Below are 120,772 nucleotides of genomic sequence, written 5' to 3' on the forward strand. Positions count from 1 at the left end.
TCGGGATGCACAGCAGACCATTATCAACCTATAAGAGCAGGTGGTGCAACTTCGAGATGCACAGCAGACCATTATCGACCTACAAGAGCAGGTGATGCAGCTGACCGCTGATCTGCAGCCTATGGCTCCCTATACCCAGGGGGGCCCGAACGGAGGGCAGAATTATGGACAGAATTATGGAGGCTATTATTATTATTAATATATTAACTTCAACGCCATAACTGGATATAAGGACAATGCTGATTATTGATGATTATGCATACCTTTGTTAAACATATTGGTAGGATTGTATACTTTATGTGACAGTACAATTACTGTGCAGGAGAGTGCCACATGGTCACTCCTATGTTGGTTGTAATGACGGTCCTTTGACCACTAGAAGATGTGTTTGCCTGGCATAGTCCGGGCCTGATGAAGCTTTTTGTTTGTGTTTGTGTATGTATGGGTGTGAAATACCACCAATGTAGGGGATAAATGCAGTGACCTCGTAACACAAGATGCTGCTTGGGCATTGGTATTTGCCTCTGCTGAGAAAACAGAATTAGAAAATCTTGCTACAAAAAAAGTAAGCAATGAGGACGGGTCCTCTTAAGGGAGCCAAGAGGGGGATCCCTCTTTGTTTTTGTATATTCTGTTTTCTGCATTTTATTAGTTTAATATTTACTCAGACACCACCACATCTTATATTACTCACTTCTACTATATGGTGTGTGTTTAATCTCACGTTTGGTTTAGTGTGCACAATATATATATATAAACTTTTGTCACTTGGGTGAGTTCACATTTAAGGTGTTTTAGATTAGTAATCACCTGCATAATCACGTAATTGATCCTTTTAGGATCAAAGGGGGGAATGTTGTGTATTAATCTGCACTAATCATAAGATAAAATAAAGTTAATGTTTTATAAGTTTAAAGTTGTTTTCCCAAATACTGTTATAAGAGCAATTCAAGGCCAGAGAGGAGAAAAGCAGAGCAGTGAGTATGTGTAACTATTGCACCTGGCCCCAATAGGAGTGAAGTCTGCAGGACAACGCAGGGTTGAGGCCCCTTAGTGATAAGAAAGCACACTCAATAAAAATGAAATATTTGACATCTCAAGGTTGCCCAGCTCAGCAAAATTTGGCCATACAAAAAGAGTTGTTATTTTCAAGGCACACGGAGCGGTAATGGTCCCAGAAAGGGTGATGCTTTGACTAAGATACGAAGGGGGAGCAGTAGGCCAGACTGACATGGCTTGAAGCAAGGGAAAGATGCGTTCTGACATGTTTGTGACTAAACCGTCATAAGTTTCTGATTTGAATGCACCAGATGTTTTCATGGCCTGAGAGATTGCTCTCACAAGAATGAGATGTGTCTATGAATGTCACCGTGTTTTGCAGATAAATATCAATGTGACCTTTACCAAAGACTGAAATATGTTCTGAAGGGGGTTTTCCACCGATAAGAAATGTATAAAAGGGAGCTGTGTTCACCATTTGTTCAGCTTCGGCTCACCGGTGACCAGCTCAGTGTGAATGTGTTGTGTTTAGCAATAAACACACTGGACCCTGACTCAGCTGCCTCTGCCTACATTTTTTGATCTTTGTTTGAGACTTTTTCTGCTTTTTAAGAACTTTGAATTTTTATAAAACTTAGCTTCAATTTTAAGTCGTCAAGAAGAGAATTATAGACGACAGCACCAGTCCAATGGTCACCATCAAGCAGTAGAGCCACTTTAGTTTTCCCATCTTCGCCAGTCCCTCCAAGGCAGCACCCGCTAACCAGGACTCTAAGGGACTGGGTTAGGTTGGTTTCTTCACCAGCGTTGAGACAAAAAGCTCTAAATTGCTTAACCCCTTTGTAGCTGGGTTTCACCACAGATCCCTACCTTAGTCGTGGGGTTCCTGTGAAGGTAACTGGGCTTCCTGTTGGGGAAAGTCTTTAATCAGCTTACAATGACTGGTGGATCCCAGTCTTTCTCTCCTGGATCTTCACAGCGGTTGGAGTTGCTAGTTGCATAATGTAGGGTCCTTCACACCTAGGAACTGCCCAATTTTCCCTGATGATTTTAATCAGCACTCGGTCTCCAGGCTTCAGGCCTTCCTGTGGGGAAACAAAAGGAGCTCTGGGCAGATTACATGTTCTTTGCAGCATGTGAGAAAAGCTCTGCAAAATTTTTTAAAGTAGTTATTTAAACCTGCAGTGGGATAAAATACTTGTTGTACGATACTAATCATCCCCCCTGTTGAGACATGGCCTTGATCATGACTCATCACCGCTACTGTTCTAAACAGGCTTCGCGGTAAAACTGGTTTATCCTTTATCATAATTAAGCCATCAGCCTTTGTAACCGCTCCTTCTCTTTTCCATTGTTCTTTTTCAGTTGCTGGAGCGTTTTTCTGCATATCTATAAGAATTTCTGTAGGAATTATTGTGCTGTCATTTGACACATCTGCATTAGTCAGGAAGATTTGTGCTCTGGCTGCCTCCTTCGCTGCAACATCTGCTCTATTGTTTCCTCTGCTTACCACATCTTGACCTTTGGTATGTGCTGCACATTTGCAGATAGCTATGGCCCATGGCAACAACACAGCTTTTAACAGGGCTGTCAATAAGTCTGCATGCTCAAGTTACAGTTTTATATATACATTCACATCCAACTACACAATATAATAAAGATAAAAAATAAGAATATAGGGGAGCTACTGTTTCCACTGGTCTCCTTTAACCCTTTAGAGTAGGACACTAAAAGTATGAGCCCATTACCATGAGGCTGCAAACACAGAGGTCATATAACTTGCTTTACCGTCAACTGTTTGGATGAACGGTTTTTGATAATTTTGTAGAGCTAAGACAGTTGCTGAGAAAAGTTCTACTTTTAGCTAGGTGAATTGCTGTTCTATTTCTCTGACATAGCTCTAGTGTGTCATAAAATAAAGAAAAACTTAAGAAAAGCTAAGTTTTTTTCATAATCTGGAATCTAAGTCCTGCAGTAATTGCACAATTCTAAAAAGACATTCTTGTAGCTTTTTACCTTCTTCTGAAATAACATGGCCCAAACAACAAACTAATCTCTGCACCTGCTAAAATTTTTATAACTGGTTTTATACTTTCCTTTGCTTCACATTTTAGCAGATATTGTTTTATCCTTGGCTTGTATTGCAATTTAGGAACTATTTTAACTGGATCTACAGTTGTCAACAGTCCTACATCAATTTTTCCTGTTGATCACAAAGCATTTGGAATATTTTTGAAATAATTTTCATCAAATTGTGATAGCAAAGAATGCTGAGTTATTTTAACACATACTAAATCTTGAACCTGGGGTTTTACATCGAACAGAATTTTATAAGGCTGTTTCCATAGTTGGAAAAATAGACATAGAGCAGAAATGCTAAGCATGTTTCATAAAACACGGAAGGATTTAATTGCAGCACCATTACATGCATTATTCATACAGCCCACATTCCCCCCAGCATGGGGAAAATTGCAATGCCTAATTTTCCATCAAGTCTCACTTTAACAGATTAATGGGGTGAGTTGGCGATCAACTTTTGATCAAAAAGATTTAGGCCTACCCTTTGCTGTGCAGAGCAGTCCTCAGCGGGAGTCGTCACCAGGATGCCCAGGGCAGGGCTGGACCAAACTGGCCCCCGTCCGGCGAAGGGAGGACAGCTGTCGACAGATTCTTCGCCTTGGTCCCACACGGTCCTGGACAATTGGATCTTGACTCCCGGGTTTCGGCACCAAAATGTTACGTTCAAAATTGTAGGTTCATAATAAATAAACTGAGTCCGCACAGAATAGGGATTTTTGGCTCCTGCAGGAGGAGAGAGCCACGTTCAGCCACATCTGCTTTCTGATGGGTCTCCTCAGCAGAAACCTTTTTATTAGCAGATCATAACACATGGGGTGGGTTACAGAATAGTGTTCTTCTGACAAGGCAATTGATCAGGTCATAGGACAAAATGCTCCTCCTGATTGAATCACAGAATAGAGCAGTCTCCCGATAACTGTGATTATCCTTGCACAAACATCAGCAGTTTTCTACCAAAGTTGCATGACAGTTTGCAGTAAACAAAGTTAAGCATCTAATTTCATTAAAATTCCATATGCACATACATTAATTTTATAATCATCATTAAATAAACCAGACACTTTCAACTAAAGTTGGTTGGAAAATAACCTAAATAGACTTTGCTCTCCGATTTTTCACAATAAAGTAATCAACATTTCTAGCTTTGATTACTGGCATTGTGTTTTCAAAAGGTGAATAAAATAAAATAAAAGTAAAAAGAATAAAATATTTTTTTTTATTTACCTTTGCATTTGTTTTCTTTGCTGTCCTTACTTTGTCATTTCCACCGAAGTGTTTAAACTGATGTATATCTGCATCTCACTGTCTATCCCTCCTTAAAGGGTGAGGCTACAATTAATTTTTTTCTCAATATTATTACTAGTTTGTACTTTGCATAGAGCTGTGTGAATAGTAGGCTGATGCAATGTTTTATACTATCATGACTGACTGTCATGAAGCAAGAATGGTTCTAATTAGTGATGTGAGAGCTAAAATAGATTAATGATGTCTTTACATATGGCCATTATGCATTTAATAATTAGTATTAATTCAACTGATTATAAATGAAAAAAAAAACGTTATTAATTTCATTAAGGCAGAATCAAATTTTCATTTCTACTCATACAAATACTGCCCCTTTTTAGTGTATTTAATATTTGTCTTTTCTCATTCTACAGTGCTGTGTTCACAATCAATTCTGTTAGAGACCTGTGGTCTGACATGTTTAGATTTGAGCTGAAAATGTTAAGTTTCTTTAGCAGTTCAGCTTCTACAGCAGGATCTTTTTTTATTCACAGCCATTTTCCTCCACCCTCAACATGCAGGCTGACCTAAATTACAAACATCGCAGCCTCTTAACATTACCTGTTGGAACGGTCGAAATTTCTTTTGTCAAAGAATAACAAGAAATGAGTGTCATTACTGCACTAACAAACGTTGATGACAGCCAGAATAAAGCGCTGGCTGTCTGCACGTAAAAGCAATCCAAAGTCAGTTTTGCCTTTGGCATGAGGCATGTTTCTCTATTGAGAGTGGTTATTGCCAAAACTAGAGCAGCAAGGAATATTCTGTCAGGATTTGGTTTCGGTTTGAGGACCCAAATGCAGAGGCAGGGAGGCAGAGGCAGGGGCGTCTCTAGGTTTAAGAGACAAGGGTGGCTCAGCCCCTAGAAGATATTGCGAAATTTTTTTCAGTGCACCTGCTAAGGCGTTGTCTAAGACAAGGGTGTAACTTTGTGTTGAAAGTTGGTGGGGACGGCTCATAAGGAAAGGGAGCTACCTGCGCGATGCCTTTTTTTTTTGTTGGAAAGGATAAAGCCAAAAAAATGCGAATAACATTTATCAATTTAATGCTTACAGTTGAAAACATAACTGTTGCAATATTCACTTATATATTTTGTGCAAAAAATATCACATAAATCTAAACAGACAGTACAAATCAAAGAAATCAAATAAATATATCAATTTTGTAGAACATTTATTGACAGTCAATTTTGGGTCACTTTTTAAAATTAATTTACTTTTAAACCAGGACTCGGACAAGATCTTATGGGGCCTTAAGCAGAATATGATTAAGCAATTCCGTCTTTCTGTCAAGAACATCCACCAGCAGGGTATCCAGGGGGGGATTTACCATTAGGCAATACTAGGCAGTTGCCTAGGGCCCCAAGTTCCTGGGGGCCCCATAAAACTCTGTTTCCATGTATGGTTAATACAACTAATCCTTATTTGTGCACATTAATTATGTTTTTGATAAAAATCCTTTGGCTAAAATGCCATCAGAACACTGATAAATAGAGAGGAAAAAGGGACAAGAAGAGAGGGACAAAACCTAGAACAAATAATGGATGTCTATTCTATTAACATTTCTCTATCTGTAGAATGGGTCTGTTTTATGGGTTTTCTTCTCAGGGGGCCCCCTGTCTGTCTTTGCATAGGGCCCCAAATTTCCTAAATCCGCCCCTGAGGGTATCAATACTGATTTGATAGAATCTGGGAGAGCGGACTATGTTCAACCATCCATTTTCTTTAACCTTATCCCTCAGTGGGATCAGGAGGTGCTGGTGCATATCTCTAGCCACGTTCTGGGTGAGAGGTGGGATCACCCTGGACAGGTCACCAGTCTGTCGCAGCATGTTCAACCAGCTTAAAAGTAATCGTTAATCAGATTTATTATTTGCACTTTTACTAAGTGAACTTTCTAACTCCCTTAAATCTGAAATTCCAATGCCAAAATTGTTTAAATCTTTTATCTTTGGACCCCCTGCAGAGTGACGTCACACCTCCCTGCTAGATTGCAAAAAGCAGCTTGCTCATGAGTTGTCAACTTAACACGCTAAATCTTAAATGTACGTGTACATATAAAAGAAAAAGGGGCGCAGTGCTTGCTACTGAATGGCAACACTATCAAAGTCAGGAAAAGGTTTTAAGTAAAGCCGGGATTAAAACAGTAGCTACAAGAAGCTTCAAATAAAAGGTGTTCTTTATGTTCAACCTAAACACCAACTCCGATAGACCATCAGTAGAGCAGGTGTTTAAATTAATCAATCACTGCTGCGAAAGCTTATAGCAGTGAAAGCTAATATACCACAGCCATCACTTAATAAACGCAAAATAAACAACCCTCTAAAAACGGAAAACTGTAATGGACTGAAAGTCCTGTTTTTTATGTGGGAAATTATTTGCGTGTGTTTTAGTATAATTCTGATATATTGGCGCTGTTGTCTGTTTCTATGGCAACGATACTGAATGTAGTGTAGCTTAGAGACCTGCATGGGTCGAGTTTTACCAACCCGCACCCGCCCGAACCCGTTAGGATGACTACCGAACCCGACCCGTCACCCGCGGATATCTTCAATTCAAATCCGAACCCGACCTGACCCGTTGATATTTAACCCGCAACCCGACCCGTTAACCCATCATAGGCTATCGGTTCAGTTATATTTTAAATACGGTATTAACTTATTTTTACACTATTCTCTATTCTTTTACTACTTTAAGTCTCTCCTGACTAAAATTAGGTCTTAATATTTCCACAAGTCCCTCTCACCTGCAAGTCTGAGTCCACTGCTGTCTTTGAATGGGTTAGCATTTTTGGAGGGAAGCGACAGGTGTTATGGGGAGAGGGCGGAGGGGGGTGATGGGGAGAAAGCGAGAGGCAACAGATTCTTTTTTCTGAGTTTTTTTTGTCGGGGTTTGTGGACGGTGAGCAGCGGGGAGAACTTTTTTTATTTTCTTTCTGAGGAGCGGCATGAATGGGGTTTTAATCAGATATACACAGCACCGAAAGCAAAATAAGTGTACAAAATATTGGTGGGGACTGTCCCCCTACCGGTCAAGATTGGTGGGGACATGTCCACACCAGTCCTTAAGGAAGTTACGCCTATGATTGTTCATATTAACTTGTCTTCTTTATGGCTTTTATTCGGTCCTTTACTGCATTTGTTTTGGGAAAATATGAGGAAAAAATAAATACAGAAAAAAAAAATATTTTTTTTAAAATCGCAAAATAATTATAGGGTGGCTAATGCCAAAGAAAGGATGGCTGAAGCCACCCTTAAATAGGTCTAACGACGCTTATGGGCAGAGGTGAGTTTCTTGTAGATTTAATGAAAGGTAGACAACTGAGGCAGGAATCCATAAATCCCAAAAATCAAACATGAAAAAAGTAAAACAAACCAGAAACCATGGAGACTTCAGGGGAAAACCATTACGACAAGGAAGACACAGTAAGTTGGATAAAGTTAGATGAGGAACCAGCATTGAGGAACTGCACAAGGAGAGTATTTATGGCTAACTGAACAAAGAGAGGACTAACAAGCAGATTGGAAGCAGGTGTGAGGAGAGCAGTCTAAGGAGCTAGGGAAAAAGGAGACCAACACAGGAGGGAAACAAAGGGCAACAAATAAAAACCTAAGAATTGAAATATAACCAGAAAACACAACAAAATAAGAATTAAACCATAAAACTAGAAAACATGGAGCAAAGTTAAACTGAATACTGAAACAGAACCAAGACTGTGACATATTCAGGCCATATTTCCTTGTCTCTCCCTGTAGCACAGCAAGAATTATTTTCTTTGCCAAAGCAACTTAATAAACACAAAGATGTTGGAATGTTGAGTTGGTTGGACCTTCCCAATACTGCAAGGGTAAATTTAAAGGTACATTGTATAATAATTACAGGTATATACTGACATAAATGTAATATATTATCGATATGTATGTTATTTATTATTACCTATGAACTGAAAGTCTTAATCTTTATGTTTCCCTTAGAAACTGTTATTTATAATTACACAGGAGTAGGTTTACATCTGTGGAGGTGGACAGTAGAATAAAAACAACATAACACTGTCTTGGAAGAAAAAAAAACTTTGACAAACTCCAGGAAAGAAAACAGATATATAAATTGTGTGATTACTACACACATACACAAAAAAAAACCAATGTGCATGTAATCTTATCATTCTCTACTCTTTATGTTTATGAAAAAACAAAAACTGCAATAAACTTAGTAGTAGTTCTCCTTATGTTTTTATGTAGGCATATAAAAATTCACCGAACTTCTCCCAGACCTTAGTTTTTGCCTCTTCAACCGCACGAGCTGTAGCACGCTTGGCCTGCAGGTACCTCTAAGCTGACTCCAGAGTCCCACTAGATAACGAGGCCAGGTAGGCCTCCTTCTTCAGTTTGAGGGAGAGTCTGGGAGGAGTTCGGAGAGGTCATGGAGGAGGACTATCGGTGGGTCTCTAGAGTGTTCTGGCAAATCATCTGCCAAGTACTACTCCAAAGGTCTACTCCAGGGTGCTGAAGAGGAGGGTCCGGCCAATTGTCGAAATTCGGATCCAGGAGAAAAAATGCGGTTTTTGTCCTGGACCAACTCTATCCCTTCATCAGGTGCTCAAGGGTTCGTGGGAGTTTGCCAAACAGTCCACATGTATTTTGTGGACCTGGAGAAGGCTTTCAACCATGTCCCTCGTGGAGTCCTGTGTGGCTGCTCCGGGAGTATGGGGTCCGGGGCCCTCTGTTACGGGGTGTTCGCTCTCTGTATGGGGCTTGGTTCGCATTGCCGGCAGTAAGTCAGACCTGTGCCTGGTGCATGTTGTTCTCCACCAGGGCTGCCCTTTGTCATCGGTTCTGTTAATTACATTTATTGAGAGAATTTCTAGGGGCAGCCAGGGACCGGTGGGTGTCCGGTGTGGAACCTCAGAATATCATCTCTGCTGTTTGCAGATGATGTTGTCCTGTTGGCTTCATCAAACCAAGACCTCCAACATGCACTGGGGCGGTTTGCAGCTGAGTGTGGGGCGACCGGTATGAGGATCAGCACCTCCAAATCTGAGGCCATGGTTCTCCACCGGAGAAAGGTGGACTCCCATCTTCAGGTCGGTGGAGAGTCCTTGTCCCAAGTGGATTAGTTCAAGTATCTTGGGGTCTTGTTCACGAGTGAGGGGCAGATGGAGCATTAGATTGATAGATGGATTGGTGCAGAGTCGGCAGTGATGTGATCACTGTATCGGACTGTTGTGGTGAAGAGGGAGCTGAGTCTTGGGGCAAAGTTCTCGATTTACCGATTGATGAGATCTGGGTAATGACCAAAAGTGCATTAGTTTCTTCTCAGGGTAGCTGGGTGCACCTTTTGAGATCAGGTGAGGAGCTCAGTTACTCCGGAGAAGCTCAGAGTAGTGTCGTTGCTCCTCCACTTCAAAAGGAGCCAGCTGAGGTGGCTGTGAATGTGTTGACTGGACACATAAAGCATAGCGGAGTCGGTGCTCTGGCATCCCTGGTGAGAGTAGATCCAAATATAAGACAGCTTGAGCTGTATTGCCTTGCGCTCACCGTTTTGTCTTTTTACGTTTGTTGACCACTCATACTAGGACCTTCATCTGGGTCAGAATTTTGTCCAGGGCCCTGTTTGACATTCGTATTTTTCCTTCTCAAAAACTTTTCCATCGCTGTCACTTGCTCATCTTGCTGTGATCCCAAACTGTTACTGTCAATCTGTTGTCTTTACAGGCATGTAAATGCCAAAAAAATCATTGCTCTAAGGACATATATGTATATATATATATATATATATATGAAAACATGAATACATATGGGGGGTGAATAGTTCCGAGGTTTTCATGGCTTGTATGTAAGGGTCTTCAGAGCTACGAATAATTGCTCATCCCCACCATCATGGTGCCTAGAAGTAAATGTTACCACTTTTCAGGTATATGGTATAAACTGTGGGCACCAGAATAAGAAAAGCAAACATATTTTGCCAGCAGGTTAAGTTAATTTAGGAGGTAATAAACAGTTTCAGTGGAGTGATCATAACGCTCTGCATCAGCACTGCTGTCTGTCTCCCTGTCAGGTTGCAGATCAACTTCGCAGATGTCGTGGTAAGATGAGGAGCAAAAATTTCATTTATTCAACTCCAGCATCTGCTGCTTGTGAAATTTTGAACATTTGAGCGAAGTTTCCAGGTGAAAATTATGGTGTGCCACCATCAGTTTGTAAGTGTGTGGGTGAATGACTTAATGTAGTGTAAAGCGCTTTGGTCAAGTCACATGACTTGAAAAAGTGCTATATAAGTACAGGCCATTTACCATTCTATTGCATCTATTCTGAACCAAAGTGCAGCGTGAATGGTTCTGATTAACAGCTTCATAGCAGTCAGTGCCCCTGCTCTTCGTAATCCCCTATCCTGGCACAGAATCTTTTAGTGGTACGCAGTACTGAACCATACCCACTTACTTTCAACCCTGCTGCCAACCCAGATTAATAATGTGTAGCAGTCTCGGATTTGCATGTTATGTAGGTTTTTGGGGAGGGGGTCGTTACTGGAGGGCCCCACCTTCTGATGACGTCCCCCACGCCAATTATATTTTGCATTTTAGACACTTCCATCTACAACATTTTCACAATACACATCTATGTGGGGAATTTTCTGGGGTGGTGGGGGTCAAGGCCACCCGGGGGGGCTTATTTTATGGGCCTCTCCACGGTCGGCTTCCTCCATCCTTTCTCGCATTTAGACATTGAGGGTTCAGGGTTGTCGAATGCGGGGGTGCGCTGGCACTGCCTATCTCCCGGAGGGGGGGTGGACTGTGCTGGACACCCCCTCTTGGTACTCCCAGTTTTAATTACATCTGAGAGCAACACGCAACAACACCACATTTGAGCAGGGGCAGGGAGGATTGGGGTCTTCTCACACCCCTGTTCCCCGGCTGCCACTCGCCTTGTTTTTTTTCCCCTTCTTCTGTGGTGCGAGTGGGGGCACGAGGAAGGGAAGGAGTGATTGAGATTGTAAGTGTTTTTTTTTTTTTCTCTCCCAGGTGGGGTCTGAACTGCCCCCTCTCCCAAACACATCTCAAGTCTCTGCTAAGTGCGGAGCCCATTCCCCCCGTCCTGCTCTCCCTCTGCTGGCTGGCGTCGGGGCTCGCCGGTGCACTGGTGGAGCTCAGGGTTTGGGGGTGGATGCCCGGGTGGCTACTGGCTCATTCCTGGTGGCCTCTCCCCTTGCTGGGGCTCCTGTCTGGGGGTCGGGCACCCCTGGGGCCTTGGATCCCTGGGGCCAAGGACCGGATTCACTTCAGGGTGGCCGGTGGCTGGTTGCCAGCGGAGCCCGCGGACCCGTCCCCGCCTCTCCCCGGGGCGCCGGCATGGCGGTGGCTGGGGGGCTTCCTCTGGGCTGTCTCTCCTCCACCCTTGGTGGGGGTCTGATTTCCAGGGCTGGTCCCTCCTTGGTGCCTTCGCTCTTGGGGTCCCTTTGGTCACCTGGGGCTTTGGGTCTCTCGGCGCCAGACTTAGTGCTCTGAGGGGGTGCCTCTTCGGCTCTCCACAACCACTATTGAGCATTTTTTCTATGGATAAACTTTACGTGCACAAGTGCACCCTCACAAACAATTACAGGTGCTTGTTTCCAGGTACTCAGAGATTCACTTCCATACAGAAAGCCCACATTCATATCTTCAGGTAACACAGAGTACATGTCAGACTTAATAATACTACTTCAGCGATAGTTTCAAGGTGTTGCTTTATTGTATGTCTCATACCATGTCTTTTGGTTGTGCTGTTCTTTTTGCATCTCGTTGCAGGTGATGAAGCAGACTGAAAATGTTTTTTCATTGTCTCCTTTCTATCTCCTCTTCCTTTCATCTTTTCTCTTTTTTTTCTTTTTTCTGTTTTTCTGCTCTATTTACATTGCAGTGTCCATATAAACTGTAAAACTCCCTGCATAATCATAATAAAGCAATTTATATGCATGAAACAAGTGGAGCAATATGGCAATTGCCATACTGCTACAATTCTTACGACAGCATCACCTGCTGTCAGACCAGTTTGGCAGGAGCTGCGTCTTTCACCCCCTGATCTGTTTATGGGTGGTCTTGGTCAATGTTGGGTTTTTCGGACACTATGGTGAAGTATATTGCCGACTTCCTCCTGTTATTCTTTGAGAGTACCTGGAATGAGAACAACCTCGTGGTTGTTTTTATATTTGGCTTTAATGAAAGTATTAAGGATAACCTTTCAACACACAACTACCCTTGGACCCTGAAGCATCTGGAGGACCTTGCCACCCTAATAGATCTACGTCTCAAGGAATATTGCAAAGAGCAGAGAGCTCTGAAGTCAGCAAGTCCTCGACCAGCTCCTCACCCCGCTCCTTTTACACCTGTGGCGGTTCTTGTTCTGGCCCAAACACCAGATCCCCAACTGATGCAGAGGGGATGCACAGGCTTGTCCAAATAAGAGAAGAACCAACTTCATCGGCTGAACCTGTGTTTCTACTGTGGCAGAGAGGGACACAGAGTGAGGTCCCAACTCTACTGAGCCATACCAGACTCTGCTTCCACAGATTTCCTGCTTCCAGGGTCTCTGTTGGTTAATTCAAGGAGTCAAAACCCTTCTGCATCCATGGACTCACAACGTTCCCCCTCCAGAATCAGAATCTGAATAATTACATTTTTTTTATGGTATAAGGAACACATATTTCCCTTCCCGTAACCTCTATCAATTTCCTGTCAGTCAGCTTTTCTAAAACCAGAGCCCCTTAGTGTGAAGATCTCGGCACTTAGCTGGCTTAATGCCCGACTCAGCAAACCTGCTCACTCCACCCTGGCTGCTATTAACACTAATTGGTTCCATCTCCATATATACCTCATTTGGATCTGTTCCCAGTGCCAGATTGTCTCAGTCTAGCCACTTCCAGCGTTTTTAACCTTTTTTCTGCCTGCCTCGAAACCAAACCTGATCTGCCTCTGGACATCTGCATCAGTTCTGCCTTAGATTGCCTGCCTGTGAGCCTAACCCCCTCTCTGTCTGTGAGTTACCGAGTCTGCCTAACACTGGACATTTCTTCTGGATTGCCCCTCTGTGCCGTCGCTTGGACCCAATCCCTGGAAACAGGTTAGTGATCCAGCCTCAGACCCTTGCTAGTTTTTCCTCTTGCTGATCACCAACCTGTTGTCTTCGCCACAGTGGATTTCCAGTCCGAGAGCTATCTGCATGCTCCCAGCATCACACTTAGCCCACACTCTCTTTAATAAAATCTGTCGCCTTCCATTGACCTGTCTGAGTAGTATCTTGGGTCCTATTTCCTGTATGTTACACTTAGCCTACGAGGTCAGATACCCTTAGTGGGTTATCAGCATGGTCAGAACTCATTAGCTCATTGTCAGCAGGTTCAGATCCCATTTATGCATTTAATCCCCTGGCCTGCACTCCTGTTCACACCTCTTCAACACTGGCTTTGGCTTCCTCTTCTGGAAACTCCTGCCTTCCTTTGTCTACTTGGATCTGCTTGTCAGCAAGTTCAGTAGCCTTCAAGGCTTCAGCTTTTGGAAATCTCTGAGCGGTGTTTGCCCAATGCTGTCATTAGCCATCCTGCTGGATTCCGCTCCTTTTTCTGGGCACAGACTAAACTCTAAAACCAGAGATTCCAGCCTTAGACACCCTACCTGCTCAGTCGAGTCCCGACAATTCTGAGACCTTGGTTCTGAGCCTTGACAATTTAACCAACATTCAAACCAGTCATCAGTGCCAGATTATTCAAGCCATTGGTAAGAGTTCTCTAGCATACCTATGTGTTCTGATTGCCTGATACTGACCTGTTCTGCCTTTGGACTTCTGAGCCTGCCTGTCCCACTTCTGATCTGTTTGCCTGATATCTGGACTTTTGCCTGGCTGTGGACAAAACCTGAAACAGTTTCCTGATACAGTCCTGGATTTCCCTTTGCCACTTCTTGGGACTCCTCATATCCTGGCTCACTCCCAAGCACTTCTTTGACACCGGCTTTATCTTCACCCTCTGGATTATCCTGTTAACATAAAGTAAACTTATACATTTAAGTCCCCAAAACAAGTGCAGCTATATTATGTTGTTATTGTTATATTATTGCCCACACTCATATATTCCCTAATGTGTATGAAAAAACATCCCTTAAGTTATTACACAAATTACCATTAAGTAAAACTAATGAAATAAGGCTTTCAAAAATTCACACTTATGTGGGGTACCACACAAACATGTTATTCCTCCTACTTAGAGCTACCTTTCACATCCCAGTGAAACATCCAACGCATTTGCATCTTAAATTTGACTCATTATCCATATTGTGTCTTAAGGCTGCTATGTTTTTTAAGCTGTCTTTTCATGTTGAATAACACCTCCGCCTTTGAAAATGCTGTCTGAGCTATGTACAGACCAAGGGGTGAACTTACTGCATCAATTAAATCATTTCTTGGAAGATTAGCAGGTCTTGTTGTGCAACAAATACTGTTTCAGTTTTACTGATGGACTAACTTTTTTTTATGGTTTTTGACTTTGTATGAAAACTGTTCAAACCGAGCTGTTTGAAAAATAAGTAGAAAAGAACCCCCCCCCAAAAAAAAAAAAAAAAAAACACACACACACACGAAACAAATATCCAAAATAAACTGAACATTTTGTTGTACAAACACACTTTTTATTGCTGAGTTATGCAAGTCATTTCCAAGCAAGCACTTGCATAATTGTACCACCTTTTTTTTAGTAAAAAAAAATCCCAATGTGCTATATGGTGTGTATTTCCATTCATTGTAATCCGGATTTTAAAAGATCTCCTCAGTAGCATTATGTGCTGACATGCAAATTTTAAAACTAGAAGCTTACATTCCTCATTGTCCTTTGTAGAAACATTGTTCAGTCAAAATGCAACAGTTTAGAGGCTGGCAGGTTTTAAGTTCATGTAAAATATAACATCTGAAAATGTCTACCACAGATGAAATAATATTGTGCATCGAAGCTTATATATTTTTAGTATTTTGGGGAACTAGTAGCATATATCGTACAGTTAGCTGACAGGAAAAACAAGTTGAGAGAAAATGGAACATGCAACAAAGGTAAACACACACTGAATGACCAGGACAAGGACTGTGGATTTTTGGACATTGCATGCTCTAACCATTTTATCTACGTAAAAAGGGATTTGATGAGAAAGGATAAGAAAAGAAGAAGCATGAAAAAAAAGATATATAATTTTTTTTATTATTGCTACATTATACAAAAAAAATAAATACTTATCTGTCATTTCAGGCTGAGAGTGTGGCTTGTCAAAAAAGGTGTCTACTAATATTGGAACCAGTTCCTTAAATAGGAGCATTTAAAAAAACACTTCTTAGAGATGCTTGTTTTAACCTCACAGTCATACTGAGCAGTCCCAGGCAGAGTGATGTTTTATTTTCTTATATATATATATATATATATATATATATATTAGGGGTGTAAATCACACCCATCATGGCGATTCGATTCAGTATCGATTTCCTGACCCAACGATTCGATTATTTTCGATACTCAAGAATACACCACGATTCGATTCGATTCGATTAATCGATTAATCTGTTATTTTTTTTATTTTTATTATTATTATTTTTTTTACACCTTACAGGCTAAACAAAGTTTCAAGTTTGAAATAAATCAATGAAAGCTGTAATATCATTATGCATTTTCTTTAGAAACAACAGCAAATAACGGAAGTAGAAAAGTTGCATCAAAAAATACTGCAAAAATACTGCACAATATCAGTGTAATGAGTTCAATGCAATACCTTGGCTCTAGAGAAACTGTCCAACATATTTTTTTAGAATGTAATAAATATACTCAGGAAAGAGAGATGTTGCGTAGAGAGTGAGACAGGAATAAAAATAAACTAGATATAAGGAAATTGTTTCAAAGGTAATCTGGGGATGTAGTTTTTGGTAGTATTTTTAATTTTCTAAGAAGAACGGGTATTTTAGGGAGAATATAATAGTTTGTCTGGTCCATACTCCATTCTGGAAGGTGGCGGTAATGCACCTATAAGTTGTTTGCCAACCGCCATTAAAAAAAAGAAGAAGAAGGCTCCAGTGTCGACGTCACCGCCCCCTTGAGAGACGCTCCGCTGCTCCTCTCCCAGATTGTAGCTGATTGCAAACAGTGCACCAGACAGGAGGTCGGCTTGTTTTGTTTTTATGACCGAAATTGCGGAAAACAACTCGTGAAGTTTGACCCGCTAGATGAGCGAGGTGCGCGAGAACGCTGGGACCCTTTTTCCAGCTGAATCTCCGCTCTTTTTGCCCCATTGTCCCTCCGTCGTCGGACTAAACTCGCCCCCACTTCCTCATCGCCTCGGCCGTATCTAGACCCACAGTGTGTAGCCCAGACCACGCTTCAATACTGAGCATAATTTAAAAATGTCTGTGTGAAGCTTGCTGCAACAAACTGCTGTAAGAGTATAACCAGGAAGCGAGGTAGGAGGGCAAAATAGGTTTGGCGCCACCGCAGCACGGGAGGGAGAATTACGCCCAGGAGCAAATGGATAAAAATAGACCGGAGGAAAAAAAAAACATGAATCGATTATCTTGCGGACGTGTCGATGCATCGGATCGTCGGCTTTTGGATCGATGCATCGATTCAAAACGATTATTATTTACACCCCTAATATATATATATATACACACAAACTGCAGTGTTGGGCAAGCTACTTGTCCAGTGTAGTGAGCTAAGCTATCAGTTACTCAACAATAAATTAAGCTTCACTACACAAAAGCTACCACCTAAAGAATTATAGTAAGCTAAGTTACACTAATGTGTTAAAAGTAGCTTAACTACATCAGAAGCTACTTAACGTTGTACCAACCTAATGTCAATTCAAAATGAGTCTGATGCACTGGTTAAAATATTTATTAAAGATCAGCCAATGACATAACACAGTGTAAACATTGCTTTATGATCAGCATATTAAAATAAAAACTAAAGTAATTACTAGTTGACAAACTAGTAAACAATCTGCTGTTATTAGAACCAAATTAAAGGTACTGTGTAGTGTTCTACACACCGAGACATGGCTATGAGTTTGCATTCAATGGACATCTCTAGGGAAAACAAAACCCTACAAAAGACCTCAATTAAACAGTTGATTCAAGTAACAAACAAAACTGTTTACAAAAGAAGGTGAAAAAATAAAGAAGCTAATTAAGAGATACATATATATATATATATGTCTCACCATATAATTTAATTTCTACCTACATATTTATTCATTGTATTTTTGGAGGCAATTAATTGAATGCTTATTTATTTATTTATTGAGCATTTATTTATTTATGTATTTATTTTATATACGGTAGAGCTGTTCCTCCATAAAAAATCTTATCTGTGCACAGCCTAAAAACAGATTTATGTAAACATCCTGTCAGGTAAACTAGGCCATGAAAATACAATATCGAAGTTTCACTACTGCTCTCTAATTAGAGTATCTTAGTGGCACATAGATATGGGAGAATTATCCTGCCATAATGCAAGAGCACATAACTTCAATTAGAGAAAAGAATTTCATCTTCTTGCTCTCAAAACTTATAATGCTCACACTCAAAACATGCGCTCTCTCTCAAATCTTTGTTTCTTCTCTCAGATTTAATGCTTCTTGCACAGATATTTTCTCCTCTCGCTTGCGTCCTTCACTTCGCGCACAAACCGCGCTCTGTTACACTCGCAAACCCGTAGGCTCTGCTTGCAGATTTGTTTTGCTCTCAGACTGCAGTTGGATCGTTGCCTAGCAACCTTTCCAGCCAATAGAACAACAGCCTCGGAAAGGGTGCGCTTGTTTAACCCTACTGAGTGTGCCTGTGCTACTACGCCACTTATAAGAGCGTCAGCTGAAACTGCTATTTACAGTAGTTTTGTGGCTGATTGTTGTTTAGAAATAGAAACCCTGGTTTCATTTCTTAGTTTTGCCCTGGATTTTGTAGCGTTTGTGGACGCTACGTCGCTACTTGATCAAAACAATAACGTCGCTACAGGAAAGTTACTTGATAAATAAAGCAGCGACGCTACTAAATGTAGTTAAACTAATAGCTTCGCTACATGTAGCGGCGCTACTGCCCATCACTGACAAACTGTTTTCTCACCCCTCGCAGTATCTTAGCTGTTCCTAGGACTGCGCTCTTCTGGACAGAGACCTCTGATGTTTTACCTGGGATCTGCTGTAGCCACTTTCCCAGTTTGGGGGTCACAGCCCCCAGTATGCAGCCATATTCTTAAAATGACAAAGCATTTCTGGAAATGCTTTTTCATTTTCAAATTTTACATTTCAAATTGAATATTGGTATGTATTTGCTGAGGTACATTTTGAATATTAAATCTCAAGTGTATTTTTCTTTTTAATTTTAATTAAGTAAAAGGATGAGCAGTGTTGAAGAAGAAAATGAAAATGCAAATAGTTGATTACTAATTTCATTTATGAGTCAAACAATGCAGCTACATTCTTAAAATGAAAAAGCATTTCTGAAAATGCTTTTTCATTTTAAATATGGTAACGATTTGCTTCCATAAGAAAGTAATTCACTGTGAAATGTCAACGTAGTAATTTTTGATTAAATGGATGATGCTGAAGTGTTTGGTATTAAAGGCTAATGCACAAACACAGCATAAAAGTGTATGCCATCATGCATGCACAATTTGCATATAGGAAAATACTATAGCATTAACAGACACGTACTTGTAATTCAGTCTTTTAGTTTAGCACTTTTGGCACATCTGTATTATAAGGCTTCATTAACACATTCATTTTATTGTGATTAATTTGTATAATATGTAATATTACATGATTTACAGACTTACAAATATAAAATAGCCAAGCTATTCATGTTTGCAATTAAGAGGTTCATTAGAAAAATCAGTAGTTTATCATAAATGTATCAAAACATTTTTAGATTAGCAAAAAGAAGAAGAGTTATGTTAGGAATCCAGTTTGTGGGGGTTCTTTGTGTGTTTCTTCTTTCTCCACCACCAGGTGGTGACCTGTCCTCATTGGGCCTCCCTGCACACCTGCGGCTCGTTGGTTCATTACTGGAGGAGTATTTGAGTAGTGGGCTGTCACTACCTCGATGCCAGAGTGTTTGCCAGTTTTGAGTGCTCTAGCCAACCTGAGATTAGCAGAGTCTAACCTAGCTTTGTTTCTCTGAGTTTAATGTGTTTTTGTCTTTGCTCTTCGATAGGAAGCCTTCCTATGAAAACTGAATGCCTGGACCTTCTTCCCCTGGAAGGAATTACTGAGAATACACTGAGCAGGGGAAAACCTCCACATGATCCATTCAAGTTCCCATCGGAAATCCAAGTGACATTCCGCTCCATTACTCCTCTGGGTCCAACGAATGTCTACCTGTCCGCTCTCCAACTAGTTCCCCCCCTTCTCTGGATTACCCCCACACAGACTGGATTCAAGGATTAACAAGAGCCGCCTCAAACGTGAGTCCCTCTCCAGCATTATTCAAGCCACAGTCAAATTTCCTACGGTCCCTGAACTGATCTCTGTGATCAGTTCAGGGACTGATCTCCCTGAACTGATCTCATCAGACTTTCCAATTCTGGTTCACCAGTCCTCTGAGTTCCAGATCCTACTCTTATATACGTTACATCAAATAAACCCGTTAAACTTTTCCCCGTGTTCTGAGTGGTTTCTCTGCATGTGGGTCAGATTCCTTAAAACCGCTCATGACAAGTTCACTCCTGTCCCAAGTTTAATTACTTTTTCAACAAAAAAGGTGATTCATTTCCATGGTACTTATGCAAATTTACAAGAACAATACCAAAATTTTGTTTAAAAAATCATAATTATAATAACATTTCCAAACTAATCGGAAACAGCCATGTTTTTATATGCACAAATGCACAATGGTTATTGCACCCTAGACTTACAGATCTCAGAAACAAAAACTAAAGTGTAAAAGGTAATTTCTATAAAATGTCATTGATGTTTGTCAGAGATGGCCCTTAGTGGCTGGATTAAGCAGGAGACTTGATGTGGGATGCAGATCAACCAGGTATTTATTCACCAACATTAAACATTTTCCTTTTTTATTGTGTCAGTAGGGAATTTTAAATCAGAGACCAGAAAAAAAATGCCATGCAGAATTTCCCTCCTATTCAATATCTACACTCTCATTTTAGCTCAGATTATAACAAACAGATCAGTTACCATTACTAAACTGATGAAGCACAGCTTTACATCACATTGTCACCGGGTGACTATGAACCCATCAAAGCGTTGGCTAGACTCAGTTCTTAACCTTCAGAGGCACATTTTATCACCTGAAGAACATTTCCAGGATTAAAGTACTAAAGTCCAGGTATCTAGAATAACTCACAATTCACGCATTTATCTTGAATATAAAGATAACTCTTACCCATGCCTCTGTACCTCTCTACTACTCTTTCTGCACGTACCCCTCTCTCTCTGTCGTTGCTGTCATCTCTGATTCTGACTAGGGATTTTCCTCTAGAGAACCAATTGTCATATTGATGATAACTGTAAAATTGTGTCTACTTTGTAAGTCACTTTGGATTAAAGCATCTGCTAAATTTTAAGTTAAATAATTGATTACTGCGCCAGTCTCTTCATAGGTTTGCCTAAAAAGTCCATCAGACAGCTGCCCATGTCCTCACTAGAACTAGAAAAGTAAAACACATCAGTGAGGTTCTTAAGTCCTTCCACTGGCTCCCTGTAGCTCAAAGAATAGACTTTAAAATCCTTCTGTTAATTTAGGTCTTCTAGTTCAAGCCTACTCTTTACACCCAGAACTAGAACCAAACATGGAGAAGCAGCACTTAGTTCCTATGCTCCACTGATCTGGAACAAACTCCCAGAAGGCTGAAAAAGTTCTGAAAGCCTGAGTTCTTTTAAGTCAAAGTAAAACACCAATTTGTCAAGAGCTGCATCTGACAGTTGATGTTAAACTGTTAACTGCGACAACATTAGTTTAAGTTTTTGGTCTAACTGTCTGCTTTAATAGTTTTTACCATTACTTGCTTTTATTCTGCTTGTATTTTCACTCTATTTTACAGTTTCATTCTTGTAAAGCAATTTCAAATTGTCAATCATGCCATTCTAAGGCCACTTGAACACTTGTTCTCTTGCACTTGCTCTCTTTGAATGGCAGTAGTCATCATATGTGACCTTGCTCTATAACTGATTTACTGAATTACCCTCATTTGGATAAGAAACTATGCATAAACAGTTCAAGAAAATAGAAGAAAAAAAACACCAGAGTAGATACTGAAGATAACTTCCATATACAGTTTAACCCCTTGTAAACATTAAAAATACATTCAACTACCTTCAGACTTAACAGTTTTCTTTCCCTGAATAACAGCACCCACCAATGTAGTCAAATAAATTTCTTTCATTTAGTGCATTGGATTCATAATTTCAAAATTGTAATTCATCCTGTACTCCGTAGAATTTAATACAATAATTTAAACCAGAACCTCTTCAACTTTATCTTCATGTTCCCCTATTTCCAGATCTATAAAACAGAGCAATAGTTCATTAAGCCTTCATATGCAGATGCAAATGTTTCCTGAATCGGGGGGGCCTGCTGCAGAAACGCGCCCCAGTCTGGGCAGCGAAGCGGTAACTGGGTCTGGAAGTGGTTCCAAAACCTGAAGACCCAAGGAGAGAATTGCTTTGTTTAAGAGAATTCTAGAGATGATTCAAAGTTAGATTCGAAATATATACACATTATACATTGAGATTTTTTCTTGGTCATACTTGTGGTGGTAAACATCAGGATCTCTGCTGATGCGGTTCTGAAAGCCAATGTAGAGGTCATCCCAGAGACATCCATGTAGCACCACATACCTCATCACACCAATTCTGTTTTTAATCTGGAAATAAAACACAGTGAAACTTTTTTTCCCCCCTGGAAGTCACATAAAAAAAAAAAAAACTAGCTGACCCACTCAACATGAAACATCTTTGAAACCACTGATCCAGTAAGTGATCCAGACATCCCTGCTTTTTTGGCAGAACTTTAGAGATGTAGTTATTTATATATTACTTGCACGAAACACAATTCAGAGCAATATCAATTTGGAGAACCATGGGGGAATTCTATTATTATAAACATATTGATTGATCTTAGAATCAGGTATTTAGATTTCTGTTCACCCTGAAATTACCACATTAAAAGCCTTGATTTCACTGACTTTAGTGGTAGGAGGGAGCAGAAATTGTTTTTCTTTGAGAAATCTCCCATCGGCTTTTATTCCCCTGGACTGGATCTGTATCTTTATGGGTCTGCTTTTGATTAAGTATTCAGGTGTTAAACTAAGCCTGTGTCATTTGGAGGGTTTCCTGAGGATGTGCTGCATTGACCTGACCAAAACTGTCATGGTTTTGGTTCTGTTTAAGTTTTATCTCTGAGTTTTCATTGGTCTAATTTCCATTTTTGTGTTCTAACTATTTTTAAATGTATTGTAGTTCTTAGATATTTTTTTGTTTGCCCTCTTGTGTCAGGCTCCTTTTCCCAAGCTCCCTTCTTGCTTCTGTTCACACCTGCTCCCAATCTGCTAATTACCCTGGTCTTTATTTCTCTCTCTCATTTACTCTCCTCCTGTTCAGTCAGTCTTTGCTGGTTTGTCATCATTTCTTTGCCCCATTTTTGTAAGTACGTATTCCTGGTTCTCAGTCTTTGTGGATTTATTGGATTCATGTTTTGGCTTTTGGCTTCTGTTTAACTTTTTAGTTAATTGAATAATCAAGAAACCACTTCAGCTTTTTGTGTCTGCATTTGGGTCCTGTCAAACCTCCCCAACTGTGACAGTACAAACAGCCAGAAATGGACCCAGTAGACTTTGGTACCTGTGCATCTATCTTATCGTCTGGTCTGGACCCAGCTTTGTTACTTGCTCTGGATTCTGCCTGTGGACCCTCCTGTTCTCATCTATTGGCTGCTCTGCTCTGCTCCTGGAACTCTCTGGGCAGCACCCGGAGCATGTTGTGGAGAAATCATCTGACTGGCTCCCACTCCTAAACTTATAACCAGAGTGAACCTATAACCAGAGAAGCCAGCAAACCGGTCCCAGCTGACGAGTCGCATAATCCAGAGCTTTCAATAAAAGATTTTTGCTATGAACTAACCTGTTCTGTCTGTCTGAATTCTGGGTCCATTTGTCTGAGTCTCGACAGTTAATGGGAGAGACGACCAAGGAGGACATCATTTTTTTAATCAAATCATAAAAAGCCAGACTGCAATTTACCAAACTACATGTTAATAAGCCACAAAGCTTCTGGGAGAATGTCTAAAAGACTGGTGAGGCAAAAATTTTACTTTTTGGTAAGACACATCAGCTATATGTTCAAAGACAAACTTTCCCTACTGTTAAACATAAAGGCTGTTTTGTGCACCTATAAACTCAGCAAGGTTCAATGAAATTGCAAGAATATCAATAGATTCTAAATAGAAATGCGCTGCCTAGTGTCAGAAAGCTTGGTCATAGGTTATGGATCTTTAACAGGATAATGACCAAAACAGACACCTAGAAACGGTCAAGAATGGCTAAGAGGAATTCTTAGCCAGTTTTTCAGGTTTTTTTTTTTGCACTACTTGCTTGACACCAAAAAACTCATGAGATATTTGATACATTCTTGATAGATTATTGTATTGTGATGTTTTTACAGAATTCCACTTGAAAAGTGAATACAGCCATTCAAAATTTTCTCTACTTTCCTTGTTGGGCCCTGGGCTAATCCTTGGCTAGTCCGGTTTAATTCATTTCTAAACAACAATATTTGTACTAAACAGTGGTGTCAAAAGTACACACATTTGTTACTTAAGTAGAAGTATAGATACTGCAGTTTAAAAACACTGTGGTAAAAGTTGAAGTATCAACTTGACCTCTTTACTCGAGTAAAAGTGAAAAAGTATTTGCTCCAAAAACTACTTAAAGTATAAAAGTATAAAGTAACCTTTAAAAAATCAGCCAGATGCCGCTATATGTGTCATGATCTGGCCTGTTTGCTCTCCCTTAATTAGTCATTCCTTTCACCTGTCGTTTTTCCCTCCCTGCCTCATTATCATTTATTCCTCTCACCTGTTTCCTGTGGTCTATATTCAGTTAAGCCTGAGCATTCAGTGCCAGATCATTGCTTGTCTTTCTGTCAGTCTTTCTGTTCTGTTTTATTTGGTTCATGTCCTGGATCCTAGCGGCCAGTGGAAAGAGGGTTTTAGTGTTTGTCTCGTCTCCTGATTGTCCACTGTTCCTCCCCTGTGGAGTCCTCTGGGTTTTTGGCTCATTATGGGAGGAGGTTCAGTTTTTATCAAAGTAAGCCTGGCTCCAGGAAGGAGACCAGTTTAAAGTCCAGCTTCAAGTTCCGGTTCTACGTCCTGTCTCGGCTACCCTCTTCCACTGAGCCTGCCTGTCTGCACCTGATCCTGTCTGCTCCTGTGCGTGACCACCTGGTCATGCTTCTGGTCCCAGTCTGACTCTGAACCCTCCTGGAAGCCTGTGGATGCCTGGAAGTCTGGATCCTGCCACCTGTTTCTGTTCCTGCCTGATCTGGATTCTGCCTGTTCTGTCTCTTCTGGATCCCTCACCAGGATCGGCTTCCAGCATCACCTCTGGACTGCAGCACTGGGGACATTTGTGGTCTGGACTGTTAAACCAGGTAAGTGACCAACACAGATAATCTATCAGTTGATCGTGGTCACTTACCTGTGTTTCTCCCCCAGAGTGTCTGAGATTGGGCGGTGCCCCTCCCCCCGCCTGCAGTGTACGCGAGCCACAGCTCCGCTTCTGTTTTGTTTTTATTTTAATAAACCTTTTGAACTTTCCTACTGACTGTCTCGCCTTGAATACTGGGTCCATCTGTCCTCGTTTTCATGACAATATGAACTGAAAGCTAAATTTTTCGACAATTTCTATAAATTCTCTGAGATAGGGCCAAGGATGAGGGAGGTCTTGTTGGTCTCCGTCTCCCGATACGCTCTCGCCTGTGTCCGACCTTTCAGACATTTCAACATCTTTTTCTGAATCCCACATTGTAGCACGGCATGGACAATTCACGTTTGCAGTTTGAAGAACACCTGCTTGCTTCTGATGATTTCCTTTAGCTAACCAATGAGTGTTTGCGTTATATGACTCATCCAATCACACTAGTTTTCACTAGATGTGGGTGGAGCCAATGATCTGCATTGGATGGAGCACATGACAGGAAATAAATATTTAGAAACATTAAACCAGGGGAAACCAATTAAGAATCAGTGGGTCTGAATAAAGAAAATCATCAACCAGTAAAGGTCTGGAGACATTTTTAATTATCTGTTACTTTAAACAGAATTTAACACTGAAACAAAATGACGTATTTATGCATTAACGTTATACATAAAATTAAAAAAAAAAAAAAAAAAAAAAAAAAATTGCCAAAAATTGCATCCTGTGCTATCTCAGAGGAGTTGACACTTGTATGACTGTATTCCTATACATCCATTAGTAGTTAAAGGTCAAGGGTCAGCAAATGCAAATTCTACCTCTAAAACAATAACAGCGTAATTGTTGCTGTACGATCTGAAGCCTCATGTGGAGCTTCTAAACTGGCTTTTGAAAAACTTTGATAATTTGCTGCTAATATTACAGATTTTTTTAGAATAAAAAACTAGCAGATGTGCATCATAAAAAAAACAGAAATACAATTATAGAGCATTCAGTATTATAAAAAAAGCCCACACTGTTTCTGAATAAATAGATTTTTGTATTAGTTAAGTTCTTTTCCGTTTATGTATCTTTCCTTGAAAATATGAAATGTCCCATGCTCCTGAATGCATCACACTGGTCTGTGAACGCTGTGCTGTCACGGCGGCATCACTGTTTATTGTTGTGTGTGAAAAACAAGAGACTACAACAAATAAATCAGCCGTTCCTCGGACAAAATCTTTGGATTTAATGTTGTTCATAACACCCATATATTTTTTAAATGAATCTTCTAAATAACCGCAAATGTTTTCCCCACGAGAGGAATATTTAACGTTTTTATATCAATAATAAAACAAGTACTGTAGCTAAATTGGTCATAGTTTAATCCGTTTCCCTCGTTGATATGTGGTTGTACAGAGCGAGGCACGCTCCCGCTACTGGGGATGCATATTCCTGCAGGGATGCACTTTTCCGCATAACACCGGACCGCGGTCCGCTAATCCGTGACCTCTGCATTAAACCGAAGCCAAAAGTAACGAGTAACGGTTGTTTTAAAAATGTAAGGAATAGAAAGTACAGATACTCGTGTGAAAATGTAATAAGTAGAAGTCAGAAGTATGAAGAAAAATAAATAATGGAGTAAAGTATAGATACCTAAAAAGTGTACTTAAGTACAGTAACAGAAATGTGACACCTCTGGTACTAAAATATTCTTTCTGTCATGATTTATGGACATTCACATCTAAAGAAAAGCATCATTTACTGGTCAGACCCTGTAATTCAGTAAAAGGGTGGAGTCAGAGGTAAAAAAAAAAAAAAATATGCAGGAGAGGGTCACTCAAGTGGCTGGATATTGGAGGGGTTTTCGCTGGGATTTGGAGGGAAGTGGGCTGCCCCTCGGCTACCATTCGGCTGGGCAGGGCCATTTTGAATGGCTGCTACTGAATTCCTCTTTTTTTACCCAAAACTTTAAATTTTGCTCTGAGTTCTGAAACTTGTTCTTACCTCAATGTAGGAGTGCTCTCTGTCAGGCCTTGTGGAAGGAAATGTCAAATCCAGAAAGTCCACCAGGTAGTCATAGCCGTTGTTCAGTGGTTTAAAGCTCTCATCTGTTTCAATCATCTACATGGAAAACAGCAGTGAGAATAATTCAAATACAAGTTATATTTATTCTTACTTTGAAAATTAAAGGGGTTAAAAGTAAGGTTTCAGTAAGAAGAATAAAGAAGTGTAGATTAGAAGACAGCAAAAATGTTTATCCAAGTCTACAGTTGAATACATTTAGACTTACATCTACCAGGGTTCAGCAGAGACTCCTATGCTACAAGTAAAGGTTTTTTCATATGTTGTCATATTTTACAGGAAATATGTTTTTCAACTTATGGAAGTTATGTTTGACCTTCAGCTTTCATCTAAAACTTCACAGCCTCATGAATTGACCATTGTACTGTATGGTTAGGTATTGATAACTTTTTTTTATCCATCCAGTTTGGCCCAGATCCATTCAGTGGGCAAAGTTCAGGTCAAGAGCCTTCCGCAATTTACTATCATTATATTGTAAGAACAAGCTATAATCAAACCAAAGAGTTTCAGTCTGAATTACTCTCCCATTGTGCCACAGTTTTCTCAAGGAAATATATTACTATGACTTGTGCTGTATGACAGCACTGCAGAACCACACTGGTATCAATGAAGATTTCCTTCAGCCTTAGAAGCAGGTGGGTGTGAGTTGTTAGTAGGTACTGGCAAAGAAATACCTTTTGAGGCTTACCTTATAAGAATAATTACAGTTTTTTTTTTTTTTTAGAAAGAGAATATTTCTGTATTTCTAGTAAAGTTATTCATTGTGGTGCGATTTCCTTGAAAAACATTGCTGAAGAGGCCTTATGTAGGTGCATCTCTACAAACTAGACCCATACCGTCATTCTCAATTTCGATTAAACCCATTCATGGGTTCCTATCCAGTGGCGAGCATGAATGCATTCAATGGGCCGGATTTATCAAGATCCAATTTTGCGTGCAGTAATTTGCGCTCGCAAACTGGAATTTTGCGCGAGGGGCTGAACCATGGTTTGCGGGTGATTTAACAAGAGAGATTGCGTAACTGGTGGCAGGTGCAAAACTCTTGGAGACACCCTATTTAAATGATGGTTTTGCGCGTTTTGTGGTTTGCGGCAAAGTATGTAGTTTGTACAAACTAGTGCATTAAGAAATTTAAATCTTACAGTGACACTCCAAAAAAAAAAAAAAAAAAAAGACAGCACTTCTGAAAAATGAGATTGGGAGATCCCAGCTCTCGCTGCAACCGTACGCTGGAATGACCCAGATGCAAAAAAGTGCAATGTTGCAAGGAGTTTTGTGATATCTGGTATTGCGTGGGTCCTCCTTGTGGCTGGCTCCAAATCCATTCGGAGTTCCCCCAACAGCTCCAAAATGGCAATACTGGATAAACGATATGTTTTGATGATCGTTTCCTCGTTCATTCCAAAAATAATCACATGGAGTGAAAAAATGCGTTCTCTGCGTCTCCTTGCTTCATTTCGATGTCTCCTTCTTGCGACAATAACCGCTGCCATGTGTGCGCAATTACGCATACAGACCATTTGCACCTTCTTTTGAAACGTGTTAAATATAGAGTCAGATACCATTAGCAAAATTGCTTTCAGGTTTAATAAATCACTTTGCGAGTGCTAAATTAATATATTTACATGTTCTCCTCCCACAAGACGCACTTTTGCGTGTAAACGCCCCATATTGCATATTCATTGCAGAAAAAGTACTAAATGGATAAGAGGCGCTATTTAGCACGTTTTAAAGACCAAATCCTTTTAGCACGCTGTTGATAGATCAATTTGTACATTTTTTTAGCGTGCGCAGTGAAATAGCTCACGTTTTTATACACGCAAACCTTTGATAGATCTGGCCCTATAAGTAATGTTTATAAAATATATTTATATTTTCATTGAATTATGATTCTTTTTAACTTTCTTTTATTATCCTTTTCTGTGGTCCTATTGTTTTGTGAATTACAAATGTTCCTTTTTATTCATTTATTCACCTTTTTTCCTTTAGTCTAATGTGTTATCTACAGTAATTTATGTAAAGCACTCTGAAATTTCCATGTACTTAACTGTGCTATACAAATTAATATACAAATATTAATAAAAATAAATATTAATAATAATACATGTTAATATATTTATTAATATAAATATGTATTTTTATACAAATACAAAGCCTTGAACTGAATGGATTAGTTTTAAAGTAATTGGAATAAACAAGCGTGATGCTTACACTCTGCTCCTTTTTTTTTTATATATATAGTATGTTTACTTTCATTAAATGCTGCATTTCTATTGCACTTTAAAGGACCTGGCAATCTGTTCCATACAGGTGAATCCAGTTTCTCAAATGAAGTTTAAAAGCTATTTTAGTTTATTATAACTATTTGCTGTAGTATATAGGTATTTTTTAGAGTACAAATATAGTCAGGAGGAAAAAGAAAGCCTAAATTAATGTGAATGACTTTAATTGTTTACCTAATGCTGCTTCCTCCTTACTTTTTGAGGATGCTAAAATTTGTTTGTTCAGTATTGTACACTTAGAAGGGTAAACTCCAATTAAGCTTAATTGCTCGGCTGCTACATGTTCTTTTTTTTTTTTTTTGGAAAAACTATAATGTTAGGATCCTTTTTTGTTGTTGATTTGCTGGTGACTTCCTTTTGATGATGTAAAACGTGTGGGTTTGGTGTTAACACTTTGAGCAGGGTAAGCCTAAGTTTACATGACATAAAGCAATCTTTAGTTTAGTGTAGCAACTTAGGAACTACAGTTAAGTTAGTTCAAATTACAATGGATTTTTTTTTTTCATGTCAGATTGTTTCAAAAGAACCTAAATATATTTGTATGTGTTTTTAGTTCCTTGTGATTTGGCTCATGCAGGCTAGATAAAGTTTTCCCTGCATGTATAGTATACCAAGATTGCAACTGGTATTTTAATCTTCACATAGAGGTTTTACTGTCTAAGCGTATTTTAATTTTAACAGATGAACTTTAACTAGTTAGCTTTAGGAAGGAGGAACTTAGGTCATTATTGGAAAAGTGAACTATTAACATTAGCTAGTTTATTTTTATCTGTGGTAACTGAACTCTGTGCTTCTTCTTTTTAATTATTATCTGGCACAATCTTGTGCTTATCAACAACCCAGCTGCAGTCAGTGTAGTTATTGGAGTTCTGTAGCTTCTATTGGGAGATCATGACCTTGCACTTGTGTAAACATTATAGAACATCCAGTTAATATAACTGGTGCAAAGTATGTGTTATCAGTGTTGTTGTGTTGTGCCTCATACTACTGTGTGGATGTTATCTTGTCCGAAGATGAATCACTCTGTCAAAAATCTGAATGGGTTTACTGGTATTACAAGCCTTTTAAAAAAAATTAGGGGATGAATACATATGGAGGCACTCTGAGATTGACATGCATGAAAATAGTTTCACCACATAGGAGGAGCCTTAAGGTTTTCACTACCAGAGAAGGCTGGTCTATGTTGATTTGGATTCAATTGGGGAATATCTTTATTGAAAATAAAAACTTTGCAGTGTTGTTGGTTCCTGTGCTGTATGCCTATTTGGAGCTTTAGTCTTTTCCTCTTGGGTCTGTGGTGAGCATGCAGCTGAACTTTGTGAGAAACTGTGTCTTGGGAACATTTTGCTGTAAAAACTTGGTTTGTTTTGGCAAACGAAGATTTGGGAGTCCTTAACACCATCACCCAGACATCCACAGCAAAAAACACAGTAGAAAAACAAGAAATGCAGCAGCCATAAAATAAACCCCAAAAACATAAAGGAAGAGCAGGGAGTTTCAGGTCGAAGAGTTGAAAATTAGAGCCGACTCCTCTGGTCAAACATATTTACCCGAACCACCAGGTTGTAGTTTTGAAATCCTGCCCATGTATAATAAAACTGGATCCAGCTCTGATGTTTGAATATCTCACTGCTGATAGCGCTGTTCAGCTCATTGACATACAAGTCAAACTCCCAGCTGTCCTTGTAGATTTTGGTATTTGCTGGAGGATCAATGATGGCCTCACTGTAATTGATCATAGCAAAGACAGCAGTGAGGCTTGAGATTTTATAGTTTGAATATACCAATACACTTTTTATCCATTATGGTCTCTCAGGCTAGGTGTTAATGACTAATTTCCGTCATCATGTACTGCCTCATCTGTTTACCAGAAGCAAGAAATAATTTTAGAATGTGAAACTTCAAAACTGTGACAGAAGTACCCATTTAAATGTTTATTTTTAGTCTAATGAAAAACGTCTTAGCCCTTCACAGTGATCTGCCATTCTGTGGCACCCAGGGAGCAATGTGGGGTTAAGGGTCTTGCTCAGGAACCCAGAGTGGAGGCTGTGGGGATCGAACCGGGTAGCTTGCAACCACTAGTAGTTCAGGTTTAATGTCATCAACCAGGTATCGATAAGAATACCTCTAAACATCATGAAGAAGATCTGAACTTTCTCACCCTCTAGGGAAAGTGGTATCATGGGGTGCAGGTTAATTCAAAAGCCCTTGATGTAGATGCCACATTGCAGTTGCAAAAAGGGGGATCTTCTGACTTGTCTTGATTAGTGAGCTAAGCAGCACTTCAGCTTTTTCAACTTTCTGAATGCATTGAAAAAAATAAGGCAACCACTTTTGGCATTTAATTTTTTTTAATTATATTTAGTTACTTTAACACAATTATTTCATAGTAGCAGGGTAGGACAAAACAATTGTGTGAAAGTAACTAAACACGATTAAGTAAATGCCATTAAAGGTTGCATTATTTTTTTCAGTCAGTTTCCACACTAAAGGCACAATGAGCAAAGCTTACACCAGAAAAGCTGGTTAAAAACAAGTACACTGTAGCTTTAGTCCTGGCTGTAGAATACAGAACTTAAATATTAATTTTGCATAACTGCTGAGTGAGTTTGTCGTTCACACTTTATGTGTTGTGGATCTGTGGAGGGCTTTTATTTTGGTGTCGCAAAAGGGCGAGATCTTAACACGCTCATGGTTGAAATCAGCCACGTCTGTAGGGTGGCTAGAATCTGCCTTGAAGATGTACAGTATGACAAAGAGCCTTCACCAAGGCTGACCTGATAACATGGATGTCTAAGTTTCCCCTCTGTGCTTTCTTACCCTCAGAACTGATCTCAGATAAAAGATACAAGGGATGGATTTATTTGTGTGACTGTATAAAAATAGATGCATAATTCTTCCATTGTCTTAATCAATTTGCTGTGTTGATTTTAGCGATCATGTGGCAAACTTTAAACCAGGTCAGATTTATTGATTATTAGCTTATCATTCCTACTTTATTTAACCAGGACACCTTTTTTTGAAGACTGGCAGTTTCTCCAAACAGCAGTTTCTCCAACCTAAGCGGAAGATCTCAGGGTCTTGTTGCAGTATCCTCTCCTTGCATTGCCAGTTTAGGTTAACAAACTTTTCTTAGTAGCCTTGGAGCCAAGCCATACCCTTTCTGAATTTGAATGAAGGATTGTAAAGAGCTCTATAGACCTTCAAGGCTGAGGATATTGCTTTATAAGTCAACCCTGCGTCTAATCTTTGCCGAACTTCATTCCAAAACTGTCTGCTGTGTTTCCTTGTATTTTTTCAGTTTGATACAGCTGTATTCATATGCAGAGTAAATTAATCAATAGTCACCCATTAATAAATAGATGACAATAGGATACAACATATTTTATCTATAGAAGGTGCGCCTAAGTAAAAAGGGATGAATAAAGGTGCATTTTACACTTTCAGGACATCTGCTCACAAACATACTTGAATTCCATCCAGTATTTTTGCTTGAAGTTGAAACTAAGTGATTAGAGTTATAAATATCTGATGATTATTAATTCACATGAACACTACTATGATCTGTCTTCCTTGCATATTATGACCATTTGTAGCTTATCTTGGACTTTTTGATTTCTAATCTATTCCGTGCCATTTGATGTCTCCTCCCAGTACGATAAGAAGAAGAACAAGGTTTTTAGAAAGTTTATAATACACCACTACTGTCACCTGAAAGTTCATTTTTTATGATTCTGCTGCCAAGGTGCACTTTTCTCAGCCTATGCAGCTTACAAATTAAACAATCAGAACTTCTGCCTAACTTAAAGACAAACAGACAACTTTGATTTATTGCCAACCTGCTTGTGGGGTCTTTCAGTGCAAGGCCAAGGTCCAGCACGGCGCCAGGCTTGGGTGTCCACGTTTTTATTTCTGGTGCAAGCTTATTGATAAGTGCATTGAGGTCTTCTGCTTTGTTTTTGGTGTTTGTATCTCTAATGGACCTTAACACAAAAAAAGAAAAAAACTTTTGAGAGATCCATGTATACTATCAAACATTTATAGGTTACTGTTTAGGTCCCATTGTTTCTGTTATCCATGTTGTAGATTATCTTTCTAAGATAAATGGCATATTAAGCTGCATCCTTTGTGACCTCAGGCCAATAGAATGTGAAGGTTGTTTGATTTAACCCTTTGGTTAAAATATAAAGTTTTCTATTAACCTGCATCTGGATTAAATGCAAAAAAGCCAATTAATGAATCAACCATTATTGTTGTACAAACTCTGACCAACCCCTGTGTGTAAACTCAACTTGTCAGATGGGTGAGCTTCTACAAAATATCCAGCAAAGGGACAGTAGATCCTTGGCAGCAGAGATTTGACCAGTGTAGCTTTGTAGTTCAATAATTTCTTCCTTTCAGTTTTGATGAACTCTGCCTTCCAAGAGTCTGAGAATGAGGAAACATACACACAAGCATAAAAAAACATTTGTAATAAGATAACAGTGGGTTTTTTAAGTAAACAAACAAAAAAACCATAACACCTTAAAACCAGTTGGTTTGCAGGTTCAAGACTGTTCTCTCAAAGCTGATTTTTTTTTCTATGAAAGGTCAAACTTTTAAATCAACAACATTTATTTTTTTAACCAGGCCAAACACACAAAAGCAGATATTATGATTATAAAATGCTCTAAATTATCTGTAGTCATCCCAACTCAATATTTTACAATAAGTGGCATAAACTATCATTGAATTGCAAAAAACTGGCATTGCTGTCCACAAAATGTAGTTAAGTTCACCAGTATATTTCCCCCCTTGAAATGTCATGGGGAATCCAGATGCACCACCAGCAAAGTCACTCATCATCAGATCCACATTCTCTGGTAGTTTGCCACCATTTGGCCTGGTGCAGTCCACCGTGTTCAAGATCATGTGACCTGCAATCAAAAAAAAAAATAAACAAAAATGTACTTTCCCCATTTTAAAAATTAATTGTCAACTATGTTATGTTAACTGCTTTTTACCCTTGTATTCAACAATAATGCAGGTGTCCATTTCAGGATGGACACCATCCATCAGAATCATGAACCTCAGGTTTTCACCAACCTGTCAAAAAAAAGTCCCAAAAAACCCATTTAATTCCTAATTTAGATAAGCAGAATGAGCAACATAAATAGAAGCTTACGTTTTGCCAAATGCCAAACGGAGTAACTTTGATATTGGTCAGCTTGACTTTGCTTTGCTCCAAATACCTGAAATCCCAAAGCAAATAAAGAGGGAAAATGGAACAAATTGCAGCAAGTATAACATGTGACAATTCTCAGGTAACACCGACAATACTACAGGATGCCAAATATTATTGCAGATTAAATAAACCATTTACTTCTTTAGACAAAAGGTCTCATGGCTCTAAAATGTGGCCATTGAAAGCAACAAACTATGCATGAAAACGTGCACGCTTAGGTGCAGTTGAATGACTGTATAAGCCCCTTGTTAAGTCCTTGTGTGTTGTTACAGAGCTCAGCAAAACATTTCGGAGGTTTCCACACCTAGGCCATAACCTGCCTTACCTGAGTGTAAGCCAGCAGGGACCTATAGTTACACAGGTATGTTAAATGTTTTCATTTCTTTAAAGGTTTGAATAATGGGTATAATGTACATACAGTAGACATTATAGCCGACCTGTGAAAGACCGGGGACATGTCCAAGGAATAGCCTGATTTTCACCCATAGACTTCTGGGGATGGGCACCAGCCCAACGGCAACCATTACAGATAAGTGGGAGATGATAAATAGAACATTTTCCCTTTTGAACTCAAGTTTTCACTGCATCAAGCTCCACTTTATTCCACTTCGCTCTGCTGTAAGCTTCACAGCTAATATGCAGCCATTATAACCAATAAGACGATTCACACTGCCTCCACATGGAAAAATATAACTTGATTCTTATTTTTCACTGGACACTAGAGCCAGAACAGAATAAATTTTTAAACATTTGATTGTATCAACAAAAAAACAACAAAAAAAATCACAGCATCAGGATTTACAAAAATGTAACTTAATACAGAATAGATTTATTTAAATATCTTACAAATGGTATATTATATCCACTTACAGTAGGTAACTACAACTCTATAGAAGGAGTTTGTTCTAACTTCCTGACTTTTATTGCATAATTTGTGCATCATCCTCTGAGCATCACTGGGCTTCATACCACAGTAGAGCACATGGAGAATCTTAATTATTTATTCATATAAATGTTAAATCTCCATTATTAACCAAGTTATGGCATCTAGTTTTGCAGGGTATAGTTCTGGGACGAGTAGTATTTGTCTTCATGTTGTCTTTTGTCAAAATGAATAAAAACCACACCATAATTTTCCATGTTCCTTTGTTGATACTCAGATATATTCCTGGAAGCTTTGCTACGGATATGTAAAAGAACCTCCAAATTAATTATGAACTGATATTATACCTTTACTGCAGGTTACCTGCATTGAACTTTGCTGATTTGTTTTACTTTCTTTGCCATCAATTCTGTGTAATATAAACAGTAATTTTCAATTAATTAGTTTTGCTTTGTTTTATACTTACCAGACATGGGCAATGTGGAGTCAACAAGTCATCTCCATGTCATGTATTTGTTCTACCCAGCCACTGAAGCAGGTGAGTCCAATCTTCACCGTGAATTGACCTGTGCAGATTGGACTCACCTGGTTAATTGGCTGGGTAGATTAAATACATGACATGGAGATGACTTGTTGACTCCACATTGCCCATGTCTGATACTTACACATCCCAATAAGCAGTAGTCTAGTTAAAAAAAAAAAAAAAAAAGGGGAGTGGTGGAATTATTTTTTTTTTCTTTTGAAGCATGCATAGCCTAATTAATATAGTCTACTAACCTAGAGCAATATGCATGGCATAGTTGTTACATGTCAGGTACAGCGGTCATTGACCTTGACCAAGGCACCTTAAACTGCAGTCAATCCCTGGACTGGCATGGCTATCACCGCCCCTGCATAGTTAGGGTCAAATGCAGAGGACAAACTTCCTACAGGGATCATCTTTACAGTCATGGTAGGCCACTTCTTTGATTTTATGTATTTTGTTCAGGCTACTCGTAAGCCCACTGTTCGTCAAATGTTGAAAGGGGAATAATATTGCCATTACCGTTAAAACATTGTACAATTTTTACACATTCAGTAATAAAATGTCACAGGGATGCACATTTAAGAAGGGGGATACTGTTTAAGATGTTTTTAGAAGGGGGATGCCATCCCCCCCTCATCCCCCCTCAACTCAAGTACTGCCAATAGGTCAAAGTTAGTTGGTCTGCATACTTGATTACTATAAAAACAACGTCTTTCCATTGCATTGAATGGAAATTGCATGACCCTCCTTGTTATGAATGACCAAAATGTTGTTGTTATTGTTTGTTAATTTCCATATCTCCTTTAAATCCTTCCAACATTACCAGAGCCTATTTTTTCCTAAACAGTATTGGAAAATTAAGAAGCATAATGTTACAGAATTATGTTATTCGTCACATCTCAGCAGGACCAATATATTTCAGAGATGTTAGATGCTTCCTCTTTAACATTTTTGTGGAATTTAACAAAAGCAAAGTTCAGATTAGAGGGAGGGAGGAGGCACAGATAAAGAGTCTTCAGAGCAAGCCATGGGAGAACAGTTTGGACAGGGATGAATAAGTTAACAGCCTTAGAGCCGATGCTGTATTCTATCTCCAATCCATACACAAACAATTTTAAAGATTGAACCTCCTATAATCATCTGTAATTTAAACCAAACATCATGTCAACGCTGCTAAAAGTGACACAGCACAATATAATCAATAATAAAAGAGCATCACATATATTTCCTGCACTAAAAAGAGCAGTTAACATGACTATTTGTGTTCAGCTCATAAAGTATTATTCAATTAAACAAAACTCTCCTGTTCTCTTTTTACTAACCAAAAAACTGGTCTTGATGTGTCACCGACATATATGGGAATATCGGGCCTTCTCTCTGACAGCACCTTCAGAGTGGGGTAACTGGAAGAGGAAGAAAGCAGCATTGTAAGCAAATGTTTTATAAACCCTTTTAAGACACCTATTGTTAATCTAAACATTATATTCATGGTCAACATTACTGGCCATCATTATAACTGATGGGCATTCCACTGTTGTACTAAAAGCAAAAGTAATGATAGCATATTCTATTATCCATTTTCAATACTTACCAAACAATCTGGGGATTGAAGTTCAATGCTATGTTTAAACTCTGTGAGGGTAGATCAGCCACTTTAAGCATTCATAACTTTAAAGCAGCAAGTATTTCTCAATGCCAGTTGAGTGCTCATGTAACATATCTTAAGATTCAGATTCTGCGCATTAAAAAACATTATATACATGCTGTAAATCAATCGTATAATTATTCACTAAGTTATAAGAAAGTAGGTCTACCTACCCTGCAAGATTAAACACTAAGCATTTTGCAGTGAGTTAATTCCTATCAGTGCTGACAAAACAGGGGGGATAACATGACTTGCAAATTAGATGTTGGCAGCTCTGCATTCTTTGAAAATAAACTCCCAGTATTAATAACATAAATAGCTGGTTAGGGAAAAGCTAATTTCTCTAAGGTGTGTTTCCTCATTTATGGGTAATTAGAAAAGGCAGATATGCAATATTTTGTTAATAGTGTAAATTTCTGGCCTAGAACGTCCAGACCCAAGTCCAATTTCTTCAAAGATGTTCCTTGTCCATTCTTATGGAACTTAAGCTTTTTGAAAAAGATGAATGGGTGTTAATGGCTTGTAGTTGAGGTGGCACAGGTTATCTAGTGCTCTTTCTATAGTTATGCTGCTACAGTAGCAGCCATTCAAAATTACCCTTCCTAGTCAAATGCCAGGTACCAACTTCCCTTCAGCTCCCTGCGAAATCTCCTCCAACTTTCAGCCACCTGAGTGACTTCCTCTTGCTTATTTTCTTTACTCTGACTCCACCCTTTCACTGAAATACAGGTTCTTGCCAGGAGATGATGCGTCTCTTTAGAGCTTAATGCCCACAAATCATGACAGAAATAATATTTTAGTACAAATATTGATGTTTAAAAAGGAATTGTAGGGGACCAGCCAAATACCAGCAAAGGGCCCATGGAGGAACGTGGGGAAATTTGGAATAGCTACTATTGTATAGGCTTCGACTGCTGGAGGACATAGGGATCCCTTTTTCATCATTCTGCTCCACTCTATCTATCTCTGTATTCCCTCACTCTGTAGAATTTCTTAGTTCAATCTCTAACTATGTTCTCTCTGCTTTTTCTCATAGTAGCTTCATCTGGTATGTTCCTGTTTGGCTGTCATACCATCCTGGAGAGAAATATCCGCTGTGCTGCTGCCATCAACACCTTTGTTTATAGATGTTTGAGATGGGCCTGTTTTTCAATGTAGTCATGTTTCTCTGACTCTGACTCTGGCTAACTGTATGTACTCTCTTCATCCTCTGACATGGGAGCTGGCTTGGAGCTTGTCCGCCTGGTTGTGTGTTTCCTGGATGGGGCCACCTGTGAAGCTGGTTGACAGTTGCCTTTTGTATCTCTGCTTCTTTCTGTATGTCTGCTTCCGTCTCCTTGAACCCCAATCGGATATTAAAAATCTGTATGGTACAATGTAATTACCCCTGAGACCCTACATATTCAGAGTTTTCTTGTAAAAAAAAAAGTTGAAAAATTCAGAAGTTGTTAATGCTTCAGCAAGACGACATGTTTTCTCACTTAGAAAATAATCTATTTTTATGTGATATTTTTTCTTGTCCAATGGTGAAAAAGTAGCGACAGTTTTGATACAGTATTAGTTAAACAGCAGCAGCATTAGAGTGTATACCTCAGGTGGTCAGAGTGCAAGTGGCTGATGTAGATGAGATCGGCTGCACAGAGTCTATCCAGGCAGTCTGCCGGGGGCTCGTGAAGAAGCCACCAGCCTCGGGCAAAGGCAGGGCCCCTAAGCCATGGATCGAACAGGAAGCGCTTCTGTCCAAATTGCAGCTCCATGCAGGCGTGGGTGAAATATGTTATCTGAATGAAAGTTAAAGCTTTAAATGTTTGTACAAGCAATCCATATTCTTTTTAGAATACTTCCTCAAAGCTTAGATGAAAAAGCTCCTACTTTTACTTCTCCTGGCTGAAGCTCCTGACACTCTCTGGGATCAGTCAGCCACGGATCAATGGGGTTCAGCTCCACTAGCTGCATCCCTCCATCATCTAAGAGTTCAACCTCTGTGAAAGTGGATTAAAAAAATTATATCTACAAACCTGATAAACTATATCCAGTTTTAAATGTTCTTGTGAGCTGTTTGCATGTAGATAATTATTAAATATGTAATTTTCATAAATTCAGAAACCATTCAAAATTGAATATAGAATAAAGTTGCCTTTCACTCATCTTACCAAGTTCCTCCTGAAGGAAGCTGTCAGGCGGGTTGACATATTTCATTGATGAGACGTTTAATTTCCAGTTATGCTTGGTGCATTTAACTGTCCTGTAAGAGCAGACCAGTGCATAAGTTGTAATTAGAAGTATTCATTTCATAACGCAGCTTTTTTTTTTTTTTACAGATGTGTCCTCACCTGCCATTCAGGTCTTCTATGTCCTTGATAAACAGCCCCCCTTGATGTTTGCACTGATTTTTGCATGCTTTGAAGCCATCACTGCTCTTGAATATGATGTAACATTTCCCATCATGGGGGTTTTTCTTGAAGTTCACGCCATCTTTGATTGAGTTCACATCTTTAGCGTCCAGTGACAGCACAACCTTGGATGTTTGGGCAGCCATTTTTTCCTAAGAACATAATTTAAGAATTTAGGAGAAAACTAAATATTTACTGGTCCTTTTACGAAAGTTAACAATAAGTTCAGATACACTGGAAATTTCTGGACACAGCTGTTAATTTCTTTTTTAATTAAATGTCAAAGTTGTGACCTATGAGACAGATTTTTCATATTGGGTCATTAGGATCTCTGACATAAATCTAACTCTTTCCTTTAAGAAGTTCTTAAAATGAAATCTAGGGGTAACTGAAGAAACCTAGCCTCACTTATTTATTCAGGATGTCTACAGACAACACAACCAGGAAACTTTCCTTATTACAGTAAAACAGCTTAAGTCAACAGGGTGTGGTATGAGTTTCAGTGTGCAAGTAAAAATCTTTTTAACAGGTTGTTTGAAAACTATCCTATCTATTCCATGGAAACACCAAAGTGTACCTGTACCACAAAGCTAATGCTAATTAATTCACAACAAATACAGATACAGAAATTTCAATAGAATAGAGATATATTAATAGACATACATTATTTGTTCTGCGTTTTGTCTCTCTCTTCTTGTCCCTTTTCTTGTTGTTTTCCTCTCTATGTTTTGTATGCAGCTGACTTTTCATGCTGTCTCAAAAGGAATGAAAGATTTTTTTCCTGTGTTTCCAAAAAGGCCACAGCAAAAGTAAATAACACATTCCTTCTTTTCACTCTATATGAGCTATTATCTGCTTATCTGTTCTCCACTTTTCATTTGTACAAAACAATAGCTGAAATGAATCAGTTAACTGATTTTTCATTGTCATGGGAAAAAAAGTATTCAACTATTCACTCCAGTTAAATATCCTTTATTTAAGATTAAAACATTGTGGTCTAGTTCTCATTATAAAGCTAGAAACAACTACGCTATTGTACAGCGTTTCCCGTCAACCCCCTACAAGTTGCACAGGAACAGAAACCTTTCATTCCAGATTAATTAACTCATTAACCAACTTCTGTCGGCGCACTTTATCTTTCCATCTTAAAAGGGGAATCTGATGCAACAGGCTTTAACTGAAACCAACGTTAGGATGTGCCTACAGTTGACAGCTTAGATCACTTGCAAATCTACAGGTAATTATGGTAAGACGACCAGCAATGATATGAGCATTTAAGCTAAATTCCTTCATGATTAACACCAAAGAACAGAGAACACTGCAGGTCTCGGCAAAAAGACATTAAAAAATTATCTAAGAATCAGATGAATCAATTAATCCTAGTAATAATACCTCTTATGTCTGTTCAGATTTAAATCATCACCTCATCAAGATTAAACTTGTTTTAATGAGATTTTATGATTTTGAGGAATATAAACTATTGAATAACTCTGTAATGGTTATTTTTTATGTTTCTCTGTGAAATAGATCAGGTTTAGTCACACTGGGTGAATAATAATCATTTTAATCATTATTGTCAAGCATTATCACATTAGTTCACTGCAGTCCCTGCCGTACACTTTAATCAACAAACAAACAGAAAGAGTCTGATCCCTCGCCCCATGGTTTCCCATAAAAACTTGTATAACCAGTTTATTCTCAGAACTCCTATTAATTACGCTGTAGCAAACGTGTCATGTTGTTTTGTTTAAACAGGTATGGTTGGTCTATCACCCTGATAAAAAACAGTTCAATAAACAATTTTAATACCTTAATAAATTAATGAAGACATACTGATTAGGAATGCAGAAAATCCTGTGATGTAGATATTATTGCAAAGTCCCCTTCTCATCTGTATTCTGGGACCTTTAACTTTTTACTTTACTTTACTTTACTTACTTTAACTTCTACTTCTATCTGGGCTGAGTTTGCACCAACTATTTTACACATTTGTTCCTTTGCATATCAATATGAAGAGTGGGCGCACTGATGTTGTGATGACAATACAAAAATTAAAACACCAAACAGTGGAGGGTCATGTTTTCAGGTTAATTTGAACTCTAACTATACAAATATTTTTGTAAGTCCTACGTTTGCGAACAGGCTCTCGCATTAAATAATAATGATTTTTTTATTTTTTAAGAAGTTCTTAAAATGAAATCTAGGGGTAACTGAAGAAACCTAGCCTCACTTATTTATTCAGGATGTCTACAGACAACACAACCAGGAAACTTTCCTTATTACAGTAAAACAGCTTAAGTCAACAGGGTGTGGTATGAGTTTCAGTGTGCAAGTAAAAATCTTTTTAACAGGTTGTTTGAAAACTATCCTATCTATTCCATGGAAACACCAAAGTGTACCTGTACCACAAAGCTAATGCTAATTAATTCACAACAGTGTCAATCAGGATCAATGGTGCCATTAAGCTGGTTATGAACTTGCTAAATCAATCCAGCTCTGAATGATCACGAATCTGTCAACACCAAGGAGATAAAGAGCTGAATTCCTCCTACAAGGAACAAAACTCATGTAAGGAACAAAAATTTTCTTAAAAAAATACGAAGAGAAAATACAATTCTCAATGAATAGTGAGGTTAATGCATTGTGTTTAATGCCATGCATTTAACACGACCATGCATCCCAAACAATTTATTGCATATCATTTGCATAACCCTTGAATGTCAAGAGGACGTGGAAACAGATAAAAATAAAACATAGAAACATCATTACATCTGGCTAGTTGGACTTCTAATTCTGCATCATAACTGCATCACATTAGTACAAGAAGTGATCTGTCTTATCCGGATTTTCAGCTGATTCAGATCTCATTGGGGAAAATGGTAAAAATCTGCTCTGCTTTTAAAATAGTGAAAGCCCTAAAATGCAGTCCTAAATATACAGAAATACCTCAATGTCTTTTTTTTACTTCTTCCTCTGGTTTTCTTCATTTTTTTTCTTTTTCTTTATAAACCTTACGGTTTATCATTAATCCCCCATTGGTGCTGCCCTATGATGGCATAACATCCTTCCATCTTTTACTGTGGAAGGTGGCAGGGCAGATGATGAATTTATTAATCAGCTGCATCAGAACACTGAACACTTGATGGACAATTGGACAGATTGTACTTTTCCCAAGCCATTCGTCTTGACAGCGTTGTTGGCTGTAATATCACATAGCCAAACAATCTGTCATACAGAGAGAGCGGCACTCCTCCGGGTCGCACAGCCAACACACGGTTCCAGTGAAAATTTCTATCGCTCATATAAGTAATTGTTTTTCTGAGCCAAAGCATCTTCTCACAGTTTGCACGCTGAGTTTTATATCATTATGTTTTCGATTTTTTTTTATTCACCTTCATAAAACAAGTATATAAGAAAAGATGCCAGTGGTGTGTAAGGACATTATACAGGGGAAAACAAATACAGAAAATAAAAATACAGGAAGAGGAAAAATAAAAATAAATAATCAATCCAGTTAAATAAACGGAGATCGATGGATTTCACTCAGTCAGCACCTTATTTTCATATCATTTCAAAGAGAGAACAGTTCATCATACAGCCATTATCGCTTGGTATTCAGCCCTGTTCTGGCTGTGCAGCATTCGTTCACCCTTGCTTACAATAATGGAAAGTTGTCAGTCGAAACTAATTACAGACACTTTGGTTAAACAATAACATGTTATGAATAAACCTTGAGAAACAATCAGAAGCCATGTCTCGTCTAAAAACAGCCATGCAGGTGAAACAGACTGAGTGAAAACTTTTATAGTGAGTAGATAGGATAAATTAATATATGAAATAAGAGAAACTACATTTTCCAACCACAAATGAAAACTATTTAATTTGTCACAGAAATATTTTTTTTAACTGCTTTTGAGTTTTCAAAGTCTTTTATTTTGATATTGATTTAAGTTCTTTTTCCCTCTGATTTAAAACGGGTCTTTCATCAAAGGGCACGTCTTATTTTCCCAAACAGCTGATTGGCTGCTGGGTGGAGGTTCTCTAGGATTCAAATCAATCCTGAGAGCTAGCCTGCCTCGGAGCAGGTTTGCTCTTCAGAGTACGTCACAATTGTAACTAGCCTCGTTAAGAACAAATCAAGCTTCTTTGTACCGGTGCAACAACAAAATCTGTGACCCATCAAAATCTGTGACTGCAGAGGGCGATAGCGAGCATGTCTCTCAATAAACATCTTGAAAACAATTGAGAAGAAGAGCAACTACTTAAATTGCATAAGCACTCATACAGCACAGATCGTAAGGTATATAAATGGAAGGCGTTGTTGTCAATGTTAAAATCCATTTCACCGGCCAAAGTATGCTTTGTGTTCTCATTTTAATGTGTAAACCCATTGTAATCGTCCCATAAATATGAAATATTTAGCAAATGATCTACAGTGCTTAAGTGGAAGGATCAGTCTTATCATTGGTTTCAAATCCATTTGTAAGAGTCCTGTAACTGCATATTACATAAAGGTGACCATTCATTTGCAAGAAACACAACTCACAATTGTACTTCACTTCAGAAAATGTGACCGGCTTTTCTGTCATATAGCATACTTCGTCAGACCAGCATACCTATAGTCAATACCCATGCACAAGACATCACACTTGCATAGGCGTATGCTAGTCTGACACTAAGTGTCAGATCAGCATACCCATATTTTGTTACCAGAAAAGCATACTGAAAGTCAAGTAGGATAGTTTATTTATGCTTGATGTAATAAACAAAAAGTTTTAGTCTGAGGTAAACACAGACAGCCTCACTTCCTGTATTTGCTACCTCACCCCATGAGGATTTTATACAAATTACCTTAGAACTGCAATTACTAACATTTTCATTTTTATATTTAAAGCATGTGAAGTCCCTGAAAAATTACATCATCTAAGAAAATAAAATTTGTGGCAAAATTGTACAACAATTTGATCATGGATTGAACTATCCTTTATTCCCAACATTGAACAAGATTATTATTACTTTTTTATGGGCTAACTACAACAATGTTAGTAGAAGGCATCTTGTGAACGTTTGATTCACTTCAATTAATCTTTGGCATTCTAGCTGTTAATTTGTTGAGGTAATCTGGAGAAATTGCACCCAGCGCTTCCACAAGCAGCTCCCACAAGTTGGATTGGTTGGATGGGTACTTCTTGCCTACCATGCGGTCAAGCTGCTCCCAAAACAGCTCAATGGGGTTCAGATCTGGTGACTGTGCTGGCCACTCCATTACCGATAGAATACCAGCTGCCTGCTTCTGCTCTAAATAGTTCTTGCACAACTTGGAGGTATTTTCATTTGTTCTGCATCTCACAAACATTCTTCTTTGTGATCCAAACACCTCAAACTTGGATTCATCAGTCCACAACACCTTTTTCCCAGTCTTCCTCTGTCTAATGTCTGTGTTCTTTTGCCCATCTTAATCTATTATTTTATTGGCCAGTCTCAGATATGGCTTTTTCTTTGCCACTCTGCCCTGAAGCTCAGAATCCCGCAGCCGCCTCTCCACTGTAGATGTTGACACTGGTGTTTTGCGGGTACTATTTAATGAAGATGCCAGTTTGGGACCTGTGAAGCGTCTGTTTCTCAAACTAGAGAGTCTAATGTAATTATCTTCTTGCTCAGTTGTCCTCTGAAGGGAGTAGTACACACCGTTGTAGGAAATCTTCAATTTCTTAGCAATTTATTGCATGGAATAGTCTTCATTTCTAAGAACAAGAATATACTGTCGAGTTTCAGATGAAAGTTCTCTTTTTCTGGCCATTTTAATTGACCCCATAAATGTGATGCTCCAGAAACTCAATCTGCTCAAAGGAAGGTCACTTTTTTAGCTTCTGTAACGAGCTAAACTGTTTTCAGATGTGTGAACATGATTGCACAAGGGTTTTCTAATCATCAATTAGCCTTCTGAGCCAATGAGCAAACACATTGTACCATTAGAACACTGGAGTGATAGTTGCTGGAAATGGGCATCTATACACCTATGTAGATACTGTACCAAAAACCAGACATTTGCAGCTAGAATAGTCATTTACCACAATAGCAATGTATAGAGTGTATTTCTTCAAAGTTAAGACTAGTTTAAAGCTATCTTCATTGAAAAGTACAGTGCTTTTCCTTCAAAAATAAGGACATTTCAATGTGGCCCCAAACTTTTGAATGTTAGTGTAAAAGTAATCAATACTCATTTTGAAAATTCTGTGTCTTGTCTTGTTAAATTTGAAACTTAAAATCTGTTAGCACAAACCTGCATCCGGTAAAACCCCATTGTGGTCTAGATCTCATTTATAAAGCAAGAAACAAAAATGTGATTGTGCAGCGGTTCCTGCCAACAGGGCCGGCGATTGCTATAGGCGAGCATGTACACCAATATTTTGGAATGAAATTGTAAGCAAACAGATATTAAAAGTAAAACAAGTGAAGTCTGGCACTTAACTTTGCTCGCGACTCGAGAATGGCTGAACGGAAAAGACTCCTCCTCCTCGTCCTGCCGCCGCAGTCGGGCCCGTCTTAATCATCCACTCAGAGTACCACTGGTAAGCGCACACAGACTTTGTAGCCTGTCCGGTCAGTTAAAAATATTAATTGTGAAATCCGTCTTGTAATCGGAAGCATACAAGCTAGTTAGCTTGAAAAGTAAATAAAGTTTCAGACGTGCTGCGTGATGATGTGTTCAGATTGGCTCAGTAAAACGACAATTAGGTTATCATGATGCGTTCAAGTGTAACGTAAAGAAAACGGGAAATTTTGTTTTTGGCAAGAAACATGAGTAATACAGTTGTATATTGCTCTATATATAATTAAACTACTGATGCCAACATTTATTAAAAATTACATTTAATTTAAAATACAATTATTTATTTGTTAAATATTTTCCTAATCACTAAAAACATGATGAAAAGTGACAGTAGACAATACATTAACCAACAATTGTGAAAATATATTCTAGTTAGTTTTATGTCATTTCGAAGTGGCCTATTACATTAGCCATGTTTATTGAAGGCTAGAAACGTTTTTGTTATGCTCACTTGTTAAGCAATAAAAGCAATACCAGTTCTGTTAAAAAATATTGTTGCATCGTCTTTCCACCAAATAACAGAAAAGTATCGATAGTGGTATCGATAAAGACTCGGATCGATAAGGAGTATTGATAAAGGTATCGATATCAATAAATATTAACGATCCCCATCCCTAATGTTGACATCATTTTTTTCTCAGTATATATGCAGCAGAATTATGTGCTATATTATTAGCTTGAGAATGGGTAGAAGATACTAATATAAATAAAATATTTTGTAGTGATTATCTGCATTGAGTATTCAAAAGGGATGTACAAATAATCATCAAAATATATGAAGTTATAGCTGTTCATCATAGAATATGTGAACAAAAAAAAAACAACAACTTCAAACTTTTAATTTTGTAATGGTATTCATAAAAGCACTTTTGTTTGTAGAGGGTTAATCCTTTCTTTAATCACTAATCAATGTCAGAAATCAGGGTAAATATACCTGATATATTTTATTTAGAGGAAAATTTTGTTTATCTCATTTCTATTTATGTTCAAATGATTTAATTGAACTGGAACAGAAAATTTAATGTAATGTTTATCAATTACTTTTTTATGTAGTCCTTGGTTGAAGAATTTCTTAAATTTATTATTTTTTATTGTTATTTGGTAATTTCTGAAATTGATTTATTTAATATTTGTTTAATGTGTGTTAAATTTGTTAATTGTCTGAAATAAATTCATTCAATGATTCAATCCAGTTTTTTAGTTATACTTTACCTAAGTGTCCTTACAGATGGTTAAAAGTGTTTTTGCACAGACCTAACTTTGAGTGTGTAATAAATTATTTAAAATAATAAAAAATCACTCCATGCTAAGTTACAGTTTTTTCTGAATGCTTAAACACAACCTTGATTCTTATAGCACAATTTCTAAAACTATTAATACTTATAGCAAATCCACTCACTAAGTTCACAAAAGTAAAAGAACAAACACTGCTTTGCACTCAATTTGCAACACACTTGTAACACACACTTTGCACAACTGTAGGCACAATTCACCGCACAGCACTCTTTGTGGAACTGTAAACACAACTCAATGAATCACTAAACAGACGCTGAAAACAGTACTGGTATTTCGCACGGCAAAAGTGTGTGTGTGTGTGGGGGGGGGGGGGGGGGGGGGGGGGGGGGCGCAAAACTCAATCTCGCCTAGGGCAACCAAAGGGCTAGAACCGGCCCTGCCTGCCAACCTGCTACAACTTGCACAACTTAAAACACATTGTTAAAAACAATGAACAGCAGGGAAAGAACCTCTGTGTCTTTCCGGATTAATTAACTCATCAACCTGTTCTGGTTGAGTACCGACTGGTAAAACTTCTGTCGGTGCTCTTTATCTTTCTCTCTTGAAAAGGGGGACGCAGCAGGCTTTAACTGAAACCAACGTTATGGTTAACCAACGTTAACCAAGCACAATGATATGAGCATTTAAGGTAAATGTATTTATGATTAACACCAAAGAACAGAAAACACTGCAGGTCTCAGCAAAATTACATAAAAAAATAATCTAAGAATTAGATAAATTAATTAATCCTAGTATTAATTCCTCTTGTGTATATTCAGATCTAAATTATTACCCCTCAAGATTAAACTTGTTTTAATTAGATTTTATGATTTTGAGGTATATAAACTATTGAATAATTCTGTAATGGTTAATTTTTATGTTTCACAAATATGGGATATGGCTTTACCACCCACTCATCCACAGACAGGACCTTTTGTTAATTTTTTTCTCTGTAAAATGGATCAGGTTTAGTCACACTGGGTGAATAATATTAATTTTAATCATTATTGTCAAGCATTATCACATAAGTTCACTGCAGTCCCTGCAGTACATTTTTATCAACAAATAAACGGAAAGAGTCGCCCCATGGTTTCCCATAAAAACTTGTGTAACCAGTTTATTCTCAGAACTCCTTTTTTATTAGTCCGTGGCAAAGGTGTCATGCAACTGACAACCCTCAGATGTTAACCTCAAACTATGCAAACTCAGCACGCTTCATATGTCAGATATGCCCTTTTGACATTTTGCTTTGTTTAAAAGGATATGGTTGGTCTATCACCCTGATAAAAAACAATTTAATAATAAATTTTTATACCTTAATAAATTAATGAAGACATACTGATTAAGAATGCATAAAATCCTGTGACGGAGATATAATTGCAAAGTCCATGTTAGCTGTGACAGTGTTCTCTTTGCTCCCCTTCTCATCTGTATTCTGTGACCTTTAACTTTTTATGTCATTACTTCTATCTGGGGTAAGTTTGCAAAAACTATTCTACACATTTGTTCCTTCTCAATATCAACATCAATAGTGAGCGCCATGACGCTGTGATGACAATATGATAATTAGGACACCACACAGGGGAGGATCTACAGTCATGTTTTCAAGTTAATTTGGACTCTAAGTTTACAAATCTTTTTGTTAGTCCTTCGTTTGCGAACAGGCTCTCACATTAGGTAGTAATAATATTTTTTTATGTTCTTAAAATTAAATCGGGGCAACTGAAGCAACCTTGCCTCCCTTGTTTATTTAGGATGAGTACAGACAACGCAAACTGAAAACTTTCCTTATTAAAGTTAAACAGCTGAAGTCAACAGGGAGTGGTATGACTTTCAGCTTGTAAGTAAACATTTTTAAAAACAGGTAGTTTGAAAACGATCACATTTGAAGCAACCCTGCTGGTGTCTTTACACATTTATTTTGTGTAAGTATAAGAAAAGGTTAAAAATAGTTTGTTTTGTGTTAAGATGCACCACTAGTAAAAAAACAAACAAACAAAAAAACATTTTATTCGAATACTGTGGCTAATTAATATTTCGAAATAAAGGAAAACAAGACACGGAATATCCCTTTATTCAGACTAAACAAGGCGCATGCCAACTTCAGTGTAAGGCGTATGGTCTGCAGCGCGAAGTGTGCGTCCGCATGTTTGTAGCGCTGAATTCCGCTAATATAAAATCCGACATTGTGCGCCTTTTAGCTAAACTGTTTCATTATTAAAGAGCTTTGAGTAATTATATATTTACATTATATTTCATCTGGGGATCGTTTAAAAGAAAAACAGCCGCTATATGTTGGGATCGGGCACGCCCTGTTGAGTTTGGCCAAAATAAAAAACAAAAGGGCATGAAAAGGAGCTTCCGTCCTTTATAACATCCTCCAAAAACAACAACCAATTCGTTAACTTTCCTTCCTTCTTTTTTTTTTTTTTTTACTTTTTTTTTTTTTACTTTTTTGGAGAGCTTTTATAATAATAATAAAAAGAAAAAATAAACAAACCGTTATGATCTGGCTATTTTATTTTTATTGGTCTTTGTCGAAGAATTAAAATTCAGTCCAATCTCATTACCTTTTTTGTTCCATTTAAAACAAAAATGACAGCAAATAGTAAACAGCATGTTTGAATGCAAGAAGAAAAGTAATTTACGTCTATTTATTTTGAAATATAATTGAGATTAGTTATTTTAAGGATGGAACTGCATCATCAATAATAACCAAACACGTTGTTTCTACTTCTTGTAAAGTAAAATAACACTGGAACAACCAGGCATTGTAATAAATAATAGACAAGTACGGTATGTGTTTAAAAGAAAAATACAATAATGACAGAATAATTAAGATCTAAATTCTCTTCCTAACATAGGAGCCAACAGGTAATGTGGTAGCCTTTTTATAACACTTATATACTAGCCTTCTATTACTTTAAAAAAAAATATGTCTTTCTTATGACTTACTTCCAAAAAGGTTTATCCTCAGCTTCTCCTGTCCAGCAGTCAACACAGTGAGTGAAGATAAACTCTTCTTGTTCTCATATGCAGTAGGCTAAGAGAAAAAAAAAAAAGCTCTGCAGAATAAGAGGAAGGACCGTCCTGCAGGCTCATACCGCTTCCGACATATTGCATAGCTTTTTATTTTCATTTTCTAGAATCCCTTGAATTATGTGTTACAATTCTTTCATCTATACTTTTAAATAAGTAAATATACACACAAATATACACACATAAGGTTGTTCTAGTGATTTGCTGCAAATTAGTATGTTTCTCAAGTTAACATCGTTTTATGATTACCTGTCGGCACTAAAGAGAATATAGGCTATATATATTTTTAGATAAATGTTAATTTGATTATTTCTATTAAATCTGTAAAAGGGCGCCGAAGGGACCGAGGTGAAGTGTGTGCAGTTCATCCATCAACCTATTTTTTTTTTAACAAAAAGGGCAGTTCATGAAGACATAGGCTCCCTCATTTCCACCAAAAAGTTTACCAACAGCTTAATTTGTTATTAGTTGCTTCGTGCAATTAGGCTTCTGTTTTATTATTAAATTTTATTTTTAAAACTTAGTAAGTTTCTCCAGTAAAGGACATGCCCAGTGCGAAATAGGTGGAGGAAGGGAAAGATGCGCCCTCTCCATCACTATAGAAAGAACACCGCTGTTGTAACCTGCAGATAATGCAGCCGCGGGTATGAACAGCATTTTCTCTTTCTCCTCTCTCTAACAGCGCTGATAAACTCAGCAGAATTTGCCAGGGTTAGGGTTAGCTCTATAGGGTTGGCTGGCAGGCTGCGCTCTTCCTTATCTGCTGTAGACCGCAGGTCCACCACAACTCTGCAACTGCATTACACTATGTCACAAGAATGAGCGTGCAGCGGGATGGTAAACCAAGTGCTGCATATTCAAATACTTTAAAAACTGACAATATTCACACTGAAAAAAAGAGGAAAATGTAAAAAACGCGTTAAGGTAACTTGAAATGAATGCACCAAACTAACAAAATCATCTTTGCGTACATAAATAAAGACATGAATATGCATATAAAGATAAAGAAAAATATAAACTGTATGCTAAATATCAAGGTTAAATACAGAAGAGGATTAGGGCCACTGAAAAAGGTAAGGTTTAATGATTTTTAAATATTATTTCAGCTAAATATGGAAAAAAAAGGTCAGAATTCTGACTAATCTTGAAATTCTGACTTTTCCCCCCTCATAATTCTGAGATTAAAGTCAGCATTCTAAAATAAAAGTCAGAATTCTGAGATTAAAGTCAGAATTCTAAAATAAAAGTCAGAATTCTGAGGTCAAAGTTAGAATTCTGAGATTAAAGTCAGAATTCTAAAATAAAAGTCAGAATTCTGAGATTAAAGTCAGAATTCTAAAATAAAAATCAGAATTCTGAGATTAAAGTCAGAATTCTAAAATAAAAGTCAGAATTTCTGAGATTAAAGTCAGAATTCTGAGATTAAAGTCAGCATTCCAAAGTAAAAGTCAGAATTCTGAGATTAAAATCAGAATTCTGAGATTAAAGTCAGAATTCTAAAATAAAAGTCAGAATTCTGAGGTCAAAGTCAGAATTTTGAGATTAAAATCAGAATTCTAAAATAAAAGTCAGAATTCTGAGGTCAAAGTCAGAATTCTAAAATAAAAATCAGAATTCTGAGATTAAAGTCAGAATTCTAAAATAAAAGTCAGAATTTCTGAGATTAAAGTCAGAATTCTGAGATTAAAGTCAGCATTCCAAAGTAAAAGTCAGAATTCTGAGATTAAAATCAGAATTCTGAGATTAAAGTCAGCATTCCAAAGTAAAAGTCAGAATTCTGAGGTCAAAGTCAGAATTTTGAGATTAAAATCAGAATTCTAAAATAAAAGTCAGAATTCTGAGATTAAAATCAGAATTCTGAGATTAAAGTCAGCATTCCAAAGTAAAAGTCAGAATTCTGAGGTCAAAGTCAGAATTTTGAGATTAAAATCAGAATTCTAAAGTAAAAGTCAGAATTCTGAGGTCAAAGTCAGAATTTTGAGATTAAAATCAGAATTCTAAAATAAAAGTCAGAATTCTGAGATCAAAGTCAGAATTCTGGCTGGCAGGCTGCGCTCTTCCTTATCTGCTGTAGACCGACAGAATGGCACAACACAGCCCCAAAAGTGAAATACAAGTAACACATTGTTGTCATCGGTAACACACAAGCACTCAAAATTTAACACACCTGTTTCATATCAGTAATGTGTTGCACCCAATCAGTAATGGGGATATAAAGCCATGTCAAATCCAAACCAAATGGCATGTGTGATTTTCACAATGGAGGGCAGGAGAGAAGGTGGAAGTAGAAGTGGACGTGGACGTGGAAGAGGAGGAGGAGGAGACAGAGGAGGAAGAGACGGAGGAGGAGGAGGAGGAAGAACAAGAGCCATCATTTCCAATGAAATTAGAGCAACAATCATACACCATGTTCTGGTTCATGGAATGAGTATGAGGGAAGCAGGACTACGTGTTCAACCAAATATAAGCAGGTTCTCTGTGGCCTCCATTGTCAGGACATTGAGAGAACACAACCGGTAAGTGTACTATAATTGGTGGTCCCTCAAACTTACAGTACAGTATGTACAGTTGTGGAATGTCTCAATAAATTACTGTAACATCTCTAAAAATTGGCCCTTTTCTTGCAGGATTACAGTAAAACTAATAATAGTATTACATAAAAATATATATTTTGTGTATTTTACATATTTGGTTACCTTGCATTAGGTCTGTCTGTACAATTCTAGAATTGAAAGACTGCCACATTCTGGTGGAAGGAGAGGTATATTCTCACAACAGTAGGAGACCATTATTGTCAATATGGTCCTTCAAAATAATCTCATTCGTCTGCGAGAAATGCAACAGCGAGTTGAGGAAGACAATGAGAACTTTGAAGGAATAAACAGTGTGAGTCTCTCCACAATTGACCATGTCCTGAAACGCAACCTGATAAGTCTCAAACAAGCCTACAGAGTACCATTTGAGAGAAATTCTGAGAGGGTAAAAGAGCTACGATATCAATATGTAAAAGTAAGTAATACTTAATGTCCAGAGATTATACAGCACTATTGACTTACTGTACATCTTAACTGTGTTGAATGTAATGCAGCACATGTATACAGAGTCATGAAGCCTGGAATGCTATGTCATTTACGTAATATCAAAAATTAACTTTTTTTCATTTCTATAGAGAATGTTTCAACTGGATTTCATGGAGAGGCCTCATGAGTGCATCTTCTTGGATGAAGCTGGCTTCAATCTCACCAAGAGGAGAAGGAGAGGCCGCAAAATTATTGGTCAACAAGCCATTGTAGAGTTGCAAGGGCAGCGTGGTGGCAACGTGACCATATGTGCTGCCATCAGCAGCTACGGGGTTATTCACCGCCATGTGACTTTAGGACCTTACAACACTGCCCATCTTATAACGTTTCTGTATGCTCTACAGGAAGCATTACTGAGATGTGAAGAGAGAGGTGATGAGCAGGCAGAGCATCCCATGTAATCTGGGACAATGTTAACTTTCACCGTGGTCCTAGAATACGTGAGTGGTTTGAAAATAACCCACGTTTTATAAATGTGTGCCTCCCACCATACTCGCCCTTCCTTAATCCCATTGAAGAATTTTTTCTGCATGGAGGTGGAAGGTCTATGACAGAACTCCTTATGCACAGGAAAATCTCCTTCAGTCAATGGATGCAGCATGTGACAACATTGGAGTGTAATTGATTCAAGGTTGGATTCGTCATGCTAAAGGATTCTTTCTGCGTTGTTTAGCAAGGGACAGGATTGCCTGTGACGTTGATGAGGTCCTGTGGCCTGACCATGCCCAGAGGCATGATGCTGAGGCAGAATGATTCCAAGACATTGCAATCGATCTGCTGCATATTTTGTTTGTGACTATATTTGTGTGCAGGATTGTGCAAGTACTTCATAATAAATCAAATTTTTCCCCTGCTCTGCTTTGAGTGCAGTGTTTTGCATTTATCTCTGTAGTGTGTAATGACTGCTGTGTAGTGTTTATGCATTAGCTGGATGTGTGTGATATCTGAAAACAGTGTTTGGTTTTGGGTAAAGATAACATAGTTGTGAAGCAATTGTATGATATAGCAAGACAAGTCAAAGGTTTTGACAGTGTAGCTTAAGTGTGGTGATTTGTGTTTAAGGTTTTGGGAAAGCGAGAGAAATTTTCAAAAAATGTGTTTGAGCAACTCAGAAATACTGTAAAAAAAGAAAAAAAAAAGAAATTGTAAAAATACAGTCATATGTTTATTACTTTTTATGTACCGTATTTTCACGACCATAAGGCGCACTGTACTAAAAGGCACAGTCTCAGTTATGTGTGCCATTAATGTATTTAACACACACATAAGGCGCACCGGATTATAGGGCGCGGGTTTTATATACCGGTAAATATCCTCTACTACGTTTAAATACCTCTACTGCGTATTTAAAAATAGAGCTGGAGCAAAACTGAGTATGTTTGTGCTTTATTCATGTATTTATTACAAAGTATTAATCAAACCTGGGAGCTGGCCGTGAGACAGACACATCGCTGATGACACAGAGTGCTATGATCTCTCCTCGTAAACAGTTTATTGACGCATAAATTAACTTAAAATATGTTCGCTTTTATTATCCTGGTGCCTGCAGTTTAGCTTATTTAGATGAAAAACACCTACCAGCTGCCGCGGTGAACCGCGAGGAGGCGACCCGGCCAGAGGCTGCTGTTGAATGGGATTCCTACAGACAGTGCACCACTGGTATGTGGGGGTCTGAGCGGCTCCGACAGAACTAATATTGGAAGGCAGGATGGTAATCTGGATGAACTGACTGCAATTATTAAGTTTTCAGGTAGACTTTCTCACTGAAAAACATTAAAACTACTTTATTCCCACCGATCACAGCAAATATAGCTGAAAGGCAAAGAAAGGATAGAGTTGCTCCGCCCAAAGCGCGTCAGACACACTTTTGCACCGCGCAGCCAGAGCAGCAAAGCTGCTTCAGCCGCACCTCAGAACTAACTGGTACAAGCAGCAAAAATGAAGCAGCAGACGCGATTTTGCTGCTCTTGCTGCGTCCGGTGTGAATGTAGCATTACTTTGAACGGCCGGTTCACACCGATGTCGAGCGGTTGAAGTTCCTTTGTCAGACCTCCCGGAATAACAGCAAGCACAGCGTTCATTTGTTTCACCATGTTTTTCACATCGGCTGTGAGATGGGCACGCAAGGAGTCACACATTAACAGCGATGCGTGGAAAAAAACACCTGGTCTCATTACATACACTTCCCTTAGCCACTCTTTCATCATCTCCTCAATGAGGAGATGAGGAGTTCCGTATAAAGCACATACCTGTTCTTTTATACACAATCCACGCCCACACTTCCCTCTTTAATGTTCTCATCGTGTTCTCAACATGTCCGGAGTAACAACACACATAGGGCGCACCACACTACAGGACGCGCCGCACATATTGAAGGAAAAAAAAGACGTTTATATGCGCCTTTTAGTCGCGAAAATACAGTATTTTCTACTGTTTTCAAGGCTGCACTTTAAAAAACATGAAATTGTCTAGAGAGCTGTTCTTAACAAAATATCTTTATCTTTATCTTTATTTCTCTTGAGTATACAAAATGAAAAAATAAATCTTTTTAAGTTTAAAAGTCTAAGAATGGATTAGTGTGTCTGTCAGAGAAACCTGTAACCTCTATATAAAAGATGCAACTTTGGCAAATGAAAGTGAGGAATAACCTTTTGAAATGTATCAGACAAACTACACAGGCTTTAATACCTCACATAATTTACCAGACATTTACTCATTGCTTAAACTATAATATCCACTCAAAATAGGGATTATGAATGTTCTGTTTTTATCTTTTTTTTTTCCTTTATTTTCCTTTGCATGGGTGTTATCTACTTTGCATGCAGCTTCCTTTTTGGCCAGCAGAGGGAAGTCTTACTCTTAATATAGCCTGCAGTTTGTGATCCAACACCTCTGGATATGGAAAAGGATTAGGGCCATTGAAAAACGAAATAATAATCTAAGTTTAATCTCAGAAGTCTGAATTTAATTCGGATGGACAGAGGGAAACATTCTTCAAAATTTGGAGATTCAAGTCAGAATTGAGAATTCTGAGAATAAAGTCAGAATTCAGAAATTTAATTCATAGAATAACTACAAATTTAGAGATTAAAATAAGAATTGAATGGCCATTTTTATTGTGGTCGTTTTTGTATTTTAATTATTTATTTTTTTGTCCAATGGCCCTTATCCTTTTTGTATCCAGAGGTGTTGGACAAGGTGTGAGACTGTGAAGTGAAGAATTAAAAATAAGACAATTACATAAAAAAAAGATAAAATGACTGATATAGCGCTGCATGATGGCACAGTTTGTAAGCACTGTTGTCTTGCAGCAACAAGGTTTTGGGTTTGAGTCCTGGCCCAAGGTCTTTCTGCATGTTTGCATGTTCTCCCTGTGCGTGTCTGGGTTCTCTTCGAGTACTGCGGCTTCCTCCTGGAGTCCAAAAATATGACTGTTAGGTCTATTGGGATCTCTAAATTGGAGTGAGTGTGTCTGTGCATGGTTGTATGTCTTTGTGTGTCTCTTTGTTGCCCTTCGACAGACTGACGACCTCTCTAGGGTGTACCCCGCCTCTCACCCATAGACTGTCACAGATAGGCAGCGGCCACAATGTTACCTCAACGGAATAAGATGGACGGATGATTGATATAATAAAAATATCCCAGCATTCCACATTTTTTACAGTTTCTGATAATGGCCCTCACTGCTAGCTGGAATTTAAAATCCTCACATATGTCTTTGATTTGTCTCTAGCATGATGTTGACCTTTTCTCTCATATGTTGTCAGATCTGGGCATTTTCAGTTGCTTTTTGGGATAGTCTTTCATATGATATGTTACCAGACCTGTTCTATTGACTTGTGTTGATGAATCTAGATAGATTCACATTATACGTCATGTTAAGTTAAAGTGTTAAATGGGCTATGGAATAACAAAATAGATATTGAGTGTTGAGGATTTAGTATACTTTTTAATACAGTATGTCATTTATTTTCTATATCTTACAGACATCTTATTTTAAAAGATTCTCCATTGAATGTGGCCACAGTGTTAAATTCATTCAATCTTATCCTGATTTTGTTAATAATTCTCTCCTGACTGTTGGAGGATTTATGTGTGATGTCAAGCCAGAAGTGTTACTAATCACCAATAGTTTTTTTTAAATATTTTTTTATATACTCTAATAATCCCAGAGGAAAATTAATTCTCTGCATTTAACCCATCCCCTTGGGGGATTCAAAGCCCTATACCCTAACCACTAGGCTGCCACTCCCCCTAATAACCTTAATAACCAGTTAATAAAGTTTTCCATTTCTTTGATTTTAAGTTTGAGGTTGGGGAAAGCATACATAGGACAAAACAACATCGATCATGTTCTTAATTATAGGAGGCGGTGGATGGACATCGTGTGGGAGGTAGTGGGCCTGGGTCATCTCCCAGGCATCCAGCAATCGGACATTGACTTTTTTAAATATTGTCCTGAGTATCTTATCACGCTGTAAAAAATAGTAATCATCAGTGGTAACTGACTCCTCTATTGTAATTCTTTTAGGATTAGCAGTCCTAATGATTACCAGGGTACCTGGAGCTCTGGACAACAACCGCATGACTGCTCTCCTTATACTCAGCAGACGTCGGATGTAGACCTCAACAGGAAAAGTGCTGAAGTGAGCCCAGACACCAATTATTACAACAGTGTTGTTGCCTCCATCCACGCTGTCCAGTTCATTGGCAACTAAGTGTAATTGACTGACAAGCATCAGAGGAGAACGGAGGGGAGGACCATGGGAGCGGCATGTCACTAAGATGTTGTTTGTATAATCCAAGGCCAGAAAGGGTCCTGTTTTTGGAGGTTTTTTCTGGTCAAACTTCTTAAGATCTGAAAGTAACACAGAAAACAAAGCAGATTAGAAAGAAGTGTGAACCGGTTCGAATCTTGGAAAGAAATTTCTACTAGGCTTCTACCTGGTACTTTTGCAATTAAATATTCAAACCACTGTCTGATGGTGGAGTCTCCATACATGTGGACCTCCTTTCCTTTCAGGCACTGAGTTATGGCTTTGGCATTGTTGAACTGATGAACCTTGGTGCCATCTAGAGCCTGCCATGCATCTTTGTAGTAATAACCAGCAGGTCTGGTCCACAAACTTTTTCCTAAGAGGTAAGTGTAAATGTAATCAGTCATTTATAAATCGCTTTTTTTTTTTTTTTAGATATCAGCATTTTGAAAAGGTAAACTTATACTTTACCTGATGCATTAGCAGGTACTGTTTCATTGGAAACTGGAAGGAAATAAGAATGGCATTTTGTGATTATGTACGAAGAGAAGTAACTTTTGCTTAAAAATAGCTGCTCTGCATTAATATATCTTATAGTTAAATATTACAGAGGCCAACCCCAGATGGCCGCTGACACTGAGCCTGGTTCTGCTGGAGTTTCTTCCTGTTAAAAGGGAGTTTTTCCTCTCTACTGTCACTACAAGCATGCTTAGTGTGAGGGATTGCCTTTGAGTCAATGAGTCAATGCAATCAACTGGTTTTCCTTAGAAAGAAAACTTTGAATCAATTTGACTGTATGATCTGGTGAACTGTAGAGTGCCTTGAGATGATTAATAAACTGAATTGAAATTAATTGAATTTTTTTTTTTATGGGACAGTGAAAAATATAAAACTTAAAATGGCAACTTACACAAAGATGTATTTTTTTTTAAACTGAAAACTGATTATCTTTTCCTTCCTTTGTTAGGCAAATAATGACTAATTGTTGCAAACTGACAATCAAGTATCCCTTACCTTTAAGCTTTGGTAAAATATTGATTTTTGAGGATCCTGCTGACCGAATGGATGCTTTCATGTTGACACCACTGTAACAAAGGACAGGAAATGCATGAAACTGTCAACACTGTCAATTTAACAGAAAATTTTAATTCTTATTAAAATCTCAGCCCTCACTTAAATCTTGATTAATTGATGATGTTGTTGCTTATTCATTATTCTAGCATAACCACTGTTTACACTGATCAGTACTAAATAGTATTTTTTTAAAGTTCTTATTTTTTATGTTTTTTTTGTGTGTTTTTTTCGCAATATCTATAAATATGGATTTCTCATGCAATGCTGCAAGTGGTCAACCAGCTCTCTCTACTCTTTTTTTTTTCCCATCTCTGTCACACTTATCAACTACAGAGTCTTCTGTTTATTTTTCTAGTTTAAAGGACCCAGACTTGACTCGGAGGTCTGGGGTTTACGCTGAAAAGTAAAGGTAACTGTGAAGTCCTTTGCTGCTGTTCACATGGTGAGACAGGCATACCTTCAGTGTCAAATTAACTCAAGTACACTTTGCTGCGGCATACAGAAAGGGGCGGAGACTGATCGCATGACAGACCTATACTGTATTCGGAAAAATTGCACTTTTGCACTCTGGAAATAAAGCTGGCATTACTTCCTATGGTTCTTTTGTGTTTTCTTATTTTAAGAGATTATAGGTTTTATAAGGATATATTAAATAGATAAGAGGTCCAAATAAAAAAACCCCAATAAAATAATGCATAAATAAGAAAAAGCGTGCAGCGGAAACAAAGCTTGTTTCAATCAAAAACAGAAAAGATTTCCTCTTGATGCAGTAAGGGATGCTCTTTGGAGGTTCATGAGTGGCTTTTAAAAAATCAGTTTTAATTTAGCCCTTAAAAGTTGTTAAAAGTCATTATTAATCCTACTTGCATAGCTCCCAGACTTTAGCTATCACCCACTCTACTGTACACTGCTCTACTACACTTAACTGCAAAGAGTGCAGATCCGAGCCTTCAGAGATAGACTCAGCCACCAACTGCCTCTGCACAGCTATGGTGACATCTGGCTCAGATCTGTTGCTATCAACCACCAAACCCCCAGCAGAGACTGTGCAAAAGCAGGACAGAATTGGCCGACTGTACCCCGCTCTGGAGAACTGTGCAGAAATCATGGACTGTACCCCCCATTAGAGCAAAGAGAGCTAACAGCAGGAGATTGGAGGAGGATAGGGATAGATCCAGTGACAGGCAGTACAGCTTGTACCTAGGCCTTTAGTGGGCACCCCACAACTAAATGTACTTCTAAACTCCAAGATGTCCGAATTCATACACGCACACACACTCCCGCTTTTATATATATATATATATATATATATATATATATATATATATATATATATATATATATATATATATATATATCTTGGAAATACAAAGGGTTTATTGCATACTTGCAACGAATGGGGTCAAGGGGGTAACATAATCCCTTTCACATTTTAATAAAAGAAACTACTGGTAGTATTTAAATATAAAAGTATCAAGCGCAGGTATAAACGAGAGAAAGATTAGTGTGAAGGTGAATACAGAGATCCATTAGCAAAAAAGCCAGTTAAGACAACTGCAATACTCTACTTTATAACCACAGCTAAGCCATATTTACATCATCAGTAGCTGTTCAGATTCAATGACCATCTAATTGGCAGATAAAACAGAGTATATAGCATGAAAATAAAACATTCACGAGAGATGCTGGTTATTTATATACAAAATCCATCCTTCTATCTTTGTGCAGGAAGTCTTAGTATATCTATTTGATATCAGCCATTGAGGCCAGAAATTTTATAACAAAATCTTATTTAAAATTCAGATATTCACTAGCTGAACTTGACTATAAACATTTTGCTCTAACTGACCAAGCATAGGACATAAAATGCAGACATAAGAGTGAGCCTGTTAGCTGACCCCCTGGCACATCTGATTGGTGGAATAAAGCATTCCTCACTAAATTGTCAATTCAACATCTACCAGCACTGCTGATTCTGAGGGCCCTGGGGCCCAGGGCCTGGGCAGACTTGACTGACATAGCAAAGCACTAAGCCTGAAATTTGAATGGACAAAAACATAGCAACTATGTAAATGTAATGGAAGCAGCACAGCCAAGAGAAATACTAGAAAATTAAGAGAACGAATAGTTTGGAATAAATAAATAAAGTTAGATAGAAGAAAATTAAAGTTTAGGTTGTGAATGTAGATTAGTGTTTCTGATAGATTTTAGGCCAGTAGAGAAGGCTTTGAAAGCCCTGACCACCTACCACTGAGTAGATCTGAACCAGAGGGATGGCAGATGTTATCAGTATTGGGCAGAGGCTGAGGGTTGCTGGGTCTAGATCTGGAGGCTAACCAGAGAGATGGGATTCCAGGCAGAGGGAAGTACTTTTAAGGGCTATATTAAAACTGCTTTTTTTTATAGCCACCCAGAAACCTATAAAGGGCATTCCTTATTTCAACCTATCACATTATTTTTTTCTGTCTTCCATTTCTATTGAAATGAGCTTTCTTTCCATTGCATTATTAATATATTAGCTGTTTTTCTGGACCTTAGATATGTATTTAATTTCATCTTACAAAAATATAATGATTAAAAACAAGACACCAATGAAGATTAAAAAAAAACACACACACAACACCTGACAAACAGCAGCTGAATAGGAAATACAGCCCACTTAATTTTCAGAGTGCAAAGGTGCCATTTCCAAATACTGTATAAGTCGGCCATGTGCTCAGTCTCCACACCTTTCTGCATGCTGCAGCGAGGTACTTCTCAAGGAACTCGGGAGGGTTCAAATAGAGAGATGTAAAGACCTTGAAGCAATACTGCAGAAAATATTATTGTCCTAAAATCATTAGTTGCTGTGTGTATCACAGGGGATATTTATACATTTAGTTGTATGTTTTATATTGTTTAGGAATCAGTGGTTACGTACTTGTAACTAGTGTTGCACCGATACTGATACCAGTATCAGGCGGAGCGCCGATCCATCACTAAAATGGTGGTATCAGTATCAGCGAGTACCAACTAATAGGGCACCAAAACCATTTTGAGAGCCAAAATTTTATTCAGCTATTGTCACCCATTCCAGGTAGGCAATAAAAGGTTCTACTGGATTCACTTTGTATTAGTCTTTTTCAGGCTTCACAAAGGTAGGCAGCTGCTTGACAAAGCCATGATGGCAATTATTTTACATCCAAGTAGTATGCAGTCCTTTATATACACACACACATCAACTTCAAAGATGGTAGCGGTATGGAATCAGTATCGGCCAATACTGCACAGTCAGGTATCGGGCATCGGTATCAGGCCAAAAAATGGCATCGGCGCAATACCACTTGCACCATCGTACATGCTCAGCTGTATAAGGCCATCAGCTGTGGATTTAAGGAAAGTAATATCAATAGCCTCAGCGGTAAGCTTCTTCCCTTTTAAAATATCTTGGTACTGTATCATTTATTTCAAATAAATGGTTGTGGTGGTTGGTTGGTTTTTCTGTTGGTGCATTGTGATTTGTGTAGATTGTCTCCAGTCTAGGTGTGCAGTCTTGGAAATTTCAGCTGAGTCAAATTTTGCCAGATGTCTCCCAGGAAGGTGGCACAGGCCTGTGTACATGCTGTTATTGATAATAATCAGTCCATATTGTGTACAGCTGAGTTAAGACAAAATTGTAAACTGGAAGTGAGGAGAGCCATAAGACATTCAGAGATAACACTCTAAATCATTGCAATGTAAATTATTACAATCATTATAACTTTCTACACTTCCCTGATTTTTTTCTAGCATCTTATGAAACAACCAAAAAAGCTGTACTTACATCCAGTATTATACTCACATTTGAAACAGCCTTTTCTCCATTTTTATTGGTTTATTGTCGAAACCTCCAAAAGAGTGAGTGACCCTGTGCTCACATCTGAGTTTCTTTGGCTTGTAGCAGAACCAGGGCTCATCTGTGTTGAGATCAGTGTAGTTGCATAGCTGCTCTGGCGGTGCCATAAGGCATACATTACATGTGGTGGTTTCAGTGACTGAGCCAGAGCGGAAAACGCTTCGAAAAAAAATTCTGCCAGGGTATTCCAAATTGACTCTTTCTATAGCATTCACTGCCTCGCTGGAGTGGATCAGGATCACCTTTTGCAAAAGAACAAATATTCACAAAAGAACATGTTGGTAAGTAAGATTTGGCAATACAAAACCTGTGAGTTCAAATGTATGTCTGTCCTGCAGCATTCATTGAAGGCAAATCTTTTTCTTTTTTTTTTCCAAATATCTTTATAGGGAAAAAACATAATACAATAATTCCAGTCACAGAAATACAGTTTCCCTTTTTTTTTTCTTTGAATATATGCATATGTATATGGTCACATTTGCACACAGAAACAATAACCAAGAGAGAGAGTACGATGTAAAGAACAGTAAATAACCCACCCAGCTTAACACGGCCAACACACATAAGGTTACTTATGCAAAACACAAGGTGCACTAGAAAATTGCTGTTCCTGCGAAACAGCACTGAGAATGCATTACGCTAAACTGTAAGCTGAATATGGCACTGGTGAAATGGTATGAAATAGAAGAAATGAAAAATGCTTAATTTCTTCGTTGAAAACGAGCAGAAGCAAGCTGAAGCCAACAGCTGAAACCCTCAGCTCCTAAGTCCTTTTTAATTTGACGGGCCACGCCCTGTGCGACATCACCCCAACTCTATTTACCTGCGGAGTCAGAGTGCCACTCCCTCCTTTATTCCTCATCTGTGGCTGTTGCATGCTCTGTTGGCGTCTCGTCTCAAAAAAAAAAAGTACTGGATCTCCCTAAAGATTCTATATTATAACCTGTCTTTCGGGTGAGTGCTTTAACGCTACAAAAGCAATCTCCTAATGTTTACTAACATTGTGTAATTCCTCACCAAGTGTAACTTTTTACAGAATCGCTTCTCTCTCACAATTTGGGCCAAACCACTCATGTTGTCATGCGATAATCCCACTACACAGACGGAGATCAACTTGTAAATGTGTCATCCCTTCAACGGTCAGGTTTTTTTTTTTTTGCCAGAAAAAGGACATCACCCTCACTCCAACCTGGTACACAACAACTTTTCTTCTTTTTCCTAATTCAACTGAAGATGGCGAGTTAAGACCTCTACCTGTGCGGTAGGATACAGACTCTCTTTCCTATAAGGATAAAGACTATTATATTCCCAACCCTGGATTACCATAGCGTGTGGACTTTACACCTATGAACATTGAACAATCTAACCCAACTGAACCTTGGGGATAATTAATCAAATACTGTTGTTTTGTTATTAATGTTTGTGTCTTTGTCTGTATTTTTTTTTTTTTTTTGTCTTTGGCCACCTAATACAAAACTAGTTAAACCTTATTTTTGTCTCTATAATTATTCACACCTCAGACTCCTCAACGAACCCTCTTCTGATAACACCTTGCTACAACAGTCAGTTCCTTATCACTAGCCTTAACAAGCGTTACATTTGGCGAGCTAGCCAGGAGTCTGATGTTTGAATATTCATTGTGAATTACTGAGATTGTTTCCTTTTGTTTTGTTTTTTTTGACTAAATTTGCAACAGAAGTGTCTGAAATGGATTGCATTGAAAGAACAGGGGTGGAGGTTTCTCATTGTGTATTTGCTACCGGTGTGACAAACACTCAAGCAGATGATGAGTTGATTGATTATTTGCGTACTTATGGGGATTTAAAAATGGCATTTACTGTTACAGATTCTGACAGTTCTTTTTACAAAAACCTGATTGTTGAATATGATACTTACGCAGCTTTGAATAAATTGAAGCCTCTTTTGCCATATAAATTTGAATCACAGAGCAAGTCTGGTTTAGTCTGTGAAATAAATCTACTTGCGGATGAACTTTATGCCACAGCCACAGGGGGAGTACTGCCATCATTCCCGCCACCACTGTACCTTCCACTGATTACCTCCATGAGCTCAAACGCATTGCTTATCCATCCATCCATCCATCCATCCATTATCTTACACGCTTGTCCCAATTGGGGTCGCGAGGGGTGCTGGTGCCTATCTCCAGCAGTCAATGGGCGAGAGGCGGGGTACACCCTGGACAGGTTGCCAGTCCATCGCAGGGCAACACAGAGACACACAGGACAAACAACCATTCACACACACACTCACACCTAAGGACAATTTAGAGAAGCCAATTAACCTAACAGTCATGTTTTTTGGACCGTGGGAGGAAGCCGGAGTACCCGGAGAGAACTTGCTTATCGATGTGGAAAACCCTTTGAAGAAGTTATTAAAGAGGTAACGGATCAAATAAGTGGACACCTGGCAGAAGTCGGAGGAAATGATGATGATGATGAAGATGAGGAGAGACAAGAGACTACAATTGATGTACTGGAGACGGGGCAGACCATGTCAGGTTCAACCCTTGTGTCTCAGATGCCATCAACTTCTCAGTCGGTGGGTCGTTCCTCCACTGGCCAATCAGCAGACCCTCCTCTAGTCAGTACAGCTGCCAATCCAGGACAGCGGATTTCTCTTTCTGGACACGACTTGAATCCCCCAGAAGTACAGAGGGTTGTCGTGGAGCACATTGTGAGAAAGGACGACATGAGCCTCCAATCCTTGTCCCCACTGCGCCTACGAACCTTTTCTGGAAGGATTCCTAAACCGAGTAATGAGGCAGATTACGACTCATGGCGTTCCCATATTGAACTCTTGTGAGCTGACCCGACCTTGTCGCCACTGCACGTTACAAGGCGCATTCTAGAAAGCCTGCTCCCTCCAGCTGCCGACCTTGTTAAAGGCTTGGGACCCAACTCTTTACCAATCATGTTCACCCAAGTGCTCGACTCAGCCTTTGCCACTGTCCAGGATGGAGAAGAGCTCTTTGCTCAGTTCCTAAACACTCTTCAGGACCATGGAGAGCGACCGTCTTCCTTCCTGCAAAGACTGCAACTGACACTGAGCACAGTCGTGAAGCGAGGCGGAATCCCAGCAAGAGACATTGACAAGCATCTATTGAAACAGTTCTGCAGAGGATGCTGGGACAATCTTGTCATTACAAAATTACAGCTTGAGCAAAAAAAAAGACAATCCACCTACCTTCTCTGAGCTTTTGTTCCTGCTCCGGACAAAAGAGGACAGGCAGTCGGCCAAAGAGTCCTTAATGAAGAAACACATTACATCCTCGAAACATCGTGCAAACCTGCAGTCTCAGAGTGCATCCTCTTGCATCTGTGGCTGCACAGACACCAGCGCCATTGATGAACTGAAACAACAAATGTTAAAACTGTAAAATCAGATGTCTGCTTTGCTGGCAAAGAAAATTCCCACCTCTGCACCAGACTACCAGCAGAGTAAGTCAAAACCAAAAGCCAATGTCTCCACCCGGCCTAAGCCTTGGTTTTGCTTCAAGTGCGGCGAAGATGGACATATTGTTCCGGCCTGCACAAATTTAGCCAACTCCAGCCTTGTTGAACAAAAGCGCCGACAGCTGAAACAGAAGCAGCAAGCTTGGGATGCCAAGAACTCCAAACAGTTAAACTAAATGCAGCTTCTTCAGAGGGACAGGCGGAAGCTGCTACTGAATTGAGTCCCCAAAATCAACGTTTTTCACCACGAAACTCCTTTCCCAAAGGTTTAATCGGAACAAAAAGTATAGGACAGGTCAAGATAAAAGGCTCAAACTTTCATTGCTTGTTTGACACAGGATCCCAGGTTACCACTGTCACTCACTCCTTCTATAACACATATTTGTCCGACCACGAGATCAAGCCCCTAAATAACCTGCTGGAGGTGGAAGGCCAGACGGACAGGCTGTGCCCTACTTAGGATTTGTGGAGTTGGACATTACCTTTCCTGCTGAGTTCCTGGGACAGTCAGTGAATGTGAACACTCTGGCATTGGTGGTACCTGACTTCAGATCATCACAGCCCTCAGTCCTCATTGGTACCAGCACACTGGATGTGGTGTACGAGAAACACTCTGAGATCAAAGACTCCGAATTCCAACCAGTACCATATGGGTATAGAGCTGTGCTGAAGATCCTAGAGCTAAGACACAAGCTTGCCACTGATGATCACCATGGCATTTTAAAGCTACAGACCAACAGTCCACAGACCTTCGCAGCTGGGAAAACCATTGTCATGGATGCTATATCCATCGCTCCGGTGTTACAAGGTGAGAAGTCTGTCGTTATCCAGCATCCAACATCTTTCTCCCTGCCCAGCGGCCTGATGGTCCAGTCATGCCTGGTGGATCTTTCCTCACTCCAACCATGCCATCTCCCAGTTGTCATCACAAATGAGTCTGACCACGATGTCATCCTTCCAGCCCGTACCGCTATCACAGAGCTGTGTGCTTTCCAGTCAGTCCTCCACAAGCAACAGAGTGTGTGCCAGCAAGAGAGCCTAAAGTCATCAGAGTCAAAGCTGAACTACAATTTTGCCGATTCCCCATCTCCCCGGAGTGGAAGCAACGTATTATTTCCAAGCTCGATAGCATTCCTGAAGTCTTTGCTCACCATAACCTTGATTTTGGTTGCACTGACAAAGTAAAGCACCAGATCAAACTTGCAGACCCAACACCTTTTAAGCAAAGACCCAGGCCCATCCACCCACAAGACCTGGATGCTGTCAAACAACATTTGCAAGAGCTGTTGGAGTCTGGCGTAATACGTGAATCGGACTCACCATTTGCTTCCCCCATCGTTGTGGTGCGCAAAAAGAATGGCAGCGTAAGACTCTGCATAGACTACGGAAAGTTAAATACTCAAATCATCAAAGATGCATATCCTCTGCCGAAGCTAGAAGACACCTTTACGGCCCTGTCCGGATCAAAATGGTTTTCCGTCCTAGATTTGAAGTCCGGCTACTATCAAATCGAGATGGAGGACTCTGATAAATGCAAAACCGCCTTTGTCTGTCCTCTAGGCTTCTGGGAGTTTAACCGCATGCCGCAAGGAGTTACAAATGCACCCTCCACTTTTCAGCGGTTGATGGAGAAGTGTATGAGCGATTTGAACCTCAAAGAAGCACTCGTCTTCATCGATGATTTAATCGTGTTTGCTCCGACGCTGGAAGAGCACAAAGAGCGGCTGATGAGGGTTTTGCGGCGGTTAAAGGAGTTTGGCCTGAAGTTATCTGTGGAGAAGTGTGTCTTTTTCCAGCCATCTGTGCGGTATCTCGGACATGTGGTGTCGAAGAATGGAGTTGAGACAGACCCAGAGAAAATCGCCACCCTAACATCTTGGCCAGTCCCACAGAACCTCAAGGAACTTCGCTCATTCCTCGGATTTGCTGGTTATTACCGACGTTTTGTGAAAGACTATTCATCCATCGTCAAACCACTGAATGAGCTAACCTCAGGCTATCCACCAAACCAGAAAAAACGAAAACCGCTGATAAAATCCCAGACCTACCTGAACCCTAAAGAGCCTTTCGGTGGCCGCTGGTCCATTGCATGTCAGACTGCCTTTGAGACCATCATTCAAAAGCTCACTTCAGCGCCTGTTCTCGCCTTTGCCGATCCTAGTAAGCCGTACACCTTGCATACAGATGCCAGCTGCACACGACTCGGTGCTGTTTTATACCAGGAACACGACGGCAAGAACAGAGTAGTTGCTTATGCCAGCAGGGGCCTGTCTCGGAGTGAAGCCAGATACTCTGCACACAAGCTGGAATTCCTAGCATTGAAGTGGGCGGTGACCGAAAAGTTTAATGACTATTTGTACGGCACACCTTTTACAGTGGTCACAGACAGTAACCCTTTGACCTACCTCCTTACCTCTGCAAAGCTGGATGCGACGAGCTACAGTTGGCTCTCTGCCCTTTCCACCTACTCATTCAAGATTATTTACAGAGCAGGAAAGCAAAATGCTGACGCAGATGGTCTCTCTCGTCGACCACATGAGGTGTTGCCAGATGACCACCTGTCACAAAAAGAGCGTGAGAGAATTTTAAGGTTCACCCAACATCACCTACAAGATTCCTCACCTGTCCCCATAGACCAGCACACAGTCCATGCCATTTGTGACCGACAGCTTGTGTATGGTTCCACTGCTGAAGACCAAGTTCTTGCTCTGGTCCAGACACTCACCACTGATCCAGGAAGTCTGCCAGACAGTTTTGTTGATGACATACAGTTTGTCATACCTCTCCTGTCATACCTGCATTCTCTTCTGATGAAATTGCAGCCAAACAGCACACCGATCCCGTCATACAGCATGTTGTTGCACAGATGGAAAGAGGAGAAAGACCACCTACTTCTCTGAGGGACGAACTTCCAGACTTACCTTTACTCCTGCGAGAACTAACGAAATTGGAGCTCCACAACAATGTTTTTGTACGGAGGAGGCAGATTGGGAGTGAAACCACATACCAGCTTGTGCTACCTGAAGAATGTCGTTCTGAAGTATTATACCGGCTGCATGATCAGATGGGACATTTGGGCATTGAGAGAACACTTGACCTTGCAAGATCCCGGTTTTACTGGCCTCGTATGTCTGCAGATGTCCACAACAAAATAAAGAACTGTGAAAGATGTGTCCGACGGAAAACACTGCCAGACAAAGCAGCTCCACTGGTTAACATCAAAACGTCAAGACCTTTGGAACTAGTATGCATGGATTTCTTGTCGTTGGAACCTGATCGGAGCAATACCAAAGACATACTCGTGATAACTGACCACTTCACAAAGTATGCAGTCGCTGTTCCCACGCCAAACCAAAAAGCGAAGACCGTAGCAAAGTGCTTATGGGAAAACTTCCTGGTACATTACGGCATCCCTGAGAAGCTCTATAGTGACCAAGGACCCGATTTTGAGAGCCGTATTATCAAAGAACTCTGTGCAATGGCAGAAATCAGTAAGATCCGTACCACCCCATACCAACCTCGGGGTAATCGAGTAGAACGGTTTAATCGCACCCTTCTGGACATGCTGGGAACTTTAAATGATCACGACAAAACACACTGGAGAGATTTTGTAAAACCACTGGTGCATGCGTACAACTGTACCCGGAGCGATGTCACAGGATTCTCCCCTTATGAGCTTATGTTTGGACGTCAGCCACGCCTCCCAATAGATCTCGCTTTCGGACTGCCATTGGGAGAGAAACCGCACTCCTCTCACTCTCAGTACGTTGAAAAGCTGAAAGCCCACCTCGAAGAAAGCTACCAAATTGCCATTGAGAACTCTGAGAAGCTGATGCTGAAAAACAAAACCCGTTTCGACAAGAACATCACTCCTTCAGAGTTGTCTGTGGGAGATCGGGTGCTGGTGAGAAATGTGAGAATAAGGAGAAAACACAAGATTGCTGATCGGTGGGAACCAAGTGTGTACACAGTCATCAAAAGAGCCAGTCCACTTCCAGTCTACACCGTGAAGCCAGAAAACAAGGACCGTCCTGTACGTACACTCCATCGAGACCTGCTTTTACCCTGTGGTTTCCTCTCAGCACCTGCCAAACAAATCAAACAGAAAGTGACACATTCCCTACCACCAGAAAGCACGCCTCTCAATCCTCCTGATGATGATGGTGAAGATATCCTGTCGGAAGAAGAACTGATTCCTGTTGAACCTCTCTCCATCTCAGAACCAGTCAGATTCACATCCATAATCGAATTGCCCACTTCTGCTCATTCGGCTGAGTCAGCTGTGGTCCCGCCTGGCCAGCAACCACAGTCTGCCCGGACTGAAGAACCTCTGAAGGAAGTAGAGCCTCGTGTGATTGAGAGTGAACCGGAATCTGAATCGTCACAAGAACCCATTGACCACTTAGCTGAACCCGTAAATACTCACTTAGACTTAAGACCTGCTGCTAACCTGGAGCCTGAAGAAAGCACTTCCTCTGATCCGGAAACTCCAGACCCTGTCAGCATTGTCTTTGAATCTGACTCACCCTCTGAGCTTGAATTGTCCAGTCCCGAGTCCGAACCAACAGGCCAACGACCTACCCGAACACGTCGTCCTCCTGAGCGGTTACAATACTCCAAGCTGGGCCATCCACTGCTCCAAAGTATCCAATCTTTGTTCCATGGACTAAACACCGCCTTTAATTATGTTGTTGAAATTGATGAGGCCCAACCTTCCCTTACCAGTAAACAAGCCGTCTGCCGTCAGCCTGCTGCATGTACAGGGCCGTACATGAGTTCAGGGGGGGAACGTGTAGCCCTCAGCTCCTAAGTCCTTTTTAATTTGACGGGCCACGCCCTGTGCGACATCACCCCAACTCTATTTACCTGCGGAGTCAGAGTGCCACTCCCTCCTTTATTCCTCACCTGTGGCTGTTGCATGCTCTGTTGGCGTCTCGTCTAAAAAAAAAAAAGTACTGGATCTCCCTAAAGATTCTATATTATAACCTGTCTTTCGGGTGAGTGCTTTAACGCTACAAAAGCAATCTCCTAATGTTTACTAACATTGTGTAATTCCTCACCAAGTGTAACTTTTTACAGAATCGCTTCTCTCTCACAATTTGGGCCAAACCACTCATGTTGTCATGCGATAATCCCACTACACAGACGGAGATCAACTTGTAAATGTGTCATCCCTTCAACGGTCAGGTTTTTTTTTTTTTTGCCAGAAAAAGGACATCACCCTCACTCCAACCTGGTACACAACAACTTTTCTTCTTTTTCCTAATTCAACTGAAGATGGCGAGTTAAGACCTCTACCTGTGCGGTAGGATACAGACTCTCTTTCCTATAAGGATAAAGACTATTATATTCCCAACCCTGGATTACCATAGCGTGTGGACTTTACACCTATGAACATTGAACAATCTAACCCAACTGAACCTTGGGGATAATTAATCAAATACTGTTGTTTTGTTATTAATGTTTGTGTCTTTGTCTGTATTTTTTTTTTTTTTTGTCTTTGGCCACCTAATACAAAACTAGTTAAACCTTATTTTTGTCTCTATAATTATTCACACCTCAGACTCCTCAACGAACCCTCTTCAGATAACACCTTGCTACAACAGTCAGTTCCTTATCACTAGCCTTAACAAGCGTTACACATGGCAGACATTTTATGAATTAGTAGCAAACAGAAAAGCTTAATGCCTGTCATGAAAGAAAGCAAAATTAAATCAACGTAGAAAATATAGGCTGAAATGTATTAAATTAGCAGAATCAGACAAGGAATTGGAAAGAAAAACTGGAATCTTATCTGGTTGAAGAAATAAAGGTTTAGTTTAAGATTGAGACTAAAATTGAAATGAAGTTAAAGAATGTGGTATTGAATGAGCAGCTTAGTGCTACATAAGAGGCTTGATTAAAGTGTTAAAAAGTTTAAGTAATGCAAAATATGGACAGAAAATTAATACAGAAATAAGCTAAACTTCTAAGCAAAAACTTGGGTAAAGTGTTAGAAATGAGTAACAAGAAAAGCTCACAGCCTTCCATGCAAATTGAACCGTAAGAACAAGTCCGCCCCTTAGGAACGGTGATTCATTTGAGGTCTTTGTGAGCCTGCAATACCCATTACTGGTTTATGCCTCTGAAAGGGAGCAGTCGTTATGGCCATTGTTGGCCGACCAGGCAAGATGTTTTGGTCCCCTGCATAGCGATGGGAGTTGAGATGATAGCGGGAAGGAATCAACTCAATCGCTGTGTTGAAGGTTTTTGAGAGCTGCAACCTGAGTCCACCCCCTCTGTTTAAGGGTGTTTTTTTCTCTTTACATAAATGGCTTTCTTCACACCCTTTTCAAACCAGCTGTCTTCTTTGTCCAAAACGTGAACATTCTGGTCCTTTCTCCATAAGGTGTAGATGTACAGCCAAGTCTTGTCTAGAGGAGTCAAAAAGAAAATATTGGTCTGTGTGAGTGGATTTCCTTTACACTTTAATATTGGGGTTTCCATCTCCTTCCATGCTCACCAAACAGTCCAGAAAAGGTAGCTTGTTGTCGTCGGCGTCCTCTCTGTTGAACTTATTGTTCTGGTCAACCGACTTGATCTGTCTTATGAAAGCTTCCACTTATTTTAGCTGAATTTTGACAAATGTGTCATCCACATACCAAACCCAGTGGCTTGGTGGTGTTTCTCTGAAAGTGTCCAAAGCTCTCTGTGCTACAACTGGTGAAAAGGGAGATCCCATGGCACAACCATGCTTCTATCTGTAGAAATTATCCCTGAACTTGAAATAGGTTGTGGAAAGACAAATGTCCAGTAGGGAGCCTTTCTAGTCCAGAGTGAAATTAGTCCTGTTGTTTAGATCCCTGTCTTGTTGAAGATGTTTCTTGACTGTTTCCACTGCCTCTGATATAGGTATGACCGTGAAAATTGAAGTAACATCAAAAGACACCAGGGTTTGTCCTGGTGCCATCTTTAAATGTTTGACTTTGTTTGCAAAGTCTTTGGAGTTTTCTATGTGATGTAGTGTGTTTCTAAAATATTAGTAAGCTGTGTTGTATGTCACTGAGTTAATAATGGATCTCTTTTCAAAGATTCATATGTGTATCTAAGTAGAGTGAGAATTTTGTCCTTTTGTCCCAGCTGTACATCTACACTTTGTGGATATAGGACATTCTTTTGAGGACCAAAATGTTCACATTTTGGACAAAGAAGACAGGTGGTTTAAAAGGGGTGTGAAGGAGGCGATTTATGTTAATAGAGAAAAACCAACCTTAAATAGTGTCATGATGGGTTCTCAAATGGAGACCCAGTTATGCAGAACACCACTGACACAAGGATGGAAAGTTTAACAGTTTATTAAAGCACTACACACAGAATGTACTGATTCAGGTTCTGGTCTGGGTTCTGGTTCACCGGAGTCTGCAAGGGAGACAGCACAGTTAGTGACTGCTGACAGGGTTTGATTTCCACAGGTTCACTGATTGTACCTTGAGGGTTCTTGAGGTTTACTTTGGGAGAGTCACTGTTGGTTCTGGAGAAGAGTTTATCAGCAGAGTCCGTTTGCTGCTTCAGCGTCTCACGTCTAGCTTGAGCAGACCTTGGCCTTGGTTTCCCAGCTCTAGTCCAGAGCTGCTTGGAGGTTCTCTGAGAATCTTCAGGGTTTGGCTCTGAGGGTCGGCTCGGCAGGTTAGCTCTTCCTGAGCTTTCACAGAGGAGGCACGGGTTTCCTGGAAACACAGAGACAGTGGTTAGAATCCAACCTGGATTCAAAGTCATGGAAATACAACAAAGATCTAGGCTTTAGCGCTGACCAACTGGAACAACACTGCGGCGTTGAGGCAAGGTCTGAAGACAGCTTATATAGTGGATCCTCTGATGATCTAGATGAGCTGCAGCTGTGCAGGAGGCTCCCTCAGAGGATCCACGGCGGACTCTGCTGGAGAAAGATGGGATTTTCTCCAGCTCCCAACAAATAGGGGGAGTGGACTCAGGTTTCAGCTCTCAAAAAACCTAAATCGCAGCAATAGAGTTGATTCCTTCGGCTCTTCACAACCACTATTGAGCATTTTTTCTTTGGATAAACTTTACATGCACAAGTGCATTTTCACAAAAAGCTACAGGTGCTTGGTTCCAGGTACTCAGAGACTCACTTCCACACAGAAAGCCCATATTCTTATCTTCAGGTAACACAGAGTACATGTCTGATTAAATAATACTACTTATACTTCAACGATAGTGTAGGTGTTACTTTATTGCATGTCTTGTACTATGTCCGTTGGTTGTGCTGTTCTTTTTACATGTCTTTGCAGTAGGGATGCACGATATAATCGGCCCCCTATCGGTATCGGCCTGTATCGGCCTTAAAACTGAATATCGGACGTCGGCCAGCCCACCGATATTTAACCGGATATTTGATCAGCTTCTGAGTTTCTAAAGTCTAAAAAAAAGTACTACTACTTCTTCCTCAAAAACTTCTTTTTTACAGACTTAAAAACTTCTAAAGACGAGGGAAAAAATATTGATACATTAAAATATCGCAATATCTTCCTATGCTGATATATTGCCATTTAAAAACACCATATCAATCTCTTTTACTAATGAAATATTGCTAGATGTCGTCTTTATGCTACGAAATCCCCCGAAAATCCACAAAATTTTGCCATATTTTTATATGTTGATATACTGACGCGGTATCTATTTTACTAAGAAAATCTAACAAGAACTTGCAAAATATCACGAGAGTTTGTAACAGAACGATTAAATTTCACGAGATTTTGAAAGTAAAATAGATCAATACTGTGTTTTTAAAAATCAATTTGATATCAGCATATGAAAATATATTTGAGTATATTATTTTTCAAAGTGTCAGAAATGGATAACAAAACTGCTATTTTCAATGACTACTTATTTTTGTCCAGCTTTAACATCGGTATCGGTTATCGGCTACATGAGTTTTAAAATATCGGCATATCGGATATCGGCCAAAATCCCAATATCGTGCATCCCTACTTTGCAGGTGATAAAGCAGACTGAAAATGTTTTATTGTTATCTCCCTTTTATCTTCTCTTTCTTTCATCTTTTCTCCTTTTTTTCAGTTTTTCCTTTCCTGTTCTACCTACATTGCAGCGTCCATATAATCTATAAAACTCTTTGCATAATTATAATAAAGCAATTTATATGCATAAATCAAGTGGAACACTATGGCAATAGCCGTACTGCTCCACTTGTGAAAGTAAAAGCTGTTGGGCTCTTTTTGGCATCAAGACAATTATTCTTATTGCCACATCGCCAGACAGGACACTGTTCACAAAAAAAAAAAAAAAAAAGAGTTGATTCCTTCCTGCTATCATCTCAACCCCCATTGCTATGCACCAAAACATCTCACCAGTATAGGGGTATTGCAGGCTATCAAAGACCTCAAACAACTCTCCATTCCTAAGGGGTGGACTTGTTCCTCTGGTTCAATTTGCATGTTTTCTAAACCAAAGCAAGGCTTTGTTTTGGGCACTCTATAAAGCTTGGAACTCAACGCTAATTCTGACATTTGAATTGAAAAAGCTTCCTTGAAAGGAAACGAAACATCTTCAAAATTGGAAAACAAAGTCCAGTGGATTTATTTTAAAACTTTTTTGGAATGAAATAACTCAAACCCCGAATCTGAATTTCTTTATAACTGCAAACAAGGACTCCCACTCTACCCTACTGAATGCCTTTTCAGCATCTAAAGAAATCTGAGTTTAGGAAGATTGACTTCATTATTTTGAAGAGTGTATGGGTATTAATAAAACTGTTTTGCTCTTCGGATATAATATGGGGACCTCTCAGGTAACACTTAAGTGTCTCCAAATAGTATGAAAAAGAGTTATCTTGATTAAAAAATAGGAACTCATCAATAGAATTTGAAATGGTTCGCAAATTTCATGATCTGCAAAAAGAAGAGAATTGAGTCTCCAAAGCAGTGTGCTACACTTATAGGAAGAAAGTTGTATGTCTAATAGTGAAGGTGAGTGGTCTGATATTACAATACCTAGTCAAAAGATTTCAAGCAGTTATTAAGCATGCTGCTGATAAAAAGTAATCAATCCTGAAATATGATTGATTGACCTGTAAGAAGAAAGAGAATTTTAAATAGATGAGTTACAAGATCTCCATGGATCAAAAAGTCAATTCTGCCATTTTTCTAATAAAATCAGAGAATGCTTTAGATATTGCAGATTGAGTCAGGTTAGGATTGGAAGACAGAAATTGAAGACAGGAGTCATGTCAAGGATTAGATCAATCTAAGATTGGGTCAGAAGCACTATTCTTTGCATTACAGTACCAGCAACCATGAGGTATCTGCCATTTAGATCAGCAATAACATCAGTGGATGGCTGTGTCCTCCCTTAACCCTAAATCACTCAATCTATATAGAGAGCTTTGACTATATAGTGGACTTTATAGTGAACTCAGTTAACTGATTGTTCAGACAGATGGTTACTACTTTCACTCCCCATTGGTTAGCAAGTCCTTGTCAACACAGTTGTAAGGGATGCAAAGTCACACTGGATGGAAAATTCCATACCAAGTGTAACCCTGATTACATTTTTGTTTTTTCAGATTTATTCACTAAGAAATACAGACTTATAAAGAAATCATGGTTCTTCTGCATAAGTTTTTCGTGAAGTTCCCCTGAAATATCACCTGCAGCTGTCAGTATGTGAAGGTGTCGCGAGGGGAAGAGGCAGAAAAAAAAATGCTCCACCATGAAGCATGCCGTTATTCAATTACCACATAAGGAGAGAGTTTTCTACGTCCATTGATGAGAGTGCTGCTATTAGCAGTTACCAATAAAAAGTACTGTTGGAGTCGGTAGTAGGAGGTGGTCCGTTGGATTGTTTTCCCAAGGATTTAGAACTATCTCGGTGAGTTAGCTCAGTTCATTACCACCATCATTGCAGATTTATGCATTAAGGAAAATAAATAACCAGTCAGAATCGATTTGAATGTGGTTTCATTATTCTTTTGATGGGTTTTCATAGTATTGTGGGAAATTGACTGTTTTAACTGGGCTGCTAATTCAGCTAAGGCCTGGTAGTGGCTATGCACAGCATACACAATAGCTGTTGCTGTAAATCCCACTGCAAAAAAAAACAACAACAAAAAAAAAAAAAACAGTTTTATTCAACTTCAGTGTTTTGTACTGCATTTTCTTTCCTCATGTTGAAGCTTATAATTCACATGTTTAAAACTATATGTCTAAATGTTAATGCAATTTATTTTATGTTTCAAATTTAATCTAAAAAAGGCAGGATTATTTAAGTTGTGTATGGGCTAACTAATAAGATGCAGATTTTATTTATCATATTAAAACCTAGGATATTAGGAAGACATTAAAAAGGGTAAAGCGTAATTGTCCACATGTTTGTGTGCAGACTGTTTTTTTCTCTGTGGGACAATTGTGACTGCTGTGCCATGCCATGAAAAACTGCTATCGTTAGCCAGGATTTATTTGCTGTTGTGGACGTCATCTGCGGGTCAGCACATTTACACGTGGAAGGTTGCTTTACCAAGAGGGCAGTAGGGGAAAACCATAAGGAAATCCATCAAGGAGGCATCTATCCATTATTTTGTTACTTTTTTCCACCTGAGACCCAGGTTGTTTTTCCTTTTATATTTTTGTTCTTGGGCCCAAGATACACGTACCTGAACTGTGGTTAAATGGTTAAATGGCACCACATTAAAGTGTTTTTATTTTATTTTACATTGATTGTAAGTAACAAAAAAATGAGTGGAACTGAAAAAAGTAACATAAAAGTGATTTCTATGGGAGAATTATCCTGCCATAATGCAAGAGCACATAATTTCAATTTGAGAAAAGAATTTCATCTTCTTGCACTCAAAACTTATAATGCTCACACTCAAAACATGCGCTCTCTCTCAAATATTTTCTCTTCTCTCTCAAATCTTTGTTTCTTCTCTCAGATTTAATGCTTCTTGCACAGATATTCTCCTCTCGCTTGCCTCCTTCTCTTCACGCACAAATCGCGCTCTGCTCGGGTCTCAAATACGCTCGCAAACCCGTAGGCTCTTTGCGGATTTTTTCTGCTTTCTCACGGATTGCAGCTGGATCGTCGCCTAGCAACCTTTCCAGCCAATAGAACGACAGCCTCGGAAAGGGTGCGCTTGTTTAACCCTACTGAGTGTGCCTGTGCTACTACGCCACTTATAAGAGCGTCAGCTGAAACTGCTATTTACAGTAGTTTTGTGGCTCGATTCAGCAAAGTTCAGTACTTATGGATAACCCAAAAAATCCTGAATTAAGTAATTTTAAACAATTAGTGGTTTGTTATGTACAAAAGCAAAGAACAGACATATTAAATTATTATCTTGAAATACTTTGTCAGTATTTATTTCAAAATGGAGGGTAAAAAATAAATTTTTTACAAAAAGTTAAAATGTTGGATAGTTATTTCCAATTATTATTATGGTGTTATGTGTCCAGTCAGCTTTCTTATTGACGTGAACACCCAGGTATTTGAAACTCTCCACAGTTTCTATGTCCTACCCCTGAATGTTCACACGGGGTCGTCTCCTGAAGTCGATCACCATCGCCTTGGTCTAACTGGTGTTTAAACACAGGTGTTTTTTCTCACAACAGTCCACAAAGTCCATGAGTACTGACCGGTACTCCAGCTCATTCCCCTCAGACACACAGCCCACAAGGTGAAGGTGTAGGGTGAAGAGAAATGGAGACAGGACGGTGGCCTGGAGGCCCCAGTGCTGCAGACTGCCACTGACAGCCCTGTGGCTGCAAGGCTGTCAGTCAGAGAAAATCCTGACTTTTATTTTCTTATAGAAGTCAGGAGAAAAAGATTTCTCTTCCAGGGTCAAGTCATCCACGCCTCTGAAAATTAACCATCTCACTCTTAACTAAATATAAAGTTTGAGGTCTGATTAAAAATGATAATAAAATTTAAATAAATAAATAAATACCAATTTTAATATCATAATACAGTACTTATTATTTATTAACCTGCTGATATAGCCAACAAACCGCATAGTTAGTCCAATGAAAAGCTCTTTTGAGGTGAAAACAGCGGTGGCTTTCAGAAGACATAAGTCTCCTTCCCTTGTAATGTCCTACTTGAGCTGCGATTGGACTCCTCTTTCGGACCTATTGTCCACTCATCCAACATTTTAAAACATCCATAAGTCACTGACTGGTTAAAACGTAAAGATTTGCCATTATACTAACAAAGTATTTCAAGATAATATTTTTAATATGTCTGTTCTTTGCTTTTGTACATAACAAACCACTAATTGTTTAAAATTACTTAATTCAGGATTTTTTGGGTTATCCATAAGTACTGAACTTTGCTGAATCGAGCCACAAAACTACTGTAAATAGCAGTTTCAGCTGACACTCTTATAAGTGGCGTAGTAGCACAGGCACACTCAGTAGGGTTAAACAAGCGCACCCTTTCCGAGGCTGTCGTTCTATTGGCTGGAAAGGTTGCTAGGCGACGATCCAGCTGCAATCCGTGAGAGAGCAGAAATAATCCGCAAGCAGAGCCTACGGGTTTGCGAGCGTATTTGAGACCCGAGCAGAGCGCGGTTTGTGCGCGAAGAGAAGGAGGCAAGCGAGAGGAGAAAATATCTGTGCAAGAAGCATTAAATCTGAGAGAAGAAACAAAGATTTGAGAGAGAAAATATTTGAGAGAAAGCACATGTTTTGAGTGTGAGCATTATAAGTTTTGAGTGCAAGAAGATGAAATTCTTTTCTCAAATTGAAATTATGTGCTCTTGCATTATGGCAGGATAATTCTTCCATAGATTTCTGTCTTAAAAAATCAGTAGTCTAGAAGATCAGGGAGTAAAAAATTGTGCACTTTTGTGCTGAGGGTTCCTAGTTCTAAGGTTATTAATATATACCCTAGATTCAGATACTGTAGATGTTATACTCAGTGTCAACTGATAGATGTCTTTTACAAGAGTGAGAGACACATCCAGGTTACACAGTTGATACCACGAACCACCCGCCTGACGTCCTTGAATGCAGCCTGAGCCTGCGCTATTTTGGCTGTGTGACCAGGGAAGATTGAAATGTTGAAGTATCTGACTTGAATCTGTTGGAGTTCTCTGGCACGGTGCAAAATATCAGTGCAGTCACTGTAATAATGAAATCTACACACATTGGCACGTGGACGATCACAAGGCTTGGGTTTAAGTTGGAGGGTCCGGTTGGACTGGTCCAAAAGCGGCTTCTTTACCAGAGGAAATGCTTCCTAAGTATGATGGCTACAGCCATGGTGGTGCAGGTGTCACTATCCTAATGTTGTTATGACGTGATCTGGTGATCTTTCAGACTGTTAACGTGAACGTGGTTGCATTTCTAGAAGCTTTATTGTTCTCCAGTTTTGTTCTCACTGCTTGTTGGTCGAGCTTGATAGTAGACAAAGCATGTAATGGTTCAGAATGTTGGACCTATAATTCTTGCAAGACTGACATTGGAATACTTAAAAAGTGTTTATTCAAACAAAGACTGAATGAATCTGCAGTGGCGGTGTCAACAGCGGCTAGGGAGTCTGAGGCAGAAACACAGGTTAGTGACTATTATAATCTGATGGAGGATGATTATGATCATATCCCCGAGAGTATCCTGGAGTTCCTTTATAAAAATGACCTTTCTCAGAGAGTTCAGCAACTCGAGTTTGAGGGCTGCAATATTAAGGTTAGAATGCGTCGAGGCAACATCTGTGGGATCCGTTGACTCACTCGAGGACATGGTCACTGTTTGGGGACTCGGCCGCAGTTGTGTCTAAATAGTATTGCGAGATTTAGAGTTTTGACCGCATTCCACAGTTAACCTGCTCAGCAAAAAGTACTATGGGGCAAGAGAAGCCTAAATATGGGAGGAAAAAGCCCAGATGAATAACGCTTTTTATGAAAATCAGCAGGAGCCTCCACCCTCAAGTCCTACTCCATCAAAGTTCAGCAGCGCCCCCTGGCAACTCTTTTTCTATCCTATAAAAAGTACTTACCCTTGACTTAATAAAATGTGCTTTGTGGTGCACAGTAGTTTGGATTTAGAAAACTGTTCACACAAAGTGACTGATTACCAAAAAGCTTGCCTGTCTTACAAAATGTGCACACTTCACCTGCAAAGCGATTTAATAAACCGAGAAGTGATTGCAGGTGCACTTGGTCATACACAATGGAGAGAAAGTCAATGTGAATTTCAATAGTAGAATAATGTTTGTGTAGAAAAAGATGTCCATAAGAAGCAGAGTTATGTTGTATGAAATTACTATGGGCTTAACTTTGGGCTTCTGTATTTTGGTCAAGCAAGTGTTGGGTACATTACTTTTTTCTTGCACTTTGAGATGCTTATGTGAAGTGCACTATAAATATTCATGCTTATTATCATTATTATTTTTCAAAACATCTATTATCATTATTACTTACAACTCCATGGCTTAGAACTTCACCTTTGTTTTACAGAAATTGTCAATTTGACAGTATGAAATAAACTTTTCTCATGTTTAAATATGAAGGACCTAGAGTGTTACTGGAAAAGAATACCAACCATTTTAAATTTAACATCTAAATAATGCTTTTTGAGGTAAAATTTAAAAAGCATTTTCTATTTGCACATTTTAAATTGAATTTTTAAAGAGAAATTGTAAATTTTTCTTTATTAAAAATTATTAAATACTGGAATTTAAAAATGTATTTTCAAATCCTATTTCTAAATGTAGATTTAAAACACCAGAATTGATAAATCTGAGTATAGATACCTTTCCTAATCACACATTTAGAAAGGTTATAATTTAATTAATTTTCATTTTCTTTTCTCAACTTCCATTTTTAAATCCTTTTTAAAACTGCATTTTGCTTTTGCTTTACCCACTCCATTTACCTTTTCTGTGAGCCTTCTGGTCCCTAACTGTGAGCTTACTGAAACTAGTTAACCAACCACAGTTGGTCCTCAGATGTAACCTGCTCCCTCTGTGGTCATTGTGTTAACTAAGTGTGGCAGTCGAACTAATGAGAGAGTTTTACGTAGATGTGTTCCTGTGTGCTCTGGGACCAGATGGGTAACAAAGAATGTAAAGTACAAAGTTCAAACTCTGCACATAATATTATATTTGACACAACAAATGTCCTTCTCAGGAAGACTATTCTACGAGGTGTTCTGTGCACTTTTCTTGAGCTATTCTGAAGGCCATAGGAAGTTTGGAGACTATAGCTAATACCACAAAATACCCACGGAGGAGCTCAGGAACAGGAACACAAGGTTTGTCCACTTGGACACCCTTGTCTGAGACCTGAAGGCAGCAAGTAGAAGGCTCAGGACCTCTGACATAATGTCAGATTTAGCTGCTTAATTGGTGAAATGAGTTTTGTCACTGAGTGTCCCAAGATGGAGCCATCAGGCAGACTTAGTCAGGGGTGTGAATATTCTCCAAGAACCAAGAAATGCATTATTTTGCACACTGTGGCAAGAGTTGTATATTGCAAGAGTATTTCATACTTTTTAAGACACTCCTGGGACAGAGTGGCAGTGACTTTTAATGGCAAATATTTGTCAGCTTTCCCCACATAAACTTCATCCGCTATCTAAGTATTGTCAAGAAAAAGATGTCTGAATTCAGAAATCAGAAAAAAAAGACAAATTTTTCTCTCTGCAGACAAGCCCTTTAAACCTTTCCTATTTCCGTTATTCAGTGAGACCCAACAGCAGTGACTTCCCTGCTTCCGTTATGATTTGAGCTCTTTAAATGTTTATATTCTGTTTCATTACCTCTGCCATTGAGGTTGTTTACACCAGAGATAGTTTGTCTGTTTTTCTATCTGTTTGTTTTTTAAAATAACTCAAAAAAGATATGGACAGATTTTCAGATAAATTTAAATTTTCAGAGAAATCCCATATTGTGACTGCCAACAAAAGATTACATTTTGCTGGTGATCCCAAATACCATCTGGATCCAGGAATTTATTTAAAAGATTCTGTAAATACAGGAAATAAGCTACTTAAGTAAGGCCCATACCCTACCAGAGCTGTTTTAGGGTCCTCAATAACCAGAACCTTCGAAACAAACAGCTTATTTAGTTAAGAACAATAAGAAAGGGACCCTTAGAAAAGGTAGATTCCTATAACACTTAACAGGAAAATTCTTTGTCTTACCTCAACTTGTGCACTTCCTTCCCAAAGTAAGGAGAATACAGCAGTGTAGGAACCATTATGATGATCAAGCACTTTCCCCACCACACCTGCATGAACAGTGGGGTTGTGCAGTCGAGCAAAAAGGACGTCTCCACCAGACTTCTTGTGGTGACCATTGAAGTCATTCTATTCTATCAAAACCTCCATTTGATCCCCTACTTGCCAACTTCCCCCTCCATTACGAGGGAGAATTGTGAAAGTGCTGTGTGCTGCATTGCTGGTGTCATTCAGAGAAAAGTAAGATGGCAGGGATGGTGTTTCAGGCCAGGCAATGTAGTCCTTTAAAAATTCTGACTCAAGAGCATCTGCAGGTGACACAGAATGGAAGGAGCAAACAGCTGTATGGTTTTGAGGCTCAGTGGGATGTTTCAGTGTTTTGGTGGCTGGGACTTTCTCCTTTAACCAGAAAGAAAAAAAAATTGATATAGAGACAGTAATAAGATACCACACAAGGCAAAGATTGAATAAAAATACAAATTATTTAGTTAGATGATTCTGGTTTTTCAATTAATGAAAATTCAATATTCAGCTTCTCCAAAAATAAAAAATAAATCAAACAAACAAAAAACAAAAATTGAATGACTGTCCAAATAAGGAATAAAATGTATTGTATCAAACCTGGCATAGTATTATGTATTTCCCTACACTCAGCAGTACTTGCACTCGGTTTAGCATTCCTCACCTCTGATGAAGGCAACATGGCGCCAGTATGTGTTTGGTAATGACAGTGGACAAAAAACTTTGCCTGTGCATTTTTGTGTCTGTCTGTCTGGCAAGTCAATTTAATGTTATATGTATTTTTATATATCAACGTACATATCTATATATATATCTTTGCATATCTATACATAAATATTATATATATATATATATATATATATATATATATATATATATATATATATATATATATATATGCCAGCAAAGTACTGTCCATAACTTCAAAACGAAAAAGCATTATGAGCGACGTTAGGAGCCGCTCTTCCTCAGGTCCTTGCTGACTGGGCTACCCATCTTGTTCGGTAGGGGCCGCTGTGCACGTCTGCATTGCATTACATTGTAAGTGTAGCGACGGGAAACTGGTTGAATTGGATTCTACCTGCTCAGCTAGATCTAAAAGTCTTTGTACAATTTGAGGGATTGCCATGACCTGTGATGCTAAAGACCCGGCAATTCAACTTTGCTGGCAGACCACGAAAACGAAAAAGCAATGTCCGCTGTGTTTTCTGTTTGATTATGGCATAAAATGTACATTCTTAAAGAAGAAAATGCAAATGCAAATAGGATGATTGATCACAAATTTCATTTATGAATCAAATAATGCAGCCACATTCTTAAAATGAAAAAGCATTTCTGGAAATGCTTTTTCATTTTCAAATTTTACATTTCAAATAGAATTTTGGTATGTATTTGCTGGGGTACATTTTGAAAAATAAATCTCAAATGTCTTTTTCATTTTAATTAAGTAAAAGAAGTAAAAGAAGAAAATGAAAATGCAAACAGGATTATTGATTACTAATTTCATTTATGAGTCAAAAAATGCAGCCACATTCCTAAAATGAAAAAAGCATTTCTAATAATTCTTTTTCATTTGAAATGTGCTAATGATTTGCTTTCATAATAGGTAACTAAGAGGTAGTTAACCGGTATTTACTGGGGAACACCAAATCCAACCTTATCATGGGACTACTGCTTATTTACTTGGGAAACACAGCGTAACTAATCAGGATTTAATGGTTACACTTAATTTAAGGGTACACAAAAAACATTGATAATCATCAGGTAGTGATTGAGCAATAATTAGTTTCTCAGTAAACACTTTTTATAATGTTTCACTTTACTTTAGGGTACACAAAAACATTAGATAATGGTCAGGTAATGATTAGGTCATTAGCAAATCCATAGTAATTATTTGATATGATGCTTGATTCAACAAAGTCCAAAAAATAATTAATACACAAAAATTTGATACTCAGTAAAGTGGTTTTTCATAAGCTGTGACTTAGCGTTTATGAAAAACTAACACAGAGAATTTCTATTCAAAATTTGAGGTAACAAACCAGTTGTCCCCTCATGGGTCTTGGTTGAGTACCCTTTTGGCTGCATCCAAATATCCACCCTAACCCCTCAATCACTATATGGAGGGGAAGACTATATAGTGGACTTTATATTGAACTCAGTAAACTGATAATTCAGACATATCACAACTACTTTGGTCATGTGACCTTTGCTCCCCATACAGTGCCTGCACCATTTCTGTTCTCTCTCCCCCAAAACAATTCACAAGATTCTCTGTGAGGAGAGCTCTTGCAAAGCTTTCTGGGATATATCTTCTCATCTAGTGACCATTGATAGACACAACTTTTTAAGTTGCATTGTGGTAAATCTTGAGTCCCCTACTTTTTAATCCACTAGACATTTAGACACTCATATAAAGTGGCACAACTAATATATACTGGTGTAAATAGGGGTTAGGGTGCACATTCCAAAACACCCTAGGTTTATTATTAGTTCGTCTTTGGACTCATTGGTAACTAATCATTACTTCCTGATTTTTTTTGTTTTTGTTTCCTTATCAATTCTCTAGGCGTTCTCTAACAGTTAATCAAATAAGGAACAAACAGGTACGTACATACCTATACGGTCCCTAGTGGGTCACACCCAAAGAGTAACGAAGCAGGACATAAAGTGTAGTTAACAAGGAAGCAATTACAAAAAAATCCTGATTTGAATATATTGATGGTGTTCTGCAACACCTATCATTACTAACAACAACTATGTCACTCAAGGTTCTGGAAATGTGATTGTGGAAAAGTGCAATATGCTGAGACAGCATTTTTGGTGCCATTTTTTTAGGTCTTTTCTGTTTTCTTGTAAAGTTATGAGTAATATTATGTAATGCATATATTTTTTTATTTTTCATTGTATTGTGTTTTCTGATTGATCATGACCAGTGTGACCAATAGGTCGGCCACCATACTACAGTGCCCAAGATGCATTCCATTTCCGTTGTCATTTTAAAACATGAAGCGACTCTGTCATGTAAAAATGTTTCATTACGGCAAATTAATTGAAAATCTAGCAGTTTATTTTTCATTTATAAGTTGCTCTGGAGTATAGGATTTATCCCTGGCGATAACATGTAAAAAAGTATTACTTTAACTCTGAAAAATATGGGATTTTTGACAGCCTTTGATGCTGTAGTAGTTGGAGTTAATGTTTTAAAGATGAATAATACTCACCTCTGCTAATGTGCAGGTTATGTGATCAGTAAAGTTAGTACTGTAAACAATTACCCATAAAACAAGTAAAGTCAAGAAAAGGAAAATAAAAATATTCTTCTGAAGAAGACATTTTCTTGAAGTTTGGCCTTCCATTATCAATGATGACTGGATCCAATCCTGTGTTAAAATGCAAAGACAAAAAAAACACAATTTATCTGAGTCTTCCATGACTTAAATCCAGTAATTCTTTGTCCAAAGACAAAACTTTAATTGATGTGCTTGCAAAAAAATTGCTATTCATGAGCAACTGGCAAGATTTTATAGGAATTTACAGTAACCATCATGGAGACATGCTTGAACACAACAGACACAAGAACATGTGATTTTTAGCATTGTCTCATTTTTAAGTTAATGCTGGTTACAAGGCCAGTTGCTCTATTAACTCTGATATATACCTCTTGTAGTTAGGATTGTAAAATGCTAGTATAAACAATTCAGCTCATTAAGTGTTGAAGCATTTTAAAGAAGGGTTGCTGCACTTTGCACCAAGCCAATTACCGACAACAGATTTATTACTTGACTTTATTGCGTAACTATTTAAACTGTGAGGATATAGAGAAATTGGCAGATGCGGATGTCAAACAGGTAAAACTCTATTTTGTTATATGAAGTTTCCCGGTTGGCTGCTCAGTGGAGCAGTGGGTAGCACTAATGCCTTACAGTAAGAAGCTTCTGGATTCAAATTATTTCTTCTTATGGGTTCTTTCTGTATGGAGTTTGCATGTTCTCCCTGAGCATGTGTGGGTTCTCTCCGTGTACTTTGGTTTCCTCCCACAGTCCAAAAACATGACCTGTTAGGTTAATTGGCTTCTCTAAATTCTCTTTAGATGTGCGTGTGTGAGTGAATGGTTTTTTGCCCAGTGTGTCCAGGGTGTACCTCGCCTCTCACCCATAGCTAGCTGGAGATAGGCACCAGCAGCCACACTTGGGATACGCTTGAAGGAAAACGGATGGATGGAAGGTTTCCTAGCTGTTTAAGATCAATATTATGTTTTGATCTGAAACAGCTAGGATTATTATGTGATTGCTTTTATGTGGATTGTTGGACAAGAGTGTTGTATATTTTACTATAACAGCATTGTTTTAGACTTCTTAACTTCTTAACACCATTTGATTTTTATTTTCCATCACTGTATTTCCTTGTATTCTGTACCTTCTCTATCAAAACTGAACAATCCACACCTACTCTTAGTTGTGGCAATGAGTCATCCATAGCTTCCATTCCTCTTTCTATTAAAGAAGAAAGATGCAAATGTACCAAAGCAGAACGAATGGCAAAGTTACCTGACTGATCCAACCAGTCATTTATGGATTCTGAGTGCCTGCAACTGCCAACAATTTTTCTCATGTTATTCTGTGCAATAAGTTTCTACTTGAAATGTCTACAAAATTATAGTTAGTCTTTTACATTATTCCCACATATTTCCCACAAAAAACAAGGTTGCTACAGCCAATGAGTCCCTGGGGTGCATCCTTTAACCACTTGAATTTTCTTTTCTATTATCATTGATCATTTCCAATTCCTATAGACCAGCCTTACCCGAGAACAGAGATAGTGATCATGCATACTGAAAACAATATTCCACACAAATTTGTGTGGAATCTGTATGCATTGATTCTGTGAAATGATAGCCTATTCTTTTTTTATGCTCATAGTCTTTGCCAACAATTCTGGTCCTCATGTAACCAATACAAATATTTCATGCAGTCTCATCATCTCCTGTGATGAAATGTGTTCTTATGACCTGCTTAAATAAAACATGTTCACATGACATTGTTTAATTATTTTGTATTATTCAGAGGTTATAACTGATCACAGCTCATAATAATCAGCTTATCAGAAAGGGGAAATAACACCTGTCAAATAGCATAAAATCTGTTAGTAAAGCAAGATTAATTTAAAAAATGTAATTAGAAGATATGTATAGATGCAATACGTAAAAACATTGCATAATAAGCTGTAAGATTTGTCTTATAGTACTTTGAGCTCCATTTATGATATAAACAAAAGCTATGAAACTAAAATAAATTTGTCCACCTACATTGAAACGGCATTGAATTTAGCAATGAAAAGTTAGTTTATTACAATAAATAGTAATAAATTTCTTTAAACCTTCTAAACATTAAAGCCAGGACAGTTTTTAACACAATTTAGTAAAAAAAACAACAACTTAACAATCTTAAGATGACAGGTGTTCTAAACTGTCACGTCAAATATTAAAAAGCATTAGTTTTGGATTACTGGCTTTGTGTATTTAGCATGTAAATAAAAGTAAGTATGAAATAACTTTTTTGATGTCTTTTTGTTTACCTTTGTGTTTGTAGTCATTGACGTTCTCACTTTAAGTCCAGATTTGTGTGCAGACTAATATGTGTCTGTTTCTCTCTACCCCTGTCTCCTGACAGGATGTGGTGAACAGATGCTGTTCAAACCTGCTAACACTAAGAAGGAGGAACTTACAGAGGAGTGGTCTAACTGTAGTATTCGTCAGATTGTTCTGCTCACATGAGAGGTACTGTACTCATTTTCAACTTTTCTCTGTGTCTGTCTATGTCTAATGTTTTCTCTCTCTCTCTCTCTCTCTCTCTCTCTCTCTCTCTCTCTCTATATATATATATATATATATATATATATATATATATAGCTACAAATACCTTGGGGTGCCACAGAATAACGGAAACCACGAGGAGATGGCAAGAAAGACTGCCACAGCTAAATACCTACAAAGAGTAAGGCAGGTCCTGAAAAGTCAGCTGAATGGGAAAAACAAGATCCAAGCCATCAACACATATGCCCTACCAGTCATCAGATACCCCGCTGGTATAATAAACTGGCCAAAGGAGGAGATAGAGGCTACTGACATCAAGACGAGAAAGCTCCTCACAATGCATGGAGGGTTCCACCCCAAATCCAGCACTCAGACTCTACACCAAGCGTAGCGAGGGAGGCCGAGGGCTAGTGAGTGTCAAGACCACTGTCCAGGATGAAACAACTAAGATCCAGGAGTACATCAGAAAGATGGCCCCCAAAGACAAATGGCTCGGTGAGTACCTCAGGCAGGAGAAAACCGAAAGTGAGGACAAGAAAGAGGAAGGGGAACCATCATGGAGGGACAAGCCGCTGCACGGCGTATACCACAGACAAATAGAAGAAGTGGCTGATATCAAAAAATCCTACCAGTGGCTGGAAAAGGCTGGACTGAAGGACAGCACAGAGGCACTAATCATGGCAGCACAAGAACAGGCACTCAGTACAAGATCAATAGAGGCCAGGGTCTACCACACCAGGCAGGACCCCCGATGCAGACTGTGCAAAGATGCCTCTGAAACAATACAGCACATAACAGCAGGGTGTAAAATGCAGGCAGGAAGTGCATACATGGAACGCCACAACCAGGTAGCTGTCATAGTGTACAGGAACATCTGCCATGAGTATGGGCTGGAAGTCCCAAGGTCAAAATGGAAGACACCTCCTAAGGTAGTTGAGAATGACCAAGCTAAGATCCTATGGGACTTCAAGATCCAGACTGACAAACAGGTGATGGCTAACCAACCAGACATCGTGTTGATGGACAAACAGCAGAAGAAGGCAGTAGTGATAGATGTGGCAATCCCAAGCGACAGCAACATCAAGAAGAAAGAACACGAGAAGCTTGAGAAATACCAAGGACTGAAGGAGGAGCTAGAAAAGATGTGGAAAGTGAGAGCAGCAGTGGTGCCAGTGGTAATTGGAGCACTGGGGGCTGTGACCCCCAAACTGGGAGAGTGGCTACAGCAGATTCCAGGTAAAAGAGGTCTCTGTCCAGAAGAGCGCAGTCCTAGGAACAGCTAAGATACTGCGCAGAACCCTCAAACTCCCAGGCCTCTGGTAGAGGACCCGAGCTTGAGGATGACACATACCACCCCACGAGGGGTGAGAAAACATTTTTTTGTTATATATATATATATATATATATATATATATATATATATATATATATATATGTGATGGCTAACCAACCAGACATCGTGTTGATGGACAAGCAGCAGAAGAAGGCAGTAGTGATAGATATGGCCATCCCAAGCGACAGCAACATCAAGAAGAAAGAACACGAGAAGCTTGAGAAATACCAAGGACTGAAGGAGGAGCTAGAAAAGATGTGGAAAGTGAGAGCAGCAGTGGTGCCAGTGGTAATTGGAGCACTGGGGGCTGTGACCCCCAAACTGGGAGAGTGGCTACAGCAGATTCCAGGTAAAAGAGGTCTCTGTCCAGAAGAGCGCAGTCCTAGGAACAGCTAAGATACTGCGCAGAACCCTCAAACTCCCAGGCCTCTGGTAGAGGACCCGAGCTTGAGGATGACACATACCACCCCACGAGGGGTGAGAAAACATTTTTTTGTTATATATATATATATATATATATATATATATATATATATATATATATATATATATATATATATATATATATATATATATATATATATATATATATAAAGAGAGAGAGAGAGAGAGAGAGAGAGGCCCCTGAGACAATCTAGCACATAACTGCAGGGTTATGTGCTTTCTGATGGTACTTCACTTAGTCTCTGTAACTGGCTTTGGGGTCTGGGCCCTCTATTGAAGCTGTTACCCGCGCAAAGAAGCGGAAGAAGATGGATGGATGCATGGAAACATTGACTCACTCACCAAAATCCAGATCGGCCATGCTAATTTGAAACCAGCAAGCAGCAGAAAGAAGCTCCTCCTATTTGATGACACTGAAGCAAAAGGACTGCAGTCTGTTGCCTCCCATGCAAATTGCTGCCTATATGTCTGGTGAGCGACAGCACCCAAATGGGTGACTTTGTTGCTAGAAATACGTTTTATGTAAATGTGCCATTAGAGAATACAGGTAATGCTGGTAACTTATTTTTTTTGTTTTACATACATATGCAATGGATAAAAAATTAAAAAGTAAATGTATTTATCATATGTAACTATAACTATTTATTTATCCTAAACCTGGTGTATCTTGTTCTTTTCTTCCACAGTGAATTTGTTGTCGTTTCTTATTATAATAGGATTTGAAAATATTAGCACAACATAGAAAATCAGCAGCCATAGTCTTATTAATGTGAAGGAAATAGAATAACCTTTTCTACTTATTTCCTCTTAAGTAAATACAGTTGGGGAGTGTTGGCATAGTGGTTCGAGCAGTGCTGAGAAGGTTGCAAGTACCCAGTTCGTTCCCCATCTTGGTCTCTGAACAAGACCCTCAACCCCAAACTGCTCCCTGGGCACTGCACAGTGACAGCCCACTGCTTCCCAAGGAGATGAGTTAAATGCAGAGAATTAATTTCTCCATTGCGAGATCAATGAAGTTCAATTTCATTTCTGTTAAACATCTTTGAGCCCAGTGATGGTGATGGAGAATGATTAATACTCAAGCAGATGATTGTTTACCTGTGTCTTATTATCATGATCTTTGCTCCTCCTTAATTGGAAATTTCTTTCACCTGATGTTTTCCCTCCCTGCCTCAGTTATGTCATGATCTTGGCACTGATGGTTTGGTTTTTTCCTTTGCTCCTTGCTCTCCTGTCTAACTGTATTCTCCTATCCCTGCAGAGATCCGCCCCACAGCAGACGAGCAGCCCCGCGCACCTGTTTGTTTATTAAACGCTTTGAACTTTCCCACTGTCTGTCTCGCCTTGAATTCTGGGTCCAACTTCCTGAGATCAATACATATAATTTATTCTTCTCACCTTTCCTCTGTTTTATATTATGTTCAGTCTGAGCATTCAGGGCCAGATCATCTATTTGTCTTTCTATTAGTCTGTTTAACTGTTTTGCTGTTAGCCTGTCTGTGCAGTTTATTTTTTGGTTCATGTCCTGGATCCTGGCAGCCAGTGGAAAGAGGGTTTTGTGTTTGTCTCGTCTCTTGATCGTCCACTGTTTCTCCCCCGCTGAGTCCTCTGGGTTTTTGGCTCTATATGTGGGGAGGTTCAGTTTTTATCCCAGTATGCCTGGCTCCAAGGAGGAGACCAGTTTAAAGGTCCTTCATCAAGTTCTGGTTCCACGTCCTGTCTCTGCTACCCTCTGCCACCGAGCCTGCAAGTCTGCACCTGATCCTGTCTGCTCCTGTGCGTGACTGTATGGCCACGCTTCTGAACTCTTTCAGGCTCCGAACCTGTCTGGAAGCCTGGATCCTACCACCTGTCTGTTCCTGCCTGATCTGGGTCCTGTCTGATCTGTCTGTTCCTGTTCTGCCCTGTATCACTGGCCTGGATCGGCTTCCTGCAACTCCTCCCTAACTGCAGTACCGGTGACATTCTGGGTGACACGAGCCGCGTCAGCTGTCAGCCCATTGGCTGGATTGCACCCCCCTCAAGTGGTATGAACTGAACTGCTAAACCAGGTAAGTGACTCACTGAGATCATCATCTTCAGATGATCGTGGTCACTTACCTGTGTTTCTGCCACAGAGTGTCAGAGATTGGGCGGAGCCCTGCCTCCCCCCTGCAGTATCCGCAAGCCACAACTCCACTTTAGTTTTTGTTTGTTATTTAATAAACTTTTTGAACTTTCCTACTGACTGTCTCTCCTTGAATACTGGGTCCATCTGTCCTCACTTCATGACACTTATTGAAAAAGTAAATGTTTGTGCCACAAAACTAAAGTGGTTTGATTTGATCTTATTAAACTACACTGTGTGGAAATTGAAATTGCCTTGTTTAGTTTGTCAACTTAAGACTACTACAAGTTTACCAAATAAAGTAAGTTAGGTAAAACCAAATTTGGTGAGTGTCTAACTAACAAAAGCTAGTTAAGTTATGAAGCACTTTTTAATTGATTTTACTAAGTACAGTTAAGTTCTTTTTATATAGGTAATTTAAGTTGGTAAAATGAAACATTTGTTTGTCCTTATCAACACAATAAGATAATTCCTTGGTCAGTTTAATTGGGAGAGCACGGAGTTATTAAAAAACAAAGCTTATCAGATAACTTAGAAATGCCTGATTTGGTTATGTTGGTTAAAAATCCATTATCCAACTTCAAACCAACTTCACAGAGGTCGTTAGCAAATGAGTTAAGAAGATGGGCCGCTTCCTCCAGATTCTGAAAAGCTACATTGTTGACATCTGTGTCCATGTGTGCCGCTAACTGAAACACAGTCTGTCAGAGCGTCCAAACGAAAAATAATAAAGCCAGTACTTATAATGTTAGCATGGTTTTCAAAAACAGTTGCTAAATGTCTCAGCTCACTGACAACTTAATCGTAGGTAGCCATGTTTGTTGTGACTGTGGCTGGTGGCTGCTAACCAACCAATGGGCAGAAGTTGAGCCCTTAAGACAGTGGTGTCTGCTGTGAAGCGTGTGCTGTACTGGTCTGTTGTGGTGAAGAGAGACCTGAGCCAAAAAGCAAAGCTCTCGATTTACGATCTACGTTCCTACCCTCATCTATGGTCATGAGCTTTGGGTCATGACCAAAAGAATGAGACCCCCTGCCTTTGGCAGGAAGTCCTCCTGCGTACTGGAAGTTTGGTCTTCTTCCCCTGGAAGGATTGTTTTCTGAATTCACACTGAGCAGGGGAGAAACCTCCACATGTGCCGTTGGACTGTTTACTGAGTTCACACTGAGAAGGGGAGAAACCTCCACACGTGCCGTTCATGTTCCTCACGGAAATCCAAGTGACAGTCCGTTCCAGTGCTCCTCCGGGTCCAAAGAATGTCTACCTGTCCACTCTTCAACATGTCCCCTCTTCTCTGGATCAACCCACACAGACTAGATGCTAAGTGAGAGAAGAACGTGAGTCCCTCACTAGCATTTTCCTTACGTCATTCAAGATTTCCACGGTCGCTGAACTAACCATTTTTAAATCCCCTCTAGACTTCCTAGTTCCTGTTCACCAGCTCCCTGAGTTCCAGATCATACCCCCCTTCTACCCTTACCTCAATAAACCTGTTAAACCTTTGGCTTGCTCTCTGAGTGGTTCTCACATCATGACAGAACACTCTGGCCAAACCGTGACCCAGCAGAGGCCATTCAGAGAGCCATCAACTAACAACAAACAGACCTAACCAGACATGATAACTCCTTGGTTGAATTAGAAAACCAGCAAACTGAGTTAAACGATTGTGTGACTGATTTAACCCTGGGCCCAGCCAGTGAGCTAGCCCCGCCTCGAGCTAACCTAGCAGTTTTTCCTCCCATTTTTTCTGAGTGTCAGCTGTCCAGTCCACCCTGGTTCGACGGGAACCCCAGGTAGTGCCGGGGTTTCCTGGAGCAATGTTTTACCCGGTTCAACCACACTCCAAGTATGTTTTATTTGGATTCAACTAAGATCTCCTTTATTATTGCTCATCCCACAGACCGAGCTCTGGAATGTGTAGGGGAGAGATAGTTTTCTTTGTCTTCTGACTATGGCAGCACTTTTGAGGTGTTTCTTTTTGATTTTAAGCAGACTTTTAACCAGGATCCGTATAAGTCACTGAGCTTCCGTGATTTGCTGAAACTAAGCCAGGGACAGAGGTCTGCTTCTGATTTTGCTAATGATTTCTGAATCCTGGCTACTGCTTCTGTCAGGAATAACACTGCTCTCAAGTCTGTCTGTTTCAACGCTCTCAACGATCCCATAAAGCAGCAGTCCCCAACCACCGGGCTGCGGACCGGTACCGGTCCGTCGGTCATTTGGTACCGGGCCGCACAGAAAAAAAAAAAATATAGATATATCAGCGCTGCAGTCAGGGCCGCAGGATGTTTACCCTCAGCGTCCAGACTGCAAATGAAGCGCGCATGCGCCGCGAAATTGATCACGCGGTGCCGCTCCGCCCTGACTTACATTAAAGGCGGGAGCGAGTGGGATGTAAAATGTTATTTGGTCTAAATATATATTGTTTACTAAAGTGAGTAAAAACACTATATAATAGTGTTTTTACTCACTTTTTGTCTTTCTGTAACGACATTATTTCTCCCACAGCATCAATAACATGCACATCACTTCCTGTGGCAGATTATGCAAATTAGGCGATGACGTCATATAGCGACTTCCAGCGACTTTTAGCACAGCCAATAGCTACTTTCCTTACTGAGGAGTTGACAACACTGACGATTATGCTTAGATGGGACCGGCTTGTTTCGGAGAAACAAGCTCAGGGCTCCCACTAATTCAAAATAATGGTGAGTTTTATTTTTATGCCGTTTGTATTTGATTTAATGCCAGTCGTATCATTTTATTTGATCATATTTACCCCCACATTTTAAAGGGCGGTCCGTGAAAATATTATCTGACATATAACCGGTCCGTGGTGCAAAAAAGGTTAGGGACCGCTGCCATAAAGGACAAACTAGTCACCTTTAATTTTCCTTAAATGCTGGAGGGTCTTATAAAACTATCTATCCATTTGGACAACCCGACTCAAGCCTTCAGTAGGCACCTCCATGACCAACAGCTAGCTCCATCCATTAAGAGACTCAAACCAGGTCCTCATGTCCCAACCCCCCTAGTCACAGCTCCCACACTTCAAGAGTCAGATCTCTGGGACTTCTTTTATGGGGATAGGGAGGATCTATTCCCTTTCCTTCCACCTCGATCAGCTCCTCGCCTGCCAGATCCTAGTTCACAGCCCCTTAGCCGCCCAGTTTCTTTACCTCCAGGGCCCGTTAGTGGACCAGTTTCCCTTGCTTTAGAGCCTATTAGCAGGCCAGTTTCCCTAGCTAGGGTGATCTGCGAGAAGGGCCCGGCGCGCGTCCAGAGACGCCGCCGTCGACCAGCTTCCTCAGTTAGCCAAGCGCCACAGGCTATTTGCGGACCAGTTAGCCTAGCGCCAGAGGCTGTTTTCGGACCCGTTAGCCTAGTGCCGGAGGCTGTTTTTGGACCAGTTAGCCTATCACCAGAGGCTGTTAGCGGACTAGTTAGCCTAGCGCCAGATGCCAATTGCGGGCCAGTTAGTCTAGGGCCAGATGCTAATAGTGGGCCATTTAGCCTAGCGTCAGAGGGCATTAGTGAACCACCTAGCTTAGCACCTGAGGCCATTAGCAGGCCAGTAAGCCAACATCCAGAGACCCCTGAGCCTGCTCTGTGCCGTCCAGGAGACCCCTGAGCCTGCTCTGTGCCGTCCAGAGACCCCTGAGCCTGCTCTGGGCCATCCAGAGACCCCTGAGCCTGCTCTGAGCCATCCAGTGACCCCTGAGCCAGCTCTGAGCCGTCCATTGACCCCTGAGCACATCCATGAAGAGGCCTCGGAGTTAAGGCCCGGGGGGGGTCAGCCTCCAAGAACCCTCAGTGGGCGCTCCAAGCCCCCAAGAGCCCTCAGTAGGCGCTTCAAGCCTCCAAGAGTCCTCAGTGGGTGTTCCCCTCTGAGGATGTTCCTGAGCCGCAGTGGGCGGCCCCCCACGAGGTTGTTCCTGAGCCGTAGTGGGCGGCCCCCTCCGAAGGTATTCCAATGCCGCAGCGGGCGGCCCTCTCCCAGATTGTTCCAGTACCGCAGCGGACAGCCCCCTTTGAGGTTGTTTCAGTGCTGCAGCGGGCAGCCCCCTCCGGGGTTGTTCCAGTGCCGCAGTGGGCGGTCCCCCTCTGAGATTTTTCCAGTGCCGCTGTGGGCGGTTCCCATGGTTCCTGTTGCTGAGACAGCGCCCCCCAAGGCGGTTGCCGCTGCGTCAGAGACGGTGCCCCCCTAGGCGTTTGCTGCTGCAGCAACAGAGACGGCGCCCCCTAGACCCACACAAACTGAATTCCTAACAAGATCTCTAGGGGAAAGTGGGTCCAAACCTCCTGTTTGTTACCCCAGCTCAGCTTGAAGCTCTGTTGATCCTTCCAGGGAGAGAAAGTCCAAAAAATCCAGTTTGCAGGATGACTTCCAAGTTTGGAAATTAACCTACACTTCTTTTTGCATTGTAAATAGTATGTTTTCATAAAAGTTAAACCTTAAAAACAAAGAAAGATTTAATCTTGGCATTACATTTTCATTAGTTTAGGTAACACTTTTCCTGTCAAAATTTAACACACGCAACAACCTGTGGCCAACAGTTCCTTTTGATTAGGCAAAGAGCTAGAAAATAACTCTTAGCTGACTGCTGCCCAAAAACCAACAGACATTATACATGAAACCACAAGACATTATACATGACACAACACTGTGATATTGTCAAATTAAGGTAATCTATGATTGATTGGGAAACAAAATTGCAAAAAAAAACCATGTTTGTATATTGCCGTATTTTGTGGACTACAAGGCGCACCTGAATGTGAGACACACAAGCCAAAATTAGGGAAAGTCTTGTTTTGTTCATATATTAGCAGCACCTGATTAAAAGCTGCATGTGTATTTAATGTTTAACATATTTAAACGAATATGCACAAAGAGGATTTTCAGGATACAAGCGGCCGAAATGGGTTTCCTCCGTAGGGTGGCTGGGCTCTCCCTTAGAGATAGGGTGAGAAGCTCGGTCATCCGGGAGGGACTCGGAGTAGAGCCGCTGCTCCTCCACGTCGAGAGGAGCCAGTTGAGGTGGCTTGGGCATCTGGTTAGGATGCCTCCTGGACACCTCCCTGGTGAGGTGTTCCGGGCACGTCCCACCGGGGGGAGGCCCCGGGGAAGACCCAGGACACGCTGGAGAAACTATGTTTCTCGGTTGGCCTGGGAACGCCTTGGGTGAGACTGCAGCAGCAAATGCCCAGAGATACCCAGAGACTTTGCTTCGCCGCCAGCCCCACGGCCGGCCCCCAGAGACTTTGCTTCACCGCCGGCCCCACGGCCGGCTCTCAGAGACTTTCTTTGGCCTTCGCCCACCCTGGGTGGGTTGTTTTTTGTTGTGTTTGTTGTTTTCATGGACATCACTTTTTTGGGCGTCTGGAATCCGCCCCTGAGGGGGGGGGAGTACTGTCAGGAATCCAGTTTGTGTGGTCTTTTTTGTGTTTGTCTCTCCCTCTACCACCAGGTGGCGCCCTGAGGACTTCTTAAGCGGTGGACTGTCACTACTTCGACGCCAGAGTGTTTGCCAGTTTTAGGTACTCTAGCCAAGCTGAGTTTAGCTGAGTCTAACTAAGTCTTTGTTTCTCTGAGTCTAACGGGATTTTTGTCTTTTGCCTTTTGGCAGGAAGTCATCCTGCATACTGGATGTTTGGCACTCTCCCCCTGGAAGGATTGTTTGAGCTTCACACTGAGCAGGGGATTAATCTCCACATGTCCCGTTTAAGTTCTCCAGGAAATCTAAGTGGCAGTGCGCTTCATTACTCCTCAGGAACCAACCTAACCGAAACCGGTCCCCCCTTTAAGAAGCCCCTCTATCTCTGGAAAAAGCCACACCGACTGGATTCTGGGAAGTAACCTTTCTCCGCAATTGTGAGTACCGTTTTTTGTTTTGTTTTTGCAAGACGTTGTTCAAAGTTCCCACAGACCCTGAACTAACCTCTGTGAACTTCCCTTTTCACTTCCAGTTCCGGTTTACCAGCTCTCTGAGTTCCCCTGAATCCAACCCATTTGAACTCCTCAATAAACCTGTTAAACTTTTACTCTGGTTTCTCTGAGTGGATTTCTGCTTTTGGGTCAGACCTCTTAGAACATCATGACAGAATACTCTGGCCAAACCGCTGACCCTGCAGAAGCCATTCAGAGAGCCCATCGCCTTCAACAAACCATAATCCAGAAACATCACAACCATCTCCACGATCTCAGTGACCAACTGTCTGAGCTTAACAGTCGAGTGACTAAATTAACCGATGCTGCACGTTTCTCTCTCCAGGCTTCGGGTCTAGCTGGTGAGCTAGCCCCGAATAAAGCTAACCAAGCAGCATTTCCTCCCTCCTTTTCAGAGTGTCAGCTGCCCATTCCTCCCAGGTTCGATGGAAACCCCAAGAAGTGCCGGGGTTTCCTTATGCAGTGTGTAATCCAGTTCAACCATGCCCCAAGTAAGCTCCCTCTGGACTCAACTAAAATTTCATAAGTCATTTCTCATCTAACCGACCAAGCTCTGTATTGGGTTGAGGTCAGATTTTCCTCATCCACTGATTATGGCTGCACTTTTGAGGAATTCATAACTGAATTCAAGCAGACTTTTAACCAGGATCCGGACAAGACACTTTACTCCCATGAATTGCTGAGATTAAAACAAGGACAGAGGTCTGTATCCGATTTCGTCATTGATTTCCACATCCTGGCTGCTGCTTCGGGCTGGGATAAAACAGCCCTGATGTGTGTTTATTCTAATGCTCTCAATGACTCCATTGAGGACGAGCTACCCACCCGCGATGAACCTGAAACACTTGAGGAGCTTATTAGCCTATCGGTCCGTCTTGTTAGGAATTCAGTTTGTGTGGGTTGTGTTTTTGTTTGTTTTCCCTCCACCACCAGGTGGCGCCTGGTTCTCGTTGGCCTTCTCACACACCTGCGGATGGTTGCCTCATTACCGGAGGACTCTTAAGCTGCTGACTGCCACTACCTCGACACGAGAGTGTTTGCCAGTTTTGGGTACTCTAGGAGAGATTGCCTGAGTTATATTTGCCGGGCAGATGGTCATTATTGTATGAATATTCTTGCTTTCCCTCTCTACAGTGTTCCCGCTCATGCTGCTATTTTCATTGTACAGATCAGTTATCGTCTGATCGCTGCAATGATGACACCGCACTCTGAAATCAACGTAAGGCACTACTTTGTCTGGCAGAGGGTCATGTGATAAGACACACATTATCCATGGAAAAAATTGGTATGTTGCTATATTTTGTCCCTCCGTCAGGCAAAAATAAGCAATGTAAAAAATAAGCAACTGCAGGCCCCTGACACTGAAGAAGAGGACTTGGGTGCGGTAGCTTGTTTTTCAAACTGTTAATCAAAGTGATGTGTTCCCAAACAGCCATCTCTTTCCTGACAATCCTCCATCCATCTCCATCCATCCATCTTCCTCCGCTTATCCGGGGTCGGGTCGCGGGGGCAGCAGCCTAAGAAGGGAGACCCTCTCCCCAGCCACTTCTTCCAGCACTTCAGGAGGAACCCCAAGGCGTTCCCAGGCCAACCGAGAAACATAGTTTCTCCAGCGTGTCCTGGGTCTTCCCCGGGGCCTCCCCCCGGTGGGACGTGCCCGGAACACCTCACCAGGGAGGTATCCAGGAGGCATCCTAACCAGATGCCCAAGCCACCTCAACTGGCTCCTCTCGACGTGGAGGAGCAGCGGCTCTACTCCGAGTCCCTCCCGGATGACCGAGCTTCTCACCCTATCTCTAAGGGAGAGCCCAGCCACCCTACGGAGGAAACCCATTTCGGCCGCTTGTATCCTGAAAATCCTCTTTGTGCATATTCCTTTAAATATGTTAAACATTAAATACACATGCAGCTTTTAATCAGGTGCTGCTAATATATGAACAAAACAAGACTTTCCCTAATTTTGGCTTGTGTGTCTCACATTCAGTGCGCCTTGTAGTCCACAAAATACGGCAATATACAAACATGGGGTTTTTTTGCAATTTTTTTCTTTATGTTTTAATTTTGCTATGATTTTGTTTCCCAATCAATCATAGATTACCTTAATTTGACAATATCACAGTGTTGTGTCATGTATAATGTCTTGTGGTTTCATGTATAATGTCTGTTGGTTTTTGGGCAGCAGTCAGCTAACAGTTATTTTCTAGCTCTTGCCTAATCAAAAGGAACTGTTGGCCACAGGTTGTTGCGTGTGTTAAATTTTGACAGGAAAAGTGTTACCTAAACTAATGAAAATGTAATGCCAAGATTAAATCTTTCTTTGTTTTTAAGGTTTAACTTTTATGAAAACATACTATTTATAATGCAAAAAGAAGTGTAGGTTAATTTCCAAACTTGGAAGTCATCCTGCAAACTGGATTTTTTGGACTTTCTCTCCCTGGAAGGATCAACAGAGCTTCAAGCTGAGCTGGGGTAACAAACAGGAGGTTTGGACCCACTTTCCCCTAGAGATCGTTTGAGCTTCACACTGAGAAAGGGATTCATCTCCACTACGACCCATTCAAGTACCGCAGGAAATCTGAGTGGCAGCATACAGACTGGAGTCAAAGATTCAACAACTTTTCTGGAAACGTGAGTCAGCAACCAGATCCTCTTCTCCAAGTTCACGAATCAAATTTCCCACTGAGCCTGAACTAATCGCTATGTCTTCCCCTCACTTTTTAGTTCCGGTTGACCAGTGTTCAGAGCAACACTTCTCTCTGCATTATCTCTTCAATAAAACCTGTTAAACCTTTTCTCCTGGTCTCCCTGTTTGGTCTTCAGCATTTGGGTCTGAACTTTAGTAAAATCATGACAACCATATCCTACAACAGTATATGGTGAGATCACACAAGGACTTATTTATTTCAGAGACACATTTTTTTTTCATAGGGGCTCTTGTACATGTTTTTTAGACTGTATGGGGAACGTATGATCAGACTGATCATACATATACGTCATGTTCATACGTCAACTAATGAATAGATTGGTCATACGTACCTCATAATGTGTGACCAGCTGTTTTAGGATGTGCATATTTTTGTGTTATTTGATTATCAATGTATTAGTTACTTTAACCAGACTTTATAGTTCATTCTTTTCTTTTTTTTTAGATAATGATGGGTAAGTAATAACTTGACTGTTGGTCAATTGATTATAGAGTGACGGTTAGAGCCAAAAAATTGGAATCTAACTACTAATTTTCCTTGCTCAGGCAAAATTACCAATTGATAGTGAAATAGGATAGATTCTTGAGTTTTTTGCTGTCCCACATTGGGGGAAGGTGAACTGTGTTCTGGTACTGGCGAAGGTTTTACACCAGCATGGCCCTGGATCTTCTGCTTACCTTAGTCACTCGGAAAACTTAGAATCAGTCCAGATTTTGAATAATCTTAACCTTAATATCACTTAGGGAGCTGATGAAAGCAGTCATATTGTAGCTCAGCTCTGTGGGGGGTACTGTAGCACTCCCAAGGGGAAAAGCAAGGTAGCGGCTCAGCGGTGCAAAGCAATGCAAAAAGCAGCAGGTGAAAATGAAGTCATTGTTCAAACAGGCAGGACCTGAGCATCATCTCATGGGGTTCCTCATCAGTTTAAATCCATCTTCCATTACACAGTAAATACTAAGAGGCTCTTTGCAGCTGCTTCAAATGTTTTCATCCCATCAGTAGCGGTTATCAGTCCCATAGAATGGCTTCAGATTGTGCCTCCTATCTACCATTAGGCGTAGTATGAAACTCTCTTGGTGAATCAGTTTCCCTGATTTCAGGTTTAGAAAAGTTAGAGTTTTCAGTAAATCTGCTTTGTGAAACAGTCCCCTGTGATCAGTCTGGCCAGTCATAACATTGTAATTCATTGTTGTTTTTATCAAACAAGGTTTGGTGATATTTAGAAATATTGAATATTGCCAAATTTCCCATGTAATAATGCTATACATCCCTCAGGAGTAAGTGATACAGCCATGCGTGCATGGCTAAGATTTCTTCTGGGTAACATTAATTACACATTTTTGTGTTTTGCAGAGGAAGAGAAAAGATTTTCTATTTTTCTGGAGGCAAATCACTGCAGTCTCTCCATGGTTTCTAAATTAACTCAGGTTTAGCTTTGAACCTTCATCACAATTGATGCCTGTCATGGTGCCTTCACATCAAATGCAATCTAGCATTTGGACCAAGAAATTTAGATGTTATTCTTATATACAGACACAATGGTGAAACGGACCAGCTTCAAGCCTGGAGACAGGCATGAATAATCTGATCAAATAGAGCCATTACACGTGCAGCAACAGTTGCTAGAAAATATGAGCTAAATTTCGACAACCTATCAGTAACTGCATGTTGTATTATGATGCCACTGTTCAGATTTCTGTGATAGACAGTGACTCACCCACTAATATCCAGGTCAACCATGCTAATTTGAAACCAGCAAGCAGCAGAAAGAAGCTCCTCCTATTTGATGACACTGTGAAGCAACAGGACTGCAGTCTGTTGCCTCCCATGCAAATTGCTGCTGATATGTCTGGTGAGTGACAGCACCCAAATGGGTGACTTTGTTGCTAGAATTTTGTGTTATGTGAATGTGCCATTAGAGTATGAAGTTGATGCTGGTAACTTCTTTTTTTTTCTTTTACATACATATGCAACAGATTAAAAATTTAAATGTATATATCATATGTAACTATAACTATTTCTATGTCCTAAACCTGGTGTATCTTGTTCCTTTCTTCCACAGTGATTTGTTGTTGTTTCTTATTATAATAGGTTTTGACAATATTAGCACAACATAGAAAATCAGCAGCTAGAGTTTTAATAATGTGGAGGAAATAGAATAACCTGTTCTACTTATTTGCTCTTAATTAAATACACTTGGGAAGTGTTGGCCTAGTGTTTAGAGCAGTGTGCTTATGCTCTAAGAAGGTTGCAAGTACCTAGTTCGATCCCTACAGACCCTTAACCACACACTGCTCCCTGGACACTGCACAGTGACAGCCCACCGCTCCCCAAGGAGATGAGTTAAATGCAGAGAGATAATTTCTCCATTGTGAGATCAATAAAGTTCAATTTCCTTTCTGTTTAACATCTTTGGGCCGGATTTATCAAGATCCAATTTTGCGTGCAGTAATTTGCGCTCGCAAACTGGAATTTTGCGCGGGGGGCTGAACCATGGTTTGCGGGTGATTTAACAAGAGCGATTGCGTAACTGGTGACAGGTGCAAAACTGTTGGAGACGCCCTATTTAAATGACGCTTTTGCGTGTTTTGTGGTTTGCGGCATGGCGAGTTTGGACAGCAGAAGGCGCAAAAGGAAATTTGACCCCATGGAAATGGAGGTATTGGTGGATGAAGCCAATAAACATTTAAGTGAGCTACAGCAAAGAAGTGTGCCTGTCACACAGAGGAACGCTACATGTGAACAAATCAGTAATAAAGTAAACGCTGTTGGTGAAACCTTGCGAACAGTGGATGAAGTAAAAAGAAGATACCAGGATATTAGAAGGCGAACCAAAGAAAAACTGGCATATAACAAAACATCTGCGAACACAAGAGGAGGGGGCGCAGTAGATGAGATGCCTCTGACCAGCATTGAGGAACAAGTACAACTGACGCTCTGTGAGGAGCAAATCACTGGAATTGCAGCTCCAAAATGGCAATGCTGGATAAACGATATGTTTTGATGATCGTTTCCTCCTTCATTCCAAAAATTTTCACACGGAGTGAAAAAATGCGTTCTCTGCGTCTCCTTGCTTCATTTCCATGTCTCCTTCTTGCTACAATAACCGCTGCCATGTGTGCGCAATTACGCATACAGACCATTTGCACCTTCTTTGCAAACGTGTTAAATATAGAGTCAGATACCGTTAGCAAAATTGCTTTCAGGTTTAATAAATCACTTTGCGAGTGCTAGATTAATATATTTACATGTTCTCCTCCCACAAGACGCACTTTTGCGTGTAAACGCCCCATATTGCATATTCATTGCAGAAAAAGTACTAAAAGGATAAGAGGCGCTATTTAGCACGTTTTAAAGACCAAATCCTTTTAGCACGCTGTTGATAGATCAGTTTGTACATTTTTTAGCGTGCGCAGTGAAATAGCTCACGTTTTTATACACGCAAACCTTTGATAGATCCGGCCCTTTGAGCCCAGTGATGGTGATGAAGAATGATTAATACTTAGCAAATGTTTGTTTAGCTGTGTCTTATTGAAAAAGTAAATGTATGTGCGACAAAACTAAATTGGTTTGTTTTGAACTTATTAAACTACACTGTGTGGAAATTGTTGAAATTGCCTTCCTTAGTTTGTCAACTTAAGACTACTACAAGTGTAACAAATAAAGTAAGTTAGGTAAAACCAAATTTGGTGAGTGTCTAACTAAACCCAGTTAAGTTAGTGAGCGCTTTTTAATTACAGTTAAGTTCATTGCATATAGGTAGTTGGTCAAATGAAATATATTTATGTGCACATTAATCAACACAGTAAAATAATTCCTTAGTCAGTTCAATTGGGAGAGCTCAGAGTTATTAATCGAAGCTGATCAGATAAGTTAGAAATGCCTGGTTATGTTGGTTAAACACAGGTCAATTTTCTGTCTCTAAATAATCATTAAAATCATAAAGAAGAAAACTCTATTGAGTGGAAATTGTCGTTGACATTTTCGAACAGGCAAAAGCAGTCAAGCTGCCAGGAGTGAATTCCACTTGTGATAGCGGTGTTGATTATTTTCTGTTACTGCTCGCGTGTGTACGGTAACAAGTCAGCAAAAGGGATATTCCAATGCTTGACCTATGATGACGTGAGTGTTTCTACCATCACCTTATATTGCTGGGGGAGAATGTAAGAAGAACCTTCTGTTTGGGTGTGGCATTTTCTGATAAATTGGTAAACCTTTACTGGATTTTTGCCATAAATCTGGTCCCACAGCTATAGCCAAAAAGGTATGCTGGACACAAAAATTGTGAATATGTTCTTGTGATGGATTGAAATGTGGTCATCATAAGTCAGATGTATTTACTGTTTCTGGTTATATTTGCACACTTTATGTTTTACAAATGTGAAAGTTATTTTCCATCCATCCATCCATTTTATTACACGCTTGTCCCGAGTGGGGTTTATATCATATATACAATGTTCTTACCAGCAGTTTGGTTTAAAGCTGCAGTCTGTAACATTGAGGAGAGAGCAGACTTCAACTGAAAATTTGAAGAAAAACAGGTTTCACGCCACTCCCCCACCCTCTCTGCTTCACTCATGCCCCACCTCCAAGCTCCACCCCTCTCACAGCATCTGCGCGGCTACCGCATGCGACCAGAGGGGGGGGGGCGGGGGGGGGGGGGGCGGGATTCAGCGTGTGTGAGCTGTGATTGACACTCCATCAGACGCTCCTCTGGCTGTGATTGGTTGTTTTGTCTCGTCCCGAAATATTCTTTCCAGATTGCAATACAGGCAGTAGGCGGTACCAATTGAAGCAGTTTTTTTCACAGGTTACATATCACATGTACTGCTGTCTGGGCATAGGGACAGTTTTAGCCAATATGACAAAAAAGTGATTTTTAAAAACTTACAGACTTCAGCTTTAAGTACAGTCATGTTCTATTTGGTTCAGCACATGTAGTGCCATATCTGACCAGCAGGGGGAGCCTAGCGTCAGTATGCCATACTAAAGAGCACTGGAACTTCCTCCTCAACTAATATGCTAAAGCAGAGGAAACAACGTGTCTGTGGCTCATTTACTCACTTATCCCCTTTTCAGGGCTTTTACATTCTCTGCAATTTCAGCTTATATAAATTTGTTTACAAATAACTTTGTTAAATATGACTGGAATAAATGTACTTTAAATGTTTCCTTCTTTATGTACACTATTTGAGAAACATTTTATAACAGATGAAATAAAAATAACTCTTCAGTCAAATCAGACACGGAGGGGAAAGTTTATCCATATAGCAAATTTAAAGAAACAGAAGACTCAAATTACTTTATGTGATGAACACATGAAAAACAAACATTAACAGGTAAATTGCAGGCGCATAATAACTGAAAGTAAAGAAAATTTTACAAACCAAAATCAAAGATATTTCAGCTAATAGTTTTAATAAAAAAAAAATTAATCATGAATGTTTCATGATTAAGGGGTGTAATCTTTAGTCAATATGTTTTAAACTGGAATGAATATTTTGGCCAGTGTTCACAGTGACTTATATTTTTGCAATAAAAAATCAAATGTTGTACAGTATATGACTAAAAGTAGGCAGCTTTACTTGAAACTTTCTAACCATTTAAGAAAAACAACAGCTTTCAACTGAAGTTGGTTGGAGAATAACCTAAATGGACTTTCCTCTCCGATTTTCACGATAAAGTAGTCAACATTTTTAGCTTTGATTACTGGGTTTGTGTTTTCAAAAGGTAAATAAAATAGAAGTAAAAAGAATAAAGTATTTTTTTTATTTACCTTTGCATTTGTTTTCTTTGCTGTCCTCACTTTGTCATTTCCACCGAAATGTTTAAACTGATGTATATCTGCGTCTCACTGTCTTCCCCTCCTTAAAGGGTGAGGCTACATTTACATTTTTTCTAAGTATTGCATAGAGCTGTGTAAATAGTAGGCTGATGCAATATTTTTATACTTCTATACTTCTATATTTATACTTCTCTTCTTACAAGGTGCGGCTGCATTGCAATAAAATTGAAATCTAAATAAGTTTTTCTTTTATTGAGGAGATATAGCAGACACCTTGCCAAAGCAAAGACAATTTTACATTTAAAATTAGAGAATACAATTATCTTATTTTGAGTGCATGTTATCATATTATTTGGCAAATCCTCATATTTACCCACTGATATTAAGGGTAAATACACTTAATTTAAGAATTTTAAAATTATTTTTAGATTGTTTTTGCAGTGTGATAGTGCTGCTCTGACAGAACTTGTTGAGACTCCTTAGGAGCGATTATTTTACCTTACAAACTTAAGCCATCATGACTGACTGTCTTGAAGCAAGAATGGTTTTACTTAGTGATGTGAGAGCTAAAATAGAATAATGATGTCTTTACATATGGCCATTTTGTATTTAATAACTAGTACTAATTCAACAGATTATAAATGAAAAAAAAAAGCTTTATTGATTTCATTAAGGCAGAATTAAATTTTCATTTCTACTAATACTACTGTCCCTTTTTAGTGTATTTAATATTTATCTTTTCTCATTCTACAGTGCTGTGGTCACAATCAATTCTGTTAGAGACCTGTGGTCTGGCATTTTTAGAGTTGAACTGAAAATGTTAAGTTTCTTCTACAGCAGGATCTTTTTTTTATTCACGGCCATTTTCCTCCATCCTCAACATGCAGGCTGACCTAAATTACAAACATTGCAGCCTCTTAACAATACCTGGATGGGTCTGAATTTTAAACTTCTTCTGTCAAAGAAAAATAAGAAATAAGTTTCATTACAGCACTAACAAACCTTGAGGACAGCCAGCATAAAGAGCAGGCTGTCTGCATTCCAAAGTGAGTTTTGCCTGTGGCTTGAGGCGTGTTTCTCTATTGAGACTGTTTATTGCATATGAACATTCTGTCAGGATTTGGTTGTGGTTTGAGGACCCAAATGCAGAGGCAGGGAGGCAGAGGTGAGTTTCTTGTAGATTTAATGAAAGGTAGACAACTGAGGCAGGAATACAAATAAAAATATACAAAAATCCAAAAAATCAAACATGAAAAAAGTAAAACAAGTAACACAGTAAGTCGGAGGAAGTTAGACGAGGAACCAGCACTGAGGAACTGCACAAGGAGAGTATTTATGGCTAACTTAACAAAGATGACTAACGAGCAGATTCGGTGCAGGTGTGAGGAGAGCAGTCTAAGGAGCTAGGGAAAAAGGAGACCAACACAAGAGGGCAACAGAGGGCCACAAATAAAAACCTAAGAACTGAAATATTACCAGAAAACACAACAAAATAAGAATTAAACCAATAAAACTAGAAAACATGGAGCACAGTTAAACTGAATACTCAAAGAAAAACATAACAGAACCAAGACTGTGGCATATTCAGGCTGTATTTCCTTGTCTTTTTGAGCTACCGGGTTGCATTTACAAAAGCCTGGGACACACCACCATCCAAAATGACACAAAATTACGTCCTAACACAGTACATATTATAGATACATTTAATAATATATTTTCTAAATGTATTTACAGTATACTCACTTAGTGTGAAACCTTTTGATGACACCAAAGGGATATCCTGGGAGGAAAGGTAGAAAGATACAAACAAAGCTCTTCCTCAATAGTTCTCTCTTTCTTTTTAGTTTTTATTGTCAAGCTTGAGAAGTTCATTTCACATAGATATATAGTTGAAAACAGGAGGAATGTCAAAATAGCTTTGTTGGCCAGAATTTGGAACTCAAACAATTCAACAGATAACCAAAAACGGCCGACTAAAGTCGTATGGAAATCACATTTAAATGTTAATTCTGGCTTAAACATATATATAAATGTACTCTCTATCAGATGATATTGTTCCAAAATTTTGAACATTTCTATAAAAAAAAAAAATCCTGTCCTGTTAATATCTGTGTGTTTTTTTTCCGTTATGTTATGCAGGTCAGTTAAATATATGTCAGCCTGTACACCTATTATATCATATATATATGAGCAGTCATCTGTTGATCAAATTTTTTCTGTCAAAGCATCTTGAAAAAAGAAATAAGAATCATTTACTTTATCATTGACTTACATCTCACTGTTCATGGGGATGGACGTATGTGTCTTTGGCAGGCATAGAGCTAACAGAACTGGTAGCGTTGCGAGGCAAGGGCTCAAAAATGTACGGCTGCTAGCCTTCTACACCAAACAAAGCTTCTGCCACCCTGGCGTCCTCTTCCACAACATCTACATCCCCACTTTCTTCCGCTAAATAAGAAATGTATGATGGAGGAAACTCATCCCCGACCTCCAACACAAAACTCTCCTCCTCTTGCCTGCTTCTGCTGTCCATAGCATTCCTTGATAGTGTCGTTTCTATATCACCAATTTAGTGCTACTTGGTCCCAATGTCATTTCCCGTTGGGAACCTACTAGCACTAAGTTGCTAACTGGTTAGCAAGATGCTGTCGATAAAGCGGCCACAATCAAACTTGCTTGCGAACCTTCTGCCACAACAATACCGCCCTCTCGATAAACAACCAATCACATTCACTTTATTCACTCAAGTAAAGTCGACCACCACTCGGGATATTTCAGAAATGCAACGGTTGGAACGGCTGTTGCCCTATAACTTTAAACCACAATCTTGGTTTAGTTCAATGAGTTCCTCTTGCTCTTTTAAAGTCATGTCCTTTCCAGTAACGGATGCTAAGCTGCATGGGTCCCTGGTCCAGTCAACACATTCACAGAATGTGTTGACTGGACACATAAAGCATAGCTGAGTCGATGCTCTGGCATCCCCGGTGAGAGTACATCTAAATATAAGACAGCTTTAGCTGTATTGCCTTGCGCTCACTGTTTTGTCTTTTTAACTTTGTTGACCACTCATACTAGGACCTTCATCTAAGTCAGAATTTTGTCCAGGGCCCTGTTCGACATTCGCATTTTTCCTTCTCAAAAACTTTTCCATCACTGTCACTTTCTCATCTTGCTGTGATCCCAAACTGTTACTGTCAATCTGTTGTCTTTACAGGCATGTAAATGCCAAAACAATCACTGCTCTAAGGACATATGTATGTATGTATATATATATATATATATATATATATATATATATATATATATATATATATATATATATATATATATATATATATATATATATATATATATATATATATATATATATATATATATATATATATATATATATATATGAAAACATTAATACATATGGGGGGGAATAGTTCTGAGGTTTTCATGGCTTGTATGTAAGGGTCTTCAGAGCTAAGAGTAATTGCTCTTCCTCACCATCCTAGGTTCATGGTGCCTAGAAGTAAACGTTACCACTTTTCAGGTATATGGTATAAACTGTGGGCACCATAATAATAAAAGCAAACATATTTTGCCAGCAGGTTAAGTCAATTTAGGAGGTAATAAACAGTTTCAGTGGAGTGATCATACCGCTGTCTGTCTCCCTTTCAGGTTGCAGATCAACTTCGCAGATGATGTGGTGAGATGAGGAGCAAAAAATTTCATTTGTCCAACTCCAGCATCTGCTGCTTGTGAAATTTTGAACATTTTAGCAGTTTCCAGGTGAAAATTATGGTGTGCCACCATCAGTTTGTAAGTGTGTGGGTGGGGGTCAAGGCCACCTGGGGGGGGGGCTTATTTTATTGGCCCCACCACGGTCGGCTTCCTCCATCCCTTCTCGCATTTAGACATTGAGGGTTCAGGGTTGTCGAATGGGGGGGTGCACTGGCACCGCTTATCTCCCGGAGGGGGGGTTGGACTGTGCTGGACACCCCCTCTTGGTACTCCCAGTTTTAATTACATCTGAGAGCAACACGCAACAACACCACATATGAGCAGGCGCAGGGAGGATCGGGGTCTTCTCACACCCCTGTTCCCCGGCTGCCACCCAGACTCTGGGTGGCAGCCGGCTGCCACCCGCCGCTCCCCTCCCCCCCATTCGGATTTTAGGTTTAGCTAGTTCCCCGGCTGCCACCCAGAGTCTGGGGCCTGGAGGAAGAGTGAGCCACCTGGTCTGTGGTTTTGGCAGGGGCCGGCTGTGGGGCCTAGGTGGCCTGCAGGTGGCGGGGCTGTCACTTCTGCTCTCCCCAAAGAAGGTTGGAAGGAGGGGTGCGAGTGGGGGCACTAGGGAGGGAAGGCGTGATTGAGATTGTGAATGTTTTTTTTTTCTCTCTCCCAGGTTGGGGTCTGAACTGCCCCCTCTCCCACACTGTTTTGTGCACTGTCATTTGGTGGTGAGTAAACAACGTCAACTCACGGGTGATCAGGTGTAACGCAGCACAGCTGATTAGGTGGGAGGTGGCACTCACCTGGTTTGGTGTGCTGGCTTGCCGTTGGATGTAGTGTTCCTAGTGATGCGTAGATAAACAGGAGCGTGCACGCACAGAGACAGAATCCAATTGCACGGCTGGAAGAGCGACGCACATCACCGGTAAGGTGCTGGGTTTTAATATTCTCTCGCTGGTTGTTTTAAACTGCTTGATCGACTGTTGTTGCCCTTTAACTGGTCGGATGTTTATAACTTTTTCACTGTGGTCGCTTGGCGAGTGCATTGTTTTAATCCGCCAATTACTGTTAAAGTTTATTAGTCTGAGTTGACGGTACAAACTTTTGAAACAAAGCGCTTTTGACTCTATGCGCTTACTTCCTGATTCGCGGTGCACTCTGGGTGTTGTAGTCGGGCCGAAGTCGTAGTTGTTTCCTGTAATGCATGATGGGAGATGTGGTTCACTCACCTAGCATTAGTAAATGGGCTCCTGTTGTTGTTATTTTAAGCTGCTTTTTGCAGTGGTAGCTTTAGTGTTTGTATGTAATGAAATGGATTAAGTGTAGTGTCTGCTGTTGTGCATTCTATTGTTTGTATTTATAGATATTGTTGGCTATGCTTTAATGAGGAATTGTATTTATATGAATTATTTATAAAAGCTGCAGATCTTTATACAGTAGCTACTGACGCTTCATGGTGTGTGTCTAAATAAGAGTTTATAGCTTATGGATGCATTTATGTGTATTTATATGGATTTCTCATTGATATTGCAGTGAATTTGTATTAGTTATTTATGTAAATATCTGAACATGGCATCTAATGTATGGCACAACTTTGGTGTTTTCCACAGGTTTATAACCTGCTGTGTTTCAAGTGTGAAATCAAGAAAGAAAATAAATAAACAACATTTGGACACTGAGTTGTAACCAAGTCTCGCTCTTCTAGCGACCCTTTCGGTGGGGATAAATTACAAAAAAAAAAAAAAAAAAAAAAACGAACAGTTATAAACCGAGGTGCCATCAACAAAGAGGAAACAAAACAAAACAAAATCCCTCTAAACGAATCACCTCATCAAATTTCAAAACAAAACAAGGAAAATGGATTCCACCAAAATAACAGACCTACAAGTGAAACGGTCTACTGCACAAGCTGCATTCACCAGGAGAGCTAACAAGCTTTCTCTCACTACTGACATCTTGGAAAAAGGAGCCCTTGCTGATGAAATGCGCGCACTCAGTGCTGACTTCAACAGGATGCACGACACTGCGCTAGCTGTCTTGGAGGCTTTGGAAGATGTGGAGGACGGTGAAGAAGAGGCAAGGAGGACTAAAGCAAAAGTTGAGCAGTGTGTCATCGTCTACAGTGACACTCTCCTGCTCACCAGAGAAACCTTGTACAAAAAGTTTGCAATGCCTGAGATTCTGCTCCACATTGAGGGAACAGAGGAAAAATACAAGGAAGTGGAAAATACAAATGTTGCAGACATGCCAGAGCATGAATTTGAAGCCCTTCGTGATGGCCTGTTGGAAGGGATCCATGAATTAGAGCAGAAGGTTATAGCATGGGAACGGCTCGTGTCTGACAAAGTCAGTCAGCATAAGCAGGCAATCTACAAACTTAAAAGCAGAGCACGAGACTGGGAACTGAATTGGAAAAAGCAAAGCCGAATGTCCAAATCAGAGCCCATTTCAGCTAGTGCTGACCAACCCAGCGTCTCTGTTGCTGCTGGCGTTCACCAAACGGTCTACCAACCCAGTGTCCCAGGGCCCTCTCCATCACCTAGCCTGCAACCCTTCTTAAAGCCACAGATCAGCCTTGAAAGAACCCGACTGCCTGTTTTCTCAGGAGATATGACCGACTATTACCGTTGGAGGGCCGAGTGGGTAGAGTTGGAACAGTTAGGAAACCCGATGAGAACCATTGGAGTCACCCGGTTTCACTTGCTGGCAAGCCTGAGTGAAAGGGTGAAAAAAGACTTGGTTCTGTCCAGCTGCTCAAGCCCAGAGGAGATGTTCAAGCGCCTCGACAATCGTTTTGGAAACCAGGCAAGAATCGTCCTTAAGATTGCCGAGGATATTGAAAGCCTACCTCCTGTGAAGGGGAATAATCCCCGGAAGACAATTGAATTAATCCAGGCCGTGGAGAGAGCCCTGAGCAACCTGGTCATATTAGGAGAGGAGGACATCTTAAAGAACAGGCTTGTTGCGCAGTCACTGGAGCGAAAACTACCAAGCTCACTAAAAGAAAAGTGGATCGAGTACAAAGCGGAACCTTTGCATGGATTCAGCCCACAAACCCACTTTGATTGCCTGCTGCTTTACCTCCAGAAGCAAGAGGCTATGCTGGAGGAGCTAGACCAGCTGGATGAAGGCCTCAGAGAGGCAATCCCCTCTGCAAAATTGCCAGTAGTCAAGGCAGCCAAGAAGGCGTACTCCAAAGCCACCTCGGGCCAAAGGGGATCCCAGGCAAAACCACTGGCTGCTGCTTGCTCTGCCTGCTCTGAGACGGCCCATGCAGGTAGGCTTTTTGCATGCACTATATTCCGAGGAATGGATCTTCAGGGCAAGAAAAGCCATCTCCATGCAAACAGGCTGTGCTCTCAGTGTCTTGGTCCTCACTTGCAGAACGTCTGCAGCAACAAAAAGTTTATCTGCACCAAAGCAGACTGCAGAACAGAAGAGCCCCATCACTACCTGCTGTGCCCCAGATCCACACCTCTGGCAAGTACCAAGAGAAAAGTAAATAGCAAAGGCCTAGGTCTCACTAGCCAGCAGGAGGAGCTCCTGGACAAAGTTGCCCCTGAGCTCAGAGAAGAATTTAGGAAGGCCTTTTCTAATAAGACTTCCGCCTTAACCTGTACTGCTGGGAAAACACCAGACGAGTACCCAGTAGTGATGATGCTCCTGGAAGTAACAAGCAATTCCGGCCAGCTCATTGGAACTTTGATAGACCTCGCCTCCGACACCAATTACATCACCCATTGCGCCGCCCAGCGGCTTGGATTGAATGGTGAGAGCATTCAATTGATGGTGCATGGTGTCGGAGGGATGACTAAAATGGTCAAAACCAAGAGATACTCCCTTCGCCTGCGAGTGAAGACCGCTAAGGGAACAGTGGCTGAACATAGGCTACTCTGTTATGGGTTAGAGAGCATTGCCGAGGTTAGCCACCCAGTCACTCCAGCACAGCTTCAGAAAATCTTTCCTGGTGTCGCTGCTGCAGAGCTTGCCCGGCCTGAGGCCATCGATCTCCTAATCAGCCACAGGGAGGGTCGACTGGTCCCTCAACCATTAAAGAGGGAGGGTGATCTCGTCTTGTGGGATGGACCGCTCGGCAAAACAATCGGTGGCACTCATCCTGACCTTTTCGAGTCTGTGGACTTGACTCTCCACCAGTCCGAAACCCACTTTGCGCGGACTATGAGGACCTCGTCAAGCCTCTACAAAGAGATTCTCGTCCCAGCCAAAAAGCTTCCACTGACCGCTCTCAGCAATACCACTGTCACGAACAAAGAAGTGTTCGAATGGTTCAAGTGTGATAGCATCGGGGCAGCGTGCAGCCCGAAATGCGGGAGCTGCAAGTGCGGCAAATGCTCTCCGGGTGGCCAGGAAATGACCCTTGGAGAAGAAAGGGAACTCGAGAAAATAAAAGGCTGTCTCTCGTATGTTTTGGCAGATAAACACAGCGATACTCCTCACTGGGATACAGCTTACCCTTGGAAAGTGAACCCTGCAAGTCTGCCAAACAACCGCCAAGCTGTGGAAGCTACTTTCCGAAACACTGAAGCCCGGCTGGCTAAAGAACCACTGTGGAAGACTGCATACGGAGAGCAAATCAATGACATGGTGGCAAGAGGAGCTGCTGTCAAGTTCACCAAGGAGCAGCTCAAAGACTGGAACGGGCCGGTGTGGTATATTAGCCACCTGGTCGCTCCCAATCCTCACTCCAGCTCGACGCCAGTGAGAATAGTCTGGAACAGCAGCCAGGAGTTTAAAGGGATGAGCTTGAACAATCTGCTCCATAAAGGCCCTGACGTTCTCAACCCTATCCGAGGTGTCCTCTTGAGATTCAGGAGTGGTCTGTATGCGGCCCTCGGAGACATCAAAAAAATGTATAACTCAGTGTGGCTTAAAGATGAGGAAGTACACCTCCACCGATTCCTTTGGAGGGATGACCACAAGGAAGAAATCGATGAGTTTGCTGTTGTCAGGGTCAACATCGGTGACAAGCCTGCTGGTTGCATTGCCCAGGTGGCCATGAGGGAGACTGCCAACCTGCCCCAGTTCAAATCCATGATCCCAGAGCGTCGCATTGTGACAGAAGACTGCTATGTCGATAATATATTGACCTCCCACAATGATCTCCAAGCTCTAACCAGGATGACTGAGGGAGTCGAAGAGATACTCAAAGCAGGCGGCTTCTCACTCAAACCGTGGGTCCCCACTGGCCAAAGTGGGAGGGGTAAAGAACCTGACTGTTCCAGAGCAACAGAACCCAAGACCCTGGTACTCCCAAATCAAATGCGGGACGAAGAAAATAAGGCACTCGGTCTAGGCTACGAGCCAGACTTTGACAAACTCCGCCTGCTCACTTCAGTGAACTTCTCAAAACGGAGAGGAAAGATGAGAACTGGGTTGGACCTACAAGAGGAAGAGGTTCGTGCAAAAACCCCTGACCCTCTCACCCGCCGAGTGTTGCTAAGCCAAGTCGCAGGGTTTTATGACCCAATTGGCCTAGCCTCACCCGTCAAGCAAAAGGGTGTGATGCTTGTGAGAGAGTCCTTTCAGGAGGCCGGAAAAGACCGTCCTGTTAAAGACACCTGGGACGACCCCTCTCAAAGCATCTCAGAGAGGCTGCAATAACCCTCTTTGAGCAGTGCGTACGACTCGGCAAGGTGAGGTTCCCCAGAAGCCTTACTCCCCCTGGAGCCATAGGCTGCCCCATGGGCGTCACCTTCTCAGACGGCAGTGAAGCTTCATATGGAGCAGTGCTCTACCTCCGCTGGGAGACCGTGGATGGAGTCATTGTCAGACTCGTTGAGTCCAAGGCCAAACTCACCCCACTAGACCAAAAGGGTGATGCCATCAAAGCAGAGCTGTGCGGGGCTGTCTTCGCAACTCGCCTGAGGTCCTACTTTGAAAAGCACTGCCATATCCAAGTCGACAAGTGGATCCACATAGTCGATAGCCAGACCATTCTTGGAGCCATCCAGAAGGATAGCTATGGCTATCAGTCCTTCTTTGCCAATCGGGTAGGGGAAATCCAAAAGGCCGGGCATGTCGACAATTGGAGATGGGTCGAAGGGAAAGCAAACATTGCTGACCTCATCACAAGGGGAGCACCTCCTGAGGACCTTGATGAAGGCTCAGCTTGGCAGGAAGGCCCTGCATTCCTCAAACTCCCCTTTGAAGAATGGCCTGTGAAAACTGCTGGAGAAGTCATCTCCTCCGTCACTGGAGATATTGCAGCTCTCCAAAGGAAGGCGTTCACTGCAACAGTCATGTCAGCTGCAGCTCTGCCCTGGGAATGGTCTGCCCAAAATATCATCGCTCTCGTGGAACTAGTCGAACCAAAAAGATTCAGCTCTCTGACACGTCTGTGTGGGGCTCTTGGCTGGCTGAAGAGAGCAGTTGACATCTGGCTAAGCAGACGCACCCAGACCCCTGGAGCCTTAAAGTGGGAGGCCAAAACTTACCTCTCAGCTGGAGAAAGGGCTGCTGCCTTCAACTTCTTAGCCCTTGAGGCCCAACACTGCGTCAAGTTCCAAGACACAACGCTTGATCGTCTAGTCGTTCAAAAAGAACCAACCATAGGTCTTCTTGTCTGTGGAGGGAGAGTCCAGTGTTTGAAAGAGGATAAAGTGGTCGTACCACTGGTCCCATGCCAGTCATGGCTCGCATCCCTACTGGTCAAGGAGGCCCATGAAGAAAATCACGAAGGCATCGCTCCAACCCTACTTCGAACACGAAGAAAAGCCTGGATCACACAGGGACGAAAACTCGTCAAAAAGGTGCTTAACAATTGCATCACCTGCGCAAAGCAAAGAGCCAAACTATGCCAGCAAGTCATGAGCGACCTACCCCTAGAACGCACCCAGAGAGCTTGCCCTTTCGAGTTCACCACCCTTGACCTCTTTGGCCCCTTCGAGGTTAAGGATAGTGTGAAAAGAAGGACTTCAAAGAAAGTGTGGGGGATTGTTTACTGCTGCATGGTCTCCAGAGCGGTCCATGCGGACCTCACTGATGACCAGTCAGCGGAAAGCTTCCTCCTGGCATACACTTGTCGCCCTGAGGGGACATCCAAGGAAACTCTGGTCTGACCGGGGAACAAACTTCATCGGCGCCAAACCAGCCCTATAGCAGTTCTACAAGCGCCTGGAGTGCCTGCAGACTCTATCCATGGAAATACACACACATCTTAAGTCTCCGCTTAGTGCGGAGCCCATTCCCCCCGTCCTCCTCTCCCTCCGCTGGCTGGCGTCAGGGCTCGCCGGTGCACTGGTGGAGCTCGGGGTTTGGGGGTGGATGCCCGGGTGGCTACTGGCTCGTTCCTGGCGGCCTCTCCAGTCGGCCGGGGCCTTGCTGGGGCTCCCGTCTGGGGGTCGGGTGCCCCTGGGGCCTCGGATCCCTGGGGCCCAGGACCGGATTCACATCAGGGTGGCCGGCAGCCGGCGGAGCCCGCAGACTCGTCCCTGCGGCTCCCCGGGGCGCCGGCATGGCGGTGGCTGGGGGGCTTCCTCGGGGCTTTCTCTCCTCCTCCCTTGGTGGGGGTCTGATTTCCAGGGCTGGCCCCTCCTTGGTGCCTTCGCTCTTGGGGTTCCTTTGGGCACCTGGAGCTTTGGGTCTCCCGGCGCCGGACTCAGTGCTCTGAGGGTTGCGCCTCTTCGGCTCTCCACAACCACTATTGAACAATTTTTTCTATGCATAAACTTTACATGCACAAGTGCACCCTCACAAACAATTACAGGTGCTTGTTTCCAGGTACTCAGAGATTCACTTCCATACAGAAAACCCACATTCATATCCTCAGGTAACACAGAGTACATGTCAGACTTAATAATACCACTTCAGCAATAGTTTCAAGGTGTTGCTTTATTGTATGTCTCGTACCATGTCTTTCGGTTGTGCTGTTCTTTTTACATCTCGTTGCAAGTGATGAATCAGACTGAAAAGGTTTTGTCATTGTCTCCTTTCTATCTCCTCTTTCTTTCATCTTTTCTCTTTTTTTTCTTTTTTCCTTTTTCTTCTTCTGTTTTTCTGCTCTATTTACATTGCAGTGTCCATATAAACTGTAAAACTCCCTGCATAATTATAATAAAGCAATTTATATGCATGAAACAAGTGGAGCAGCTGCCATACTGCTACACTTGTGAAAGTCAAATCTGTTGGGCTCTTTTTGGCATCAAGACAATTATTCTTATTGCCACATTGCCAGACGGGACACTGTAGAAAAAAAAAGAAAAAAAAAAAGGATTTGTATGTTATCTATCCTGGACTGTTACCATTTAATTTGTTTGGGAAACAGGGGACATATAGCAGAACTTTTCAAGCTAATTAGGTGAATTGACACTACCAAAGGTTGATATTGATAAATCATGGTATCAGGTTAGTCTTCTGCTAGTAAGCTTAAACTAGTCAATGCATTTCTTGCTGGCATTTAAAAAAATATATAAAATCAAACAGATGTGA

The 120,772-nt window shown here is 40.2% G+C and overlaps 2 protein-coding genes across 2 annotated transcripts; both read right to left on the minus strand.

Annotated features, from left to right (window-relative positions):
- Window positions 1–21,368: 21,368 nt before the first annotated feature.
- cmah (cytidine monophospho-N-acetylneuraminic acid hydroxylase) lies at window positions 21,369–50,995 on the minus strand. Its single transcript, XM_038307530.1, has 15 exons — window positions 50,922–50,995; window positions 40,019–40,230; window positions 39,839–39,930; window positions 39,558–39,667; window positions 39,276–39,466; window positions 37,363–37,443; window positions 34,572–34,638; window positions 34,411–34,492; window positions 34,186–34,323; window positions 33,700–33,835; window positions 33,247–33,390; window positions 30,958–31,132; window positions 27,048–27,164; window positions 22,120–22,235; window positions 21,369–22,010 (listed from the first exon to the last, which is right to left on the minus strand). The coding sequence occupies exons 2-15, from the start codon at window positions 40,222–40,224 to the stop codon at window positions 21,875–21,877; spliced, it is 1,791 nt and encodes a 596-aa protein (XP_038163458.1). The 5' UTR covers window positions 40,225–40,230; window positions 50,922–50,995; the 3' UTR covers window positions 21,369–21,874.
- A 7,017-nt stretch (window positions 50,996–58,012) lies between these two features.
- On the minus strand, window positions 58,013–108,684 carry LOC119798186 (NXPE family member 3-like). The gene is made up of 8 exons (XM_038307539.1): window positions 108,596–108,684; window positions 87,695–87,853; window positions 84,414–84,848; window positions 63,737–64,032; window positions 59,857–59,927; window positions 59,314–59,346; window positions 59,030–59,218; window positions 58,013–58,943 (listed from the first exon to the last, which is right to left on the minus strand). The coding sequence occupies exons 4-8, from the start codon at window positions 63,895–63,897 to the stop codon at window positions 58,387–58,389; spliced, it is 1,011 nt and encodes a 336-aa protein (XP_038163467.1). The 5' UTR covers window positions 63,898–64,032; window positions 84,414–84,848; window positions 87,695–87,853; window positions 108,596–108,684; the 3' UTR covers window positions 58,013–58,386.
- Window positions 108,685–120,772: the final 12,088 nt, after the last annotated feature.

This window comes from Cyprinodon tularosa, unplaced genomic scaffold (genome assembly GCF_016077235.1).
Source record: "Cyprinodon tularosa strain WSP-4 unplaced genomic scaffold, ASM1607723v1 ctg1165, whole genome shotgun sequence".
Classification (NCBI taxonomy): Eukaryota; Metazoa; Chordata; class Actinopteri; order Cyprinodontiformes; family Cyprinodontidae; genus Cyprinodon; species Cyprinodon tularosa.

Excerpts from the sequence above, each read along its gene's own strand:
- LOC119798186 (XM_038307539.1), bottom strand. The coding sequence starts at position 63,897 with ATGGCACCGCCAGAGCAGCTATGCAACTACACTGATCTCAACACAGAT. Across the intron at positions 59,928-63,736 it reads GAGAAAAGGCTGTTTCAAAT|TGGTGTCAACATGAAAGCAT; the intron begins GTGAGTATAATA and ends CCTTTGTTACAG. Across the intron at positions 59,219-59,313 it reads AGTACCTGCTAATGCATCAG|GAAAAAGTTTGTGGACCAGA; the intron begins GTAAAGTATAAG and ends CTTACCTCTTAG.
- cmah (XM_038307530.1), bottom strand. The coding sequence starts at position 40,224 with ATGGCTGCCCAAACATCCAAGGTTGTGCTGTCACTGGACGCTAAAGAT. Across the intron at positions 33,836-34,185 it reads TCAAGGGGGGAAATATACTG|ACTCTTGGAAGGCAGAGTTC; the intron begins GTGAACTTAACT and ends CCTCATTCTCAG. Across the intron at positions 33,391-33,699 it reads GAAGCTCACCCATCTGACAA|GTCCATTAGAGATACAAACA; the intron begins GTTGAGTTTACA and ends TTTTGTGTTAAG.